The sequence below is a fragment of the Trichosurus vulpecula genome, chromosome 8 (assembly GCF_011100635.1).
Source record: "Trichosurus vulpecula isolate mTriVul1 chromosome 8, mTriVul1.pri, whole genome shotgun sequence".
In the NCBI taxonomy this organism is placed as follows: Eukaryota; Metazoa; Chordata; class Mammalia; order Diprotodontia; family Phalangeridae; genus Trichosurus; species Trichosurus vulpecula.
Genome location: NC_050580.1, coordinates 234,633,436 through 234,749,338, shown reverse-complemented (window position 1 = coordinate 234,749,338; position 115,903 = coordinate 234,633,436). Strand labels below are relative to the sequence as shown.

Here is a 115,903-nt window from a genome sequence, read left to right as displayed (position 1 = left end):
CATGTTGGAAAATAGGAAGTAAGTGGTCAAATAGGTAAGGGATACAACGAGAAAGAAGTCTGACGGGCTTACAGTCTACTGATTCTGCCCACTCTCATCTGGTCACTGCTTTGCTCTGCTGTCCTTGGCTCATGGTCATCAGCACATCAGGACTGGTCTTATCCTATACACCACCACAGTTCTGTCCTCCTACCCCTACCCAATGTACCTCCAGTGTTCCAACAAGCAGGTAGGGGTCCTGGCTAAAACCGATGCTGCCAATCTGGACTCTCAGAATGCTACTTCATCTCCACATGGGCACTGCTTCTATGTGGAAGTCCCTTCAGGGTCAAGGCTACAGCAACTTGGGGAGCTCTTGGTAATACCTGCCATCCCACAAGTAGATATTTCCATCCTACTAAGTCTCCATGGTAACAACTCTAGAAGAGGGTCTAACTGTGCCAAATCAAAGGCTACACATATAAGAATCCTTGAAAGATGTAACAACAAAGATAACTGTGTGTGCCAACACTCTGATTATTAATATCAAGACATAAGGCAAGAGATATACTCTTACCAAGAGTGCTTGCCATCATCATAGAGGATAGCCAATGTAGGATCCCAATTAAAAAGAGATTCTTTGTAAATGATAAAGTCCTCCAGATATTCCTGTTTATGGAGAACACCACGCCAATTGTGTTAAGCCCCAGAACATTGCAAAGCCTTCTAAATAAGATAATCACTTAAACACTAAATGTGTGACTATTGACATGGAAAAAAACAAATAAATGAAGAATATCTAATTTCAGGCTATGTAATACAGTTTGATGGATAACCCATAGAAATGGTCATTCAGAACATGTATCTTGGACAGACTGTCAATGAACAGGGCCCATAAATGACTATGAGAAGAACAAGTTAGCTTGCCTTGGGGATTATGCAGTGCCTCATTTCCCCAGAGATTCCCTACAATACTTAGGGCAGTCCAACAACTTGTTCAACCATTCCCCAATCAATGGGAATCCTCTCAGTTTCCAGTTCTTATAACAAAAATAATTGTTATAAGAACTCTTTGTGAGGGAGGGCAGACTGGGGAAAGGGGCAATCAGAATACATGGGTTGTGGGGAGGGGAGAGATGGGAGAAAATCTGTAACTCAAAATCTTGTGGAAATGAATGCTTAAAACTAAAAATAAATAAATAAATCTTTTAAAAAAGTCTTTGTGTACCTGTAGAGTTTGTCTTGCTTAGGCTTAATCATTACCTTTATCTCCTCCCCCTTTGATTTCTTCCTCTCCCTTCTCCCCTTTCCCTCCTGTTTTCCTGTTAAGTGAAATATCATTCCATGCTCAGCTCTCTCTCTCTCTCTCTCTCTCTCTCTCTGTTTCTCTCTCTCTATCTGTGTGTGTGTGTGTGTGTGTGTGTGTGTGTGTGTATGTATGTATGCTTTCTTCCCTCCTTTGGCCAGTTCAGATAAGAGTGAAGTTCAAGTGTTGCCTGCTCCTGCAACCCTTCCTTCCACTTGTACTCACCAATAACGAGATAATTTTCCCTCTCTTTCCTTTCCCCTTCTCTCCACTACCAAATTTTTCTTCTCCTCTCTTTTCAGTCTTCTTTTTGAGATCATCAAGACATAACAGAATCACTCCCAGGACCTCTCTCAACTTAAATTCCCCCATGACCCTGGATGATGATAGAGTTCTAAGGAGATGCACACATCATCTCCTTGGGGCGTATGGCGTGTTGAGGAAGGACTAGCATCATCGGTGTGAGGGCTCACCAAGCCCTTTTTAGCGCTATTCATCCACCTCTGGTGTCCAACTGGTCACCCAACTCTCCCCTGCGGCTCTAAGAAGCTGTAGCACACACAGCAGCCACACCCTGGTAGAACTATCTTGGCAGATGGGCTAACCAGGTCGAGGCCAAGTGACAGACCTCAAACCCATGGGAGATATCTGCTCTAAGCATGTCTAGAGTTCTCCCAGTAAAATGGGTGAATGAGAACAATTTGTCCCAAAAGCCATGAAAGTGGCTGAAGCAGGTGTTATGGAGCACTTAGAGCTTGGTTAGATATTGAAGATCCCGAGGTCATCCACTGCATCCTGGGCCAACACTAGTTGTCCTCTATTTCATCAAAGATTGATTTTTCCACTATGGTTTGATTAAACTCATTTTTGCTGGATAAGTTATGTTTAGTGGTATGCTTAGATTTTTTTGCCTTCAGGAATATTGTATTCTAAGCTTTCTGCTCCTTTAAAGAAATAGCTGCCAGGTCTTCTGTGATCTTGACTGTGGCTTTTCTCTACTTAAATTTTTTTCTTTCTAGCTGCTTCTAATATTCTATGGCTTGAAACCTCTGGATTTTGGCTACAATGTTTTTGAGAGTTTTCATTTTGTTTTGTTTTTTGAGAGATGACCAGTAGACTTCCATTTCTACTTTGTCTTTCTAATAGATTTGGGTAGTTTTGCCAGTTGGTACCTATTCTGCACCCTCCACAAGATTGGGCCCTTCTTTGTGTGTCTGGAACCTTTTCTTGTCTTGGTATACAGCCTCAGTCATTTTCCAATTCCCATAATATATCAAGTGGTATACTCTTGGCTAGATCTGTCTCCAATGTCCACAGACCTCTCTGACTCCTGATACCACTAGAAAAAATGATTTCTTAAAATATGGTATTTAGAATCTTTTTTTTAGTCATGACTTTCAGGTAGTCCAGTGATTTTTAAATCAATCTTTTTCAAGTCAGTTATTTTTGCTATGAGATACTTTACATTTTCACCTATTTTTTTCTGTCTTTTGACTTTGTTTTAATATTTCTTGTTGTCTCATGGAGTCATTATTTTCTCTTTGCTCCATTCTAATTTTCAGGAAGGGCAGCTAGGTGGCACAGTGGATAAAGTGCCAGGGCTAAAGCCAGGAAGATTCATATTCCTGAGTTTGAATATGGCCTCAGACATTTAATAGCTGTGTAATCTTGGGCAAGGTTCTTCACCATGTTTGCCTCAGTTCCTCATCTGTAAAAAAATATGAGCTTGAGAAGGAAATGGCAAACCACTCCAGTGTCTCTGCCAAGAAAAGCCCAAATGGAATCAGGAAGAGTCAGACGCAACTGAAAAATGACTGAATTTTCAGGAAGATTGTTGCTTGAGTTGAGAGGTTTTATACCTCTTGTGCCAGTCTTAATTTCTTTTCCAGTTCCTTCTCCCGTAGTTCTCATTTCTTTTCAAAAATTTCCCTTAAATTTTAGTGCTCTTGTTTCAATTATAGAGACATTTTTCAACTCTTTTAAAAACTCTTGCTTCAGCTCTTCTAAGAATTCCAGCTGAACTTGTGCTCAAACTGTACTTTTTTCCTGATTTTATACTTTATGTTAGGATTGGGCTAGGCTCTGTATACTTCTAATTGGAATTTCTGGTATGAGCTTGTGTTTCTTGGGTCTTTCTGCTGCTTTCTTGAGCTATTTTTGAGTGTTCTGCTATCCCAGGATCTCAGAGATAGCTCAGTTTGGGGATCAGCAAGCTTTCAGTGCCCCTAGAGTGGCATGATACAAGGCAAATCTGATTGCTCTTCTCATGGTCTGAGCTCTACAAGTTACTAACCTGGATGTGAATCTGAGCAACATACCTATGGGCTTGCTTCTGACTGGAGTTCCAGCAAACTGCTTCTGAACTCAGCCAGCTGGAATACTCCACTGGATTAGTGATAGAAATTGAGGCTCCTCTTTGATCTGAGATTCCTGCCCTACTTTATCCCCTGCAGGCTTCAGATCGAGCTAGGGGCTAGAACTGACCCCACTCTCCTAGTAGGTGTCAGGGCCGCAGAGCTAATGCTTTCTTCTGAAATTGTTTCTTTCTCAGTATATAGCCTAAGGTTCACAACTGCTCTTTACCCTGGACTGATACTCCTAGGTACAGGACCCCTAGTCAATCAGTCCTAGATCTGTGATGCAGAACTAGATAGTGAGCAACCGAGTTGCCAGTTGGCATCTGTTCTGCACCCTAAAAAATGTTGGGCCCCTCTTTGTGGGTCTGGGACCTTTTCTTCCTTTGGTGCATAGCCTCAGTCATTTTCCAGTCCTCATAATGGAATGTATCAGGTGGTGTATTCTTAGCTAGACTTGTCTCCAGTGTCCTGGGCCATTGCCAGTCATCTTGACCTTTGTCTTGCCATTGGACTTGGGTCATTGAAGGAAAGAGTGAGGCTGATGCCTTTGTACAGCTCTGCCTCACTTACATCCAATTCATGCACAAGTCAAGACATCACCCTTATGATGTCCTTGGTCCTCTTTGAAAAGGAAGGACCACCACCACCAACAGACTTGTCTCCAGTGTCCACAGACCATTCTGACTCCTATGCCAACCTAAACTAGAAAAATAACTCACTGTGCTTTTTTTTCTTGGATTTGCTGATCAGGACTTGCTTTGGTGCATTTTCTAGGTCTTTGTGGAAGAGTTGGGGGAGGGGGACAACTATATTTCTTCCCACTACTCTGCCATTTTAGCTCTGTCTCAATAGATTTTTTTTCCCAAACAATTTTATTTTTCCCTTTTTCATCTAATCAGAGAGCTGTTTGAACCTGCTAAATGGATCAAGGCTTAGACTATATCTCTACAGTTAAGTTTAATACCTCATTAGTACCTTGTGATTATATTTGGGCCTTTTATGTGACTAGTCAACTAAGGTAGGACAGGATTCTCCCTTACAAATAAATACTTGCTGAAACACACACACATACACACACACACACACAAACACACATGGACTGTGTAGTTTAAATCCTCCCTCTATTGATTTATTATATGAATTTATAAACTTAATAAATAAATAATTTGATTTATTATTGATATCATATTGATTTATTATATGAATAACTGGTAGTGTACCATAGGGTAGTAGGCTTACGGTCAAGAAGACCTCAGTTCAAATACCAATATTGATAAGCTGTCTCTGAGCATGTCCTTTAACTTCCTTGGTCTCTGATTTCCTTGTCTGTAAAATGAGGAGGCTGAACAACAGACCCTCCTAGCTTTAAATCTGTGATCCTACAAATCCTAGTACCTTGGTCAAATCACCTGATCTCTCTGGGCCTCATTTTTCTCATCTGGAAAAAAGAGGGTTGGATTATTCAGCCTCTGAGATTTCTTCCTGCTTTAGGTTTTTAATGGTCTTATGCTCTGACTTGAGATAGAAATTTCACTTTTACAGATTTCGGTTTCCTCATTATGAGGTTTTTTTCCCCCTTTGTTTCAAAGTTTACAGCAATGTATTTCACTAAACTTTTAATTCCTGTGAGCCAAAGTAGATTACATCAAACCTGGCAGAATTTATTTATTCATATTGAACTGATATTTACATTCCAAAAGAAGACCAATTAAATCTATCTTTACTCCCTCATGCCTTTGTTTCCTGTATTCAGAATGTAAGCCAAAGAAAACTGAGGAGTAAAGGGGGGGTTGGGGTTTGGGGTGTTCTGAAAGAAGAGTTAGCCTTTTGTTTCCAGAACTGATGAGCTTCATTACTTCATGAAGAGCTCTTCTTGTTCCATCACTTGGCATACCATTACCCAACCCAGGGGAAGTCCAAGTCTCAGTGCCTTGTGTGAGTGGGATGGGCCAGAGGTAGGGCATAGAATATACTGCCCTGCAATAGTGTGCCATCGGGTGGATGCTCTGTTCCTTGGACACCTGGTGTTTTATAAATTGTCTCTTTTGGAGGCCCAGAAGGAAGGAGTCAAAACCAGGCCAGTCTCAGAAGATCTAGGACACCTGTAGTCCAAGTGCATGATAAGGCATTAGAGAAAAAAGATGCTTTCAAAAGCATTTCAGTAAAAAAAAAAAAAAAGTTAATATCCTCAACCTCCCCTAACCATTGAGCCTTCTTTTGTAACACAGATAAAAAAAAAGCAATTCAATGAAACCAACCAATACATTGAACATATCTGATAGTAGATGCAATATTTGACAGCCATAGTCTACCTCTGCAATCTGAGGACAATTAGGGTTGACTTGTCCAGGGTCACACAGCTAGTAAGTATCTGATGCCGGACTTGAACTCAGGTCCTCCCAACTCCAGGGCCAGTGCTCTATCCACTCACCACTTAGCCACCCCAGAAGGCAAATTTTCTCAACTCTTCTCCAGGTCCAAATTTTACCATTGTAATTATACAACATTCAGTTTTGTTTCATTATTCTTTTACAAAGTGCATTCTTAAAATCTGTACCACATATATATTTCTATAGACAGATATATATATATATATATATATATATATGTATACACATTCTCTTTTTTTGTTGTTGATTTTTTTTTTAAATTTTGGTTACTGCAGCTAGGTGGCACAGTGGATACAAGAGAAAGGGAGGGTGGAGCATGATAGCAGGATAAGAACTCCAGAAGAGTTGGATCGACATGGATGGAGATGAGGAACAGAGTAGTGGTTGTGTTTGTCCTTTGTTCCTGAAAAGAACCATGACATCAGTGAGATGATGACATGACTTGCAGTTGACTTTGAGTGAAGTCACCAGGCTCACTTTCTCCTCCAGAGCCATCTGGGGCCAGGACGACTAGAGATGGCAGATGGTAGCAGAGGAAAGGAGGGCTCTTTCCACTACCCATTCTCTCTTCATTAGGATCATCAAGCCCAAGGTCAACTTGACTTTGCAGTGATAATAGAATCCACTCATTTAAGCAGCCAGAAGCAATCTGAGCATGCTTGTATTCAGAAATCCCTCCCTTTTAGCATTATTAAATTTCCCTCACCCTCAGTCACCTCAGCTTTGCAGCTTACGGACCAAGACTGCCAATGTCCACGGAATATCTTGTTACAAGAGAAAAAGACAAGGGAAGTAATGTAATGTTACTTCAGACATCAAGATGCCTGTCTTCTTAGGTTTTCTTGATAGGATGAAAATGATCAAAACACATGACAAGACTCAGGGCAAGGGGCAAATTGTTCCCCGGCTAAGCTGCTCGATAGGAAAAGGAATAGTTATCTTGGACACAAAGCTCTGGAGTCTCCATTGGCGTCTCAGTTCTTCATATCCCCTGAAGGTTAGCACCAGTGCTCAAAAGGAATAATTAAATCTGGAAAGAAACAGGGTCGGGAGGTCTTTCCCAAGTCTAAAGAAGGAGGCTCTGTGTCTGTAGAGACGGAGAGGCTGACAGGAATGCTCTGACTCAGAGAGCAAATGGATCCTGATGGGAAGAAAAAGACGATATCCTATCTCACAAAACATATGTTCACCTTTAACTCCCCTATCCACTTGAGAGTAAGGGCTGAGACGAGGTAGAAGAGAATGTTTCTGCACATATTTCAAGAAGTCACTTCTGGACATTTGGGGCCTTTTGAACAAATACTACACAAATCAGAGAGTGTCTGGATTAGGAGGGACCTGGAATTGGTCATATAATCCAACCTTCTCATTTTACAGGTGAAGAAACTGAGGAACTTGCCAAAAACTGCAGAGTTAGGACCAGGGCATCCTGGTTATCAGCCTAAGACTCTTGCCATTCATTATATAGTCTGTGCTAAGGGTTGTTTTCTATCCTAAAGCAGCACATCATTGAAGAGCTCTATGACATAGGCAGGTCTTGGTGATGGTGTTCATGGACAAATTAAGAAAACAAATATCCAAAACAGTAGACTAGCAAAAAATACTACACATGGCACTTGGTTTTAATCAAATAGGCCTGCTATTTCCCATATTTGATATGTCATCTCCTACCTTTTAGTCTTTGGGTGGAGTGCCTCATGGCTACAATGCAATCCTTCTTTGCCTATACCTCTTACAATTCCTAGTCTCCTTCCAGACATGGCTCAGGTGCTACCTCCTACAAAGATGCCTTTCTGGATCTCTCAAGTTGTTAATGCTTCCCCTTGTAGTTGAAAGATTTCTTTGAATGTATATAGAACTCAGGCTTTAAACCTAGACATTTGTGTAACACTTTCCTCATTGGTGGAGAGGATTACTTGTTCCATTTCCACATGAGGGGCAGAGTTGGCAAGAGCTTGAGAGAAAAGAGTTTGCTTTCTGACCCCCAGCTTTGAGAAAAGACACACATAGTTCCAGGCTCTCTTCAAGTAGATAGCCCTAGGGGGCTTTGTTATCTAGTCATTTCAGTTGTGTCTGACTGTTTATGACCCTATTTGGGGTTTTCTTGGCAAAGATACTGGAATGGTTTACCATTTTCTTCTTCAGCTCATTTTACAGATGAAGAAACTGAGGCCAACAGGGTTGAATGACTTGCCCAGGGTCACACACAGCTGATAAGTGTTTAAGGCTGGATTTGAACTCTGGTCCTCCTGGCTCCAGGGCCAGTGCTCTATCCACTATACCATCTAGCTTTCCCCACTGCACCCCTGAGGGGTGGGGGGGCTGAGAGAGAGGGAGAAAGAGAGAGAGTTTGGTGCCTTGAGAATGTTTCTATTTCCATCTTGCTACATTAGAGACTTCAGGAAAACTCATTCACTCTGTGTATCATCTGGTATATGCTCATCTACTTAGCTTCTCTGATTTCTGTTTGCTATCAGCTTGGATAAATGGGTTTATTAGTTATTCAATATTTGTAATGTTCTCTGTGAAACTGGCATGTGGTGGGAAAGAAGTCAAGCCTTTAGACATAGATTAAGGCACTCCTTCCCCATTAGTGAATAGTGACCAGAAAAACTGACTTGAATCAAATCATTTCCTGAGACTAACAATGCTTAGGAAGCAGATAGACATAGTTCTAGTTTGGGATTCCTTTTCTGAGGAGAGCAAAGCAGGCCAGTCCTACAGTTCCAGTCTCCCGTTTCCCTACTGGCAGGAACTGGAGTGTCCCTTGGAGAAGAGTAGGTGAAATTCCAGAGATATTTCTTTATGCCTCCCTGGAAGCCACATTTTGACAAATCCAGGTAGACAGACACATAACCTACATGGGCAATACTACATTACATATATACATCTATACACACATATGTATACATGTGCTTATACACACATGCTGCATTACATATATGTGTATACATACATAAACACACACACATATATTATTCACATATCTGCATACATGTGTCTCTTCCAGGAAAATACTAAATGGTATAATCAAGGGAACCTCCCCCTATTATTGGCTCTGGCTAGAGTACTACTCACGGAGCATGACTAGATCTATTTCCCTTTCAGTGTTATATCTCTTGTTCTTGTCTTGCGTCTATTGATGGGTCCTGGGTAAAAGACATGCACAACCAGAGGTTTTTCAGTAGGTTTTATGTGCTGCCTTTCTCTCCCCTTCTCTTTGTCCGTCTCTTCATGGGAGGAGGGGAAAGGAATGAATCAGAGAGCACTGGCCATTGATTCAGAAAGAGCCACCCACAGTAGACTTTTAAAGGAGTGACTCTACCCTCTGACATTTTCTTCCTTTTTGTCTCTTGAATGTACGCATGTAATTTTCTCTCTCTCTTTCCAGGATTTCTCAAGAAGGGTAGCAGAAGTGTCCATTGTTTGTATGTTGCTGACATGCACACAAGCATCTTAGAGGAGTAGGTACTCCTCCAGGTGAGCCTGAGTCAGGATCTTAGGACTCTGGATGCCCTTTCTTTCTTTCTTTCTTTCTTTCTTTCTTTCTTTCTTTCTTTCTTTCTTTCTTTCTTTCTTTCTTTCTTTCTCCTTCTCTCTCTCTCTCACTCACTCTCTCTCTCTCTCTCCCCCCTCCTTCTCCTCTTCCTCCTCCTCCTTCTCCTCTGTCTTCCTTTCTCTCCCTTTCTTTCTCTCTCTCTTTTTGTCTCTCTTGGAAGGGGAGTAAATGTGTCCCTTGGAATGGCCACACAGTGCCCTAACTTCTTGGGTCCCATAGTAGTTGTTATTGGTAGATACCATCTGAAGATCAATCAGGTTTGGTTACCTACTCAGAAGAGGAAACATCAGGTGGGAAAGGTAGCCAGGGGCCCTGACTCAGGCTTCTCTGGCTGATTCCCTCCTCTCTATGCCCCTTGCTATGTGATAGCAGTTCCCATGATGCCTAAGTGGGAGAAGGACACGAGCCTTGCCCCAGTGGACATGAAAGGAAGAGAAGACTAACTGAACATAGCTCATTCCCTTTAAAAATCTAGTCATTGACTCTGCTCTAAGACTAGCAAGGAGATTGCTTTATCAGAGTCCTTCAGTGCTGAGTCTGCATGGCCAGAAGCAGCCAGAGGTTTTGTCCTCTACAAAGAGCCCAAGTTGAACTAGACACATGATCAGCTAGAATCAAAAGGGCCCTTCTGCTGAGGTCCTTCAACCTTTATTGACATAAGCTAGTGGGGCAAAATAAGAAAAATAGACAAATACATTACAGATCACAACATTATAAGTACTTATGCGTGAAGGATCTGTAGGTAAGGAATTTCTTCCACCACCACAGATTTCAGCCATTCTAAGTCATATTCTGCAAGTCCTAAATAATTACCTGCAACCCAGATCAGTTAAGAGACATGTCCTAGTCTAGAGCTATCAATGTTGGCAATGGGATTTGAACCCAGGTTTTCCTTACTCCAAACCCAGCATTCTAATACTTTATGCCATGTTGCACCTATATGTACACATAAAGAGAAAATAAATTGACGTAAGAACAGATAAGAGAGCAATCACTTCTAGCAGGAAAGATTTGTGGTGCAGGTGACATTTGAACAGGGCCTTGAAGGAAGAATAAGATAGCAACAAGTGGAGAAAGATGTGGAGAACACGATAAGTAATAGTGTGGAGGTCATATAAGGGAGACAGTAATCTATCCCAATGATGTTGCGGATTTATTAGCTTACTACACAAGGTTAGACTTAATCTTTTCCATATTCTGTAAATGACTCTATAATCCAAAGCAGAGCCATGGAGACACTGGGTATTCAATAAATGTTTATTTTGGATGATAAAGGACTTTCTAAGAGCAGGTAGGTTTATGGGAATAAGAAATTATAGATCCTCTTTCCTTGAAAATCTTTAAGAAGAGCATAATTGCCTATTGGTTATGGAAATATGTTTTACATGATTACACATGTATAACCTATATAAGATTGCTTACCTTCTCAGGGAAGGGGAAAGGGAAGGATAGAATTTGGAACTCAAAACTTAAAAAAAATCCAGATATCAAAAATTTTTATGTAATTAAGGGAAAATATTATTTTAAAAATTACCTATTGAGGGGGCAGCTAGGTGGCACAGTGAGTAGAACACCAGCCCTGGAGTCAGGAGGACCTGAGTTCAAATTCAGCCTCAGACACTTGACACACTTACTAGCTGCGTGACCTCGGGCAAGTCACTTAACCCCAATTACCCTGCCTTTCCCTCTTCCAAAAAAAAAAATTAACTATTGGGAACATATATGTAGAGCCTGTATCAGATTGCAGGCCATCTTGGGGAGGGAGGGAGAGGGGAAGAAAATTTAGAACTTATGGAAGTGAATGTTGAAAACTAAAAATAATTAAATTAACAAATAAAAAAAGAGAAAGAAAATTTTAGCCCAACAAAAAAAAATTACCTATTGGTCTACAGTTTGGTGATATAAATTTTAAAATGTAACACTTGGTAAAAAACATTCAGAAAGGTATTTCTTAATCCTTCATTACTGACATCATTAATACTAATGATAATAATAGTAAACAACAGTCATAACAGCAACTAGAATCTACATAGCACTTTAAAGTCTGGAAAGCACCTTATAAATATTATCTTATTTGATCCTTACAACAACCTTGGGAACTGGGTGCTATTATTGATCCCATTTTACAGATGAGGAAACTGAGGCAGTCAGAGGTTATATGACTAGACCAAGATCACACAACTAGTAAGCATATGAGGCTGAATATGAAGTCAAATCTAAGCCCAGTGCTTTGTCCATTGCTTAGTCTACCTGTCTTTAAAAACCATTTAGAACTTTCAGAGACTTTAGATATCATCCAATACAACTTCCTTATTTTACAAAAGTAGAAACTAAGAACCAGACAAGACGTGGAGCAGAAACTGAGGTCAAAACAGTGTAATCTGGCTCAAGGCACTTGTTCCAGGTCACACTCCTTCAGGAGAGAGAAAGTCCCCTTAAAATACTAGATCTTCTAAGGGGCGACATTCATGCTGATTCAGTGGTTTTTAGATAAGAAGTGAAGTTCATATTTCCACTAGGAGTTTAAAAGCCATGCTAAGGAAACACCATCAAACAGTGATGTAAAGTGGAAATTATAAATGCAATGAAAAAAAAGTAATTGCATTTTCTTAATAATACCAATGTGCAGAAGTGAACTGGAAAGCATATTGCATTCTTACATATTTCCAAATCAAAAAGAAACTACAAAGCAGGAAATACAATTTAGTGGCATTTTAAATTAAGACCTTCATGTTTGTTTCCAGTATTGTTATTTTCTACATCAATTGGACTAACAATTTAGCATTTTGCCATCTTGGATTACAGACCTATTTAGATTCGAGTAATGAGAAAATTCTGCTTCACAACAAGATACATACATTACAGAATCACGGGATTCCAGTCAAAATACAAAGGGATCTGTAATCCAGGCATGAATAAAGCTTGGATTTGAAGAATGAGAGTACGGTATAATCAGACCACTCTCTCTGAAATCAGGAAACCCGAATTTGAGCCGGTTTCCAATATTCAATTGTATAGCCATTCACAAATCACCAGCCCTCTCAGAGACTAATTTTCCTCAGTTATAAAATAGGTTAGGAGGAAAATGTTTTATAAACCTTAATTTTATCTATTTATATAAATAAATGTGAGTTAGCACCACTAATGGCTACATTAACCTTTAGTGTTGATAACAAGGATAACTCACTAATGATGAATTATTACCACTAATGTTTTACCATCCTTTTAAAGAAAATGTCATTCAATTTAGTAAACCAAATTTATTATCGATAGCAAAGAAATTAAGGAATTCATAGGGAGACAAAATTTCTGCCTTATTTCTTATACTATGAAACTGTTATAAAACTATAACCTGGTCTCTTCTTATCACTGGGCCTTCATTCTTCCCATGATCCAAATGTGACACACTTCTTGCTACCTAGGTACAACAGAGGAGAGGGGTCAGGAGGAGATGTCTTACTTCCTTAATAATCCCATACCATCTTCAACTTCCATAGTTATTACCCTGGTATTGACTGTCCTTTTTCTTTGACCAGGACTATGGAACTCCTCTAATAATCTTAAATCCTACATATTGGAAGAGAACATGACATAGTAGAAAGAGTAATATATTTGGAGTGAGGGAATCTAAGCTCAAATTTCTAATCTAGAACTTACTGTTTGTGTGACTTTCGGCAAGTCCTTCACCTCTGTGAACTTCAGTATTTCCTCATTTGAAAGAGATCTAAGATCTCTTTCAGATCAAAATCTATGATCTTATTCTAGTGTAACTCAGCTCCTCCCCCACCCCCGATTTGCACTCTCAGTTACAAGTTCTAAGAATATCCCTGTAGGTGCCTTATCTTTTACTACTGTAGCTTCAGAGCCCTCATTGCTGCGCTTCCCATTAAAAAACCAGCCAGTGGAAAGAAAGAAATATCTATATTTATCTATCTACCTATAGATATAAGAAGAAAAGTTAAGTATAGATAGAAGTTATCTATCTATAAGTGTAGATGGATATAGATATACACATATAAAAACACACATACATATTGAAATATGTGTATGGAGAATATATATATAAAATACATACATATATACTATAATCAGTTTTATAGCTTAAAACTACACTAAAACTTTTGGGATATCATATGTATATAAGTGTGTATATATACACACACACACACACACACACAAACACACATACATATAATATATATATACATATATATATAAAGAGAGAGAGAGAGCGAGAACTGTGCATGATACATTTACAAAAACTAACCATGGGTTAGGACATAAAAACCTCACCAAAAACCCAGAAAATCAAAAATATTAAAAGATCTTTTACAGATCACAATGAAATCAAATTATATTCAACAGAACCGGTGAATTAAAGAACAGATCATAATAGCAATAGAAAATTTTACCAAAGATAACTATAACAATGAGCCAACATGACAAAATTTTTGGATACAGTAAGAGTAGTGCTTAGAGGAAATTTTATCTCTCCAGATACTTTTATCGACAAAAGAGAGAAAGCAGAGATCAATTAATTGGGCATGCAATCGAGAAAAGAAATAGAAAAGCAACTTCAAAACCTCAACTAAATGTCAAAATAGAAATTCGAAAAGCCAGAGGAGATTCACAAAACTGAAAGCAAAAATGAACAAAAGCACAATTTTTTTAAAAAAGTTTAACTTTTTTGGGGTCTAAGCCAAGATGGCAGCTGGAAAGCAGGGACTTGTGTGAGCTCCTCACCAGGTCCCTTCAAAAACCTATAAAAAATGGTTCTGAACCAATTCCAGAACTGCAGAAGCTACAAAATAGCAGAGGGAAGCAGGGATCCAGCCCAGTATGGCCTGGATGGTCGCTGGGTGAGGTCTATCATGCACGGAGCTGGGAGCAGAGGGGAGCGGAGGCCAGTGCGGGCAACGGTAGGACCAACCAGACCAGGAGCCGGGCAGAACAGGCCCTACCGCCCTGAATCAGTGAGCTGTGGCAGTTACCAGACTTCTCAACCCACAAACACCAAAGATAACAGAGAAGGTTAGTGGGAAAAGCTGCAGGGGACAGAGTTCCTGGTTCGGCCACCTGACCCAGAGGCAGTGGGAGTGGTGCAGCTACAGAACTACAGCTGCAGTTGCTTCCAGCCCCAGGCCCAGCTGGTGGGAGGAATTAAGTGGTGGATCAGAGCAGGAGTGCAGAGCCTGCTTAAGATTTGTGTCAGGTCCGGGTTGGTGGTTCTTGGGGAAGGAGGAGTGCTGGTGTGGCAGACCTAGGCTGTATAGCAATAGCCCTGAAAACAACAGTGCATCCCCTCAAGCTTGGAACAAAGTACTCTTTACTCTACAAGCAGGCATACCCTGCTGAAAACTCAAGGGTCAAGTAAGTTGGCTGGGAACATGGCCAGGCAGCGAAAACAGACCCAGATTCAGTCTCAGACTTTGGAATCTTTCTTCGGTGACAAAGAAGACCAAAACATACAGACAGAAGAAGTCAACAGAGTCAAAAAGCCTACATCAAAAGCCTCCAAGAAAAACATGAACTAGTCTCAGGCCATGAAGAGCTCAAAAAGGATTTGGAAAATCAAGTTAGAGAAGTAGAGGAAAAATTGGGATGAGAAATGAGAAAACCATGAAAAACAAGTTAATGACTTGCTAAGGAGACCCAAAAAAATACTGAAAAAAATATTGAAGAAAACAACACCTTAAAAAATAGACTAACTCAAATGGCAAAAGAGCTCCAAAAAGCTAATGAGGAAAAGAATGCCTTGAAAGGCAGAATTACCCAAATGGAAAAGGAGGTCCAAAAGACCACTGAAGAAAATACGACCTTAAAAATTAGATTGGAGCAAGTGGAAGCTAGTGACTTATGAGAAATCAAGATATTATAAAACAGAACCAAAGGAATGAAAAAGTGGAAAACAATGTGAAATATCTCATTGTGAAAACCACTGACCTGGAAAATAGATCCAGGAGAGATCATTTAAAAATTATTGGACTACCTGAAAGCTATGACCAAAAAAAAAACCTAGATATCATCTTTCAAGAAACTATCAAGGATAAAAATAAATAAAGAAATTTAAAAAAAAAAAAAGAAACTATCAAGGAGAACTTCCCTGATATTCTAGAGCCAGAGGGTAAAATAGACGTTGAAAGAATCCACAGATCACGTCCTCAAAAAGATCCCAAAAAGAAAACTCCTAGAAATATTGTTGCCAAATTCTAGAGCTCCCAGGTCAAGGAGAAAATACTGCAAGCAGCCAGAAAGAAACAATTTGAGTATTGTGGAAACACAATCAGGATAATACAGGATCTAGCAGCTTCCACATTAAGGGACCAAAGGGCTTGGAATACAATATTCTGGAGGTCAATGGAGCTAGGATTAAAACCAAGAATCACCTACCCAGCAAAACTGAGCATCATGCTCCAAGGCAAAATATGGATTTTCAACAAAATAGAGGACTTTCAAGCTTTCTCAGTGAAAAGACCAGAGCTGAATAGAAAATTTGACTTTCAACCACAAGAATCAAGAGAAGCATGAAAAGGTGAACAAGAAAGAGAAATCATAAGGGACTTACTAAAGTTGAACTGTTTTGTTTACATTCCTACATGGAAAGATATGTATGATTCATGAGACCTCAGTATCATAGTAGCTGAAAGGAATATGCATATATATGTGTATGTATGTATATAATATGTGTATATATGTATGTATACATATGTATGTGTGTGTATATATATATATATATATATATATATATATATATATAGACAGAGGGCACAGGTTGAGTTGAATATGAAGGGATGATATCTAAAAAAATAAAATCAAATTAAGGGATGAGAGAGCAATATATGAGAGAGGGAGAAATGGAGAGATAGAATGGGGTAAATTATCTTGCATAAAAGTGGCAAGAAAAAGTAGTTCTGTAGGAAGGGAAGGATGGGGCAGGTGAGAAGAATGAGTGAAATCTTGCTCTCCTTAGATATTGACCTGAGGTGAGAATACCATACACACTCAATTGGGCATCTTACCCCACAGGAAAGAAGGAGGAAGAAGATAAAAAAGGGGGTACAATAGAAGGGAGGGCAGACAGGGTGGAGGAGGTAATCAAAAACAAACACTTTTGAAAAGGGACAGGGCCAAGGGAGAAAATTCAATAAAGGGGGATAGGTTAGGAAGGAGCAAAATATAGTTAGTCTTTCACAACACAAGTATTGTGGAAGGGTTTTACATAATGATACATGTGTGGCCTATGTTGAATTGCTTTGCCTTCTTAGGGAGGGTGGGTGAGGAGGGAAGAGGGGAGAGAATTTGGAACTCAAAGTTTTAAAAACAGACGTTCAAAAACAAAAAAAGTTTTTGCATGCAACTAGAAAATAAGATACACAGGCAATGGGGCATAGAAATTTATCTTGCCCTACAAGAGAAGAAGGGAAAGGGGGATGGGAGGGGAGTGGGGTGACAGAAGGGAGGGCTGACTGGGGAACCAGGCAACCAGAATATGTGCCATCTTGGAGTGGGGGGGAGGGTAGAAATGGGGAGAAAATTCATAATTCAAACTCTTGTGAAAATCAACGCTGAAAAGTAAATATATTAAATAAATAAAATAAATAAAAAGTTAAGCTTTTTTTTTTCAAATTGGACAATTAGCTAACTTAATTTTTTTTTAAAGAGGAAAACAAAATGACCAGTTGTTGTGTCCAATCTTTTCAGTCCTGTCTACCTCTTTGTAACCCCGTTTGGGGTTTTCTTGGCAAAGATACTAGAGCGGTTTGCTATTTTCTTCTCCAACTTATTTTAAAGATGAGGAAACTGAGGCAATCAGGGGTAAGTGACTTGTGCTGGGTCACATAGTAAGTGTCTGAGGCTGGATTAAGTATCAAAAATTGAACAGGAGAATTTCCTTGAAGAAGAAATAAAAGAAATGATTTGAAACTATTTTGCCTAATTATACATCAAAAAATCCAACAATTTAAATGAAAGGATAAATATTTACAAAAATATTAAACACCCAAATGAACAGAACAAGAAATGGATAATTTAAATAACACACCGATTTAACTAATTTCATAGAGAATTTTAATAACTCATGGATTTCTTAGAAAAAAGAAATTTAATTAGCTGTAAATGAACTCCCAAATTGGGGAGGGAGGGAATGAGGATTGTATAGATTTACAAGTGAATTATATCCATCATTGAAAAAACAATTAATTCAAATATCACATAACATGTTTGCAAAAGTAGCAAAATAAGTGGTTCTATTAAATTCCTTCTATGATACAAAAGCAATCTTAATGCTTAAACTGGTGTCGAGACAATAGCAGATAACAATGCTAACAACTAGCATTTATATATCATTTGTATAGCACTTTAAGATTTGCAAAGTGCCTTATAAATATTATCTTGCTTTATCCTCACAATAACCCTGGGAGGCAGGTAAAATGGCAAATGACTCCAGTATTTTTGCCAAGAAAATTCCAAATGGGGTTATGAAGAGTCAGACACAACTGAAGAACAACTATGCTTATTCTCTCAATTTCTTTTTCTTGTCTTATTACTATTAATAATGTTATTTTATTATTATTTATAAATTTTCAATACAAAATTCATATAAGTATTTATTTAAATTTATATAATATATAACATATATAATTTATATAAATTTATTATTTATATATTTTATTATGTATAATATATTATTATTTATTACTGCTTTTATTTAATAATTATTTATTATGGTTATTATAATAACAGTTAACTATTATTATAGTTAGCATTTCTAGTATTATGTAAAATAGTAGTGTGATAATGGAAATCTTTGTTTTGTTCCTGATTTTACTGAGGAAAAAAATCTTCACAGGAAGTTTTTCTGATAAAGGCCTCATTTCCAAGAGATATAAGGAACTGATTCAAATGTAGACAAATGGTCAAAGGATATAAACAGTCAGTTTTGGAAGAAAGAAATCCAAACTATCAACAACTACATGAAAAAATACTCGAAATCCCTTATAATAGAAATGCAGATTAAAGTAACTCTGAGGTTCTACCTCACAGTCATCAAGTAGGCTAGGGGTCATGGGATTGTAGGCACACTGATATATTGTTAGAGGATCTAGGAATTAATGGTACAGCCATTCTAGAAAACAATTTGAAATTATGACCCCAAAAGCAACTGAACAGTGCATTCCCTTTGACCCACCAATAGTAGTATTATTAGGCTTTTACAATCAAAGAAAGAGTAAAAGGATCCATATGTACAAAAATATTTTAACAAAGTTGGGGCTTTTGGATTGTTTTTGTTTTTAGAACTGGACAGTAAGGGAATGTCTGTCATCTGGGGGATGGCTGTAAATGGCTATGGTATGTGAATGTGATGGATTACTATTGTATTGTAAGAAATGACATCGCTTCAGAGAAAACTGTGATCAACTGAACTTACATGAACTGATAGAGTGAAATGACCAGAATCGTGAAAATAAGTTATGTATTAGCAATATTGTAAAGATAAACAATGGTGGGAAGATGGCAGGATAAGGCAGGAAATTACCTGGCTCTTCCAAATAACTAAAAATAATGTCTCAAAGTGAATTTTACAGTGGCAGAAATAATGAAAAGTTGAGATAAAGCCTAAGACAGCGAAAGATGTTAGGAAAGATTTGAGTCCCAAGGTGGTGGTCTGGCCAGAGAGAAGTGCAGGTACCATCTGGCAGACTCTAGTGAGTCAATAAACAGCATGCTCTGGGGGCAACTGTGTAGTTCTCACCCTCAACTTGGGGAACTTCACCCCACTGATTGTGTGAGGGTCCAGCAGCTGATCAGTGTGAGGCCTGCTGCTGCTGCTGGAGGCAGGGCCCAGGCAAATTGACCAGATGCAGTCCCAGGCTGTGGCTGTACACAAGGAGGAGTGAGAATATGCAGGTGCGTGTAGTCTACAGAGGGGCAGAGGCATTGCTGTGGTCACATGCAGGAGAGCAGAGTCTCTGGTTTCAGTTCCAGGGCAGAGGGGCAAGATGACACTTGTGGCTGCTGGAGGAACTGTAGGGAGCAAGACTGTGGTGGCAGTGCTAATGGGGGCTCTGGTCTCATCTTAGGGGCAGAGAGGAGTATCTGAGGTCACTTATAGATAAAGGTGTGAGCTTGTGACCACACCTGGCCTTGAACCAGCCAGAGAGAGCTCAGAAAAAAAAAACACAAAAAATCTCAAGCCTAAGACATTATCCCCCACACTCTGGGACCAGAGCCTGACCCTAACAGAAAGCCAAGAAATAGGCTGTTTTAAAAACATGAGTAAACAAAAGAGAAAGAACCTAACCATAAAAAGCTACTATGGAGATAGAGGAGATCAGAGTTCAAATTCAGAAGAAGACAATGAGGTCAAAACAGTTACTTATAAAGCTTCAAGGAAAAATGTAAAGTGGTTACAAGAACAAAAAGAGTTAAATAAGAGCTAAAAAAAAAGAAATGTAAATATCAAATAAGAGAAGTTGAGGGAAAATTGGGAAAAGAAATAAGAGTAATGTAGGAAAATCAAGAAAATTATGAAGAGATCCGAAAGCTTAAGGAAGAAAATAACTCCTTGAAAATTAGAATTGGGCAAGGGGAAAAAGCCAATAACTTCATAACACATCAAGAAATAATAAAATAAAATAAAAAGAATGAAAAAAATAGAAGAAAATGTGAAATGTCAGAAAAACAACTGACCTGGAAAACAGATTGAGGAGAGACAATATAAGAATTGTTAGACTACCTGAAAGTTATGATAGAAATGAGTCTAGACACTAGAAGTTGAGGAAAATTGCCTGACATTTTAGAACTAGGAGCAAAATAGAAATAGAAAAAAAATCTACCAATCACCACCTGAAAGAGATCCCAAAATGAAAACTCCTTTTATGAAATGAACATAGTGCTAATACCTAAATCAGGAGAAGCAAAAATAGAAAAAGAAAATTATAGACAAATTTCATTAATGAATATTGGCGCAAAAATCTTAAATAAAACACAAGCTCAAAGACTATGACAATATGTCATAAAGATTATACACTGTGACCAAGTAGGATTTATACCAGGAATGCAGGGCTGCTTCAACAAAAGGAAAACTATTAACATAATAGATTATACCAAAAACAAAAATAACAAAAATCATATGATTATATCAATAGATGGAGAAAAAGTTTTTGACAAAATATAACACTCATTCCTATTAAATATACTTGAAACCATATGTGTAAATGGATTTTTCCTTAAAAGGATAAGAAGTATCTATCTCAAACCAGCAGCAAGTACTATCTGTAACAGGAATATGCTAGAAGACTTTGCAATAAGATCAGGAGTGGGAGCCAAGATGGCGGCTGGAAAGCAGGGACTTGTGTGAGCTCTCCTCCTAGTACCTCCAAAAACCTATAAAAATGGCTTTGAACAAATTCTAGAACTTCAGAACCCACAAAATAACAGAGGGAAGCAGGGATCCAGCCGAGGACAGCCTGGATGGTTGCTGGGTGAGGTCTATCAGTGCACGGAGCTGGGAGCAGAGGGGAGTGGAGGCCAGTGCAGGCAGCAGCAGGACCAACCAGACCAGGAGCCGGGTGGAACAAGCCCTAGCGCCCCGAATCAGTGAGCTGTGGCACTTACCAGACCTCTCAACCCACAAACACCAAAGATAACAGAGAAGGTTAGTGGGAAAAGCTGTGGGGAGTGAAAGGAGTTCGCTGTTCAGCCACTACCCCGGAGGCAGCAGAGGTGGTACAGTTACAGAACTACAGCTGCAGTTGCTTCCAGCCCCAGGCCCAGCTGGTGGGAGGAATTAAGTGGTGGATCAGAGCAGGAGTACAGAGCCTGCTTAAGATTTGTGTCAGGTCCGGGTTGGTGGTTCTTGGGGAAGGAAGAGTGCTGGTGTGGCAGACCTGGCTGTATAGCAATAGCCCTGAAAACAACAGTGCATCCCCTCAAGCTTGGAACAAAGTACTCTTTACTCTACAAGCAGGCATACCCTGCTGAAAACTCAAGGGTCAAGTAAGTTGGCTGGGAACATGGCCAGGCAGCGAAAACAGACCCAGATACAGTCTCAGACTTTGGAATCTTTCTTTGGTGACAAAGAAGACCAAAACATACAGACAGAAGAAGTCAACAAAGTCAAAAAGCTTACATCAAAAGCCTCCAAGAAAAACATGAACTGGTCCCAGGCCATGGAAGAGCTCAAAAAGGATTTGGAAAATCAAGTTAGAGAAGTAGAGGAAAAATTGGGATGAGAAATGAGAAAACCATGAAAAACAAGTTAATGACTTGCTAAGGAGACCCAAAAAAATACTGAAAAAAATATTGAAGAAAACAACACCTTAAAAAATAGACTAACTCAAATGGCAAAAGAGCTCCAAAAAGCTAATGAGGAAAAGAATGCCTTGAAAGGCAGAATTACCCAAATGGAAAAGGAGGTCCAAAAGACCACTGAAGAAAATACTACCTTAAAAATTAGATTGGAGCAAGTGGAAGCTAGTGACTTTATGAGAAATCAAGATATTATAAAACAGAACCAAAGGAATGAAAAAGTGGAAGACAATGTGAAATATCTCATTGGAAAAGCCACTGACCTGGAAAATAGATCCAGGAGAGATCATTTAAAAATTATTGGACTATCTGAAAGCTATGATCAAATAAAGAGCCTAGATATTATCTTTCAAGAAACTATCAAGGAGAACTTCCCTGATATTCTAGAGCCAGAGGGTAAAATAGACGTTGAAAGAATCCACAGATCACTTCCTCAAATAGATCCCAAAAAGAAAACTCCTAGGAATATTGTTGTCAAATTCTAGAGCTCCCAGATCAAGGAGAAAATACTGCAAGCAACCAGAAAGAAACAATTTGAGTATTGGGGAAACACAATCAGGATAACACAGGATCTAGCAGCTTCTACTTAAGGGACCAAAGGGCTTGGAATACAATATTCTGGAAGTCAATGGAGCTAGGATTAAAACCAAGAATCACCTACCCAGCAAAATTGAGCATCATGCTTCAAGGCAAAATATGGATTTTAAATAAAATAAAGGACTTTCAAGCTTTCTCAGTGAAAAGACCAGAGCTGAATAGAAAATTCGACTTTCAATCACAAGAATCAAGAGAAGCATGAAAAGGTGAACGAGAAAGAGAAAACATAAAGGACTTACTAACGTTGAACTGTTTTGTTTACATTCCTACATGGAAAGATGATGTGTATGATTCATGAGACCTCAGTATTAGGGTAGCTGAAGGGAACATGCATATGTGTGTGTGTGTGTGTGTGTGTGTGTGTGTGTGTGTGTGTAGACAGAAGGCACAGGGTGAGTTGAATATGAAGGGATGATATCTAAAAAAATAAAATCAAATTAAGGGATGAGAGAGGAATATATTGAGAGAGGGAGAAATGGAGTAAATTATCTCACATAAAAGTGGCAAGAAAAAGCAGTTCTGCAGGAAGGAAGATGCGGCAGGTGAGGCAGGAATGAGTGAATCTTGCTCTCCTCAGATTTGACCTGAGGTGAGAATACCATACACACTCAATTGGGCATCTTACCCCACAGGAAAGAAGGAGGAAGAAGATAAAAAAGGGGGTACGATAGAAGGGAGGGCAGATGGGGGGAGGAGGTAATCAAAAACAAACACTTTTGAAAAGGCACAGGGCCAAGGGAGAAAATTCAATAAAGGGGGATAGGTTAGGAAGGAGCAAAATATAGTTAGTCTTTCACAACACAAGTATTGTGGAAGGGTTTTACATAATGATACATGTGTGGCCTATGTTGAATTGCTTTGCCTTCTTAGGGAGGGTGGGTGGGGAGGGAAGAGGGGGAGAGAATTTGGAACTCAAAGTTTTAAAAACAGACGTTCAAAAAAAAAAAAGTTTTTGCATGCAACTAGAAATAAGATACACAGGCAATGGGGCATAGAAATTTATCTTGCCCTACAAGAGAAGGAAGGGAAAAGGGGATGGGAGGGGAGTGGGGTGACAGAAGGGAGGGCTGACTGGGGAACATGGGCAACCAGAATATGACGCCATCTTGGAGTGGGGGGGAGGGTAGAAATGGGGAGAAAATTCATAATTCAAACTCTTGTGAAAATCAATGCTGAAAACTAAATATATTAAATAAATAAATTTAAAAAATAAGATCAGGAGTGAAACAAGGATGCCCATCATCACCAATATTACTTAATATGTACTAGAAAGGCTAACAATAGCAATAAGAGAATAAAATGTAATTCAAGGAATCAGAATTGGCAATTAGGTAATAAAACTGTCTCTTTTTGCAGACAATATATTTGGAAAATCCTAGAGATTTAACTAAAAATTTAATTGAAACAATTAACAATTTTAGCAAAGTAGTAGGATATAAAATAAACCCACATAAATCATCAACATTCCTATATGTCACCAGCAAAGCCCTGTAAAGAGAGATAGTAAGAGCTATTTAATTTAAAATATCCATAGTCAATATAAAATACCTGCTAGTATACCTACCAAGACAAACCCAGGAACTGTATGAAGATAACTACAAAACATTTTTATACAAATAAAGTCAGATTGAAATAATTGGAGAAATATTAATTATTCATAGATGGGTCAAGCCAGTACAATAAAAAGGATAATTCTACCCTAAATAATCTACTTATTCAGTGCCATACCAACTAAATTACCAAAAAATTATTTTACCGAGATAGAAAAAATAATAGCAATATTCATTTAGAGGAACAAAAAGTCAGGAATATCAAAGAAACTAATGAAAAATATATGTAAAGAAAGGAGGTCTAGCAATGCCAGATCTTAAACTGTATTGAAAGGCAGTAATTATCAGAACTATCTGACATTGGCTAAGAAATAGATTGGTAGATCAATGGAATAGAGTAGACATACAATACACAGTAGTAAATGATTATTGTAACTTTGTGTCTGACAAATGTAAATATTTAAGTTTTTAGGATAAGAATTCACTATTTGGTAAAAATTGTTGGAAAAACAGGTAGAAACTAGCTATAAACTAATATCTTACATGATTTCTAAGATAAGGTCAAAATAGATATGTGACCTAAATATAAATATAAAGGGAGAGATTGTAAGTAAATTAGAAGAACGTGGAACATATAACCTATCAGATTTGTGGATAGAAGAATTTATGAATAAACAAGAAACAGATGACAGTGTGAGATATAAAATGGATAATGTTGATTACATTAAATTAAAAGTGTTTAATGCAAATAAAACCAATGTAGCCAAGATTAGAAGAAAAGCAGAAAATTGGAGAATAAATTTTATAGACAGTTTCTTGGATAAAAGCCCTTTTTCTCAAATAGAGAACTTATTTATAATGTTATTATATTCATGTATTCTTATTGTTATAATCAATTCTATAAGAATATGAGCCATTCCCCAATTGATAAATGGTCAAAGGATATGAAAGGCAGCTAGGTGGTACAGTAGAAGGAGCACTAAGATTGGAATCGGAAAGACTCATCTTAATGTTTTCAAATCTGGCCTTAGATGCAACTTTGAAAAATTAAGAACATTTTATTATTGTAACGATCAACCATGATTGCAGAGGACCTATGATGATTCCAGAGGACCCTGGTAGAGAGGTGATAGACTTAACACACAGAAAGTAACATAACATTTTTGGACACAGGCAATTCAAGAATTTGTTTTACTTGACTATGTATATTCGTTATGAGGGTTTGGATTTTGTCTATTGGGGGGGATGGGTTGAGAGGAATAAAAATAAATGCTTGTTAATTGATAAAAAAAGGTTGGCTTTTTTAAAAAGAAAGAACAAATAGTCAATAGGCTTAATTACCATTTAGCAAAGGCATTTACTCAAATGCCATATATAGCAAGAAGAGTAGTTATAAAAAGAGTAGTTATAAAAAACAAACCCCCCAAACCCAGCATTTACTCTTCCAGCAATAGACACAGCTTCCATGGGAAAAATGTTCTTAAACTCAGAGCACAAGGGTAATGCACTTTTATTTTATACATTATTGGCAAAGGGTAATTCACAACTCCTCATATTTCAGGGTCTAGAATTCTTTCCTCTCTCTCAGATCTCATGCATGTAATCATGCAGTTCACAGCTGGCTGAGGCATCTGTGCAGGATAGGTCACTCCTTTAGGAGGCTATCTTCTCTGACGCAGAAGCTTTCCCTGCCATCAGTCACCACCCATTCTGGCGGATGTTCCTGCTAGCACAGTCACAGACCTCCAGACCCCTCAAAGCTTCCTAGGTCACCTCCAAACCTGGAGTACATCTTAAGGTTTCTGAGGAATGACCTACTCAGCCAAGGAAACAAGGGGAAAAGGCAACCAAGAACCCAGGCACCAGTTTATTTACTTATCTCTCTGCACTAGCTACCCTTTGGGCATAGTTGTCATCATGCTGTCCTGAAGAAAGCACAGCCTATTCCCACTCCTCTCTGGAAGTTTTGAAGCTACATGATACCACGTGGAGAGTCAAAAAAGGCTGAGCTAGAAGCTGTCTCTTCTTTTAATTAATCTAGTGTTCCACGTCCCATGCCACTGTCACAGTGAGAGGAGCATGGGGTCACTCAGGGTTTGTTAAGTTGTACTAAAATTCAAAGTCCTCCCAGAAATGGGTTACTGCATAGTTGGAAGCAGGCCCCAAAGCTTCCATATGGTTCAATTGAATGAGAAAGGGCAACTCTGAGCATGTTCCCTCAATATACTATGCAATCCAAAAAGGAATTCATTATCTTTTGCCCCAAGACCAGACCTCTTCCTAATGTCATAGTTTCTTTCCTTTTGTTTTTAGTTCATGATATTGCTTATTATTGCTTTTAGAGGGCTTGGTAGTCTAATATACAAGCCATCTTTTATCAAATAAGAATAGTCTAAGATATAAAAATCTATGCCCATTGTTCCGGTTGTCAATCCAAGCTCCTAATCATCATTATCCATTTACTGAATCAATGTCAATTTATACTTGGTATTTTAATGTAAAAGGGAACAAACCATCTATATGGGAAATAAGAAATGTCAATTAAATGGAAAATACACCATGTTGCTTTTTTTCCTTTTGTAATATATTCTGCATGGTTGAACTTTTTAGTCTTATCTTTTTCTTTAAAACTTTCCAGATATGACTATTTAGAAGCGTAGAATTAGCAAATGATAATATAAAGATCTTAAATGCATCCACACAGAAACAGTGTCATAGTTTCTCTTGAGGGCTCACTTCCCTCTTCTAATCACTCAGGCTTGTGATTTCCCTTAAACCTTGGAACCATCTTTGAGTCTTCATTCTCCCTCACCCTACTACCCATCACCAATAAATAAGTTTTCAAGTCTTGCTGATTCTGCCTCTGTATACATCCTTTGTTTTTAGTCACCACCACAGTTAAGTTCCTCATCATCTCTTGTCTGGACTCAATACTGTCCTCCCAATTGGTCTCTCTGCCTCTAATTTTTCCCCTTGCCAACACAAACTTTATATAGTTGTCAAATCAATATTGCTAATGTAGATCCTGAACATGTTACTCTCCTGCTTAAGGAACTCCAAGGGCTCCTTATTGTCTCTAGAAGCAAATGCAAACTCTTCTGTTTGGCATTTAAAGTCTTTCACAGTCTGATTCCAACCTATATATCCAGATTGATTTCACATTACTCCCCCTTGCAAACTCAACATCCTGGCCAAACTCTACCACTTGGGCCATCCCCCATACATAACATCATGGAGCATCCCAACTGTCAGATGTCTGGACCTAGAATTAGGAAGAGCTGATGAGTTCAAATTCTGCCTTGGATACCTACTAGTTGTGTCACCCTGGGAAAGTCACTTAACCTGAATTTCCATATCTGAAAAATGTGTGGAAAATAATAAACACCTACTTCACATGGTTGTTCTGAGGAGCAAATGAGACAATAAATGAAGTATCTTCTACTTTTGTGCACCCATGCCTAGAATATATTAGCTTCTCACTTCCCTCTCAGAATATTTAGCTTTCTCTGAGTGTCAGCTCAAGGGCCCTCCCCTACACTCGATGTTCTTAAATGGTGGGTCTCAACCCCATATGGGGTTGTGTCACTGAATGTGGGGATCATTAAAAAACTGGTAAAAGTAAAATTGCAATTACCAAATGGGCAATTACCAAAAATTAACTCAAAATCAAAAGCTTAATGGATCTGAGGTGTTTCTGGTAATGCTTGCCCATATTGCATTGTCAGCTTAACTGCAGCCTTGGTTCTGAACACACAACATGCACACTTTGCGCTGTGCATGCCATCACACAACACAATGCCAACGAACACTGCCAGAAACACCTCAGCTCAGATTCGAGACTATTGTATGTTATGAATTGCAGTGTTTTTACTGTATATACCAAATCGTTAAATGAATTTTGTTTGGGATTAGGACAGAATTTCCAACAATTTCTGAAATGGCCCTAAACATACTTCTGCCATTTTGTACTACATATTTATGGGAAGTGGCATTCTCAGCATTGACAATTATAAAATCAAAATATTGATCATCTCTGAAAAACGTTGAAGATGCTCTATGTCCTGTAGTATCAAATATTCTGCCAAGATTTAATTCTTTATGTAAAAATAAGCCAGCATATCCATCTCATTAGCGTGGAAATTTGCTTTCATCTTCAATAAATGGTAAGAATTGTTTCAAAATAAATTTATTTATGATTTATTGTCAGTCAATGTTTGATTTGTATACCTATTTTATAGACCTACATACCTGGGGTCGCATAAAAATTTCTCAGGTGCAAAGGGATTACTAGTGGAATGAGTTTAAGAAACCCTGCCCTACACAAGGCCCTTCCTGATGCCCCTACCCCATAGAATAAATAACTTTATTCCGATTAATCTGGGCATATATTATTTCCCTCTAACACAATGTACACTTGAAGGCTTGAACTTTTTAGCTTAGTTTAGCACTTAGTTCAGTGATTAGCACCTAGTAAACACTTAATAAATATTCACTTATTGATTGATTTTTGTCCTTAGAGCCTATTGATATTAGTAGGCCTTCCCTGAAAACTCTAGCCCATGTTGATCCCTTGCTGTTGTGAGCTCTTATTTACAATATTAATTAATTTTTGCTTCTATTATAGTAGGAAAAACAGAACTTAGCTCTTCATTGTTACTGCTATTTGTTTCACGCCCTTATCATCAGTGGTCATTAAGAACAAAAGTTCATTAGGGCCCACATTAGACTGGGAGTTCCTTGAGATCAGGGGATTGTTTCTTTTCTGTCTGGGTAATACCCCTGAGCTGAGCGGTGCTGCCCGGTAGGTACTGAATAAAATGCTTGCTGAACTACTGTCTTAGATGCATATGGTGCTGTCCTGGGTGCTGAAGTTTTTTTTTTTTTTTTTGAAGGGCATCCAACAGTTCCTCCAGTACCAAAATATCTCCCCCAAGTCCTGTGGCAGCACCTTCGATTGTATTATTAGAGATAAACACTCCTCTGGTTCCAAAAAGTATGATAGCGGCTAGCATTTCTGTAGCCCTTTATGGTTTGTAAAGCACTCCAAATGTATTATCTCCTCCTCACAATAACCCTGAAATGTAGGTGCTATTATATTACCCCCGCTTTACAGATGAGGAAATTGAGGTAGACAGAAGTTAAGTGACTCGTCCAAGGTCACACAGCTAGATCTCTCCTGCCTCCAGGTCCAACGTTTTACCCAATGAGTCACCTAGGTTCCTCTGAAAACATGAATTCCATTAGTTGACAGGTTCCCCAGAGTACAGTCGTTGTTAAACAGTTCTGAAGAAGTATCCAACACCAAGTACTCTGACTTCACAATTTTGCTTAGGGCAGGGCTTGAACGTCACACAGTATCGGTGACATCATGGTGTACGTTCAATTGAAACGTTAAAGGGACCGGAGTCTACCATTGCTCTATTGGCCCACGGTTTCGCCCCGCCCCCTCCCCGCCCTTCGGTCAAAGAGTACTACAAATCCCAAGAGGCCCTTCGCTAAGGGTGCGTGCGCATTTCGCTCGTCTTTTCTTAGACACCCTCCCCCAACCCCTTTCAGTTGCCTAGTAAACCCCTCCCAGCTCAGCCGCGGCGAGCGCTGGAAGCAGCGGAAGAAGATGGCGCTGACCAGGTGGGTTGTGGGGAAGAATGGGGGGGGGGGGGTGGTGGTCTTCGTTACGGAAGAGATTCCGTTCGCTTTTGCCTTTTTATTCCTCAGCTGCCACGCTCTGGGAGGGTGCCGGTTTTGGGGGAGTAGCGACGCTTTGGGGTAAAGCTGTGGGGCCGGGACTTCCCGTTAGCGGTGGAGTCGACCAGGCCTCCCGGAAGCCGGGGCCTTTCCTGAACACCTACCCCGGCCGTGGGCCGCCCCTAGTCCGGGCTGCCGAGATCGGCGTGGCTAACATTTGCCTGCCCCTCGCGTTCAGGAATTGCCCTAGTTGGTCGCTTGAATCTCTCTTGTTTCTGGGGGCGAGGTAGTGAAGAGGTCTTCATCACCGTGGAGGGAGTTGGAGGTGGGGGGGTCGGGGTTGAAAAGGTGGGGACCGGGAGGGGGGACAATGGTTATTTGTGTTGGAGGAGGGAGGTGGAAACTGAGGCGGGAGGAAGAGCTTCCAGCCTGCTCCCTCATCTAATGTACTCTTTCGGAAAACAAGGATAAACTCCACCTAGCGAGCTCTGAATTGGGGGCGAGGGGGCTCATAGGTGATGGTCAGTCCCTTTCTCTGGTGGAAGAGAACCCTCCTCCCCCTCCAGATAAAGCTGATTCTGGCTTCTTCCCGTTGTCGTGGAAGCTGTGTATGGAGGCGGCCCCCGACTTAAAGTGAATGGTCACTAGTGCGTATTGAGCAAAAAAAAAAAATTACATAACTTAGACTAATTCCTAAAACAGGGGCTTAGTAAGTGGAAAAGATTTTGATTAAAAAAAAAAAAACCACCGGCAAGAAAAGTGGAGGCTCGGGGAGAGACTGCGAAAGTCAAACCATAAACATTTATTAAGCTCCTACTGTGTTGAGGCACACTGCTAAACCTTGAGAGTACAAAAGGACCGTCGCTGCTCTCAAGAAGCGATCTCATGTCATTGTTATCCTTAGCTCCTGCCCCTTTCCTGCTTTTCCTACTCGGCTCGTTTAGAAAGTCATCATTCTGAACAGACCCTAGCAGTGAATCTTGGAAAAACAAGTATTGAGCCAGTATGCTTACATGCCTGGCACCATGTGTTACATGGTGTGGTATATAGAGAAGGAAGTAAGAGGTGAACCTGGTCTACCGCCGTCTTTCACTCTATTGACAAGATGTAGACAATTAAACTGTAGTGTAATGCTGACTTGTGGGCGGGCAGTGAGCAGTACCCAAGGAGATAGGAAGATAGGTAAGGAGAGGCTTCACTGAGGGAGAAGGACTTGAGCCAGATATTATGGGAAGGGTGGTATGTATATAAACATATCTATCTATCTATATACACACATACATGCAAGGGAAATGCTGGTAGTAGTAACAGTATCAACATTAGCTTAATTTTAGACCAGTGGTTCTCATGTTTTCATTGAATTAGTTTTTGCTAACTTTACGAAGCCTGCAGTTTTAATCTTAAACTGTTTAAAATTGAAACTGTGCCCCTAGGAATTGGTTTGTTTTCTCTGTCTTTTAAGCATTTTAGTTCTTGGTCATTTCCCTGTTCATTTCTATTTTCCATGCCCATAGGACCTTGTTGATAGCTCCAGTTGAAATGTTTTGGGGAAGACTGATATAAATAAATTCTTTTGATCTTTGCTATATTAGCATGCAGAAACTAGAGTTGGGCTCTTTCTGTCAAAGATGGAATTGCTTTTCTGATGCTAACAGTATGTTTAATGCAGTGATTGACTTTTCTTTTTATTCTTGGTTGACCAGTGTATTTGGGGGACTCATTAAATCTTTCGTACAGTGAATGTCAGAGGTTTTGTTCGATGTGCTGTAATTCATTTTTGGAATAAATGCACTGGACCTTTTTGCTTTTTAACTTAACATTTATTATGATTGATATACTGGAAGTATAAATAGTCAAAAGAATTCAAATTGGCACTACTTTTATGTCTTAAAGGTTAATAACTTTTTTCAGAAAATCAACCTTTTTGTTGTTACTTAAGATTATATACATTAATTTCTTGAATTGATTAGGATGAGAAAAGGATTCTTAAATGTGCTTTTTTTTCCTCTAGCTGCTGCATGCCCATTCCCTATCCCTTTCATTCTTTTAGGTTTCAACTTCTCTTCCTGTTTCTCCCTATCCTTTAATATTGGTACTATAATGATTAAAAAGTAAGGAAACAAAAGGAAAATCAGTAGTTTTGCAATCATCCTCTGAATACTCTCATGTTACAAGAGATTCAAAAACCTAGTATGATAGCTATTGTGGGGTATACTGTGACTGTCCTCGTTATAGAACTCATCTCATTTGCCTTTAGTCAAATATTCGCGATCCCGTGAATGAGAAGTTCATCATTACCTAGAATACAAAATGACTAGTATTGGCACTTCTACGAATGAGTAGAAATTCTCCCTTTTCATAAAATTAACAAGAAAAATTTTATTCTCATTTTTGATTTGAATGACAAACAGCATTTTTATTTGTATTCTAACTTTTCTCCTTATCCTTGATTTTGTAGTTTTTTACCTGCTCCAACTCAGCTTTCTCAGGACCAGCTTGAAGCTGAGGAAAGGGCAAGATCACAGAGATCAAGGCAGACTGCGCTGGTCTCATCGAGAAGAGAACCTCCCCCTTATGGGTATCGGAAAGGTTGGATACCTCGTTTGTTAGAGGTAAATATTAGCCTTCATTTTGGATTTATTAAATTGATGAGGGTTACTGTAGAATTAATTATTAAGTCTAAACCATGGAGTTCTCCAGCATCTACTTCAGTACTGTTTCTAAACATAGTTCTCTGAAGTCACTATCAGTAAACTAATAGTGTTTTACTCTTTGGAAAGTGCTGATGAATAGGGAAATGGCCAAGAAGTAGAATGCTTAAAAGATAGAGAAAACAAACCAAACAATGAACTCCTAGGGAAATAGGAGTGCCTAACACTTCTCACAGAAGGTATGAGCTTGAGTAATGACAGGAATCAATTCCATCACAGTTCCAAAAATCTTTGTACATGCAAAAATTTTTTTTAAATTTCAGTAGGGTAGAGAAGTAGCTCTTGAAGACACTGCAAGTAGTAGGGGAAAAGTGGAGTTAGAGTGTAAGATGTTTGAGAGAGACAGGACTTTAGAGCTAATCTAGTCCAACCCTCTCGTTGCGAAAACGAGGAAATTGAGGTACAAAGGGCATGGTCTATCACTAGGAAGCAAGTTTGAGCTTCAGTTTTCTTCATTATTAGATTCTTTACATGATTTTCATGATTAGATTGTGTAGAGAACACCATGTAGATCTTACAGTGTTATATGAACATTGTTATGCAGGAATCTTTGACTTGTTGTTGTAAAAAGTTGTGTCCTTCCAGTGGAATAAGCCCTTTAGGGCAACATTGTTTTTTATTTTGTCTTTGTATCACTGTTACTTGGCATAATTTCTTCAACATAGTAGGCACTTAATATACGATTGTTGAATTGTTGGTGTGAATACTCCCCATATTGTGCAGATTTCCTCCTCTCTCTGACTCAGTATTCAGTCTCTGAAAGCTGATTAATTTTTATTTAGAACACCCTGTGACCAGTCTACTGGTGAAACTCTCTTAGCTTGACTGATTGTCAGGCAAGACGTGTATTCTAAATTACTTTGCCACTGCTTGGAGTTTTCAGTTCTTTGCCACTACAAAAAGAGCTGTTACAGATATTTTTGTATGTATGGGTTCTTTTACTCTTTCTCTTATCTCTTAGAAGTATAGACGTCTAGTAGTGGTATAACTGAGTCAAAGGATATGTATTGCTTAATAAATTTTGAGACATAGTTCCAAATGGCCTTTGCAAAATGAGTGGACCAGTTCACAGCTCCACCCCTGTTTTTCCTTTAGTATTTGTCATTTTCCATTTTTTATCACCTTAGCCAGTCTGGTGGATGCAACGGATGTGGAACCTCAGATCTGCTTTAATTTGTATTCTGTAATTGTAAATTATCTGGAGCCTCTTTTCATGTGGCTATTAATAGCCTTGATTTCTTCCTCTGAAAACTGCCTATTTGTATCATTTGGCCATTAATCAATTGGAGCCCTTATTCTTAAAAATTTTGATTAGTTCCTTATATAACTTAGAAATGAAACCTTTACCCAAAAAAATGCTGCAAAGATTCACCCTCACCCCAGTTCCCTACTTCTCTTCTCTAATTTTAGCCACATTGGTTTGATTTGTACAGAAACTTTTTTATTTTAAGTAATAATGATTTTCTATGTTTGGTCCCTTGTTTGGTTATGAGTTTTGCCCCTATCCATAAGTATAAATGGTAATCCTTACTCCTCTAATTTGTTTATGATGTCATCATTTATTTCTAAGTCATGCATCCATTTGGGGCTTATCCTGGTTTTGGTGTCAGATTGTTGTATATACTTAGTGTCTGCCAAACCGCTTTCTAATTTCCCCAGAAGTTTTTGTTGAATAGTGAATTCTTACCTTAATGGCCTGGTCTTTGGGTTTATCTAACACTGGGCTTTTTTAGCAAGCACTATTTTATGTAAAATCAGGGAGTGCAGCCTTCTTGCATTTCAGATTTCATGTGGTTAAAAAGGAATCTACAGTTAACTTCATGGCATAGTTGAATTTTTAAAAATCTTATTTTGATAGCTAAGATGTCATAAAGCTAGGTAGAACAGAATAGGTTTTGAAAAGTCAAACTAAATTGGCCTGTTAATCTGAAAATGACATGGGCACTTTTCCAGAAGAGTGAATGTTTGGAGAAAAAAGCATCTGGTTCTACTTTTCAAAATAAAAGCTGTGATTTTCTGGCAAGTTTAATGACCACATAATTCCACAGTCACAGTCCTGAATGTTGATTATAGTGAAAAAACATGATTCTGAGTATGTGTCAAATTGTCAGCACAAGAGTACAAGCAGCAGCTTTCTTGGCTATACTTTAACTATTTCTGTCTAATTCAGGATGAAATGTATTTCTTTTAGCATTCTCCAGTTTGTTTTCAAAATGTTTAAATTCTCTGCAGCAGTATTAGCATACTATTCAGAGAAGTTACTTATCCTGCATCTTAATGCAATTGTTTTCAAGAGTACTACATACTACAAAAGTTTTAAAAATTTTTTTATTATTGATATCTTTTGTTTTTACATTTCCCAATTGATCCTTACCTCTCCTGAGAGTCATTCTTTATTGTAAATAATACAAAAATACAACAAAAAAAGTTTAGTAAAATTGATTATGATACATCAAATAAACTAGACATTATTTGTTGTATATGTAGCCTCACCTGCAATGAAGGGGATATACATTATTTTATTCCTTCCTTGAGGCCAACCTTGGTCATTATACTTCTACAACGTTTGCTTTATTTGTTTATCTCTTGATTTACTTTGCTAAAGTCATTTTATAGATTATTTTCTTGGTTCTGCTTCACTCTGCTTTAGTTCATAAAAGATATGCTTTTCTATATTCATCATATTCACTGTTTCTTATGGTACAGTAATATTTCTTTACATTCTGGTGCTTTGCATTCAACAGCTTTTTTGTCATTCTCCCAAAAGTAATTAAGAGGGAAGGTAAGAAACATACATGAATTTATTAAGCACCTGATATGTCCTAGGCACCATGTTAAAAACTTTACAAATGTTATCTCATTTAATCATCACAACAACCATGTAGGTGCTATCATTATCCCAGTTTTATAGGTAAGGAAACAGAGACAGGCAGAGGGTTAAGTGACTTGCCCAGGGTCACACAGTTAGTGTCTGATGCCAGATTGGAACTCAGTTCTTCCCAACTCTAGGACCAGCACTTTATCTACTTCACTAGGTATTAATTATATTAAATTTCAACAGATGTTTATTAAGCAATATCATATTTAACATTTTGTGATATAAATATAGAAAAACAATGGTTCGTCTTCTTGAGGAGCTCACAATTTAGATTTAATAGGGGGAGATAAAATATGTACAAATTAAAACATGGTAGTTTGACTGATCAAAGTGGTAGGCAGTGTTACTATAGTGATCCTGGGTTCTTAAAGACTGTGGGAAGTAATACTAAATGGGAAAATCTTTAAGAATGAGCCCAGTGACCAACTAGAAATATGAGAGCCAGCCACAGCCTGTCCAGATTTAGAAAGATTTATCATTGGGTTGGCTATAGGGTAATATACTTTCTGGCCATAGCAAATCTAAACCCTGCACTAAGGTATAGTGAAATTATAATGTGTATCAGTGAAAACAGTATGCAGACTGGTTAAATTACAGACCCTTTGGGCCTTGGAGGAAGGGGGAAGGATTTAAACAGGATGTAATAACCATTTAGGGAGAGGGGATTGTTTCAGTCCAGGTACAAATTCTTAGAATTGGGTGAGGGCAGGACAAGATTAGGGAACAGTGGGTAATATACTCTGGATGGAATATTAAATGTAGAAGGGGGAGTAGTATAAAATAAAATTGGAAAGATAGTAAGAAATTTTTGCCTTCGTCGTGTCCTTGGAGTGATTCATATTAATTGCTCATTGTTTTTTCCCTTGTCATTTTAATGAATATTATATTGTTTCTTAGACTAAAAATGCTGGCTGTGCTTTAAAACTAAAGTGCTTCATGTGTATAAGACCATTTAATTAATGATATACTGTTTTATTTTAACCTACAAAAAGATCCTTAAGTTTTTATTCATTGGAAAATCCCATTTATCTTAGTTTTTTAAACTCTTAGCTTTTCTGGGAAATTATAGTTTAGCAAGAAGTGCTATTTGGCAGCTGATGGCATGACAGCTGATTTGTGGCATAACTATTAAGGAAAGTACTGTGTACTAAGGAAAGTACTGTGTACCTTGGTTTTATAGCATTGTTCTGAAAACCTGCTAAGTTTCTTAGCCTGTGTAATGGTAATCAGGGGAGGACTTTTTTTACTGTTTTCTCTTTTGGAGCACTTAGGTAATCAAGTGCCCTTGATGAGTCTGGCCTTTGTTTCTTTGATTAAATCAGGAGTCTTTGATGACCTGCTTATGTCAAGGGAAAGGCTAGTTCACGTGGTTTTGAGTTGCATGGTTGTGATGCACTTTGACCCCAAACAGGGTATGGAAACTCAGAGGTTAGCTTTTTGTTCGGGGCTCTCACTCACTGGAAGAGTATCATGTGATTTGACCAGACAAGACTCTGGGTAGCCTCTGGAGACCCCCTGGCTTTGGAAAACCCAGATGTTGGTGCTTCTCTGATAACTATGTATATTGTGATTTGGTTAGACAGAAATGTTGATCTGTTTATGTTGTCTCTGTAATTTCTGTTTGTATTCTCTCTGAAGTTCAGGGTGCTGGCTTTTCCTCCTGAACTAAGTGAATGATATATGTATGTTTGATTAAGGTGAGATTGTTAACCCCTTAAAGTTACTTTCCTTAGAAAAGCAGATCAAAGAACCTTTGTTAGCAGCCCTCCTGTGTGCTGATGTTGTTGGTCTTATACAGTCAGAGTAGGCGCTAGCAACATTGTTGTTATAGCCTGCCACATTTGTCCTAAATTTGAGGATCATATTGAGTGCTTTATTTACACCCTGCCTCCCTTTTTTTTTTTTTTTTGGCTGTACAGGATTTTGGAGATGGAGGTGCCTTTCCAGAAATACATGTGGCCCAATACCCATTGGATATGGGAAGAAAGAAGAAAATGTCCAATGCATTGGCCATTCAGGTGGATGCAGAAGGAAAAATTAAGTATGATGCAATTGCTCGACAGGGACAATCAAAGGACAAGGTAATTCATTATTTTCATAAATAAAGGCTATCTACTTCAATTCATGTTTGAACAAGAATCTTAACAAGTAGTCATGCAGTCTTTGTAGATAATCTCAAGAGGAAAGGGGAGGAAGGGTATGGAAAATGAGAAAATACTATCCAGACATGCTTTAAAAAAAAAACACAAATGTAAAATGTTACATTCATCCCACTTATACAGTTTGGAGACAATTGGAGAAAATCAGTTTATTACTGATTACTATTATTTATTACTTTATTATTTATTACTTATTACTATTATTAATTATGTTCAAATTCATGATAAAAAATGGAGACTGTTTTAGGTTTACTTTGATATATTAAATGATTCTTTCAGGATTTCCAAAGCAGAAATAACAAGTTGTCCTTGACTAGTTCATTTGGGTAGAGTGAGTTATGAAAGCTTTTAGGCATCCCAGTTTAGCTGATGAACTCAATTTTAAGCCTAATCTAGCTTTTTCCATGTAGATAAAATACTTAATCCAGATGAGAAATGATCACTTAAAAGCTGTAAGTCTTGGCCGAATAACTTAGAACCCTCTTTATTGTTGAACATAGGACTATCAGTTAGAGAAGTAATTCTCTGCCATAAAACTTAACCTGTATTTCAAAATAACAGAACAGGCATCTTCTCTTCTGGCATACTTGGCACTGGTATCTCCAGTATGCTCCAGTATCTCCACTGGTATGCTCCATCTGTGTGGTAGCATGCCTCAAGGTTTAATGTTGCTATTGCTACGTTGAGTAGGGGGTAGGTAGCTCCAGCTTTAAGTGTCATTCCCACCCTTGAGGTGGTAATTGTGCTGCTAGATTCCCTTTTCTAGTGGAGAGGAGCAGCAAATTAGGGCAATAAAATATGACAAAGGAATGTTCCAGTAATTTTGGTTGAAATGTTAATAGGTTTTTATTGAACTTCAAGGTTAAAAAATAAAGTACTTGAATTTCTGGGGACTATTTCAAAACTTTATCTTCTAATTAATTCTTTTATTATTGATGCTTTTTGTGTTTAAAATACAACTGTTGTGTAACAGATCATTATTTCTTAAATCTTAATTTAATAATGTAAGCTAAATCATGAACTGTAATTGAATTATGATTACTACATACACTAAAAGATTCACATGGTTAGCCTTTAATTCAGGTTTTAGTTTTGATCACACTACCACTAATTTAAAAAAGTGTCACATAATTTATTACAACTCATATTGCTCAGAGTAAGTGGAGTAACATTAAAGATGCTGGAGTCAAATATACTACTTTATTTCTCAAATTTACTTAATTTTGGAAGAAGTAGCAATTAGACTACCAAGAATCTAAAAGGTTGGGGCAGCTAGGTGGCGCAGTGAGTAGAGCACCAGCCCTGGAGTCAGGAGGACCTGAATTCAAATCTGGCCTCAGAAATTTGACACACTTACTAGCTGTGTGACTTTGGGCAAGTCACTTAATCCCAATTGCCCTGCCTTCCCTCCTACAAAAAAAAAATCTAAAAGGTGATAAAACTTAATCAGAAGTCCCAAGATGCAGACCATTATCATTTTATGTGGATAAATATATCATTTAAGGGTTTTTTCCCCTTAAATCCAATGATGGTTTGAAGCTTTAACAAAACTTGTTATCATCTCCTTGTTCCCAGATCTAATATCACCTAAGAAAAATCCAAGAAAGCCGAGGAAATCCTTTGAGAGAGTTGTTAATTATTCATTATAGTTAGTGAGCCTCAAAGTATTGTAGTACTCAGAGCTACTATATATATGTACTATAAATATGAAAGAATTAGGTTATAGTGAAATACATTAGAATATACAAAACCCTAATATTTTATTCAGGCTCTTTTGATGCCTTGGGGTCATCACTATGAAAATCAGTTTTTGTAAAATATGAAATGAAAATTTCCTTTTGAAATTTTAAGGCCCAGGAAATATGATATCCCCTAGTAACTGATGATGCAGTGTCCCAGAAAGCACTGAAGTATATTTCCAGAGAAAATGCTTGCCTTATCTGAAGTGACCCTGAGTAAATTCTTATGTCATTGCTTTTTTGTTGTTTAATCTAACAAACTTGGTGTCCAGTTAAGCTTGAAGATGTAGCTTTATCCTATTTGTGTGAAATGCTAGACTTAATCACTGCTGACAATCTGGTCCTTTGCTAGTTTTCACATAGTAAGTAAGATACCTATTTAGCGATAATGAGTTATGTATTTATCTTCTTCACAGAGCTCATTTGTGCCCCTGGCACCTTACAAGGGTATATTGTATTTTTCAGATAACCCCCAAGTTCTCTACTTCTGGGATATTCTGAGCTTCTCCAGCACATTTAGTACTTTAACAGTAAAAACTTTGAGTTTTATGGTTAATTACCATAGAGGAATCCTATTCTTCCACAACGTCCTTCACTCAGCTTTGTGAGATGCAGGAATCTTATTGATGGGATTATTATTATTATTAAGGGATTATTGACTTTAGAATAATAGAATAAGAGGCAATAAATGACTTTTGTATCCTAAATTAGTATTGAGGCTTCAGATTAAGTTTGTGATTAGACACAACCACTAGGAGCCCTTTATTTAGAATTTTTGCCTGCAGTGATTGCTGTTTAATATTACTAACCTTTTGGATGGTCCTTAAATGTTTTCTACGTGACTGTCATAAACTTACTATTTGGTGATGAAGCATTTTCTTGCCTAACAGGATAGTCAAGCAGCTAGTTGTTGTATCACAGCCTTTTATTCAAAAGGAAGATTATTGCCCCCATGAGGAAGACATGAATTCTGAATTTTTGCAGTAGTGGTTTGGGTTATGCCATTCTTACTGCCCTAACTGGTCCCCTTGTCATTGGGGAAATGAATAACTAGAAAATATGGTCTATGACCATGAAGCAGTAGGAAACTAACTGATCTGCTTAGGGACTCTTGGTCTCATACCATAATCCAACTGAGCTAACCAGTCTAGATCTAAAATTATTTCATCTATCATTTACATATGTAGTGCATGTTTACATAATTTTGTATAACCTCATATAATAATTTCCTCTTCCCTATTAAAATGTTAGTCCCTTAAGAACAATAATTTTTTTGATTTTCTGTTTATATCCCTGGTGTTTAACAATAGTGCTTTGTACATAGTAAGGGCTTAATAAATGCTTTCTCATTCCTTCATGTTTTCCTTTAGCGTGGATCAGCTACAGAAAAAAAGAGTAAATTCATCTAGATCTGGAATTTGGTATGGCATATGGCAACAATTAATGTCTATAGTCAGTCTTTATCCTGTAGTACACGTAGGAAATTAAAAAATAGTGTCTTAAAAGCAGCACTAAATTAGGAGGAAGAATAAAGCTCTGAAGCTTTATGCAATTAAGGCAGCTTCACCCTGATTTAGTTAAACAATTTATTGACACCAAAAAATGAAAACTGAATGGATGAATAGATATCAGTGCTGGCTGTCACCAGTTCCTAAGAAAGTTCATCCAGTGTTTATCATTCAGTATAGCAAAGAGACTAAGAGAGCTTGAAAGTTCCCTTGTCCAGCAAACACCTCATCATCTTGCTAAATGGAGGGGTGTTTTGAAATGATGCTAATGAAGGCACTGGTTTGTCAAATAAACTTATCTGTAAAATCTTACTGAAAAAGACTGTAGCAGATCATGCTTGCTCAAAACAGCAAGAAGTAGTAGAGGGAAGAACAAGTACATAGAAAGCTTGGCAAGAAACTCAGTTCAGCAGAAAGTCATCCAGGGAACATCAAAGTATTAATCTGGAAGGAAGACTTTAAAAAGCCCCAAACTGAAAAATCTGTAAAGATTTTTACAGCAAATTCTTCACTTTCAGCAACAGTCTTGGGCATGCTGCATAAGGAAGTAGAATATTGCACTGAAGGAATTCAAACAAAGAACTTTGGCACTAGCCAAAAAAGGTCTGTGCTGGAGGCAAACAGTTTGTTAAGAGACTAACCCTGAGGAAGGTATCAAAAACTTGCAAAAAAAAAAAAATGGAACTTCATTATTAATATTTAAAACACAACTTAGAAAATATCAGTAATTACTGACATGCCAATTTTCTTACATCTACAACATCCTTATGAGAATATTCACCATAAGCATCAAGGGCATCCTTAGGAAGGCTTGAGAATCAAGCACACCCAGCCTTTTGCTAATGAAATTCTATAGGAGACCACATCTTTTTTTAAAAAAATTTAGTATTTTTTTCCCAATTACATGTAAAACAATTTTTAGTATTCTCTTTTTTATAATTTTGAGTTCCAAATTCTCTTCCACCATACCTCCCCTCACCCATCATTGAGAAGGCAAGTAATTTGATAAAGGTTATATATGTGCATTCATGCAAAATGTATTTCCGTATTAGTCACGTTGTGAAAGAAAACACAAACCAAAATTAAAAAAAAAACAAGAAGAAGTAAGGGAAAAAAGTATCTGCATTCAGATCCTATCAGTTCTTTCTCTGGAGGTGGATAGCATCTTTCATCATAGATCCTACAGAAGTGTCTTGGATCATTATATTGCTGGGAATAGTTGTCATTCAGAATTCTTCCTTGTATAACATTGCTGTTACTATGTGCAATGTTTTCCTGGTTCTGCTCACTTTACTTTGCCTCAGGTCATGTAAATCTTTCCAGGTTTTTCTAAAAGCATCCTGCTCATTCATCATTTTTTATAACACAATAGTATACCATCACCAGCATATACCACAACTTATTCAGCTATTCTCCAATCAGTGGGCATCCCCCTCAGCTTCCTATTCTTTGCCACCACAAAAAGAGCTGCTGTAAATATTTTTGTATGTATCAGTCCTTTTGGGGATACAATGTATGCAGAGTTTTATAGCCCTTTGGGTATAGTTCCATATTGCTCTCATGGTTTAGATCTGTCCACAACTCCACCAACAGTGCTTTAGTGTCCCAGTTTTCCCACATTCCCTCCAACATTTGTCATTTTTCTTTTCTATAATAATAGACAATCTGATAGGTGAGGGGTGGTACCTCAGAATTGTTTTAATTTGCATTTCTCTAATCAATAGTTTTAGAGCATTTTTTCCTATAACCATAGATAGCTTTGATTTCTTCACCTGAAAACTGCCTGTTCATATCCTTTGACCATTTATCAGTTGGGGAATGACTTGTGTAACTTCGATAACTTCGATTTGGTTCTCTATATATAGGAGAGATGTGGCCTTTATCAGAGATACTTGCTGTAAAAATTTTCCCCTAGTTTTCTCCTTTCTTTTTAATTGGTTTTATTTGTACAAACTTTTAAATTTAATGTAATTAAAATTATCTTATATATAATTGTACATTACTACATAATTATATTATCATGTAATTATGTTATATAATTTTATATCCCATAATGCTGTCTTTTGTTTGGTAATAAATTTTCCCCTTATCCATAGATGTGACAGGTAAACTATTCCACACTCTTCTGATTTGCTTATAGGTGTCACCCTTTATGCCTAAATCATTTTGATCTTATCTTGGTGGGAGACCACATCATTATATTCATATAGTTGACTGAGGTGTATAGGCAGTGTAGTAGTGGAAAGAATCCTGGATTTGAAGTCAAAGAACCTAGATTCACACACCAACTCTGCCGCCTCTGACCTTGGGTAGTTTACTTCACTTCTCTGGGCCTCGGCTTCCCCATCTTTGAGGTAACAGGTTTGGACTCAGTGGCCTCTTTAAGGTCCCTTCTGCCTCTAAAACTATGATCCCTTGAATACAGATCATTTAATACAGAATATCATTGAATACAGAACATTATTCTTATTGTGAAACTGGAGAGAAAGATTTTATTAAGCTGATGCAGTATGCCAGTGAGGGTAGCTAGGTGGCGCAATGAATAGAACACTGGGCTTGGTAAAAGAAAGACTCATCTTCCTGAGTTCATATCTGGCCTCAGACACTTACTAGCTGTGTGACCCTGGGCAAGTCAGTTAATCCTGTTTGCCTCAGTTTCCTCATCTGTCACATGAGCTGCAGAAGGAAATGGCAAACCACTCCAATATCTTTGCCAGTAAACACCAAATGGGGTCACAAAGAGTGACATGAAAAAGACATGACTGAAAAACAAGTTAGCAACAACATGTGTCAGAAGCAAGACAGTACCTACTCTCAAGATGCTTGCATTCTAATGGAGGAAGACAACAAAGTCAAAGCAACTTTCGAGGAGGAAGAAGAAAAAGTCCAGAAAATGGAGTTTGGAGTGAACTGTAGAGTATTCCTGGGGGCCCCACCTGAAATAGTCTAGGCAAAAAAAAATTTTTAAGGCATTGGATTTGTCCATCTTAAAGGCTCTCTTCCAACAAGATGTTTGCCAGGCATTTTTCAATCTTACAAGAGTCTTTAGGAATGATGTAACAATTGAAATAACTTTATCCAAATTTCTGATTCTTAATATCAAGAAAGAAAAACATAAAATAGACATTCTCACCAATAGTGTTCACCACTGTCATGGAGAATATTGAATACAAAGTCCAAATGAAAGGATTCTTTATAGATGATGTAATCTTCCAGATGTTCCTATTGGAGATTACATTGTACTGATAGCAATAGGTCCTGGAGTTGAAGCCTTCTAAATATGGTCCTTAATTACTCAGAGAGTTTGGGTCTATCTTTGCGTACAGAAAAACCAGAGTAGGTGAAGGATGCCTTTTATTGAGGCTGTGATATATACAGTTGGATAAACAATATATAAAGCTAATTCTGTTGGGGTAGTGAGAGAGAGAGAGTGTGTGTGTGTGTGTGTGTAGGTAGATTGGACAGTGAACTGGGCCAAGAGTAGAATAGAAGGAAGGGAACTGGATAAGACTCATCTTTAAAGGAAGTGTTGCATGAGTGGCTACGAGTTATGGAATACTGTTCTGTAAAGGGTTAATGTTGAGGATCAGCAAAAGAGAACAAGATAGATACATAGTGGGTTTGAGTAGGTTGCAGCCAGTGTAGAATTGCAAAGAAGCAACATAAAGGACAACAAAGAGATTCGTGAGTGGATGTGAAAATGTAGGTTATTTACAGATAGAGAATGGGGATAACTGTTGTCCCTGTGTTCAGAAAATGCACTTTGAACTTGTTGGGTAGAAGCTTTTTTAAAATTTAGAAAAGTATGGGCAAGAGTTGCATGGGATAGTCAAACCTAGGTGGATTATAGTCTTCATCTTTGGAGAGAGTACCTGATGAGACCATAGATCCATTAAACATTCTTTAGGAATTCCAAAAAACAAAGTTTAATTACTGATAATAGAACTTCAGTACAAATAGCTTCACTTCATTCATCCTTGGGGTGAGGGAGCTCAAACTTAAAGAAGCTTCTATAAAGCCATTTGACCCACCATATTTACTTTTAAATGTCCATGGTTGATGGATAGTCGTTTCCTTATTTGTCAAAGCCTTGTATAGGGTTAATCCAGTCTGGGTTGGGACCTGGTTAACTGACAAACCAGGCCTGGCAGACTGCAAACTTTGACATGGGTTTCTATGTCTTAAAGCCATTCAGAAGTCAAAAGGTCACAACCAAGTCAGTTCTATCCATAGTGCTCTTTCACCTAAATCAGGAAAGAATATAATAAAAAGAAGAGCAGAGCCATGTGCTCATGGCTTCATATTGACCTAGGTGAGGAGAGTAGGCCTCTAACCAGTGCTGGTTCCTCTATCTCTCAACAATAGCAGGACTATATGCTCCAGGCTTCATGCCAGCGTTAGGTGGGAGAAGGCCTCCCTCCCTGCTCCTTCATTTAGGTCCGCAGCAGCTCCTCACTGGACAGCAGGCAAGGAAACAGGCAGAATTCTTTGTCATGAAATTTTGATAACTTCTAATAGTTAAGACTTCATTTATGATTTTCAATCTAAAGAAGACCTCACCTCTTTTTATATGCAAAAGAAGTTGCTTCAGAACTTCTGAAAGAGGTAATAAGTACAGGAATGTATTTACAACAAACAGATTTTGTTTAAGTTTTGAATGTGAACAACAGAAGATGATAGGTAGTATATAAATATATGTAGGATTAATTTTATCTTGAAGGGGATTGAATTTTGAAAATTATTTGCTGGCTTGACTTAAGATCTGCTGAGCTTATAATCAGTAATTATTGCTAGATAGAATTTGTGTAATTAATTTCAAGATATGTCTTTGAAGACCTGTTAGTTATCACTGGCAAAGATGAGTGATGTGTAGGGGTTTCTTTGGTACTATTTATTTGGGGCCAGTTTAATGAAGCGATCTTGAATAACTTTAATGTATGGAGTCAAGGGAAAGCTACTAACCTATATTATCAGAAAGCAGTTTATGTACGTATTTTGAAATTTTCCTGTTTTTTTTTTTAATTTAAAAAACAATGAGTATCCTAAATTTGCCTTTATACAAGAGGACACATTCTCTTCTAAAATAATTTAATGAGGTTGCTGCCTTTGTTCTTTACTTTCTCATTCTAGTTATGTTTAACTCATTTTAGGTCATTTATAGCAAGTATACTGACCTGGTTCCCAAAGAAGTTATGAATGCAGATGACCCAGACCTGCAAAGACCTGATGAAGAAGCCATTAAAGAGGTACAACTTTGTGTACATGATTATTATAAAAAAATTTTTTAGACCTTGTTGATTATCAAGCCACTTAAAGCCATGTTTTTGATTTCAGATTACAGAAAAGACACGGGTGGCCCTAGAGAAATCTGTATCTCAGAAGGTTGCTGCTGCTATGCCAGTTCGAGCTGCAGATAAACTAGCTCCAGCTCAGTATATTCGGTATGAATTAAATTAATGGTTTTTGTCTCAAAATTTTAATATCGGCCTCAGTGATATGGGTGATCTTATTTAGGATTTCTTCTGTCAAGGAACTAGTTGTCCTACTTAGTCAAAATAGAAAAAAAGTATTCATAATTAAATGATTTAAAGTGCATTGACCCTTTTTGAATGCCATTTTAAAGTGATAGTAATTGTAACCAATAGTAACCAATAGCATTTAGGATGTTTTTCAGACTATTTTTGTCTAAGAAGTTTACCCTGCAATATGTAAGTCAACCTGGATTTTTTTGTCCAGAAACTCTCTCATTAAAAAAATGCATCTTTTAAATGTTTCTAAATTTCAGATTTAGTGTTGTGCTTAACCAAGTTTTTTCCTTGGTAGGACAAGAAACATAGAGCTCTTGAAAGAAAATTTAGCATTAGCAAGGACACTATTTTTAGTTTCTATGCTGTAACCAAAAGTTGAAGACAGATAACTGAGTCTTTTACCGGGAATCTTGTAGGATTTTTTTCCCCTTAAAATGTAGATTCATTGTAGGTATCTTTCTTAACTTGTTATCTATGGAGCCAAGGACTGTGCCTCTTTACACCATGACAAGAAATTGCATGATTGAAGGTATATACGGTAGAAGAACAAATGGACCTATAGTCGTTTCTACCTTTTGGTTTCCATTTAGTCCTCTTACCAATGCTGCCGTGGTCTAAACCTGAGTTAGTAATTTCAATGTCACCCTGGACTCTTCATCCTCACTCATCCCCAATAGCCAGTTAGTTGCCTGATCTGTCACCTACGTGTTTCCACTCAAGACCATCACTCTAGTTCAGGCCCTTATCGCGTCTTCTTTTTCTTTTTCTTTTGATAAATAGTATTTTATTTTTTTCAATTACATGTAAAGATAGTTTCCAACGTTCATTTTTTTATAAGGTTTTGAGTTCCAAATTTTTTCCGCCTCCCATCCCCTCTCCCCAAGATGGCCAGCACTATCGCAGTAGCCTTGTAATTGGTGTCCCTGCTTCATCTGTGTCTACACAGCTGACAAAGTGATTTTTACCAAAAAAAAAGAGGTCTTAACCATATCACTCTCCTCAGTAAACCCCACAGGTTGCCTGTTGCCTCTAGGATTAGATAAAAGACCCTTAAATTTTTATATAACCTGGTCTCTTCCTATATCTCTAGTCATCTTATACTCACTTCTGTGTGTGCTGTGATCCAGACATATTATCCTACTTGCTATTCCTCTCACACTTCATCTTCTGTCTTCATGCATTTGCGCTGGTTGTCCTTCATGCCTGGAATGGTCTCCTTCCTTCCCTCTGCCTCGTAGAATCCCAGGCTTCCTCCGAAACTCAGCTCACATTCCATCTTCTGCAGGAGGTCTTTCCTGTCTTTTTCTTATCTGGTTACGTTCGTCTACTTTGTATTTATCTATACATACTTTCTCTCCTCATTTGAATGTAACCTCCTTGGGGAAAGGGACTGTTTTTCCCTTTCTTTGTATACGCCATCCATCCCCTAGCATAGTGCTTGGAACACAATAAACTTGTTGATTAATTATGTTGACTGTTAACATAATTTGTATTTGAAAATGTCAGCATGGGAAATAAAAAATTACTGCAGTAAAGACTATCTCACTATTGAAAACTGAACAAGTTACATGTTTAATCTCAATGGCATTCTTTAGGTACACACCATCTCAGCAAGGAGTGGCTTTCAATTCTGGAGCTAAGCAAAGAGTTATTCGGATGGTGGAAATGCAAAAAGATCCAATGGAGCCTCCAAGATTCAAGTAAATGCTTAATTTGAGGGGATGAACTATTAGACCCATGTTTTGTCCATTCTGAAAGAGAATTTATAGGAGAAATATCATTCACTGATTATACTTTTGTTTCATCTCTTAGAATTAATAAGAAAATTCCTCGTGGGCCTCCTTCTCCTCCTGCACCTGTCATGCATTCTCCTAGCCGAAAGGTACTACGAGTACATTCTCAAGTCTTTTACTCTTGATCTGTGGCTGTGAAACTCAAGAGAGGAGGGAACATTCCAGAGCCTCTATTTCTTCATCTGTAAAATGGAGAGTTCGTGCACTCCCTGCTTTCACTAATGATGCCTCCAAAGGCCCTGAGGATATGACTCTTAATATGTCACAGTACACAGACAATATAACAGTTATCCTGAGTCATCAAGAAAACATTATAATAATTGTTTTTTACTTAAGAAATTATGAAAATGTGTGATAAGTTTTAGAAAGATTTCCAGGTAGGATTTTTTAAAATTGTTGCTTAAATGGGATAACTCAGCTATCTTAAATTCAGCTATCTAGAAGGATTATAGGTTCCAGATAGCTAAGGTTTTATGGTATTTTAACTCTCCTGAAAGAATGGGTTTGTATCCAAAAGAAATCATACTTGGTATTGAAACTTTTTTTATTAATACTCGAATTGTCAATACCAAAAAAATTTGAGGGTTTTTTTCTGTGTTTTGGGGGGTTTTGCATTTGTTTAAAAATTTTCTGGGAATACATTTTTTTAAAAAAAGTATTGATGCTTTTTTTGTATCACGTTGAATTATAGTTATATTCCTCTTCTATTTTCAAGTCTTCTTGTGTAATAAATATTTTAAAAGAAAAGACGAAACAACGTATATATCAACTGTCTGACAGTATATATAATCTTCCATACCCATGGTCTCCCACCTCTACAATGAAGAAAGGGATGTTCATTTTCCCCAACTCTTTTCTAGGGCCAACCTTGGTCATTATAGAACAGTATTGCTTTTTGCAAAAATCAGATATACCCATTAGTATTGTTTTATCAGTAAAGCTAAGCTGTTTTTGATGAAAAACTCATATGCAGATTTTTAGCTACATTTTAAATCTAAAAATGTCTTGTACTTTTTTACTTCTTCCTCATCTCAGATGACCGTGAAAGAGCAGCAAGAGTGGAAAATTCCGCCTTGTATTTCAAACTGGAAAAATGCAAAGGTAATTAAGCTGTCATAAAATCAGTCTCTTAATATTATATCCTACTGGGGAACTTCATGAAAGAGGTTCAGCCTGAATAGCATGAGTTTAAACCTCAAGAACTCACTTAGCTGTCTATTTTCAGAATGGAACACACAATTTATACAGTTTGATTTCTTTAAACAGTGTAATGGAAATGTCAAGGAATCAGGCTATGAACACCATATAGAATATATTAGCCAATTTCTGAGAGTAAAAGTACATAGAAAAGGGTTATTGAAAATTAATTTTTATATCCAGGAAAAACTTGTGTCATGGGGATCAGACTCAGATAGCAGTTTTTGGTTTTGTTTTTCTCTACAAAAGAAATCAGGATAAAAGGTACTATATAGGACAGAGTGGCATGATCTTCGGGTATATTAAGTGTCTGTATTTTTTCATGAGCTTCATTATTTGTTCATGCTAATACATCTTAGACTTTACTAAAAAAAATTTAGGCCCTATATATATTTTACTAATTGGCAGAGCTCCCAAGGGTCATAAGAAAGACTAAGAAATTTATCCCATGTTATTTTGTGTCATCATTGTTTTCCTAAAATCAGTTTTCATGATTTTATTAAGCTTTATGAGTTGTAAAGCATTCCTAATGACCTCTGGTTGGGGAGAAACATTTTCTTAACTATGTATATTTCTTACAAGAATTTTGCCTTTTCTTCTTTTTCTGTGGTGATAGAAGATGAAAGGGAGAGAAAATAGATGTTTAATTTTAATTTTAAAAAAATTGGTAAATACTTGTTGAGCAGAACCAAGAAGACAGAGTAAAGGTAGACTCCCCTGAGCTCTCCCCCAAACCCCTCCAAATACTTTTAAGAAATGACTAAAGAAATGCTAGAGAGCAGAACCCACAGGAAGACTGAGTAAAACAGACTTGCAGTCCAAGACAGCTTGGAAGGTCTGCAGGAAAGGTCTACTGCAATAGAGTGAGAGAGGCTCAGTCCAGCACTGGCAGACCAGGCCCGAGCAGGCCTCAGGGTGACTGAAGCAGTGGTAGCAGTGGTGGTTTCCATACTATCAGCCCACAGAAGCCAAAGATAACTTAGAAGGTCAGCAGGAAAGGTTTGTCATGTCTGGGTAAGAGTGGAGTGCAACTCAACACACGCTGCCCCAGTACAGCCCTGGACACAGCAGACCAGAAGCAAGCTTTGGGAGTGACTGAATCAGCAGCAGCAGTGGCTTATTCCACAGCTCTCAGCCCACAGACAGTAAAGGGGTCAAACAGCTGGTCAGAAGGAGATTATAGGAGTCTCTCTGCTAGCACTAAGGCAGGACTCTGTTACTTTGCCCATACTTAGATCTGGGTCACAGTCCTGGGTGGCAATCCTAGGGCGAGGAAGAGCACTAGTACCACCAGGGCTTGCCAGGGAGGGGAAACCCTCCTCACAGTTCCAGGGCAGAAAAGAGTACTTGTGGTCATTCACAGACCAGAGCACAAGCCAGGAAAGCAGTAAACAACTCTCCTTAGATCATATTACCTTGGAAGATCTGAAAACTTACAGGTCCCTGGAAGTGTCTCCAAAAACAGCTGCACAAAATCCCTAAAGCTTGGGACAGTGCATCCTTTATCCTGGAAGCAGAGCCCTACTTTAACAAACAGTTGAAAGTCAAGTAATAGGCTGGAAAAATGAGCAAACAACAGAAAAAACAATTCTGACCATAGAAAGTTACTGTGATGACAAGGAAGATCAAAACACACACTCAGAAAAAAACAACAAAATCAAAGCTCCTACATCCAAAGCTTCCAAGAAAAATATGAATTGGTCTCAGGCCATAGCAGAGCTCAAAAAGGATTTTGAAAATCAAGTAAGAGAGGTAGAGGAAAAATTGGGAAGAGAAATGAGAGTGATGCAAGAAAATCATAAAAAAACAACTCAATAGCTTGGTAAAGGAGACATGAAAAAATAATGAAGAAAAGAACACCTTGAAAAATAGATTAGGCCAAATAGCAAAAGAGGTCCAAAAAGCCAATGAGGAGAACCATGCCTTAAAAAGCAGAATTGACCAAATGGAGACGTCCAAAAGCTCACTGAAGAAAATAATTCCTTAAAAATTAGAATTGAACAAATGGAAGCTAATGACATTATGAGAAATCAAGAAACCAAACCAAACAAATAAAAAAAACCAGGAGACAATGTGAAATATCTCATTGGAAAAACTGACCTGGACAGTAGATCCAGGAGAGGTAATTTAAAAATTATTGAACTACCTGAAAGCCATGATCCAAAAAAGAGCCTAGACATCATCTTTTGAGAAATGATCTAGGAAAACTACCCTGATATTCTAGAACCAGAGGGTAAAATAGAAATTGAAAGAATCCACTGATCATCTCCTAAAAGAGATCCCAAAATGAAAACTCCCAGGAATAGTATAGCCAAATTCCAGAGCTCCCAGGTCAAAGAGAAATATTACAAATAGCCAGAAAGAAACAATTGGAATATCCTGGAGCCACAGTCAAGATAACACAAGATCTAGCAGCTTCTACATTAAAGGATCACAGGGCTGGGAATATGATATCCTAGAGGACAAAGGAGCTAGGATTAAAACCAAGAATCACCTCCCCAGAAAAACTTGAGTATAATTCTTCAGGGGAAAAAATAGACATTCATTGAGATAGAGAACTTTCAGACATTCTTGATCAAAGGACCAGAGCTGAACAGAAAATTTGACTTTCAGATACAAGACTCAAGAGAAGCATAAAAAGGTAAACAGGAAAGGTAAGGGACTTAATAAGTTTAAACTTTTTACAGTCCTCCATGGGAAGATGATATTTGTAACTCATAAGCATTTTCTCACTACTGGAGCAGTTAGAAGGAGTATATATAGACAGAGGGCACAGGTGTGCGTTGAATATGAAGGGATGATATCTAGAAAATAAAATTAAGGGGTAAGAGAAGAATGTACTGGGAGAGAGAGAGAAAGAGAGAAGTAGAATGGGGTAAATTATCTCACATAAAAGGTAAGAAAAAGCTTTTACAGTGGAAGGGAAAAGGGGGAGGTGAGAGGGAGTGAGTGAATCTTACTCTCATCCTAATTGTCTCAAAGAGGAAATAACATACACACTCAATTGGGTACAGAAATCTGTCTTGACATTTAGGAAAGTAGGAAGGGATGGGGATAAGAGAAGGGAGGAGGAGTGAAAGAAGGAAGGGCAGATTGGGGGAGGGGGTAGTCAGAAGCAAAACACTTTTGAGGAGGGAGAGGATGAAAGGAGAAAGAATAGAATAAACGAGGAAGGGGAATAGGTTGAAGAAAATACAGTTAGCAGTTTCAAACATAGAGAACTGAGTCAAATTTATAAAAATGAGAGCCATTCCCCAATTGATAAATGATCAAAAGACAGGAACAGTTTTCAGATGAAGTAATCAAAGCTATCTGTAACCATATGAAAAAAATACTCTCATTCACTATTGATTAGGGAAGTGCAAATTAAAACAATTCTGAGGTACTCCCTCATACCTATTAGAGGACAGAAAAGGTGAATGGCAGATGTTGGAGGGGATGTGGGAAAAACAAGACATTAATGCACTGTTGGTGGAGTTGTGAGCTGATTCAATCATTCTGTAGAGCAATTTGGAACTGTGCCTAAAGGGCTACAACCATGGGTACCTTTTCACCTAGCAATACCACTACTAGGTCTGTATCCCAAAAGAGACCAAAAAAAAAAGGAAAAGGACCTACGTGTACAAAAATATAGCAGCTCTTTTTGGGGACAAAGAATTGGAAATTGAGGGGATGCCTATTGGTTGAGGAATGGCTGAACAAGTTGTGGCATGTGATTATGATGGAATACTATTATTGTACTATAAGAAATGAGCAGGATGCTCTCAGAAAAACCTGGAAAGGCTTCCATGGGTTGATGCAAAGTAACAGCAATATTGTAGGATGATTAGCTGGGAATGACTTAGCTATTCTCAGAAATACAACGATCCAAGACAACTCTGAAGGACTTATGATGAAAAATCCTATCCATCCCCAGAGAAAGAATTGATGGGTGTCTGAATACAGATTGAAGCATACTTTTTTTACATTATTTTTCTTGAGGTTTTTTATTGTCTGTTTTCTTTCACAACATGACTATTATGGAAATGTGTTGCATGACTACAGATGTATAATCCATATTGAATTGCTTGCCTTCTCAGTGAAGGGGGTGGGGAGGGAGGAAAGGAGAGAATTTGGAACACAAAAGTTTTAAAAATGAATGTTAAAAATTGTTTTTACATGTGACTGGGGGAAAATAAAATATTAAATAAAAAAGAAAAAATGTTAGTTGACTTGAAAAAAAATCAACAAAATAGTAAAATCTTCTACAAGTCATTTCCCAGGAAAGTAGACATTAATGGGCAAAAATAAGACCATCCAATTATCTCTTAGGAGATATTATCTCTTGCTTTATGCTCTAATTTTTCTTTCAACCTAAGGATCTTTAACAACTTATAAAGTTTAATAAAATAATGAAATTTGATTTAGGGAAGCAATGATGACATAGAAATGTGGGATAGATTTCTTAGTCTTTCTTAGGACCCGTGGGAGCTCTGTCAAGTAGCGTGTGTGTTGTTCAATAAAGCCTAGGGTGTATTAGCATGAACAAATTATGAAGCTCACAAGACTATATGGCCACTCATATACCCGAAGAAATATGCCACTCTGTCCTGTGTAGTACATATATGCCTTTAGCCTGATTTCCTTTCCTTTGAATAGTTTGAAGCCTACGGTATGGAAAAATAAAGCCAAGCCATATTTAAATTGTATTTCTTAAGTTGACATGAGATACAAATTTGAAAACACCATATTCTTAAACTGTCTAGTTAACCTTGACTACTTTTGATTTAATAGGATTCATGGTATCATAATGGTAAGAATTTGGAGTTTAGTACAATAGGTTTTTGGTTTTTCTTTTAACTGGGTCTCCCTATCTCACCCAGGCTAGAAATGCCATGGTCACTCACAGACTCAGTCCCACTACTGATGAACTGTGGAGCTTTAATCAGCTCCAATGCCAGCCTAGGTTACTTTACCCCTCCTTAAGCAGCCTGGTGGCCCCTTGCTCCCAGGACTTCTCATATTAGTGCCAAATTTAATGTGGCTATTCAGTTGGCTTAACCCTACTGCAGATCAGAATTCCCATGCTCAAGTGATCCACTAGCCTTGGCCTCCCACTATAGTGGTTGTACGCATGCAAAATCATGCTTGTCAAGTACTGCTTGAGATGGTTGTTTGTTCCATCTTTGGATGGGTGGTATCATGGTACTTAAGGGGCAGCCATTTGGCCCCTTGATTTTAACTATCATTACCAGAATGTTGGAGTTACTTCCTAGAACTAATGAGATTAGGCTAAGGTGCATAGTGTTTACCAAGAGTCATGCCACAAACCAGCTTAAAACAGATGCTCTTTGGGGAAAAGAAGTATGTTTAAAATACTAAAACATGAGAAACCTATGAGACGATTATAAGAAATGCAGAAAAATGGACCGCACCCACAGAATGGTAAGAAATTTATGTTTATTTTAAAAGAGCACAAAAATGTCTCTCACATGATAAGTGTTTGTCTTTCATACCAGGGCTATACTATTCCGTTAGACAAACGTCTGGCTGCTGATGGAAGAGGACTGCAGACAGTCCACATAAATGAAAACTTCGCCAAACTTGCTGAAGCGCTCTATATTGCCGACAGAAAGGTGCATCTCTTAGCTTCATTTTTTTTTTCTGAGGCTCTGGTATTTCTCGTTTTGCAACTTCATGTTCTTTAATAGCTAAATTCACCTGCACCATTGATTACTGAGTAAGACAGTCAAGGAATCAGTGGTACCCTACAGAATACCATGTGTCCTTGTTGCCTGCTGCCGTCATGTTTCTCTCCTTACTACTTTCCAGAGTTAGTGCTTAGCCATTCTATTGCAGCATAGCAGAAGAAATTGAGATACCAGTTTAACATTCTACTTTGAAAACATTGCCAACCCCTCCCTACTCTGCCTTTTCACCTGTTTTACTAAACTTAAATAGAAGCTCCTAAATTTGGTTGTTTTTTAAAAATTTGTTTAAAGCCATAGCTTCGTTGTAAGAAATAATGTTATCTTTGATTTGTTATTGTTTTTGTCTTTATCTTTGGTCTCCTATATTGCTTGATGAAAATTTTAAGATTTCCCTCTTCACGTACTTTTAAGAAAGCAAGGTAACTTTCATACCACATAGTGGATATTTTGATTTTTTTACAATATAATTGCCTGGGATCTTTGGTTTCTGTGTGCCATGAAAATCAATTAAGGAAAAATCCTTATCAATCCAAATTCTAGAAAGAAATAACTGCCATTTATTGTCCCCTATTTTACAAATGAGAAAAGAGGGTCAGAGAGGTGAAGTGACTTGTCTAAGGTCATACAGCTAGTAAATAACAAAGCTAAGTCTCAAATCCAGGTCTTTCTGACTCTGTCCTATGCTCTTTCTACTAATTTAGGCCTTCCTACCTTTATATAGCCTTACAATTCATCGAATCATGGCAGTAATTCTTATATCAGGTACTAAAAAAGCTAAGTGAATAGAGAATTTGATTTCCACAGAAAATGAAATTAAGTGGCATCAGCTATTAGTTTCAAGACAGTATATCATATGTACAGTATTTAGAAAAGGACATCCCAGGAAGAATATTGAGTAAACAAGATAAGGGTTGTGCCCATATACAAATTTTCATAACAGATATTAGTTATGTAGTTCCCAGTCTCCTTTACTGTGGTCACATTATACCTGAACACATAAATATACCGTATGTTAGATTCATGGAATTTTGATTTTAGATTCTGCTTGTAAAAATGCAAGGGTAGCATTGATTTGTTAAGTTGAATCATATTCCTGGGTTTTATGGTTGAGAGACTGAAGTAGAGGCCTAAGTTTGCTAATTCTTTTTGTGTTAGGATGTCTTCCTAAGAGTCAGTGTAGTATGATGCAATGAATAGCATGCTGAGATTGGAACCAAATGATGAAGATTTATAGGATCATAGATGTAGAGCTTGAAGGGACCTTAGAGACTATTATGTCCAACTCTCTCATTTTGAGCATGAAGAAACTGAGGCTGAGAAAAATTGAGTCACTAGCTCAAGGTCACCCAGTAAGTGTTTAAAAGCAGAATTCGAACTTGGGTCCTCACAAGGCCAACTCTGTCCACTGCACCACTGAGCTGATGTTGGGCAAGTCACATAATTGCTACAAGTTTTAGTGTCTTCGTGCTTAGAATGAAATTGAACTACATGGATCTCCATGGTGTCTTCCAGTTGTGTGTGTATTATTCTCATTAACAGTAAATCATAATCATTTGCACTGTTGAATATATGATTTCATTTGTGGTATAGGCTCGTGAGGCAGTAGAGATGCGGGCTCAAGTGGAGAGAAAGATGGCCCAAAAAGAAAAGGAAAAACATGAAGAGAAGCTTCGAGAAATGGCCCAGAAAGCTCGGGAGAGAAGAGCTGGAATCAAGACTCATGTAGAAAAAGGTTTGTCAGCCTTATGCATAAGGAAAGGATGTGTGGCAGAATTAAGGTGAAGATAGCGGTAATTAACCATCGACCAAAGGAGACTCGTTGAGCCTTGTCAGAATTACTACGGCCTTGCTTAACAGTACAGCAGTAAGAATAGTTAGCAAATTTCCAAATTGTGTTTATGTTTTCACATCTGTTCCTAAAAGTCATCATTTAAGAAACTTTTTGTCCTTATTGTACTTCTTCAGTATCTTAAGAATTTGTAATCACATTGATGCAGGTCTTTTTTCCATCAGTGCGGATGGCAGTCAATTCATATCTTCTCATCTTATGCAATTCCTGAGTGTCTTTCCTTAGATAATCCACCCAACATTCCTCTCCTAGATTTTTTTTTAATTGTGTGGTACCCACATCAATAACAAAACCAACAGAAATCATATGTTTATTTCAGTAAATGCTGAAAAGGCTTTTGACAAAATACAGCACCCATTCCTGTTAAAAACACTGGAGACCACAGGAATAAATGGAGCTTTCTTCAAAATGATAAGTAGTGTCCAAAACCATTAGCAAACATTATCTGTAATGGGGATAAGCTAGAAGCCCTTAGATCAGGGGTGAAGCAAGGATGCCCATTATCACCACTATTATTTATTATGGTGCGAGAAATGTTAGGTATAGCAGTAAGAGAAGAAACAAAACACTTGGGCTCTCCATCTGTTTGCTCCTTTACCATATGGCCAGCCCACCTTTTATCACTTTACATTTTCGTAATGATATCCCTTATGATACTACTTCTTGAGTGTTGGTCATCATTAGGAAAAGTGCCGGAGCTTCCCTGTTTCCACTATTGTCCTTTAGGTCTTCATACCATTTTTATATTTCTACAATAGTATTTCAACGTAGAGATAAAGCTGTCAGTAACCATTTACTAAAAGCAGTTATGAAGGCAAAAGGTTTTGTTTGTCAGTAGCAGTACTTTTTAAACATAAAAGTGTTAATGAATTCATGAATTATGTTTATTCTCTGCCTAGACATTAATTTTGATATATCACTGTTTTTAATATTTAAAGATGTAACATTGAACTAATTTAATTTTTATCTGGGTGAGCAAGTATGACTAACAGACTGATACAGGATTACTTCAGGGGCTAATAGGATTCTTGCCTAAAGTAGGTAAATTCTCCCTAGTTTTTGAATGTTACTGGGTATAGTACAGTAACGAAGCAACTTCTCTCTACAGAGGATGGGGAGGCTCGGGAACGAGATGAAATAAGACATGATAGACGTAAAGAGAGACAACATGATAGGAATCTTTCCAGAGCAGCTCCTGATAAGAGGTAAGTCTGGAAAAACAAAAAGAAAATTAAAATTCTTTTTTCATACAGTGCAGACAGCTTTTTTCTTGCAACACTGATAAATTTGGTAAGACCTTAAAACCACTCTTTGATTTCGTATAATCAAGCATTTCGAAACATTTTACATGGTACAGTAAAGGAGTTTGAACTGCATACATAATGGCACCACTTTATGTTTCAGTAATGCTTTAGATTTCCAAAGCATTTTCACATAATCTTATCCAATCTCTCTATATAGGGATATATAATCCTTACTCTCAGGGAGCTTACATTCTAACAAAGGAGACACCACATAGATTTAGAGGTATAGATATACAAGATAGTTCACTACAAGTTGCTTGGAGAGAAGAGGGATTTGGGGGGATCAGAATAGGTATCCTTGCTACAGGGAACACTGTTAAAGTTGGTTGAGATATAGCATATATAGTCAACACAGTAGTGTGGCTAATTCCAGCCCCATTCAGCAGCCTGTGAGTGGAAGCAGAGGAGGTCTATGCTGGGAGTAATCCAAGGCTGAATTTTCCTTATGTGGCTGAAATGGAGTGAAGGAACAAGTCATGGAATTTGAAATTGAAGAATTGGAAGGTTAGAGAGCTTGAGGGAAAATCAGCATGGATGTTGAATTCCCCTAGTGTATAAGTGTAGGAGAGAGCCAGTGATCCAAGTGCTAAATTGAGAAAGGATAAGGAATAGGGGAGGAAGGGGCAAATAGTACAGATATCATGAAGCCACAGTCAGGATAACACAAAATTTAGCAGTTTCTACATTAAAGGATTGGAGGGCTTGGAATATGCTATTTCAGAGGGCAGAGGAGCTAGAATTACAACCAAGAATCACCTACTCAGCAAAACTGAAAGATAAAATATATATAAAAAAAAAACCTGACTTTCAAATGGAAACAGGAAGTAGAAGTCATAAGGGATTTCATAAGGTTAAATTCTTTACATTCCTACATAGGAAGATGATTCTTGTAACTCCTTAGAACTTTCTCATTATTAATGCAGTTAAGAGTATGCATAGGCAGAGGACATGATGAGTTGAATACGATGGGATGACATCTAAAAATAAAATTAAGGGATGAGAAAGTGGAATGCACTGAGAGAAGGGGGAAGGAAGAGTTAGAATGGGATAAATTATTTCCCATAAAAGGTGCAGAAGAGCTTTTATAGTGGAGGGAGAGATGGGAGAAGTGGGGTGGGGAATGCTTGAATCTTACTCATTGGAATTGGGTTAAAGAGGGAAAACCATACACACTCAGTTTGGTATTGAAATCTACATTACCCTACAGGAAAGGAAGAGAGGTTAAAGGATAAAGGGGAAGGGGGGCTGATAGAAAGGAGGGTGGATTGGGGGAGGAGATTGTCAGAGGCAAAACACTTTTGAGGATGGACAGGGTGAAAGGAGAAGACAGTAGGATAAATTGGGGAAATAGGATGGAAGAATATACACTGTAATAATAACTGAAAAAAGTTTCTAGCAAGTTTCTCCAATAAAGGCCTCATTTTATAGAGAACCGAGTCAAATTTATAAAAATGCAAGTCATTCTCTAATTTTGATAAATGGTCAGAGAATATGAACAGGCAGTTTTCAGATGAAGTAATCGAAACTGTCTACAATCATGGGAAAAAAATGCTCTATATCACTATTGATTGGAGAAAAGCAAATTAAAACAATTCTGAGGTACTACCTCACATTTATTAGATTAATAGGACAGAAAAGGATAAATGTTAGAGGGGATGTGGGAAGATTGAGACACTAATGCATTGGTGGTGGAGTTGTGAACTGATTCAGCCTTTCTGGAGAACAATATGGAATTACACTTTGACTCAGCAATGCTGCTCCTAGATCTGTATCCCAAAGAAATTAAAAACAAAAAGGAAAAGGACATAAATGTGCAAAAATATTTATAGCAGCTCTTTTTTGTGGGGGCAAAGATTTAGAAATTGAGGGGGATGCCCATCAATTGGGGAGTGGTTGAACAAGTCATGGTATATCATTGTGAATGGAATACTATTGTGCTTTAAGAAATGATGAGCAGAAAGAATGCTCTCAGAAAAACCTGGATTTAAATGAACTAATGCTAAGTGAAATGAGCAGAACCAGAACATTGTACACAGTAACAGCAATATCATACAATAATAGAATGACTTATGATGAAAAATGCCATCCACCTCCAAAGAAAGAACTAATGGAATATGCATGCACATCAAAGAATAGTTTTTAAAAACTATTTTTCTTTGTTTATTTGGGGGGGGGGGCAGGGGGTGTTTGTTTGGTCTGTGTTTTCTTTTACAACATGACCAATATAGAAATGTTTTGCATGACTGCACATGTAGAAGTTATATCATATTGCCTTCTCAATTTGGGGAGAAGGGAGGAGAGAATTTGGCACTCAAAATGTTAAAAAATGAATGTTAAAAATTGTTTTTACTTGTATTTGGGAAAAAATATTAAATAGGTAAAAGAATGTTTTACATCTTAGAAGGGAATATGACTTAAAACTTCTGAAAATGGCATTGTAGATTGAATGTAAGCTCTTAGCACTCATACAGTCACTGTACGCTTATTTTTCAAAAATCTGAAGTTGAGTGAAAATCACTATCTACAGAAATCATTTTGAGATTTGAAGTTTTAGTGAAACAGTGAGTTACCCGAGTTTTCAGTAAGTTCAAAAACCCAAAACAATACTAAATAATCCAATCATTGGCATGTGTTTTTTTCTCTTTTAATATTCTGATAAGACCAGAATTAATAGTTTTGGCCACATTAAAGAACTACTTTAGACTTTTTTAAAGAGATTCGAGTAGTAAACCAAATTTGCACTATATTGATCCTACAGAAACCTTAGTTCTCTGGTACAAGAATATAGAATGCATTCCACAGCAGTTGCATCCCAGCAAGCACTATAGGCTGATTATTTGCATTAAAGAATTGCATTTCAGACTCCTACTCTCTTGGCATTCCTTTGAGTTATCAAGAGGGCCAAACTGTAAAACCTTATCTTCTCTAATGATTATGTATCTGGAATGCTATAAGGATTACCAACCTGATTATGTAATATCAGAGAATGTATTCACAAGGCATGAATGTTCATTACTAACTGGTTGTTCTTAAGTTGAAATGTTCAATTTGTTGATGTAATAAAATGATGACATTTTAACGCAGGTCAAAACTACAGAGAAATGAGAACCGAGATATCAGTGAAGTCATTGCTCTTGGTGTGCCCAATCCTAGGACTTCCAGTGAAGTTCAGTATGACCAGAGACTGTTCAACCAGACTAAGGTACTTAAGTTTTTGGGGGTGGGGGGCGGGGGGGGTGGTAGGGAGGGAAAGTTTAGTGTCTCTAGCAGAGCATCATGCGCTTCCACATAGATACATAATATTTATCACACCTACTAGATTGGCCTACGGGTTCTGTTGACATCACAGATTGGATTATGGCATGCAGTGGGTGGGGAAATCCTATTGCTTTCTTCTCTTAATAAGTGATTGAGTAGAATTCTAAAAGATTAGAGCACAAAATGAAGTTCACTACTTACTTTTGAAGGCCCAGCCTGATTTTTTGTTTCTAAAATGAAGACATGTCTGGAGGTGTATCCTAGAGTATTTTCTCAAAAATACTATGGTAGCAGGTTAGCACATTTTAACACGCAAGGTTGGAGTTAGGACTGAGCAGGCATAGGATTGAGGCAACCTTGTACAATGAGAGGATATGACACCTGGAATCGGGGGAGAATCTGTGTCCAACTACCTTCTCAAGCCCTTATTTGTGTGGCCATGAACTTACCACAATTTTTCTAAGCCTTGTTCTCCTCACTTTTTGAAATGAAGAGATGAAACTGGGTACTCAAAATCCCTTCTACATCTAATTTACTTGGCATTGATAACTGTTCTAAGTTATTTTTCCAGATTAAAGCTTGCTTCATAAATAAGCACTGAAAGTTAAAAACACAACTCTTTGAATGACAGATCTTGTTTCAAATGTATTCCATTATTCCCTGCCTTATTACACCAACCATTAGTAGGTCAGAGGATTTAGGCTAAAGCTAAAATTTAGAAATCACCTAGTATAACTGCCTCACTTTACAATTTAGAAAACTAAGGCCTGGAGCAACATAATAGTTCAGGGCCAGACCTCCTAAATCTCTCCCAAATCCAGTGCTCTTTCCTTTACATCACATAATATCAGTTTAATCTTTTCTTTTTAATTTAAGGTTCATCATATGAACATTTCTTGTACTGTGTCATAATACCTTCAAGAGCTTTGAGAGATGGTCATCTGCCTTGAGTTATATGATCTAGAATTACTGTACTTCATAATAGGCTCATCCATGGTAGATCTGGAAGTAACCTCAGACATCTAGTTTAATCTTATTTTACAAAAGAGGAACTAAGGCCTGAGGTTAAATGATTTGTACAGGATAATACAGCTAATATCAGAGGTAGGGTTTGAACCGAGGACTCCAGTCACTTTATTGCTTAATCCATCCTTTTTTAGCTCTTCCTAGCAGTTACATCATACCGCTATCATGGTCTGCTTTTCAGGTTCTGATTTTGTTGCTTTTAATTACTGTTGACTAGGAAACTTAAGACTTGTTAAGTGAGTAACCCTATTTTACAAACTACTCTAAGTTCTAGGTAAGCACCTGAGAGAATTCACATGGATACCCATTTGCCTCAAAGCCTTTTTACTATGTATTTGCACAAGGAAAGCGCCCATTTGAATTAAACTTTTCTAGATACTACACAGACTTTTCTTTAGTTTTAGGCTTCATTCTTTTACAGGGTATGGACAGTGGTTTTGCTGGTGGAGAAGATGAAATTTATAATGTTTATGATCAACCATGGAGAAGTGGTAAAGACATGGCCCAAAATCTCTACAGACCCAGTAAAAATCTGGACAAAGACATGTATGGTGATGACCTAGAGGCCCGAATAAAGACCAACAGGTAGCATAAGAGCACTATTCAGCTCCAGAGTTTAAAAGTTACTTAAAGTAGTAAAAAATGACAACTTATGGTCCATTTGATTTTGTTCCAGATTTGTTCCTGATAAGGAGTTCTCTGGCTCAGATCGTAGGCAGAGAGGCCGAGATGGACCAGTTCAATTTGAGGAAGATCCCTTTGGTCTGGACAAGTTTTTGGAAGAAGCCAAACAGCATGGAGGGTCTAAAAGACCCTCAGATAGCAGCCGCCCTAAGGAACATGAACATGAAGGCAAGAAGAGGAGGAAGGAGTGAGTAGGGTAGCCTCTCAAAGAGAATGAACTATTATCCTTAACTCTGATGACAGTGCTCATTGGGGAATTCTGTGTAAATGGTCAGGATGAAAACCAAATCTGGGACCGTAGATCCCACTACTTTTTATTACTGGGGCTGGGGGAAAGGGAAGCATACTTTAAACTAGTCTTTATTTTTGAAGGGGGTGGGCCATATTCACAGTGTAAGGCTTTTGCTTCCCCCTCTCAGTCAGCCCTTTCCTCACCCCATTAGCATTGACAGAAGCTCCATACTCCCCAGTACACCGTTGAGACTATTATATCTTTAGTGACATTAGTTTTGGGAGATTAACATTTCATAGTAGAACTATCCTTGTACATAACCGTGCTGAGTAGTTGGGGGAGGTCTCCATGTAATGGCGCTGTCCACTGCTTGTTGAATGTTTGCCCCCGTTGTGTGTGTGTGTGTCTGTTTTAATTTGGAATGGGAGAGTCAGCTTCTGCGTGGTGCAAGTGTTTTAAATAAAACATTTAAACTTTCCATAGTGTAACATTTTTATTTCCCAGTTCATCAATACATTTATGCTAATTCAGATTTTCTCCTTCACATCCTGACGTCTGTGTCTTTGGCGCTGAACATGGACCTGAAAAAGATGCAGATTAGTACTGTTAAAGTTGAAATAACTTCTCTAGTATTCCTTAAAGTGGGTGGTGTGTTAAGGGGCTGACCCCATAAATACAAAAAGCAAAACAATAAGAGTATTGTATTGTCCTTGTGCTTCTCTGGAATAAAGTTCTTCCTCTATGTTTGCTAACCAAAGTGTTGTAGCTTTACCACAGATGCTAGTGTGCAAACTACTTGCTTTTGCGATTTTCATAAACATTTATCCTGGGTAAGCATAACATGTCCATATCAGTGACACTGTTGAATACACCTTATATATTTGGTTAATCAGTGGAAAAGGTGCTCTGCAATACTTTACCTGTGTGGCATATACTGGCTCCATGCTACTGTTATTTTGTAGAGATCTGACTGATTTTGCAAGAGATCTGACTTCTATATTAATGACAACACACAAAGTGATCTTACTTTGACTCCATCAATGAAATGACTTTCTTGCTGTAATGTTCTTTGAAGTTCTTCTTCTGAAGAAAATCCAATCCAACAACAACCTTTATGAAAGCCTGTATCTTTTTCCTAGAAAGGCAAGATAAGGATAAAGGTTAATTTGTGAGTTTGAATTAATGTCATATAATCTGATTATACCTAAAATATACCTACTTTTCTGAAAAGTTCTAGACTCAAGTCACACTTAACAGTCAAGGTAAATCGATCACAAAGATAAATTCTAGTTTCCTCTCTCCATTTTAATAACTTTTAACAATTAAGCTTTAAAATTTAAATTCTCCGTAATTTTATAGTATCAGCAACACATGTCCGTGTTTATGCAGGTATCCACAGTAAAAAAATACATTAGTACAGTCTCATTTATCTGGCCCTTGTCTATTATGCAAACCTAGTTTATGGTGGCCATTTTGTATTTAAGGACCTCACTACCTATCAAGAAAGGGCTCTCTCGACCACCTAAGTCACAACACGTAAGCATCACCTCGAATGGGTATACTGAAAGGGACATGATGGCTGTTTTCAAGTCCTGCCATACAAACTATGTTGGTACATAGGTCTCAATCTCTTACGTCCCTTGCAGTTCTAAATCCATAATCCTGTAAGTACAAGCATAAAAGTTATTTCTCCTGGAACGAATGTTTGAGCCTGGGAAAGGCAATATGATCAATCTGGGTAAAATTTCCTTGTGCCTTCTTTAAAAAAAAAAATCTCGGACCCCAGGACCCGAGTAGAATAACAAACTTATATCCTGATTTGGGAGCTCTAAAAGGGGAAAATAAAGCAGTAGGAAATCAATGTTTAGTTGATTCCAACATACTACCTATATCTTTAACTTTTTAAGTGGATCACAATTTTATTAGAATAAGCACTATGACAACTACAGGCTTGTGCTCTACAGCTAAAGCCCATAATTATAAGCTAAAGCTTCTTGGATAATCATCTGATTTTTATCAATAGACCTTTTGGTAGATTTATGCAAACTGTTTCTGGATAGCCAATCTCTTTTGGTAAAGAATCAAGAAAACAGTCGACACTCACAAATGGCAGAAAACATCTTCGTACAGTACCAAACTGACTAAAGTGCTCTTTGAGCTCATCTGTGGAAAGAAAAAAAGTAAATAGACCAGTTATTAATTTTTAGATTTTTCCATCACAGAATTTTATAACTGGAAAGAATTTTAACCATAAGCCCAGAGGTACATTTTCTTATGACAGCTACTTTTCATTTCCCTGAAGGCCTTGATGGCCCCCTGCAGAATCAACATAAAACAGAATCCAGTAGGGTTTATGGTGTCTGGGTTCCACTGCATGCATGGCAAATCACCTGCAGGTGTGGTTATACACAGATGCTATCCATCTGCAACAAAGCTATTAACTTCCCAATAAAGTACCTAACCCTGACATTCAAAATCTTTGCAGGCTCTTACCCTAACTAACCTTTCTAGTTTTATCTGAAAATCTGCCCCCCCCCCCCCTTATTTCCTGTTCTTGTTCTAACTAGAATACTGACTCATTCTTTTCAGGCTACACCTGGAATACTCTATTTCAGACCTACACAGCTTGGCAGTCAGTAGAGGCCAAAATTAAAATAGGCTAAACTTCTTTGGGCCACAGGTTTTTTGTGGCTCCCTTTCCAATTAAAGGTATAATTAATGATTAAACTATTTTTGCAAATCAACCATATTAAAACAGGGAAATTTCTATTAATATCAAGTAATCACACATATTACTTAGGATTTTTATTTATCATGAAATCATTCCTCTCAGACTAGAGAGAGACTGGTGATGGTTGGTTGCCAAGAGTCACTTGACAAATAGGAGAACATACACAGTAGCAACCCATCTGCCAATTTTACATGATGGGCACAACAGTGGCTAGTGGAAGGTGGGTTAAGTGGGGCCCAGATAAAGCGCTTGTACCCATTTAGGCTGTAAAAGGAACATAATTTTAGGCTATACAGCTCAGATCTAACATCTTTACTTTCTTTTATATCCTCTACATTTTTTGCTGGCCACCAAAATCCTTTGGTGGGCCCACAGGCCATATGTTGTCCAGGCCTGCTCTATTTATTTAGCTAGTTAGGGGCACTAATTTAAAGGATGCTGATAAACTGGGGAATGTCTAGGAGATGGCAACCAAGATGTGAGGGCTCTTGACCACAACACATGAGGAACATCATGGAATGGTGAGATTGGAAGGGGACATGACAGCTGTCTTCAAGCCCTACCATATAAACTATGTACATAAGCTGTATTGTACATAGTTTGCATGTTTTTTCCTATCAGACTGTAACTCAAGAGCAGGTACTGTTTTCTTGCCTTTCTCTACATCCCCAGAGATTAGCTCATAGTAGGCACTTAATAAATGCTGACTGCCATTTAGAAGGATTAGACCTATTTTGTTTGGCTTCTGGGCAGAAGTAAAAGCAAAGTTTCTAAGCTGTGGAGGTAGAGTTGTTATGTAAGTGGAAACTCCTGACATAATAAAAGTATCCACAAGTAAAGGAGGCTGTCCTTAACAAATGGATGACCATTTGTTAGGAATGACACCGGGATGGGGGGGGACTCCCTATATGAAAAGAGATTGAAGTACAAAGCTTCAGCCTCTTCCAACTCAGTGATTCCGCTTGCTGAAATTTTAGGCACACTTTAAGACCCTGCTCAATTCTACCACCTCCATAAATCCTCCCCTGACACCCCAGCTGAAAGTGATCTGCCTCTTCTGCACTTAGTTGGCATTATTTTTAGAGATACCCATCACATAATTTACCTTCGACGATCTGAGATTTTGTTCAGGTAGAGTCAAGAGTCAGAAGACCTATGTTTGAATTCTACAACTTAGTATTTAACACAGTTGGTTTTTCAGCTTAGTGTTTGACCTTGGAGAAACCACAATGCCATTTTCCTCTTTTAAAATGATTTCTGGACAAATAATATCTCTAAGGTCGTCGTTGTCTCTTCTGCTATGTACGTGGAAATGCGTTTTATTTGGTGTTTAAGTCCAGAATTTAAAAATAAAAAGCACAACACCGCAGCTGTGTTCTATATCCAGCCCTATACCATGCTGAATTATAACATTTTTCTCAACCAAACCAACTCTTCCTCTCCCTCAGCCGGGCCATGTCAAGATTAAATTGTGGGGCAGCAGCAGTAGAGATATCGCCACGTCTGGGGTCAGGGTGACCAAGTTAAAATCTTGCCTCAGATAATCACTAGCTGTGTGACCCTGGGCAGGTCACCAAAACGGTTTGCCTCGGTTTTCTTATCTGTAAAATGGGGACTGTTACCCCCAAGCACCTATCTGGCAGGGTTCTTTTGCAGATCAAATGAAGTGTTCCTAAAGCTAAGCACTATATAAATGTTAGCCGCTATCATTATCATTATTCAGCCTGTTTCTTGTCCAGGGTCCTAAGTGTCTCATGTGAGAATCCTTGTTCATCCAGAGCCTGGGTGAGTCTCTAGTGGTCAGTGTGTGGATTTCAGCGAGTCCCTGAACTTCCACCGGGCAAAAAAGTTTTACATCTTTATTTGCATTAACCTCTAAAGGAAATTCAGTTATTACCAAAAAAAAAACCAAACCCCAAACACTATTTTGATAAGGTTCACCAGACTGCAAAGGAGTCCCAGACCCTCCTCTTAGGGGAGGCAGCGCCTCGTCTGGCTGTCCCAAGCCCTCGTTGGTGCCATTCCACGGGGAGACCACCGAGCCTCATCCAGCCAGGTTGGGGGGGTGATGGAAGGCCTAGGGTCCTCTTCCTCCTCCAGGCCCTTCCAGGAGAACCTAAGCTATCCTCCAGCGCAAGGAGCCCTTCCTTTTTCTCTGCGTTTGCGGTTCCTCGCCAGTCGCAGGCCACTAGGTGGCGCCCGGGACATAAAGCGCGGAATCCGGGGTCCTGCGTTCAAATCCGCATTCATGCACCCCCCGGAGGCGAATCACGCCGCCCGCCTCAGTTTCCCCGTCTATAGAACGGGAAGATGATAGCACGTATCGCCCAATGGGGCTGTGAGAATAAAACGGGATGTCTGTACGAGGCGTGGCAAATTTCAAAGCGCCGCGTAAATGCCAGCGGTCATCAGTGACCAAGGCTCGCGGGGCGAGATCAGAAGCGCACACTTCCCCCGCCCCCTCCAATGCCCGGCAACTACGGCAAACCCCCCGGGCCACCCATCCCCCCCAGCTACTCACTAGCGGCTGCCGTCCAGGGAATGCGGCTGACAAAAATCGTGGCCAAATACCGCACCGCGGTCGAACGAAAGGGCGCCTGAACAGCCGCCATGTGGGAAGCCAGCGACTGGCAGATACAAGAAGCAGGGGCCACCCGTGTACAGTTCGCCAAGGTGAGTAGGTCTGCTCCGGAAGTAAAAAGGGAGATGTCCTTCCGGGTCAGGAGCCCTTTCGGGGAATGATGGGAACGATGGGGAAGATGGCGGCCCTGGTCGCCGAGCCCAGGGAAGACGCTTTTCGGAAGCTCTTCCGATTCTACCGTCAGAGCCGCCTTGGGACCGCCGATCTGGGAGAAGTGATCGACTTCGCCCAGGCTTCCCCGGCGCGGGACAGCGGCCACAAGGTACGGAGAGAAGGGGGACGGGGCACGCGGCCTTTTCTCCGGCCTCCTTTTGCCGGCTTTTCCTCGGCCCCTCCCGACCGCTGGGCCCGCCCCCCTAGGCCGCCGCCGCAGCCACCCTGAGGTCGTCGCACCCTCCCGGGGTATTGTCAGGGACTGGTGCCCAGAAAGTGCTCGGCCCGGCGTCAGCTCTCCATCCTTGGCAGGGATCCTACGTCCATCCGCCACCCTGATCGCCATCCATTCATTCCTTCTTATCTCGGTCCCGTCTAATCTCTCAGGGCCACAGAGCGCCGGGCACCTAGTAGGCGCTTCATAGATGCTGTTGATTTGACTCCGTAGGCGCTCAGCACTTCAAAAAGTGCTTCCACTAATTATTCGGTTACTTTCAGAACATGCGAAGCCTCTGTCCACACCTGTTGGTAATGAACTGCTTTGTCAAAAACGCTCACCACCTGTCCTATTTCTCATCTCAGTGGGTGGGGGTGGGGTGGAGGGAGAGAATTTGGGACAGAGAACAAAATAATTAAACAAATAAACATCACCACCACCTGTCGGTCCACTTGCTGGCCGTGAGCCTCTTAGAGATGAGCGGAGAAGTCTTAAAAGTCATATGTTTAGAGCTGGAAGGGGCCTCAGAACGTCATCTACTGCAGCACAAGAGCAGAGAGTTGAAATCACTTGCCCAACATTGCGTAGGTAATGCGTGGAAAAACTGTGATTTGAACCCGCATCCAATGATTAAAGCCAGTGCTCTTCTCGCTGTTAGGCCACCTCCCCTTTGAGGGGATTTGTTTGTTTATTTTACAACTGGATGTCCTTGAGCTATTCTCCGATCATTAGGCTGAATGTCTTCCCATTGAAGCGATTCCAATCCAGCGCTTAGCACAGTGTCCGGTACCTCGTAGGCCCTTGATAAATGATTATTGAATTAAATTGATCAGCACGGTTTTGATCTGCTCTGTTTTCAGACCTGGGCGGGTTATCCCCTTCTTAGGCACTTGGGTTCTTCTATCTCCCCCTCTCCTTTCCCCGCTTCCACAGAGCTCACCACGATAAAACCGAACCCGCCGATATCTGCCAGAAATCCCCCAGCTTCAGCAGTAGCTGGAATTACAAGTCTGGCCTGTCCTTCTGATGTGTCTCACTAATGCCCTCCGGAGTCATAGGCCAAGGTAAAGGCCACTCATTTCACCTTGAATGGATGTCATTACATTTCTTTGCCCTCCTAGTTCTCATCAGATCATTCCCCTACTCAGTGAACTCTAATGGCTTTTTGATGGCTCTAGGATAACTTCTAACAGAAGCTCACAGTTTCCTACTTAGCCCTTGTTCTTTGTATATTGAAATATGTGTTTGATGAAGATTAATCTGATAATAAAAAAGAAAACTTAAAAACAGATTAAATTCCTGACCTTGAACCGGAATCCAGGGTTCCCCAACACATACACATTTCAAACATTCTGTAGACGTTTGAGGCACAAACATGTTTGCAAGCTAGGTCTCAGTGTCTACTGATATTTTAGTGTCTAGTTGAAGCCAGTTTCTAAATTTTAAAGATAATCATGATTATGTGTAATACATACATTTACATTTTGACTATCTAGAACTCAGCCATCCAGAGATCTAGCCTGGAACCAGAAATTAAACAGAAAACTTATCTTAGCAGTCACAGTAGGTGTCACAGAAATTTATACACCAAATCTTACATGCTTTGCTCACTTAGAGACCATTTACTTGTTTTTTTTAAATGTAGTTCTTTGTCATTGTTGTTTGTAGTGTTACTGATTCATTTTGTTTTTTTAATTTTAAATTTTTATTTCCATTTCCAATTTCTCTCCCTACCTTCAGCCCCTTCCCCACCCATTGAGAAGGCACAAATGATAAACATAAAGTCATGTAAAACATTCCCACATTAAACATTTTTTTTAATTTTAAATTTTTACATGCAGTTTGTATAAGGTATAAGGCATAATGGAAAGAACAGTGGACTTAGATGATTTATGATGGAGACCCAGCTACACAGTGTCTAACTGTTTAAACTTAGGCAAGTCTATTATTAACTGTCTCAGCCTTATTTTCCTCATCTCTAAAATGGAGATAATGCTTATACTACCTACCCTACTGATTTCTTGCAAGTTTCATAAATCTCCCTATCATTATGAGCTCTTATTACTATGTTTTGGAGATTTTCTTTGCAAAGACACTGAAATGGTATGCCATTTCCTTCTCCAGCTCATTTTACAGATGAGGAAACTGAGGCAAACAAGGTTAAGTGACTTGCCCAGTTTCACACGGCTAGTAAGTGTCTGAGACCAGATTTTAGCTCATCCCTGACTCCAGACCCAACACTATCCAGTGCTCCACCTAGCTGCCCCTCCAGTATAACCCTATAGCCAATTAAAAGTGATAAACCTGAATTAAGGAGACGAACTATTATGTTGAAACATATTGAAAGCAACGAGAAGTGGCAGACAGAGGAAGGAAATAGAAACTAAAAAGCAGGAATAATTTAATAAGTACAGAAGTCTGGGACTATTTAGTATATATAGTCAAACAATGTTTACACATTTCAATTTGACCTGAATCCTCTTCTGTCTCCACAGTAATAAGATCTGTAGTGTTTTTTAAAAAAAAAAAAAAAGTATCTTCCTCTCTTTCATCCCTTGATGGCTTCAGAATTGTGTTGCTTCTAGCATGCACCTCTTCTTTATACATGTGGAATAAGCCAGCTGCTGTTCCCATTTTTGTTTTCTTTGGTATCATTTCTACTTCTTGCCACATCTTGGGAACTGATGTTAGCGTCAAAATGTGGTGGCTCCACCGTCATTGATAATGAAAAGAGTTTGTTTTAGAAATCTTGACAGATCTTTTCCACTTTTCATGTAATTGGGAAATATTTAACAAAACAAAAATACAATAAAACATACATAAAGTTAAGAATACACAAAAGAACAACACAAGAAAGATCTTAACATCACCGAAACCATGATGATGCGGTCTGATCTTTGAATTATCCTGCAGAATCAAATCACATGAGCTTTAGGAAGCCTTGCTAACAGTAAGGCTAATGGAGGTGATGAAAAAGTGCTGCACTCAATATGCCAGCCAATGTGGAAAACAACAGTGGCCACTGGATCGGAAAAGATACGTTTATGTCCCAGTGCCAAGAAGTGTTCAGATTACTAAATGATTGCACTCATTTCACATACCAGCAAGGTTATGCTTAAAATTGCGCAAACTAGGATTCAGCTGTATGTGAACCAAGAATTACCATAAGAGCAGGCTGGTTTTCAAAGAGGCAGAGGAACTAAAGACCAAATTGCCAAGTTTGCTGGATTATGGAGAAAGCAAGGGAGTTCCAAAAAAAATTTACTTCTGCTTCATTGAGTACACCAAGGCCTTTGTGTGGATTACAACAAAATGTGTCAAGTCCTCAAAGAAATGGGAATACCAAGTCATCTTACTTGTCTCCTGAGTAACTAGTATGCAGGTCAAGAGGCAACAGTTAGAACTGAACATGGAACAAATGATTGGTTTCAAATTATAAATGGAGTACAACAAGGCTGTATATTGTCACCTTATTTACTTAACTTGTGTGCAGAGTACATCATGTGAAATACCAGGCTTGATGAATCAAAAGCCAGAATTAAGGTTGCTAGGAGAAGTATCAATAACCTTAGATATGTAGATGATACCACTTTGATGGCAGAAAATGAAGAATTAAGAAGCTTCTTGACGAGAGTGAAAGAGGAAAGTGTAAAAATTGGCTTGAAACTTAACTTCAAAAAACTAAGACCTTGGCAACTGGCCCCATCACCTCCTGGCAACTAGAGGGAGAAGAAATAGAAGCCATGTCAGATTTTATACTCTTGGGCTTAAAGATCACTTCCGATAGTGATTGCAGCCATGAAATTAAAAGATGCTTGATCCTTGGAAGGGAGGCTATGGCAAGTCTGGACAGCATACTAAACAGCAGAGATATCACCTTACCCACAAAGGTCCATATAGTCAAAGCTATGGTTTTTCCAGTAGCAATATGTGGCTGTGAGATTTGGACTATAAGGAAAGCCGAGCACTACAGGATTGATGCTTTCAAATTGTGGTGCTGGAGAAAACTTTTGAGAGTCCCTTGGACAGCAAGAAGATCAAATCAGTCAAGAGTTAAAGAAACTAATTCATACTATTCACTGGAAGGTCAAATACTGAGCCTTAAATGCTTAATGTGAAGATAAGACACATTGGAAAAGAACCGGATATTGGGAAAAATTGAAGGCAAAAGGAAAAGGGGATATTAGAGGATGAGATGGATAGATAGTGTCATAGAAACAATGAACATGAGTTTAGACAGACTTCAAGGGGCAGTAGAGGATAGAAGAGCCTGGTATGGTCCATGTGGTCACAAAGAGTCTGACACGACTGAATGACTGAAGGACAGCTGTTGATGTCTGGTTTTCTAAGTCATGTGCTGCAGGGATCTTTATGTACATTTTGGTGACCCCTATTTCTATTTTTCTAAATGACTTTATAAGAATGCTTAAAAAGTCAGTGATCCACAGTGTAGGTACTGTGGGTACTTCCTCCACTGATGCAGGTTAGAATCCTTTCCCAATTTACAACTTCCAGGGTTGTTTTGGCCAAAAAATTCATCACCCTGTAGCCAAATTGATGGTGGGATTCCAAATTTAGCTACGCTAGGCCTCAGGTGACAGGTATATAACAAACTTCAACTCTAAGCCATCCTGACATGGTGGTGTTCTATTGATACGACCTTCAAGAATATCTCTTGCAACTGTCGCCTTCTCTCTGTTCACACAGCTACCATCTTAGTTCAGACCCTTAATCATATCTCATCTAGTCTGTTTCAGTTGTTGCCTAATTGTCTTCTTGCCTCAAGTCCTTCCCTGCTTCAGTTCATCTTGTACACAGCTGCCGAAATGATTTTCCTTAAGTGTAAATCTGATCATGTCATTCCCTTGCCCGTTAAACTCTAGTGGCTTTCTGTTGCCCCAAGGATAAAATATAAACTCCTGATGGTATTCCAAGTTCTGAACAATGTGATCCCATCTTCCTTCCAGCTTCATCACATATTACTCCCTTTCCTGAACTGACTTTCTCTCCATTCTCCTGTTACTCCATTTTCCATGTCTGTGCCTTTATACTGACAGTACCCCATGCCTGGAATGCTCTCTCTCATCTGAACTTCATACCTCAACCTACCATCTTTTTCTTCAAGACACACTTCAAGTGTTACCTTCTACATGAAGCTTTAACTGATCCACCTTCCCCAAGCCCCAATTGCTAGTGTCCTCTCTCCTTAATTGTATTAATTCTCACATATACTTATATGTAATAGTGATTACCAGTGATGGAATATAAGCCCCTTGTATTTGTGTCCCCAGTGCTTCACACATAGTAAGTACTTAAAAAAACTTGATTGGTTGTTGAACCCTGGGTCAGTGCCATTAAATAAGATAGAGGATTGATGAGGATTTTGAGGCTCAGAGAGGTCAGTTTAGAATGCTTTGCCCATGGCTACGCATCTAGTAAGTCTAGGAGCCAGTATTTTTAAGTCAGAACTCCCCAAGTGTTCTTTCCACCACCCTGCTTCTCTGTGATATGCTGTTGTTAGGATTCCAATCTCTTTGGAAACAATTTGACTTGTTCACTTAATGTTAGATCCAGTTTTATCCCGTGTAGTTGTTACAGAATTCAAAAACCTTGTATTTCTTAATCTGTTTAATGAACTATACATGGAAGAGGTATCTGTGCAGAGATCATTTCATAGTACAGTAATAACATGGCTAGATAATTATAAATGAGCAAAAATGTTCAGAACTTTTGCTTAAACCTCATTCAAAAAACAGCAAGTACTGTGCATATCACAGATCTCAGAAGTCTGTGTTGGGACATTGTTTCAGTGCAATTAGAGTAGTCTCCTTTCATCTTTTTTTCTCTTCCCTGAAGCACATATATTCCTGAGAATTTTGTTGTCTGAGGATCAACTTGTATTTGGCATGTGAAATATAATGAGGTTTTTCTGTGAGTTGCCATGTTCAGGAAATAAGGATGTGTGGTTATATTAAATGCCACCAAAGCATTATGGGAATCTGATAAGTGTCCCTAACCTAAGTATCCTGAGGTATTCTACTTCACTATTCATTACCCTTTATACTTCAGTAAGGTGGAATAAATCGTAGGGGGAGAGTGCCAGATAAACACAGTCCAAGAGCCTCAAATTATCTTTTTCTATAGAGCAACAGAAAGTTTCTCCTAGCTCCTTACATTGTGGTATAAAAGAAAGGCCACTGGAATTTGAGTCAGAAATTGTGATCTAAATTCTCCCCAGCACTAACTGTATGGCCTCATGGAAGTCACTTACTATCTCTGAGCTTTATGTTCCACACTATAAAGATAATAATGTGTTACCTGCCCTCCCCATCCTACCTTCCCAAAGTTGTGTTGGACAAAAGAGGTAACGTATATGAAAAGTACTTTCCAATCATAAAGCACTGTTTACGTGTAAGTTTTTCATAATTGTCATTTGTCTGAGAAGCATCTATTTTGAGGTCACATGGATAAGTTATTTTCCAGAATGTCATTTTCAGCATTTTTTGGCAATCTGACTTCTGTTGCCTTCCTGCCAGGTATTCAGGTCTCCACTAAGTGTGTCCTCGGTCAGTGAGCAAGATGCATGTAGAGCAGGACTTCAGCCAGTCCACAAGTGGAAAGCCTATGGCTTAGAAGGCTATCCAGGTAAGCTTACCCTGCTCTAGATGAGGTGCAGTCAGTGAGAAATCAGTTAATGAGACAGACAGATAGACACACAGTCCCCCTTAAAACAGCCTAAAATCCTGTCTTTGATTTCTTTGATAGGTACTGTCACTCCATTAGTACATAGGTACTGATAGGTTCTGTACCTATGATTTCATTGGTATAATGGTCTCCCAGAGGGACGCCCACTAGTAATGCATGTTGGCACCTTCTCTGAAACTAATTGTCTTAGAGACTCACCTAAAGCACAGAGAGATTAAGTGACTTGCCCAGCAAACAGCCAGTGTGTGTCAGAGGCCACTTCAGACCTTCCTGATCCTAAGGCCACCACTCTATCCATTCTGCCAGTCTGCCTCTCTTGACTTAGAACAGAGTAGGAATTGTTTCATTCTTTTAACTAGATCCCCAGTGCCTAACATGGTGCCTGGTACGTAGGATGCACTTAATAAGTACCTGTCAATTGATCAAAATATATATTAGAAAGTCAGCAATCCCTGGCTCACATGCCAAAATATGTGCCAAAGGAAAGGCAGATATCCATAATAAGTACATTTACAGTAGGCGCTTTGCCATCATTTCAAACTTCTGGCTCTTCTCCCTTAGTCAATTCCATCTCTCTGGCAGTAGAGACATTATGGAAGGTATAGTGTTATTCTGTACTTAGATCACAAATTCTGCATACTTTCTGCCATCCTTTTTTTTTTCCCCACACCCCTTCAGCCTGGAATGACAACTTAAAGTAGTTGGTGACACTAGATATAAAGAGTTGAGCATAGAATTACAATGTCTTGAGCCAGCAGTCCCTATGCACTGTGTAGAATCTAGAATTCTGAATTTTATTTTTGCCTGCAGAACTAAGTTGCTTTATTTCACACAGGTTACGAGTAGAAAAAACAAGGTTATGGATAGATTAAAAATAGAGAAACCAGTAAAATGATTTTAATCAGGTGAAAATAGCATCATTGGACTGCCTTCCATGGTGATTGATCTCCTGTGTACATTAATGGTTGTAACAGATGTGGGAGAAATAGCCTATCCCATCTCTAAAAGAAATAGAATTAATTTAGATATAACAAAATTGAATCTATGTTTTTGTTGGTTGTCCAAAAGAAGAAAGTAGATATATTTTTAGAGGCTAGTTATTCTTGTATCTTTGTAAAATGCAAGAACATGATATAAGTCTGGGTTTATTTTGTCTAGGATTGGTCTTTTTTAGTTTTATGTACAGTAGTACAGATTTATTTAATGAGATCCTTAGTTATTCAAGAGATTGACCCACATTTACCAGTTGATAAATGGTCAAAGTATTTGAAAAGGCAATTTTTTTCTTTTTTTCTTTTGGCAGGGCAATTGGGGTTAAGTGACTTGCCCAAGGTCACACAACTAGTACATGTGTCAGGTGTCTGAGGCTGGATTTGAACTCAGGTCCTCCTGACTCCAGGGCCAGTGCTGTACTTACTGTGCCACCTAGCTGCCCCTGAAAAGGCAATTTTCTAAGGAAGAAATCCAAGCTATCAATAACATATTAAAAAAATGCTCTAAATCACTAATAATTAGAGAAATGCAAATGAAAGCATGCTGAGGTTCCACCTTAGCCACCTGTCAGATTGACAGAGTTGATAAAAAAGGAAAATGACAAATATTAGAAGGGCTACATTGGAGAAATATAGTAATTCTTTTTTTGGTAGAGCTGTGAATTGGTACAACGATTCTGGAAAGCAATTTGGAACTCTGTCTCAACAGTTTTTAAACTATGCACGTACTGTGACCCAGTAATGCTACTCTCTAGGTCAAGAATAAAGAGACTGAAGAAAGTAATAGATCCCATATGGACAAAAATACATATGACTTTTCTTTTTATGGAGGTAAAGAATTGGAAACTAAAGGGGTACCTATCAACTGACATATGGCTGAGCTAATTATAGCATATGAGTGTAATTATTATAGCTAAAAAATGATGCAAGGTACAATTTCTGTGAAATATGGGAAAACTTTTATGAATTGATGCAGAGTGAAGTGAGCAGAACCAGGAGAACAATACAATAACAACACTGTTTAAGTAAACAACTTTGAAAGACCTAAGAACTTTGATTCATGCAATGGCCAATTACAATTTGAGAGTATCAGTGATAAAGCATGCTGCCTACCTTTTGCCAAAGACGTTATGGACTCAGGGTGTAAAATGAGGCATATTTTTTGGATGTGGCCAATGTGGAAATTTGTTTTGCTTGACTAAACAACACATTTGCTACAGGAATTTTGTTTTCCTTTTTAAACTGGGAAAAAAAGAGACAAGGAGATGACAGGGAGAGAAAATAGATATTTTTTTTTTAAATACAGTATAATTAAAACAAAAAAGCAATACAGAAAAACTAAATAGATGAAAAATGGCTATTGCTTCTATTATGACATGCAGTTAAAATAGTTCACTAAGTTAGTCTATCATTAATTGTTTTGGGGATAAGCACTGCGCTTGGAAAATTAGTTGTTCCCAAATTTTTTTTAAAGGGGGGAGTAGTAGAAAAGGGAACAAGAATTTATTAAATACTTTCTATGTGCCAGACACTGTGCTCAGCACTTTACAAATATTATCTCATTTGAAGATTCCTTCATAGGAGAAGAAGAATAGTTGGAATTACATTTGGGAAATTGCATAGTGCTTTCAATGATCCTAGCCTGCTTTCTGGCTCAAAGACTCATTTTTTTTTTCAACCCAAGAATTGTACCAAGGATGTTAGACTCTTAAGAACACAATAGCCAGAGGACAATGGCGAGATATATCATGGTCTTAGGTGGGCTGCGGCATATCTCCAATGACAACCTAAGCTCAGAAAGTAAAAGATGTTGTGGAAGATATTACAGTCAGAAATGGGCTGGTCCTATACCAAGAACAAGGGATAACAGATGGGTAGCTTAAGTAACAGATTGCTACCCACTCAGTATTACAAGATCTAAAAGAAAGCCTCCAGCATCTTGACTAGATCTTTGAAGGCTCTATGACAGAATATGTATGAGAATTAGAGTGAAAAAGCCTGGTTGGATTATGATTTGTACCAATTCAAATACCCGCATTGAAAAACTCACAAATCCATTGAAGTCTTTCTATGAAGGACCTTATGTAAAGTATGCAGAATGCAGCTATGGAGGAAATACCTAAAATGATAGCTCTTATATATGTATTATTATTATTTTCTATTTCTGATGCTAGCAATACCTTTGTTTTAGGTTAGCTGAAGAAAAAAATCTGTGAGCTATCTTCTGTACACTTTATGTCCACATATACTTTAGAACTGCCCTTTAGCTTTTACTCTAGCTCTTTATTTTAGGACTCTTGATGCTCTGCTTTTGTTTCTTTGCAGATTCTATAACCCTTTTGCTCATTACTAACAGTTTCATTTTTATTTGCTGCATACTAGATTGTTTTTTGTGCTGTTGGTGTTTTCTAGCATTCCATAAATATTTGAAATTGTCCTTATAAAATTTCTTTTGTCTCCCTTCTTGGAGTAAACCCTTTTATGCTCACCAGATAATTGCTTATGGCTTATATAATTAGCTCTTATATATGCGTTTTACATATTCATCCCAACAGCCGTCTTCATTTTATTCTTTATTTCTTTTACTGGTAGATCATTAAACACTATGTTGCCTAGATAGTAGAATTCTGAAATAGTTTTCATTTCTATAGTCTTGGTGAAAATCTTTGGTTGCATGTGCTTTTCCTTGACACTCAACTTAGTTGGACATTTGGCATATAGCCAGAGTGCCATACTGATTGCAGAGTAATCTATGATCTGTTACATGTCATTTTGTATGGATATTTTAAGATTAGTCACAAATATAAATAAACTCCTGAACGACTAGCATGAAAACTGTTGCTGTTAAAAGATATTTTAGGAAGTTTAGAAGCAGAATGTTAAACTATCTTCTAGTAATTTCCAGAGATATTATAGAGTGGAGTCTAGTATTGAATGGGAGTTTGGGCTAAATGTCCTCTAGAAAGGACTTGTATTTGTATCTTTTGGGAGGGATATTATATTCTGTTTTCAATATTCAGCTAACATTTATTACATCAGCAATGTGCAAGGCATTGTGCTAGGAGAAGAAATGAAACAGCCATTGCTTCAAAGAATTTAGAGCCTCCTTGGAGGGCAAGGGAAAAGGCAGTAAGTTACATGTGTGCAAAGATGTAAAATAATTTCAAGAAAGAAAAATCACTACAATGGATGGGGGTGGGGTGGGCCGTGGAGCAAGAGGAGAGGAAGATTTGCCCAGAAGAGAGTTCTCAGAGCTGATCCTTGAAGAAAGACAAAGGATTCTGAGAGTCAGTGAGAGGACAGTGATCTGTATAAATGCACAAAAGCAAGAAATAGAAAATAAAGTTCAGGAAAACTCCATTAGCTCATGGAGTACACATGAAAGAAGTCTGGAAAGGTCAGTTGGAACCACATTGTAGAGAGCCTTAAATGCAAAGTTAAGGAATTTGTACTTGATCCTAAGGGCAGTAGGGAATCTCTCTTGAAGTTTGAGCAGGGTAGTGACTTAGGAAGATTATTTTGGCAACTACATGGAAAATGGAATACAGATAAGAGAAACTAAAAGTAGATGGACTACTAAGAAGGCTATTAAAATAGTTCATGTGAGAACAGGTAAAAACTTGAACTTGGGTGACTGTGTGGGTGAAGAAAAATGAGATAAATGTGGAAAATGTAGGGTTAAAATTGACAAGAATCGATAACTAATTGAAGATAAGAGGTAAGGGAGGAGGAAAGGTCAGGGATTTCTCCAAAAGTGCAAACCTGGAGGTAACTGAGAGTATGGTGCCCTCAACAGAATGTGGCATTTTGATGGAGCTCAAGTTTAGGAGTGAAGATACATTTAATTTTTAACATTTTGAGTTTGAAATATCTATATTAACAGTAGAGTACTATAGTCATTGATTACTGTATCTGACTGTAGTAATCTACTGTTAAGCCCAAAGACTCTAGCTTCTGGGATAAGAACTCACTATTTGACAAAAACTGCTGGGAAAACTAGAAAACAGTATGGCAGAAACTAGGCATAAGCCAACATCTCACACCATATACCAAGATAAGGTCAAAATGGGTACATGATTTAGGTAGAAAGGGTGATACCATAAGCAAATTAGGAGAGCAAGAAGTAGTTTACCTGTCAGATCTGTGGAGAAGGGAAGGACTTATTACCAAACGAGATATAGAACAGTATGAAATGCAAAATGGATTATTTTTATTACATTAAATTAAAAAAATTTTGCACAAGCAAAGCCAATTCTACCAAGATTAGAAGGGAAACAGAAAGCTTCCCAGTAACAATTTTTATAGCCAGTGTCTCTGATAAGGGCCTCATTTACATGAATGGGTGCAAAGTGAAAGGAGTAGAACCAGGAGAACATTGTACAAAGTAACACCAATATTGTAAGATGATCAACTATGAATGACTTAGCTATTCTCAAATACAATGATCCAAGACAACTGTAAAGGACTTATAATAAAAATGCTCTCTTTCCCCAGAGAAAGAACTTGATGGAGTCTGAATACAGATTGAAATATACTTTTTTCACTTTCCTTATTTTTCTTGGGGGTTTTTTGTCTATGTTTTCTTTTACAACATGACAAATATAGAAATATGTTTTGCATGATCACACATTTATAACCATATCAAATTACTTGCCTTCTCAATGAAGGGGATGGAGAAGGAGGGTGAAAATTTGGAACTCAGTTTTTAAAATGAATGTTGAAAATTGTTTTTACATATAACAGGGGGAAAATAAAATATTAAATAAAAAAAAGAATCCCTGTGCTATATCAACTTTCTCTGCCTAGGAGAAATTAAATGAGAAATTCGAATTGGCTGTGCCTAAAAATATAAAATTATCAGCCTAAAAGAGGGCTGTTGATAGTTTTGGAAAGCTTTCCGTGCAATGCATGAGCAAATTGAAATAAAAATGAATATTTTAGTTGATTCGATATTTAATGTCATGAAACACTCACTGCCCTTGAGAATAACCTGAAAAGTGAAAGCTAAAGAATTCATTGCCATCAGAGCTTAGTTTTCCACTCATGAGACATGATGGCTCCAACTGGTATAAAGAGCTGTAACAGAGTTGTTTATGGAGGCCGTCAAGAGAAGAAAGAAATTGTCAAGATAAGCGAGCAGCTAAATAATGGGATTTTCTTTATTTTCCTCTTCTATTTGTACAGGATTTATTTTTATCCCAAACCCCTTCCTCCCAGGTTATCAGCGTCACTGGGTGAAACAGTGCCTTAAGCTTTACTCCCGGAAACCCAATGTCTGTAACCTGGACAAGCACATGGTTTCAGAAGAGACCCAGGATCTGTGGGGACAGAGCCAGGAGCTCCTGAGGTGAGGCTAATTTCATAGTAACTGGTAAATACTCTCAGTTTCACATTTTTGAGGGACTGCCACAAATAACATTGCAGTAAAGGGCATTGATTGTTCTATTTAATTTCTTATCTGACCCTTCCTGATTCTAAGCAAGTACTCCAGTACTTTTTTATTTCCTCAAAATGCATGTGGACAGCCTTTGTTGGAAAGAAGAACAGCAGTCATATAAGAGCAGCTCTTTGTCCAGAATAACTCTTGCAGCAGTCTACTCACCCCTTCAGAATACTGAGGCAGCGAGCTTACTGGGGTTTGGAACAGTATGTCAGATGTTGATGACTCTTTGCCCTCTTGCTCAGGCAGCTTTCAGCCAGTTTTGCGTCCTCCACTGAGGACATGAATTGTTTCAGGGCAGGAAGCTAGAGCTAGGTTTAGATGAAGCCACTCACTGAGCCATCTTGACAGAAGGCAGAAGTTAAGTGAAAGACAAAGCTTCTTACAGAAGAGATAAGAGTGGATTTTGTTCTTGCCTTCTCAGTAGATTGGGGAAGTAAGGTGGAAGAGAAAAATTCAGAACCAAAAATAAAATGAAATTGAATTTTTCAAAAGGGTGGGAAAAAACCAGAAGAGTCAAAAAACATTGCTGCATACGGTGAATGAAATGTATTTTCAAAAACATGACAGGAGAGAGGAAATACAGGTTCTGCCACTATTTTTTTTAAGAGTAAAGGGCTCATTTTATCAGTTGTGCTTACCAAAACCTGGCATGTTTGAAAATTAATATAATGTATACAAAATCACTTAGCCTGTGTAGGTCCATAGATCTTTTTTTATCTTTTTCCTGGGGAAGAGGAAGATTTCTGCTTTTGAGTTAAGGAGGGTGCTAACTTTGATACTCCTCTAATTGACAGGCTAGAGATGGTAAAGAATGCAGTTCTAGAAGACAAGATTCAAAGTTCTTTTATGATAACTGAAGTGGGCTAGAAAGACCCTTAGAATAAATAGATTTCTTCCTTTTCATGTCCAAAATAAGTAAGGTAATTTATTTTTTGTCTGATTCTGCAATGTCCTTTTTAGACAAAGGTGGGGGAAAGCATGGTAACAGCCCCCAAGCACTTTTATGAAGTACTTAGCCATGTTAGGAAGTGCTCAAAGGGCTCTGTGGGCACAGTTACCAGGGAAGAGGAAGCTGTCTGGCCATCCATCACCCTCAAGATTAATACTTAGAGGCAGAAGTCAAGCATTGGACAGAGAATAGACAGTTTTTCTGGATCACCTTGGTACCCGTACTTAGGGTCCTTATTGATTTGAAAACATTTTCTTTTGGATATTTGGATAGAGATTTAAAGCTCTTAGATGCTAGTGTATTTCCAATGCATTTTTAATCCAATTTAACAATATGCAAGGCATTATTTACATTGGTAAGTAAGGTGGGACTTTCTTTTAATATTTAATCAAGTGCCCTTGAAGAGTCTGGCCTTTGTTTCTTTGATTGAATCTGGAGTCTTTGGGAGGTTTCAGTCACATGTTTTTGATACCTGAGGCTTTTAGGCAAATGTGTGTGCCACTTTTAGGTCACATGGGTGAGTCGCATGTTGTGACGCCCTTTGACCCTGAACAGAATATATAAACCCAGAGGTTGGTGGTTTCTCTTGGGGCTCTCACTCACTGGAAGAGTGGCCTGTGACTCTGGGCAAGCCTTTGTAACTGCCCCCTGGCTTTGCTAACCCAGATGTTGGTTTGTATTTGGTCTGTTTATAATGTATGTTTGTAATTTGTTTATATTTGCTCTGAAGTTCAGATTGCTGGTTTTTCCTCCTCAACTGAGTGAATATTTGTATGTTTGATTAAATCGAGATAGATAAACCTATAAAGTTACTTTTCTTAGTAAGCAGATCTAAAGAACCTGTGCTAGCAGCTCTTGTTGCTGATTTTGTTGGGTCTCACACCCCACAACAGCTGCTGCCAGCCAAATTGTTGCTACAGCATTGAGAATACAAAGAGAAAAACAGTGAACAGTAGGACCCTTTAGTCTACTGAGTGGATGCAACATAGAGATAGATAAATATATACATAATCAACTGAGGAGAGGTAGAACACTTTTCTACTGGGGGTGAGGAGTCGGGGCTGTCAGGAGTGGTTTCCTATAGGAGGGAGCACAAGAGCCTTGGAGGAACATGGGAATTCTAAGAGGTGAAAGTGAAGAAGGAATACATGGCAAACACTGGGCATAGCCTCTGGTCAGTCAGGAAGTGAAATGCCAGGTTTGAACAACAGCAGGTGGTAGACCAGTTTGGCTAAAACTTAGAGAATGTGAAGGGGAATAATGTGAAATCAGCCAGATATGTTAGATTGGAGCCAGATTATAAAGAGTTTCAAATCTCAAGGAATTTGTATTTTATCCTAGAGGCAAGAAAGAGCCACAAAGAGGAGAAATTTTTTTTCTCTCCCTCCCCCCGCCTCCCCTCCCCCCCAAAAAAGAAACAGATCTAGGGACTTACACAAGCTAAGTCATTTTGCATACATTATAATAATTCCCAAATTTGCCAGCTTTCGGTGAACACAATGACAAAATGAGCCTTTTACTCTCAAAACAGGTGCAGAACAAACAGTGCCAGAGCCTGTGTTTCCTCCCTCCTGTGATGTTTTTGACAATACATTTCATTCACCATATATAGCAATGGTTTTCTAACTCTTGCTTTTCTCTTAAAAAAAAAAAAGATTTTTTTTCCTCCTGTTTTAAAAAAAGCAAAGTTTTATGGTTAGACTTTTCAGAAAATTGTTTTGGAATCTCTATGGATTAGACAGAGTAAATATTAGAAACTGATAGTTCAGTTTTGCAACATCCTTGGTCAGAAGCGATGAAGGCCATGTGAGTAGAGATAAGGAAGGGATAGATAGATACAGAGAGAGAGAGAGAGAGAGAGAGAAGGGGAGGGGAGGGGAGAGAGAAGGAAGGAAGGAGAATATAGATATGAAGGCTCCCTATTGACGGAGAGTCTTCTAGTACTTCTTCTGGTACTAGACTCATAGTTTCTAGAGACTAGATAGATTCAGAGGGGGACCTCAGAGGTCAGCTAATCTAATCACTCTCTAAAATATGAATCTCATCTACAGCATTTCTTCAAAATGATCAGTCATCCAACCTGTCTTCAGTTCATTTAGGCTCTCAAGCTTGGAGAGGCTCTCAGATGTTGAAAGCTTTTGTTTCTGGAAAAAAGTGTTCTGCTACCTACCTTCCCCAGCCTACATTCCACTTCCCCTCAGGGCGTCTGTCCTGACTCTTACTGAAAACAACCTGGAAACATGAAAATGCAATAACTTCAAAGTTGAAATTCCTTGTAGTTCTCTAGGAGTCTCAGAGCTCATGTGAGCTCTCCAGAGACTCTTAGGACCCTGGCACTTTCCGTAGTGCACTCTCTGTAAGACTATGGAGTATTAACCAGGCAGCAGTAACTCCTAGGAGCTCCCAGGAACTGTTTCCCTTTTATTTTCACATCCGAGGGAGCAATGATTCAAACAGTTGCTATTTTTAATTCCAGAGAATATGTAGACAGAAATTTAAAATGGAGTTTAGGAAGTAACCTGAAGTAAAGCAAATTCTTGTGCCTACATCTGTCTAAAAAGCTGACAATAAACTACTCATTTCTCTACAGAGAGAAAGATTTTCGCCCACAGAGCCATTTCCTATTAAACCTCTTTCTGATGTTTGTTGTGATGTTTTTCCATTTTGATTGTCTTTAGTGTTTTTGAAAGCAAAAGACTTTCCTAAAGATGTCTCTGATAATGGCCTGATATCTAAGATATATAGGGAATTGACCAAAAATATTTAAGACCAAGAGCCGCACCACAATGAATAAGTGAACAAAAGATAAAAATAAGTGGTTCTCAAAAGAAGTACTAGAAACTGTTAACAACATTTGAACAGTTGTTCCAAATCAGAGAGAGAGAGAGAAAGAGAAAGAGAAAAGCAGACAGAAACAGTGCTGAGGTTTCACCTTACCCAGAAAATCCAAAGATAAAAGATGGAAAGAAGCAATTTTGGAAGGGCTTCAGGAAGAGAGACACATTGTTACACACTTGCTGGAGTTATGAGTTGGTCCAGCTGTTCTGGAAAGCAGTCTGGAATTATGCTTTTAAAAAGTATCTTAAACACTCTTTGACTCAGAGATCTCGCTTTCAGGCATTTAGCCCCAAGGAATTCAAAGACAGGAAGGAAGGTCCCACATACACCAAAATATTCGTAGCAGCACTTTTTGTGGCAGCAAAGAATTAGAAACAAAGTAGGAGGTCAGTGACAGAGGAATGCTGACGAAGGCAAATGACTATAATAGAATATTATTCTACCATAAGAAACAATGACCACGAAGAACTTAAAAGAAATGTGGGAAAACTTAAGGAACAGATGCAGAGTAAAATAAAGGTATCCAGGAAAATAACATTTATATCTACAACAATGTGAGTGGAAAGAACCATGAAATCAAACTGAATGTGGACCAACTTTGGCCCTGTAGGAGAGCTGAAAAAATGTCCTTCCCTTCTCTCATTGAAGAGATGGTGGACTGAGTCTTAAGTACATTTGAAGTTATACTTGATGTGTTGGTTTTGATGAACTGCCTTTTTATTTTTCCTGTTTTTGTTACAAGGGATGGCTCAGTGGATGGAGAAGTGGGAAACTTCTAGCAACAAAAAGTATCAATAAAAATAAATTTTAAAAAATAAAGGGCCTTTTTAGTGCCCACACATTTTTACCAGTTCAACTTCATCCTGATTATCAATACTTGTGTGTTCTATTCTTAAATTCCAATGTAATTTATTTTCATAATTTTTCCCTTCCTTGAAAAATCATAACTTGTTATATATAAAATCACCATCTTCTTATAAATAGCCTCATTTTCTGTCTTAGAAATATAAACCAGAAGTCTTGAAAGAGAAATAGAAGAGATCTACTCTGTAGGGCATTTTTGTCTCTCTGGAGACATATTTGTAATCATCATTAACAAAAAAAAAAGCCTCATTACTGCAGTGTGCCTTATAGAGCCTGATGTTATTTTGTATCCTAATACAGATGTTAAAGATTTTTGAAAAGCTGCACACCTAGCTGAGGTCTGAGTTAGAGGTATTCCAAAATAGTGTTCTCTTTAGCTGTCCAGAAGAGGGCACCAACAAATCCTTTTCTTTGCCTTCTCGTACATTTTTAACCTATAGTAATCCTTATTTAACTTTACTGCAGTAGCTTAATATACTGCGATTTGTACCACATTTTTAAAAGTTTAGTCATTAAATAATAGTTGTTTTCTATAGTATATAGACTAGTCTATAGTTGTTTCTATCGTAACCATACTGGTCAACTAGCTGCAGTTAGTTAGTATCTCAGAACCAACAAATTTTTTTCTTGAATGTCAGATGTTGACTTTTCATATTGATAAAAATTGTATTTGTCAGCATGTGTTATATTCACCATACCCCTTTTAGCTTTTGCTACTCCGTGTGTGTGTGCGCACACGTACATGCATATACACGTAAGCATCTATCCTGAAATATCTATTGTATGAGATAAGGGACATCTCTGATTAATTCTTGAATCTAATCAAGTTCTAGTTACTTGATTGAATGGAAGCACAAAAGAAATTTTATATCTTTACTTCTGCTCTTTACCTCTACTTTTATTATTCCCCCTCCCCCATCCCCATCATTTATCTAAATCCCATCTGTACGAAGGTGAGTAGGTCTTCCATCATGAAGCCTTCTCAGGCTACTCAGGCTGTCTCCTGGTAGAGTGCTGGTTTTTGGCATCTTCCCTTCTCTGTCTCCTCTTTACAAAGTCCCGTGTTATGATCCTGACAGGTATAAATCTTGTGTCATAGATTGTACTGTTTCAGGCTTCTTGCAAGCCCCTAGTGCTGGGCCTGGCCAAGGGCTTCACTGTCCCTGGCTCATGCTGCAACTTCAGAGAAGACTGCCTGTGCCATACACCGGCTGTTTGTCCTGGTGTAGCTACAGTACAGGTCTCTAGGAAGGTTTTAGGAGTATATGTAATGTCAGATCCTATTTCCCTAGGGAGTGACCTGTGGGGGTTGACTCTGTTGCTTTGACCAGAGTTCAGAGCTGCTGGTTTTAGACCCCAGTTCCAAACGCTAGCTTCCTCTTCCCCCAATTTGTCTCCCTTTGTCTTAGACCTCACCATAGGCATCTATCTTTTTGTGAAGTCCTGGACTAAATGGAGGACCTTATTGCTATTTCTCTTTGGTTTTCTTTATCATTGTTCTTTCTGTTGCATTTTTAGGACTTATACTAGAGTGTGGAAGAACTAGGTTCTTCTAGTACCTTTCACATCTCTATTTTATTTTTTTTTTCACATCTCTATTTTAGCTGGAAATGGAGTTGGTCTTTGTCAAAACTATAATGCTCATAGTCAGTGAGGTACAATTATACTTTTGTTCTTTTCCATAAATGTTGTCTTCTGTTTAGATTTAAGCTTCTCAAGAACAGACTATATTTCATATTTCTTTTATATCCTTCTCATTGACTTTATACTGTATTTGTCAAATATAACTGCTTAGATTCAGAACTATGCCCCCAAAGTTATTAAACTGGGCAGGCATATCCTTTGACCCAGTAAAGCCATGAAGTTGCTACACCAAAGAGATTAAACAAAGAGGAAAAGGACCCATGCATGCAAAATTTTTTATAGCAGCTCTTTTGGTGTTGGCAAAGAACAGGAAACTAAGAGAGTATCAATTGGAAATGGCTAAACAAATTATGGCATATGAAGGAAATGCAATACTCTTAGGCTGTAGTAAATGAAGGGAGGGATTATTTCAAAGAAACTTGGGAAGATTTGCACAAAGTGATACAGAGTGGAATGAACAGAACTAGGAGAACAATTTATATGATAACGACATTGTTTAAAGACACTGTGGAAGGACTTAACTTTGATCACTGCAGTGAACAACCATGATTCTAGAGGTTGATGATGAAGCGTGCTACACACCACTAATGCACCTCCTGATGATGGACTCAGAGTATAAAACTTGACATTTTTCTGGACATGGACAGTGAAGGAATTTGTTTTGCTTGAAGATTCATATCTGTTACAAAGGTTTTCTTTGGTTTTTCATGGGGAAGAGGAGGTGGGAAGGAGAGAAAACAGAGTTTTGTTAATTGAAGAAAATTAATTTAAAGTATCAGTATCAAATTTGCATTCATTCCATTTGGGGATTTGACAAGTTCATGCAATTTGTCCTCATCTAAGAATCACATTTCAACTTATATCAGATCTTTGGTTTAAAGCTCTATAGAAAGTTGCCTAATCTACCACAAGCTCTTAGCAAAGACAATGATGAATTGTTATTTTTTTTTTAATCTCTGTTGCTTATTGATTCTCATCCCAGTCAAATGTAAGTAAGCATCTTGAGGGCAGGGGTCAGTTTGTTTTTTATCTTTGTATCCCTAGATTACCTAGTACAGTGTCTGACACATAATAGGTAATTAATAACTGCTACAGTATATCTTTCATGAAAACCCCAAATGGGGTCACGAAGAGTCAAACACTGAAAACAACTGAACAACAACAAGCTGCTCTTTTAGATATTGTGGGTGAGGAGGGGGAAAGGGGAAAGAATGTATTCATAGAACCTAGCACTGATCCAGCACTTAGCATAGTGCTTGGCAAATGTTATTCAGTCATGTCCAACTCTGTGTCTCCATGGATGCATACCAAGCCCTTCTGGTCCTCCACTATCTCCTGAATTCTGTCCATGCTCATGTTCATTGTTTCCTGACACTGTCCATTTTATTCTCTGCCATCCTCTTTTCTTTTTGCCTTCAACCTTTTCCCTACATCAAAGCCTTTTCCAGTGAGTCGAATATTCTCATTATGTGGCCAGAGTATTTAAGCATCAGTTTTGGTATTTGACCTTCAGTGAATAGTCTGAATTAATTTCTTTAACTCTTGACTGATTTGATCTTTTTTGTTGTCCAAGGGACTCTCAGAAGTCTTCTCCAGCACCATATTTTAAAGCGTCAATTCTGCCATGCTCAGGTACCTTTGTAGTCCAACTCTCACAGCCATACATTGCTACTGGAAAAACCATAGCTTTGACTATATGGAACTTTGTTGGCAAGATGATATCTTTGCTATTTAGTATGCTCTCCAGATTTGCCATAGCTTTCCTTCCAAGGAATAAGGATCTTTTAATTTCATAATCATTTAGTGATCTTTGAGCCCAAGAATATAAAATCTGCTACTTCCATTTCTTCTCCCTCTGTTTGCCAGGAAGTAATGGGACTAGTTGACATGATGTTAATTTTTTGAATGTTAATCTTCAGGCCAATTTTTAGACTCTCCTCTTTCACCCTCATCAAGAGGCTTCTTAATTCTTCATTTTCTGCAATCAGAGTGGTACCATCTGCATACCTGAGATTGCTGATATTTCTCCTAGCAACCTTAATTTTGGCTTTTGATTCATTGAGCCTGGCATTTTATGTGTTATACTCTGAATATAAGTTAAATAAGTAAAGTAACAATATACAGCCTTGTTGTACTCCTTTTACAACCTTAAAGCAATCATTTGTTCCGTATTCAGTTTTAACTGTTGCCTCTTGACCCACATACAGGTTTCTCAGGAGACAAGTAAGATTACCTGGTATTCCCATCTTTTTGAAGACTTGCCACATTTTGTTTTGATCCACACAGTCAAAGCCTTTAGTGTATTCAGTGAAGCAGAGATAGATGTTTTTCTGGAACCCCCTTGCTTTCTCCATAATCCAGCAAATGCTGGCAATTTGGTCTCTAGTTCCTCTGCCTCTCAGCCTGCTATTATGGTAATTCTTGGTTCACATATTGCTGAAGCCCACCTTGCAGAATTGTAAGCATAATCTTGCTGGTGTGTGAAATGAGCGTAATTGTTCAGTAATTTGAACATTCTTTGAAGTTGCCTTTCTTTAGCATTGGGACATAAACTGCTCTTTTCCAGTCCAGTTTTCCAAAATTTGCTGGCATGCTGAGTGCAACACTTTAACAGCATCATCTTTTAGGATTTTAAATAGCTTACCTGGAATTCCAACACCTCTGTTACCTTTATTATTAGCAGTGCTTCCTAAAGTCCACTTGACTTTGTTCTCCAGGATGTCTGGTTCTAGATCAGTAAACACACCATTGTGGTTATGGGTGCTGTTAAGATCTTTCTTTATATTTCTTCTGTATATTCTTGCTAATTCTTCTTTATCTCTTCTACTTCTGTTATGTCCCTACCATTTTTGTCTTTTATCATGCTCATTTTTGTATGAAATGCAAGTTTCTTTGCATTGCTCATTTATCATTATATATTGTATAGTTTATTTATCATTGTGTTATTTCTTTGCTATTCTCTAGAATTCTGCATTCATTTGGGTGTGTTTTTCCCCTTCTTTACCTTTCACTTCTTTCCTCAGCTATTTGCAAAGCCTCATCAGACAGCCATTTTGCTTCCTTGCTCTTCTTTTTCTTAGGAATGTTTTTGGTTGCTACCTCCTGTAGAATATTGTGAAATTCTTTCCATAGTTCTTCAGGCACTCTATCTGCCAGATCTAATCTTTTAAATCTATTCATTACTTCTACTTCATATTCATAAATAATGTTATTTAGATTATCTCTCTATGGTCTAATGTTTTCCCTACTGCAATTTAAGTGTGAATTTTGCAAAAAGAAACTAATGATCAGAGCCACAGTCAACTCCAGGTCATGTTTTAACTAACTGTATAGATCTTCTCCACCTGATTTCAATATTAACCATCTGGTGATGTCTGTTTGTAGAGTTGTCTTTTGGTTTGTTGAAAAAGAGTGTTTCCTGTGAGCAGTGAATTATCTTAACAGAACTCTGTCAGTCTCTGCCCTTCTTCATTTTCTACTTCAAGGCCAAACTTGCCTGTTGTTCTAATTGTCTTTTGATTTCCTGCCTTAGCGTTCCAATCTCCTATCATGAATGTGACATCTTTTTCTTTTTTTCTTTTTTTGGTATTATTTCTAGAAGACATGTCTTCATAAAACTGATCAGCTTTGGCTTCTTCGGCATCAGTGGTTAGAGCATAGTCTTGGATTACTGTGATGATGAATGGTTTGCCTTGGATTTGAACAGATATTCTGTCATATTTGAGGTGGCAGTACTGCTTTTCTCATCCTTTTATTGACTATGAGAGCTACTCTATTTCTCCTGAGGAATTCTTGCCCATAGTAATATATTGTAGTGATCACCTGAATTAAATTCACCTATTCCCATCCATTTAAGTTCATTGACACCCAAGATGCTGGTATTTAATCTTTCTATCTCTTATTTGACCACAACCAGCTTAGCTTGGTTCATAGATCCTACACACTTGGCACATAGTAGGCACTTAATAAATGTGTATTGATTGATTTATGTATTTAGAGATTTGCCATACCAGACAAGCCTCCTCTCTCTAATAATGGTATAGCTGTTCCCTTAGATTTGGCCAGACAAGATACAGTTGTAGAAAAAAGTACCTTTCTGTTTTATAGAAACTCCCTGTGGTTTGAAAGAGGCAATGTCAGAAACCACATCAGTTAGTGTAAAGCTTTAATTATTGTCTAAGTCTCAATTATCCAAGCTACCTTAGTCAGGGCAAAAAAAGACATGGGAAACCAGCTTTTTTTTTTTTCTTTTTTTTCCTGCTTACTGTAGTTTGCCTTGATAGCTATGATTAATTCATACCATCCTTTTAGCAAAGTTGAAATAGAAGTACTATATTAACCAAGTTTTCATTTATCAGCAGTGCTTTTAGTTCCATTTGGATAATTAACTATACTCAGCCTTGGTTTAGCCTTATTGAGGTGTTTTGGAGAGTTACCCTTTCTTCTTTAAGGTTGAGCTCTTTTTTTTTTCCCTTTTCAGCTCTATGTACTTTTATTTATTTTTTTCTTTTTTTTCTTTTATTTAATATATTTAGTTTTCAGCACTGATTTTCACAAGAGTTTGAATTACAAATTTTCTCCCCATTTCTACCCTTCCCCCCACTCCAAGATGGCGTATATTCTGGTTGCCCTGTTCCCCAGTCAGCCCTCCCTTCTGTCACTCCACTCCCCTCCCATCCCCTTTTCCCTTCCTTTCTTGTAGGGCAAGATAAATTTCTATACCCCATTGCCTGTATATCTTATTTTCTAGTTCCATGCAAAAACTTTTTTTTTTGTTTTTGAACATCTGTTTTTAAAACTTTGCGTTCCAAATTCTCTCTCCTCTTCCCTTCCCACCCACCCTCCCCAAGAAGTCAAGCAATTCGACATAGCCACATGCATATCATTATGTATAACCCTTCCACAATACTCATGTTGTGAAAGACTGACTATGTTTTGCTCCTTCCTAACGTATCCCCCTTTATTGAATTTTCTCCCTTGACCCTGTCCCCTTTCGAAAGTGTTTGTTTTTGATTACCTCCACCCCCATCTGCCCTCCCTTCTATCATCCCCCCCTTTTTTTATCTTCTTCCTCCTTTTTTCCTGTGGGGTAAGATACCCAATTGAGTATGTATGGTATTCCCTACTCAGGTCAAATCTGATGAGAGCAAGATTCACTCATTCCCCCTCACCTGCCTTCTCTTCTCTTCGTACAGAACTGCTTTTTCTTGCCACTTTTATGCGAGATAATTTACCCCATTCTATCTCTCCCTATCTCCCTCTCTCAATATATTCCTCTCTCAACCCTTAATTTGATTTTATTTCTTTTAGATATCTTCCCTTCATCTTCAACTCACCATGTGCCCGCTCTTTCTCTCTCTCTCTCTCTCTGTATATATATATATATATGCATATATATATATACATACATACACACATATACATATATATGCATAAACATATATACATATATATGCATATTCCCTTCAGCTACCCTAATACTGAGGTCTCATGAATCATACATGTCTTCTTTCCATGTAGGAATGTAAACAAAACGGTTCAACTTTAGTAAGTCCCTTGCAATTTCTTTTTCTTGATTACCTTTTCATGCTTCTCTTGATTCTTGTGTTTGAAAGTCAAATTTTCTATTCAGTTCTGGTCTTTTCACTGAGAAAGCTTGAAAGTCCATGTTTTGGTGAGTGTTCCAGTGAGCACTACACTCACTCTCTCGAGGAGCATAATAAAATGCCTTCCTCTGCCCACTCTGGTCTTGAGTTCTTTGGGTGAGAATGGGCAAATCACATGGATCTCCCTAAGGTCAAGTGAAGGGAAGCAATGGGCAGTGGAAGCTTGTCCTGGGCTTACTCCTGGATCTTGCCTTGGCATGTCCTGTGATCCCCACTGCGGTGTTAAGAGGGCTACCACTCCTGATTCCCTTGGGGAACCCTGTGGTCTGCACAGCCTTCTTAAGGGGGCATCACTTGGGACTTCCGGCCCTGTCTTGGGAGCCTTGTGATCTTACCGCCGTTCTAAAGGGACATCACTTGGGTCCTCCTTAGGGTCTGACCCCTAGAAGCCCTGTGATCCCCACAGATTAAGGGGGGGGGGCTGCCACTTGGCCTTCCCCTGGGAGTCCTGTGGTCTGTACAGCCTTCCCTAGGGATTATCACAGGGTTTTTCCTCAGAACTTTGGCCCTGCCTAGGAAGTCCAGTGATCCCGAAAGCCACGCGTTCTTACAATTTGGGGCTCGTCCCGGGATTCTGAAGACCCCAGGAAGGGTGAGTAAGATAGGGCAGAGGGAAGAGCGCTCCGGCTCACTGTTAGAGTGGTCCCACTGTCCAAGCTGAAAACCCCCTGGACGATCTGAAGGACCCGAGACCTTGTTTGAACAAGAAGAGTGTGCAGACAAACGCAAAAGGGAACAGCCGGAGACAGCCTTGTCAAGTCTGGGGGTTCTAGGTTGATAAGTAAGGTTTGCCTAGAATGGGAAATAAGAGCTCTAAGAAAAAGGTACCTGGGGAGGATGGAAGGGATCCTCCTAACATTCCTCCTCTCGTTAGGAAGAATGTTGGCCAGCTGGGAAGACAGTAAGTCGACCCAGGGAAAGTGCACCTAGGTGGGGAGAATGGATTTCTCCTAGTGCTTGGAAGAAAAGCACTCGTGGGTCGACCCAGGGAAAGTGATTTGGTTTAATGTTGGAAGTGAGTCCGAATTCAAATTCTAAATTGTTCATGTGAAATGTCTGTCTAACTAATGTTTTGTCTGTGTTTTTTTGTTCTTTGTTCAGGTAAAAATGTTTAACTCTAGGAGACTGAAATGGGCTCCTTTGGTATTAGAATAGTTAGATAAGGAATCAGAACTGAAGCTGTCAGCCAGGAGGACTGGGGGCTCTGAATTAAGGGTTGGTTAGATTCTGAAGGAAAAAAAAAATCTGTATTTTGTATTGAGTCAGTCTATCTAACATCAAGCAAAGTGTTTTAAAAACTGTAGAAGTAAAAGGGGTGTGTATGAAAAATTGGATGACCACTTTAAAGAGGTTCAGTGGTCTGCTTAGAATGTGATTAAAAATTGTTGGGTCATTTTTAAGTTTTAAGGTAAAAAGAAAGCAGCTGGGAAAAGGGAAAGCTGGGTGAGTATGTAATTTATTTATTTGAGATGTTTTAAGTAACTTGGGTCAGGATTAGGGAAAGAAAGATTGAAATTGGAGATACGAAAAATAAAAAGTTTCAGTAAAGATTGGGAAAGAAAGGGAGATAGAAAAGGAATTTAGGTGAGGGGGGGTGTTGTAGAATGGCGGCTTGAGACCACCTGGAATTCAGTCCAAGTGCTGCTCTTAGCTGCCATGTGCTCTTGGCCACTCCCTTCCCCCACTCCACCTTAGAAGACTGGGTGTGTCAATTAGGAGCTGAAGCTAAAGAAACCTGTAACCTGATTGGAAAATAGGGCTGATTAGTTAGTGCTTAGAAAAGGTAGGCTCCTTTGTTCTCAAGGGGCTGCCAGGCCCCAACTAGGGAGGAGCCTTTAGCAACTAGAAGGGATTTTTCCCATTATCTGAGGCAGCAGGCTGAAGGGGAAACTGAGAAAAATATTTTAGCTTGGTATAAAGAATGAGTGGGGGAGTTGCAAACCCATGTGCTCTTAAGGACCACTCCCTCTTATCTTTCTTAAGAGTCCAAAAGGTTTTTTTTCCAAAAGAAGTATCTGTTTCTCCATCTTGTATTCCTATCCTATTCCACTGATCCACACCTCTGTTTCTTAGCCAGTACCAGGTATTTTTGATGACTGCTGCTCTGTAGTACAGTTCAATATCTGGTATGGCTAGGCTACCTTCTCTAGCATTTCTTTTCCTTAATACCCTAGATATTCTAGACCTCTTGTTTTTCCAGATGAATTTTGTTATAATTTTGTCCAGTTCAGTAAAATAATTTTTTGGTAGTTCAATTGGTATGGCACTGAATAGATAGATTAATTTAGGTAAAACTGTCATTTTTATTACATTAGCTCGGCCTAACCATGAGCAACTGATATTTTTCCATTTATTTAGATCTGACTTTATTCGCGTGAAAAGTGTTTCATAGTTATGTTCATATAGGCCCTGGGTTTGTCTTGGCAAATAGACTTCCAAATATTTTATAGTGTCTACAGTAACTTTGAATGGAATTTCTCTTTCTATCTCTTGCTGTTGGGCTTTGTCAGTAATGTATAGGAATGCTGAGGATTTGTGTGGGTTTATTTTATATCCTGTAACTTTGCTAAAGTTATTTATTATTTCAAGTAGTTTTTTACTTGATTCTCTAGGATTCTCTAAATAAATCATCATATCATCTGCAAAAAGTGATAATTTAGTTTCTTCTTTTCCTATTCTAATTCCTTCAATTTCAAGGACAACTCCAAAGGACTCATCTGCTATCTACATCCAGAGAAAGAACTATGAAGTTTGAATGCAGATTGAGGCACATTTCATGCTCGCCTTTTTCTCTTCTCTTTTGTTTTTGTTTTTGGGGGTTTTTTTTTTGGCTCTGTTTCTTCTTTCTCACGATTCATTCCATTGGTCATAATTCATCTCCGCAACTTGACTAGTATATAAATTAATTCAATACGAAGTTATACGTGGTAGTTATATGAGATTCCATGCCGTCTTAGGGAGGGAGGGGGGAGGGAGGGGAGAAAATCCAGAACTCAAAATTATGTAGAACCGTCTGTTGTAAACTAAAAATAAAAAAAAAATTAAAAACAAAGTATCCGCACCCCTTCCCCCTCAAAAATCCTTAGAATCCTTAGGCATTTTGTTAATTGCCAGTATGCATAAGATGAAGCTTGGAGAAAGCGGGGTGCCAAATTCAAATCTGGATGGTTCTTAAAGCAAATAATGATATGAAGTTTTCTTTTTTTATAAGTTTGGCCAGGGCAAATATTCCTAATACCTTGGCAGAATTAGTGTCCATACTCAACCTCCTGTTTATGGGAGAAGGGAAGGGTATGATTGGAAAGGCAGCCATGGAGGGATGGGAATGGAGACACCCTCCAGGACCAGGAGTGGTAGCTGCGGATGGAAAATTCCCAAATGAAGATCCAAGCTGGGATAACAATATCGAAGAACATCGTAGGAATATGCAGGATCTTAGACAATTGGTAATAGAAGGGATAAGGGAAGATGTGCCAAAATCACAGAATATAAGGCTTTTGAAATCAGGAAAACAAAATTAATCTCTTTCTCAGCTCCTAAAAAGAATGAGGAGATATTCAGGATCCTGTTGAAAAGGTTAAATCAAAATGATGATTGTTAGTGAACCATCGGTTTTTGGGGGTGCTCAAGACCCCAAGGTGCCTATATGCTGAGTCCTGCTGAAGGAGTTCGACTCAGGCCTTCTCAGCCAAGGGAAGGGACGGGGTTTGTTGGGGGTTCACCATGATGGGTTGTCTTGGGAGGTCCCACCCTTTGTGACGCCTGTTTTCACAGGCGGGCCAGATTTAGTCTGGGCTGAGCTAGATTGAATCTGAGCCCCTTCATGGAGGCAAGATGGAGATTATATACACAAAGATTGTAGGAGGGATTGAGGGGTGGTCTGGGGTGACTAGAGGAGGGCTTTGGGGAGGATCTTGAGGCGGAGTCTAGGGGGAACAGGATGAGGTCAGACTCCAGCAACCAAAAGAATGGAATTAAGGGTGGGAAGTAGCTGGACGATAAAGAGCAAGGCTAGGTAGAGATTTGGGCCTAATGATAATGTCAGGCTTATGGCCTTAGGGGAAGGCCAGATCTAGTTGGAAGTTTCAAGGACAGTTCAAGGGGGTTCCCAGAGACTTTGCCCTCATCACTGTGGCCCAAGGGATGCTAAAAGTAAACTTTGTCACTAGGGCATGGCCAGATATAAATAAGAAATTGCAAAAATTAGAGAGATGGAGTGAGAGACCAATAGACGAATTACTGAGAGAGGCTCAGAAAGTGTGTGTGAGGCAGGAGGATGAAAGACAGAAACAGAAAACTCAGGTCATGGCCAATACTATGAGGAAGCAAGAAGGAAGAGGTGATCATAAACAATCCTTAAGGGAGAATCTCAAAGGGCACAGGGCTTCAGGGCATAGGAGAGATGTGGGTAAATGGGCAGGTAGGACAACCTGTTACTATTGTAATAAAGGACATTTTAAGAGAGAGTGTCCTGAGTTAAGAAAGAACAGGTAGCTCCCCTCCTCACTTTTGAGGAAGAAGGCTATTGGGGTCTGGGGTTCTTTCTCTCTAGACCCAGCCAAGAACCCCCAGTAAACCTAAAGATTGGGGATCATAAAGAAGACATAATATTCTTGGTAGACACAGAGGCAGAGAGATCTTCCCTTTGTACACTACCCATTGGGGTAAAAAATTGGGAGAAAAACCCTAAAGGTTATGGGAGTTAAGGGTGAGGATGGACCCCTATCTATTGGAAGGGTCAACAGGTTTTCGCTCAATATTTATATATATCAGAAGTAATAGGATCAACAATTCCTATATGTGGTGATCTGGAAATGCAGTTGATGTCACCTGAAATTTATTGTTTCTGTATTTCTAAAATTCTCTTAGATTGTGAAATTTGAGAAGACCATTATGTGATTTTAATCTGAGTTTGATATATGTGAATTGGGTGCCTTTAAAGGATGTGATGAAAATTTGATAATTTTAAACTGTCATATTTGGTTTAGAAATGTATTTACCTAGACTGAAATGAGTAGTTCAAACTTTACATACATAATAATATTTAGGGCATTATTACGTTTCTATAGTATAAATTTTGTTAGAGTTGCACTAGGTTAAGAAGTTGGACAATTGCTGTAACCTAGGAAATTATAACTTCCAAGTTTTGTCTGGAAGTTCAGTTGAAATTGTTTTTGCTATAAATCAAGTATTTATACAAAGGCCTTGTTGGGTCCTCTTGTAATCTCTGTCAGTTCAGGATACATTGTGAACTGTTAAAATGTGGTTTTATAAACAGTAATCTTTTCTTTTACAGGGCTAAGAGTATTGGGCCTTAGAAATTAAAATGTTACCACTAGTGATTAAAATAATTCCTCTTGTAATTTAGAGGTTAGGTTAAGAATTGTACTTAATTAAGAAATTGAGGTTGTTAACTGAACCAAGGGCTTTTGGATATTCAATCTTGTGTAAAAGTTTTCAGGGTAGAGGGATTCCTATGGACAAAGCTTTTAAAGTCCTGGTAGACTTTGTTGTGATAAAGCTAATTTAATTGGATATGTAATGTATAGAAACTAAGTGTTCTCCCCATTACAACACCTTTTTGATGAAAGAATTTTTGTGATATCTAGAAATTCTGTAATAACAAAGAATTGAGTTGTTACAATACTTTGAAAAGTATAGGGGTGTGATTTTCAGGCATGTATCATCTAAAGATGTATTTATGTGTATTAATCTGGAGATTTATGGACTAATTTGTGATGGCACTTTGGGAATTTGTGAATGAATCTCAATGTTTAAAGGTTATTTTGCTTTAAGAAGGAGACACATCTCATTTTAGAACTGTCCAAATAATTTTTCTTCATGAAAGTTTAGTGACAATCCCTGTTTATATCAGGATCAATTTTAAACTGTTTTAAAGAAGGGAAGGAAGGGGGAGGAGCAGCAGTTACTGGGATTTGAGTTTTTACTGAAAGAAAGAACAGTAGGGGTCAGAAGCCTCCAAACCTGGCTACTTAAAAGTCAGCAGATAAGATTAGATTTGAGATGGGATTTGGTTTGGTAGTTTTCATTACTAAAGCTTGCCATCTGATGGAAAAGAACCCACTCTCAGGGTGAGATGATATGATGCTTTTTTTATGGCAGATCTCTGTAATCAGAAATAAGCCGGTAGTGACAAAAGGGAAGGTATCTGCCAGAATCTGTTACCATTGTGAAAGAAGTTGGTTTTATGGGGGAAAAATGGAAAACTGGATAAATGCAAATATGTGAAATCTTGTTGTTTTTAATCAAATGACTGGTTACATTGGTACTCTTGTATAGCCAAATGAAAGACAATATGGCTTCTAATGTATTAATGGGAATAATTTGGGAAAAAGGAAAAAGTTTTATGAGACAATATTGTTTACAAATGTAAGGTTGAATCATTATCCCATAGACTAAGGCTAGGATTTAAAGTTATATTGTATCTGTGTGAGATAGGGTAGTGATATAAGAGCAATTAGGTATTAATACAAATAGTGTAATCACTAGAACTAAGTCAGAAACATCTTCAGTTTAGGGAAAAGAATTTCAATGTAAGTCTCTTTAGGAGAGAAGTTGTAGAATATTTATGGAAAAAGTTAAATGTGGATTTGAATTCATTCCATCATCTAAAACATAAAGATAAAGTTATATGGTTGAATTCTTTCATATCAGGTATAATTAGAGAAGAATAGAAAAATAGAGGAGAAACTGATGCAAATGTGTTAGCAGTAACTTATGATCTTAATGGGAAGATTTTATGAACAAGGGAGGAAATGCTTGCAAGCTGTTTAGAGCTAGCTTTTAGGACATCCCTTAGGCAATGTGAGATTATAGTCACCAATTATTGGAACTTGCTATTCAAAGACTTAATGGGACTGTTAACTGACTGTTTTTCTAAGTCTAACTCTAGGTGTGAGTATCAAGGAAGGGTGACCCAAGATGCCAGCAGCCCTGTGGGAGGGCAGGCAAGAGCTGCAGGTATGATTTCTTGGCAAAGTTGAGGGGGCAACTGTTCAGCATCTGCTGAGGTGGGACTGTCTTGACCTGATGCCTCAACTGAAACCTGGCAGACTAGGCCTGGCTCAATGCAGCTTGCAGTTTGACACAGCCTCTGCCTGGAGTTGACAGGAAGCTGGGGAAAATATGATCCCCTTACTCTAAGTCCCTACTCTCTTGGTGGCAAATTTCTATAATCAGAAGGTTTTGTAAATCTATAATCTATAATCTATAAAATAATTGATTATGGAACATCTTAGATTACTCTAGGACTGGGACTACTGTTAGGTTTTTTTCTTGGAAATGGTATGGAGACAATTAGGTCAAGGGCTTGTGAGAATATTATTTTGCTATTTGGTTAATATCATGCTTGTCTAAAGCTTTGTTACAATTAGTAATGTTAGAAGAATGGCTTGTGGTTTATTTTGTAAATGCCATCAAAGAAACATGGCATGACTAAAAGTTTATGATGTTATATGTACTGTGTTAAGAATTGATTATCTAATGTATTTATGTATGTGCTAGAGTCTGCTGTTAATTCCTTAGTGAAATATCATCCTCCTGGTGAGGAAATGTTAATGTAAAGTATGTTAAGTATGTAATGAGTTAATGTAAAGTATGAGGAACTGGGTTCTGATGTAAATTTCTTAAACATGGCAATTGGCCAAAGTTCCAATTTTGAATTTGTAAAAATGATCCTTATGGATTAGAAATGGTAACTTAAAAATTGTGCCAAGGTAAATTTGTAGGAGAATGGAAAGAAAGCTGGTTCCTACAAGAAGGCAAGAAGAAGATGCTGGAGAGGGCTGGAACAAATACCAAGGACCAGAGGACTTCACTGATGTTGTTCTCTGCCAGACAGCCTTATGGGAAGAAGACTTTTGAATCTTAAAGGGACAATTGCATTATCGTTTTCTTTTGGGTCTCTGTATCCGTATTTACAAAGGGGACTGCCCCCTTTGATTTGTCAATGCGTCAATCAATCCTTCCCATATTTAAAGGGGTGATGATTAAGGAGAAAAATTCAGATGAGAAAGAGAGTAAGGGAATATTAAAAATGTGGAAACAAAAATTTGAATAAAAGAAGAGGGGGAAATTGTAAGAAATGGGAGGAGGAGTTTTGTTTCCACAGAACTAAAGGTGTGCTTCCCTGCCCTCCCCCACCCCAGCTTTAGCAGAAACCAGGCCTCAAGGTCGGTCAGGTGAGAGGTCAGAGGCTCTTATACATGTGCATGCTTTTTGAGAAGGCAGTCAGGGGAATTAGGGAAGCCAAACCACTTGAACCAGTTCAAGCTTATCTAGCCTCTGGTCTTGGTCAAGAATCCAGGCCTGCTGATTTGCATAATTTGCATATGTTAAAGAGGGAAAGTAGGGGAAGTAAAAGAATGTAGTTTAATCCTAAACTAAGATAAGGAAAATCTAACTTCACTTTTGCTTCTGTATCCTTATTAGCCTACCTGTATAAACTGTATAACCTAGGAAAACTATGTAAAAAATAAAGATTGTAAACTAACCATAACTCTAGCAGGAGTGGAGGGAATGGTTTCCCCTGCTCCTGCAGCTGTATCAGTGTGAGTGTTCCAGCGAGCACTACACCTGCTCTCTCAAGGAGTGTAATAAAATGCCTTCCTCTGCCAAAAAAAAGAAAAAAAAAAGTCCATATTTTGGCTTGGAGCATGATACTCAGTTTTGCTGGGTAGGTGATTCTTGGTTTTAATCCTAGCTCCATTGACCTCCAGAATATCGTATTCCAAGCCCTTTGATCTCTTAATGTAGAAGCTGCTAGATCTTGGGTAATTCTGATTGTGTTTCCACAATACTCAAATTGTTTCTTTCTGGCTGCTTGCAGTATTTTCTCCTTGATCTGGGAGCTCTGGAATTTGGCGACAATATTCCTAGGAGATTTCTTTTTGGGATCTATTTGAGGAGGTGATCTGTGGATTCTTTAGATTTCTATTTTGCCCTGTGGCTCTAGAATATCAGGACAGTTCTTGATAATTTTTTGAAAGATGATGTCTAGGCTCTTTTTTTGATCATGGCTTTCAGGTAGTCCAATAATTTTTAAATTATCTCTCCTGGATCTATTTTCCAGGTCAGTGGTTTTTCCAATGAGATGGTTTACACTGTCTTCCATTTTTTCATTCCTTTGGTTCTGTTTTATAATATCTTGATTTCTCATAGAGTCACTAGCTTCCACTTGCTCCAATCTAATTTCTAAGGTAGTGTTTTCTTCAGTGGTCTTTTGGACCTCCTTTTCCATTTGGGTAATTCTGCCTTTCAAGGCATTCTTCTCCTCATTGGCTTTTTGGAGCTCTTTTGCCATTTGAGTTAGTCTGTTTTTTAAGGTGTTGTTTTCTTCAGTATATTTTTGGGTCTCCTTTAGCAAGTCATTGACTTGTTTTTCATGATTTTCTCACATCCTTCTCATTTCTCTTCCCAATTTTTCCTCTACTTCTCTCACTTGCTTTTCCAAATCCTTTTTGAGCTCTTCCATGGCCTGGGACCAGGTCATGTTTTTCTTGGAGGCTTTTGTTGTAGGCTCTTTGACTTCGTTGACTTCTTCTGGCTGTATGTTTTGGTCTTCTTTGTCACCAAAGAAAGATTCCAAAGTCTGAGACTGAATCTGTGTGCGTTTTCGCTGCCTGGCCATATTCCCAGCCAACTAACTTGACCCTTGAGTTTTTCAGTGGGGTATGACTGCTTGTAGAGTTAAGAGAACTATGTTCCAAGCTTGGGGGGATGCGCCAGCTCTGCCACACCAGCACTCCTCCTTCCCCAAGAACCCCCAACCCGGACTGGACTTAGATCTTCAGCAGGCTGTGCACTCCTGCTCTGATCCGCCACTTAATTCCTCCCACCAGGTGGGCCTGGCACCTGAAGCAACTGCAGCTGTAGTTGTGTAGCTGCCCCACCTCTGCTGCCCCGGGGTCAGTGGCCAAACCTCGAACTCCTTTTTTCACTCTGTCCCCAGCAGCTTTTCCCACTAACCTTCTCTGTTGTCTTTGGTGTTTGTGGGTTGAGAAGTCTGGTAACTGCTGCAGCTCACTGATTCAGGGTGCTAGGGCCCACTCCACCCAGCTCCTGGTCTGGTTGGTCCGCCCCACCCACGCTGGGCTCTGTTCCGCTCTGCTCTGCTCCACTCCCAGCTCTGTGTGGGATAGATCTCACCCAGAGACCATCCAGGCCATCCTGGGCTGGAGCCCTGCTTCCCTCTGCTATTTTGTGGGTTCTGCAGTTCTAGAATTGGTTCAGAGCCATTTTTTTATAGGTTTTTGGAGGGACTTGGTGGGGAGCTCACGCTAGTCCCTGCTTTCCAGCCACCATCTTGGCTCCACCCTCCCACCCCCAGGTTGAGCTCTTTTAACAAAGGAATTTAAAGCAAAAACTTGATATCAGAAATGGCAAGAGCCAATTTCAGCTGTTCCACTGGCTGTCATTGTCACATTAGTCATATGGTTTTATATCTGCTTGTTTCCCCTTCTGCTACTATGGGTAACAATACTTACCACTAAACAATATGTATGGGCACTGAGATCCAGGGAGCTGCACAACGTTACTTTTTTTTATTAGTTTATTTATTTTTAGTTTTCAACGTTCACTTCCATAAGTTTTAAATTTTCTCTCTCTCCCCAAGATGGCCAGCAATCTGATATAGGCTCTACATATTCATTCCTATTAAATATATTTTCACATTATTCATGTTTTATAGAAGAATTATAACAAATGGGAGAAACCATGAGAAAGAAAAAAAAAAGAAAATAGTCTGCTTTGCTGTGCATTCAGACTCCATAGTTCTTTCTCTGGATGTGGATGGCATTTTCTATCATGAGTTCTTTAAAATTGTTTTAGGTCTTTGCAAATTGTTTTAGGTCCTTGCATTGCTGCTAAGTCTATCAGGATTAGTCATCGTACACTGCAGCTGTTACTGTGTACAATGTTCTCCTGGTTCTGCTCACTTCATTCAGCATCAGTTCATATAAGTTTTTCCAGGTTTTCCTGAAGTCCTCCTGATCATCATTTCTCATAGCACAGTAGTATTCCATTACATTCATATACTACAACTTATTCAGCCATTCCCCAATTGATGGCCATCCCCTCAATTTACAGTTCTTGGCCACCACAAAGAGAGCTGCTATAAATACATTTGCATGTGTGGGTCCTTTTCCCACTTTCTATGTTCTCTTTGAGATACAGTCCTAAAAGCACTATTGCTGGGTCAAGGATATGCACATTTTTATAGCCCTTTGGGCATAGTTCCAAATTGCTCTCTAGAATGGTTGGATCAGCTCACAACTCTACCAACAATGAATTAGTGTTACAGCTTTCCCATGTCTTCTCCAACATTTGTCATTTTCCTGTTTAGTCATGTTAGCCAATCTGATAGGTGTGATATGGTACCTCAGAGTTGTTTTGATTTGCATTTCTCTAATCAATAGTGATTCAGAGCATTTTGTTCATATGACTACAGAAAGCTTTAATTTCTTCCTCTGAAAACTTCCTTTTCATATCCTTTGGCCATTTATCAATTGGGGAATGACTTGTATTCTTGTAAATTTGACTCATTTCTCCTTATATTTTAGAAATGAGTGGGGCAGCTAGATGGTGCAGTGAGTAGAGTACCAGCCCTGGACTCAGGAGGACCTAAGTTCAAGTCTGGTCTCAGATCCTTGACACACTTAATAGCTGTGTGACCTTGGGCAAATCATTTAACCTCAATTGCCCTGCCTTCCCCCCTCCAAAAAAAAAAAACAAAAACAAAGAAATGAGGCCTTTATCACTAGTACTCGTAAAAATTCTTTACCACTGTTCTGCTTCCCTCCTAATCTTGGTTGCATTGGCTTTGGTTGTGCAAAAACTTTTCAATTTAATGTAATCAGAATTATCCATTTTGCATTTCATAATGTTCTCTATTGCTCGTTTGGTCATAAATTCCTCTTTTCACCGTAAATCTGACAGATAAACTATTCCTTGCTCCCCTAATTTGTTTATAGTATCAGCCTTTATATCTAAATTGTGTACCCATTTGGACTTTATTTTGGTATACGGTGTCAGATGTTGGTCTGTGCCTGGTTTCTGCAATACTGTTTTCCGGTTTTTGTCAAATAGTGAGCTCTCATCCCAGAAGCTGGGAAAGTGTTACTGTTGTTGCAACTTGAATTTAATAAACTCTTTTTGGTCACCAATCTTTTTAGAAATAAAGACCTGAACAAAAAAAGACCTCGAAGTTTGCTAGAAAAACTACGTTGGGTGACCCTGGGCTACCATTACAACTGGGACAATAAGGTATTAAAATTATTTTATTTTTTGCCCATTCTGTTTTTTTCTAGTTTCATGCTTCTCTGACTTAAGTGATTGAATCTCCTTAGTAGACCTGAGTTATCAGATTCGATGGTGGATCTTTTTCATTTAATTTCTTGTAATATCTCTCTTAAAGTTCTTCAAGGAGAAGCGAATAATGTATCAGGAGAAAGTAGTTATCCTTCTCTTATAGCTTGTCTTTTTCAGAAGTTTTCAGAGCTTTCTTGTTATAAATCTGTGTCATGAATTTTACTTCTCTACTTTTTCAAGAGCAGTGTTTTATCAAATAATTATTAAGTGCTTGCTATATGCAATGCAATTTTTAAAAACCACTTCTTGTCCTCAGGGAGTTTATAATCTAATAGGAAAAATAAACCATGTACACAGATAATTGTGATATGAGGTAGAATGTGATAAGGATTGAAACATTCTAGACAAAGTAATATAAGAAATTTGAGGTAGGAAAGATCATTTCCAGCTGTGAAAATCAGGAAAACTTCATGAAGGGGTTAGCATTTGAGCATGGTCTTGAAAGAAGAGGAGCCTCAACAGACAGATCTGGAGAAAATGCATTTCATGTATGGGGATAGCTGCATGAATTCATTCATGAAGGAGAGGGAAAGATTACAAGTAGGAAATAACTGATAGTCCAGTTCAACAAGAATGTAGAGTACATGGAAGGGATTAAAGTTTAGTACAGCTAGAAAGAGGAGTCACAGTTGAATTGTGGAGGTCCTTAAATGCCATGCTAAGAAGTTTGTACTTGATTTTGTAGGGGAGAATCACTGAAAGTTATTGAATAGGGGACTGATATAGTCAGACCTTTGGACCTTTTGGCAGCTAAGTGAAGGATGGGTTGGAGAAAAAGAAAAACCAATGATGAATCTACTGCAATGGTACTGGTGAGAGGTGATAGGAATTTGAGTGAAGATGGTGTCAATGTATTTGAAGAGGAGGGAATACATGTAAGAGATGTTATGGATTTAGAATTGATAGGACTTGGCAACTGATTAGATGTGAAATCATGAGAGAGGGGACAGTCAAAGGCAACTGAGATATCAAGCCTAAGTAACCAGAGAAATAATGGTATCACCAACAGAAATAGGAAATTTGAGAGACATAGTGGGCATAGGTGGAAAATTATGAGTTTAGTTTTAAATATGTTCAGTTTGACATATCAGTAGGATATCCAAAAAGAAGATCCAGCTTGTAATTGGAAATATGATGCAAGGGAGAAATCTGAGCTCTATGTGCAGATTTGGAGGTCATCTGGATAGAAATGATAGTTGAACCCACACAAGTGGATAAGATTGCAAGAGATTGAATATAGAAGGAGAAGAGTAATAAGGATAGATCCTTTGGAGACGTCTTTACTTAAGAATTTGGAAAAAGAAGAGAAACCACTAAAAGGAATGATCAGAAATGGAAAAAAGCATTAGGGAATACAAGAGAGATCACCAAAGACAGACTTACTCTTAGTGAAATAGGAGATAAGATCATCTTTGAGGGATGTAGTATTAGAATTGGACTTTGAGGAAAGAGGATAAGGTTTGGAACAGTGGTTGTTGGGTTATCATCATTATCATTTAGTATTTATTGAACATTGGCAATTTGTATTAATGACTGTGCCACCTACCATGAGGCTGTGCAGTTGAAGCCTGTGCCAAGACCAAAGGCTGGCCTTGAGCCTTCTAGGCATTTAGCTTCATCAGTAGACATTTGCTATTCACAGATAACCTCTCTGGCCTCATTCCCCAATTGTAGTATACTCCCACTTTCTATTCTCTACATCCCAATGATGCTGAACCCTTCCCCTCAGTATCACTATTCAGATTTACTTGCCCCTTCCGCTGTAGTCTTTGGAATTTTTACTCTATAATTAATAAATTCCTTTTATTTTAAACCATTTCCTCTCTTGTTCCATCCATCTGTTGGCACTCACAGTGACCTGAGTCTCTCCAGATGACACTTCATCCCTAGACATCCTTTCTAGTGCTGGCTAGACTCTCTTCCACACCCCTTGACCCACTGGTCCCCATGGATTAGAATGATTTAGAATTCTCCCAAGTTAGAAAAAGTTAAAATACTCCTTGCTTCCTATTTTCACTTCTGTACTCTCTTTTTGTCACCATCAATCAGCAATCTCTCCTCCTTTGAGGATCACACAATATTAATTTATCATACAGTCCAAATCCTGGTGACCATTATATCCAGCCCCCAGGACATTTTCCCTCCTTTCTCAAAGAGTTCATTGCTTCACTCATAGTCCCTTTCTCCACCCCCAGCCATTGCTCTTATACTAGCGACTTCCAACATACATGCTTATGTACTCTGAAATATCCCAACTTTCCAGTTACTTAATCTGCTCAATGAACATCACAGGTTGTAAAATGGATCATTTTGATTACATGAAATTAAAAAAATACTTTTGCACAAATAAAACTAATGCAGTCAAAATTGGGAGGAAAACAGAAAACTGGGGAAAAAATTTACAGCAGATTTCTCTGATAAAGGCCTCATTTCTCAAATATATAGGGAACTGAGCCAAATTTATAAAAATAAGAGCCATTCCTCAGTTGATAAATGGCCAAAGAATATGAAGAGGCAATCTTTAGAAGAAATCAAAGCTATCAATAGGCAAATGAAAAAATGCTCTAAATCACTTTTGATTAGAGAAATGCAAATTAAAACAACTTTAAGATACCACCTCACACCTATCAGGTGGCTAACATGACAGAGAAGGAAAATGAAAATGCTGGAGGGGATATGGAAAAATCTAGAAACTAATACACTGTTGATAGAATTGTGAACTAGTCCAACCTTCTGAAGGACCATTAGGAACTATGCCCAAAGGGCTAGAAAGCTGTGTATACCCTTTGACCCAGAAATACCACTAATAGGTCTGTATCCCAAAGAGATCAAAGAAAAGGGAAAAGGACCTACATGTACAAAAATATTTATAGCAGCTCTTTTTGAGATGGCAAAAAGAAATGGAAATTGAGGGGATTCCCATTAATTGGGGAATGTCTGAACAAGTTGTATATGATTGTGATGGGATATAATTGTGCTGAGTAGGATGATTTCAGAAAAACCTGAGAAAATATATATGAACATATACAAAGTGAAGTGGGCATAAATAGGAGAACACTGTGCACCACAACAGCAATATTGCAAAGATAATCAACTGTGAAAGACTAGGCTACTCTGATCTAGACAATGACCCAAAACAATTACAGAGAACCTAGAATGAAAATGCTATCCATCTCCTGAGAGAGAACAGATGAACTCTGAAAGCTGACTGAAGCATACTTCTTAAAAACTTTTTATTGTTTTATTTTTATTGGGTTTTTTTGCTTTTTAAATTGTTTTTTAAAAATTTTTTATTGTTTTCTTTTGTTACATGGCTAATATGGAAATATGTTTTGTGTGAAAAAAAGAGGAAAAATTATTCTTTTTTGGACATACTGAGTTTGAGTTGGCTAAAGGACATGCAGTTTGAAATGTCCAAACAGCAGTTGTTGATGCAGGGCTGTAGCTCAAGAGAGAGACTAGGGCTAAATAGACAGATCTGGAAATCACATTCATAGAGCTAAGCAGTACATTTTTCCATACTCCTCTAATTTACTTATGATATCACCCTTTATTCTAAATCATTTATCCATTTTAAGCTTAATCTTTCCCTCTTCTTCCCACCCCTCTTCTGCTCTTCCCTCTTACTCTCAAGGACAGTACTGTCCTCCCAGACACCCAGAATCCTCAGTGTCATACTCACCTCCCTTATACTCTCCTCACATATCCATTCTGTTGGCAGTCTTGTCATATTGGCCATCACAATATCTCTTGGCTGTGTCCCCTTTTGTACTCACAAAACCTACCCCTGGTGCAGGTCTACATCACCGTATGTCTGAACTACTGCAATAGCCTTTTAATTGTTCCTCCAGACCATCCTCCACACAGTGGATCAAGGGTTTTTTCTAAAGCTTAGGAATTACCACACGACCTCCTTTACCCAAAGTCCAGTGACTCAGTGTTGTCTCTAGGATCAAATTGAAAGTCTCCTGTTGGGCAGTTAAAGTTCTTCTCACCCTAGCACCTTCTTATCTTTCCAATCTCCTCACACATCACCCTGCTCCATGCACTCCATCCCCCATCTCTGTGCCTTTTCATTTACTATTTCCCGTGCCTAGAATGCTCTCCCTCACCATCTCTGATTCTTAGAATCTCTCTTTTCATTCAAGATTAAGCTCTACTACTGCCTTCTGTAGGAGGCCTTTCCTGGTCCCCACAGCAATTAGTGTCTTCCCCTCTAAGGTTACCTTCTGTCTACCCTCTTGTCTCATATGTACTTATTTGTATACATATTGTGTTCGCCATTGGAATGTAATGTTTTTGAAGACAGGAACTGTTTTTACTTTTCCCTTTAATTCCCAGCACATAGGATATGTGCTCGACCCTTACCCTGTGCATAAGGAATTCCTTTCCTATAATTTCCTTCTGTTTGATTACCAGAACAAGTGGCATTCAAAATATCCCTTGTGCCAGTTTCACTTAGCATGGACAAGGTGATAAGAAAGGATGTACCACTGCTGGGAAAGTTCCAGATTAGCAAATAAAAATTTTTTCCAGACACTGGTTTCTTCTCACATATAGGCTTATATTTGAGAAAACCATGTCCTCTGTATCCACCAGCACAGTGCCATTCTGTGTTTGCTGCCAAATAGGAGGTATTCTAAGAACAGACTAAAGGAAGAAAATTGTAGAGTATAGCTGTGGACTCTCCTCTTTCTCCACCAGCCAGTGTTTCTGTGACACTTTTTAGTCTCAGATTCTTTTAGTTAATCCAAATTCCTTTTCCACATTTATCAAATGCTCTGTAGTTTGCTAGGTGCCATTTAGAATACACCATACAGCCCTTATTCGCAGGGATTTTAACTACTTAGAAGATATCACATATTTCATGTTTGGAGGAGGAACTTGGCAATTGCTTTTTAGCTGAAGACCACACTGATCTCTTCCTTGAAATTCTGGAAATTTGTATTCTTAGGAAGTAAGAGGAATTGCCAAGAGACTGAAAGGGAGTGGATGGAGAGGAATGAAAAGAATAAGCCAGCACATTGGTGGAGTTCAAGTTGGGTGAGGAAAAGGACTAACTTGATAGGAGTTACACTAGCAGAGATATCTTAATAGCAAAATCTGCACTATTGAGGAGCTTATTAAGGGGTATATACCGTCTAAATCCCCTTGTGGCCTCACCAAATCCAAAAAAGGGTCAGAGTGGAAAAGCTGATTTTCCTTAGGCAAGAATCTTTCTTCAGTACTATTGTGAGTAAAGAGATAGAGGCATGGCTGAAATGTTTCCCTGTTCTGCAACATCTCAAATCAGAGACTTAAGAAAAGAACTTCAGTCCCATTCATTGTCTCTGCTGGGTAAAAGGGCAGAGTCTGGTTTAATGGAAAAGAGTGCTAGGTGTAGAGCCAAATGCTGTATTCAAGTCCTATCTCTGCTACTTATTAGCAGGGTAACCTTGAACTAATCATCTTACTTGCCCAAGCCTCAGCTTATTCCTCTGTTAAAAAGGATGATAGTAAAGTAAAATAATAATAAAAAGGATAATAATACTGGTATTTTCTATCTCAAAGGATGGTAAGGATCAAATGAGAATGCCTTACAGTGCTATGTAAATGTCGGTCATTATTAGACCAAGTTTGACAAATGGTAGAACATTTTAGAAAAGCATTTTCTTGAGCCACTAGCAAGGTTAAAAGAAAAGATACAAAAACATATTGAAGTCATTTCACCGGCTTTGAGAAACACGTGCCATCAGCTTGGAAAAAATACATTCAGGCCAAAGCTTTTACTTTGTCTAACTGCAAGCAGCCTGGTGACGGACACTTGGGGACTGGTAAAGATCTAAGAGAAAAATGGGCTTCCTAATCATATTTGGAATTGTTTAGGAAAGAGGGGTGAAAGGGAAGGAGTACCGGAACAAGACAGGAGGCTATAGACATACTTAACCAAGGTAGTTTTTAGCCTTATCTCTGTAGGGCAAACTATGATGCTGAAGTTTTCATTAAAACTATAGCGTTGGCCGATTCCTGAATTGTCAAGTCACAGAGGTCTTATGACGAAAGAGGGCATGATGGGGATTTAAATTTTTAAGGAGAAAGGATATGAGGGATTGTTGATGCTGTAAGTGGTGGCCTGTTTAGTGGTATCAATTCAGAGCCAGCTTAGGGGAAGAAAATACTTAAAGGTATCTCCCCCTATAATAATAATCCAGGAGTAAATTGCAAAGTAGACTTTGAGCTATTGCTTGTGACTCTTGCTGCCCAGCCAAATACATTACTGCAGTTACACAGCTTTTTTCACAGGCTAAGAAACTAAAAACTAGCCAACTGTGGTGTTTGAACTGCCTTTATCCCCCTAGGAGCCAGCCACGTTAGAGTACAAACACATTAGCCAGGGAGTGACGTGCAAGAATATTAATACTGGCATAGATTGTTTTACAGTGCTAACTGATAAAATGCAACAGCTTTCTTTTTTTCTAAGTTTTTTTATCTTTTTTTTTTTCCTTCCTTCTATTTCTATCAAAGACATACTCAGCTGATCGCTACACACCTTTCCCCCCAGACCTGGCTTACCTCTCAAAACAAGTGGCTGCTGCATGTGGATTTCAGGACTTCCAAGCTGAGGCTGGAATACTCAATTACTATCGATTAGACTCCACACTGGGGATCCATGTTGACAGATCAGAATTAGATCACACCAAGCCTCTCTTGTCCTTTAGGTAATCAATATGAAGAAGGTGGTTTGTGATTATCCTCTTTGTCTAAAGCTTGTTTAAGCTAAGCATCAAGGTTATTAAATGGTGTTTAATGTTTAACTCCGTAATGATCTTTCCTCTCAAGACCTCTGGAGTTCCAAATGAAATGAGCTTCTTTCAGACTTGTTGGAGAGACCACTGTACAGTTAGTAAGCTCTCTTTAAGCTGCATTAGGACTGATTCTTGTGACTGAGATACAGTGCCAGGGCTCTATAGCATGGCGTAAAACAGAGCCTTCCAACCTCTTAGTGTAAACTGATTGAAAAGTAACAGGCCACTGTCCTTAAAAATTAGGTTTCAGTTTGTGTAAAGTGGTTATTTTTTGCTTACTGTAGGAAGTAAAGAATTTGTGATTTTATTGGTGAGGCTGTTGCTTCAATTGATAGAAACTGCACTGTCTCTGTGAAGATGGTCATCACCCTGTAGCCAGCCTTTCTGAACTTAAATAGGCCAGTCCTCAGAAAACAGAGATTTGTCCAGATTTTTCATGATGTATTAGTGCTGGAACAGAACTTAAAATATAATTGCCTGTCCTTTAAGCCTCACTAATTATTCCTAAAATGAAAAAAAAAGATAAAAATAATAAAATATTAGAATGATCTTTATTTTTATTAAAATACTTAAACATCAATAAAAACATACCAGCTAATAATATAATAATTCAGTCATTTTAAAATTTAGCAATTTAGCAATGTGTTGATTTTTGTTGTGGTGTTGATAGGTTTTGGTGCATCCCAGGGGTTATCAGAGATGCTGGCATATGGCCTATACTGTATACCAAGTTTTGGCCAACCCTAATATGAGGCTTTAAGCCAGTAGGGCAGGATGTTGGCACAGTTCATGGAGTAGTTGGAGGAGGAAAGTGTAGAATTTAAATTAGGGAATGATCCAAATTAAGGTAAATTGCAATAGCATAGCTAATTAGGAATAGCTTTGCCACTAATAGCCAGAATTCATTATTGCTTTTCCTGTACTTTTTTATAGCTTTGGACAGTCTGCCATCTTTCTTCTGGGTGGCCTCAAAAGAGATGAAGTCCCCACAGCCATGTTTATGCATAGTGGAGACATCATGGTGATGTCAGGATTCAGCCGTCTGTTGAACCACGCTGTCCCAAGAGTCCTCCCAAATTTTGATGGGACAAGCCTGCCTCGTTGCCTGGAGGTACCACTCGCAGATGCCTTACCTGCAGATTCAATTGCAGAACCCTGTTCTGTGGAGGACTGGCAGGTGTGTGCCAACTATCTGCAAACAGCTCGGGTTAACATGACTGTACGACAAGTGCTGGCCACTGGCCAAGACTGGGAGGACAAAGAAACTGAGACCACAAGTGAAAGTTCTTACCATCTTGATGATGAAAATAATGAGGCAAAGCGGCCCAGGCTGAACCCTAGCAGTTGAGATTTGGGCAACCCAAACACTTAGGTCCTATAATCAACAGTCACAATTTGTATTGCCATGAGCTTCATCTGGAAGAACTGTGTGAACCTTTGACTAGAAAAAAACAAACAGAGACCAGCACATCATTGATTGCACAAGGCCTGTGAAAACCTTTTGGAAAAAAAATCCTGGTTTATCAGTTTTATGAAGAGCTGACTTGTTCTTATCCCATAAGACTTGACACGATATATACTCCTTACAAGCTCATAAGCTTGAACTCAGCCTAACTTGCCGCAGTTGTCCATGGACGTAGAAAACATTCCAAAAACAGGCTTGCCTTCATGACTTGTCCTCTGCCATTATTTCTGATGATGATAGCACAGATAAATTTCTGTGCCTGTGGGACTTCGAGATGCTGCAGGCTTAGAGGAACATTAATTGTTGGAGAGAGAATCACCCACTCTAACCAGGAACCACTGAGAAAAATATGATCCTGTACCATCCTTCATTTCCCCTTCCATCTCTTCACTCCTGTTCTGGTTTTTCAAAGGAAAACGGTGCACATACCAAGCAGTGAAGCTACGAATCTTATCCTCCAAAAAATGAAATTAATCAGTAGCTATCTTTCTTGCCCAAGAGGTAAATATATTTAATCCAAGTAAAAGAAACAGCAGGTTTTTTAAAAACACATTTTCTTTAGGACTCTAAATTCTTCTCTATCAGACTTTTAAATGCAATTTTAATTGTTAGAGTGAAATTCCAAGTCCCAGGGGTGTTCTGTCACTGTTTTCTCCATAAATAACCTGACTCTGTTTTAAATTAAAGATCACTATCTGTTTTGAAGTTTGTATGTCTGGGATTTTTTTTTTTATATAGCTATTTTTTGTGCTCATGCTGCTAGAGCCCCCTGGCTGCTTCCTTGCAACACCTCCCTGCCTTGTTGCTAGTAGACTGAATTCTCTTTGTGACACTCTCACATGTGCGGGAATATCACTTGATATCCTTCAGTGGCTGGATTCCTGTCTCTTGGGAGATAGCTTCGGAAGGCATTGGGCTTCAATTTTTTACTCCCGCTGATGCAACTCACTATAACCTCAATCAAGTTACTTCATCTTTGTGCCTGCATTTTTTCATTTATAAAAAGGGAGTATTTGCTACCATCCCTGTAAAGGTGTGGTATAGTTAAAAAAATTTTGTTGACTTTTTGCTTTTGTGTTGATGGGTTTTGGTGCATTCCAGGAGTTATCAAAAATGTTGTCATAGGCCAGTTTAT

The 115,903-nt window shown here is 38.4% G+C and overlaps 3 protein-coding genes across 4 annotated transcripts; 2 read left to right on the top strand and 1 right to left on the bottom strand.

Moving 5' to 3' along the window:
* The first annotated feature begins 29,446 nt into the window (after positions 1-29,446).
* On the top strand, positions 29,447-64,040 carry SNW1 (SNW domain containing 1). The gene is made up of 14 exons (XM_036735016.1): positions 29,447-29,675; positions 32,191-32,344; positions 37,241-37,402; positions 45,878-45,973; positions 46,062-46,168; positions 47,851-47,955; positions 48,068-48,137; positions 49,084-49,149; positions 54,744-54,860; positions 56,526-56,667; positions 57,893-57,989; positions 61,173-61,290; positions 62,794-62,957; positions 63,049-64,040. The coding sequence occupies exons 1-14, from the start codon at positions 29,662-29,664 to the stop codon at positions 63,245-63,247; spliced, it is 1,611 nt and encodes a 536-aa protein (XP_036590911.1). The 5' UTR covers positions 29,447-29,661; the 3' UTR covers positions 63,248-64,040.
* Positions 63,763-68,715, bottom strand: LOC118828431 (SRA stem-loop interacting RNA binding protein). The gene is made up of 4 exons (XM_036735017.1): positions 68,541-68,715; positions 65,393-65,451; positions 64,316-64,423; positions 63,763-63,869 (listed from the first exon to the last, which is right to left on the bottom strand). The coding sequence occupies exons 1-4, from the start codon at positions 68,629-68,631 to the stop codon at positions 63,816-63,818; spliced, it is 312 nt and encodes a 103-aa protein (XP_036590912.1). The 5' UTR covers positions 68,632-68,715; the 3' UTR covers positions 63,763-63,815.
* A 31-nt stretch (positions 68,716-68,746) lies between these two features.
* ALKBH1 (alkB homolog 1, histone H2A dioxygenase) lies at positions 68,747-115,473 on the top strand. 2 transcript variants are annotated; one of them, XM_036735014.1, is made up of 6 exons: positions 68,747-68,922; positions 75,567-75,675; positions 81,912-82,074; positions 106,323-106,413; positions 113,023-113,216; positions 114,237-115,473. In XM_036735014.1, exons 1-6 carry the CDS (start codon positions 68,758-68,760, stop codon positions 114,649-114,651), a joined length of 1,137 nt encoding a protein of 378 aa, XP_036590909.1. In that variant the 5' UTR covers positions 68,747-68,757; the 3' UTR covers positions 114,652-115,473. The 2 variants fall into 2 exon arrangements, with proteins under 2 accessions (XP_036590909.1, XP_036590910.1); XM_036735015.1 differs by having other exon boundaries at positions 68,761-68,922; positions 81,945-82,074.
* Positions 115,474-115,903: the final 430 nt, after the last annotated feature.

Excerpts from the sequence above, each read along its gene's own strand:
- SNW1 (XM_036735016.1), top strand. Across the intron at positions 47,956-48,067 it reads ATGGAGCCTCCAAGATTCAA|AATTAATAAGAAAATTCCTC; the intron begins GTAAATGCTTAA and ends TTCATCTCTTAG. Across the intron at positions 56,668-57,892 it reads CAAGACTCATGTAGAAAAAG|AGGATGGGGAGGCTCGGGAA; the intron begins GTTTGTCAGCCT and ends TTCTCTCTACAG.
- LOC118828431 (XM_036735017.1), bottom strand. The coding sequence starts at position 68,631 with ATGGCGGCTGTTCAGGCGCCCTTTCGTTCGACCGCGGTGCGGTATTTG. Across the intron at positions 64,424-65,392 it reads GAAGATGTTTTCTGCCATTT|GAAAAAGATACAGGCTTTCA; the intron begins GTGAGTGTCGAC and ends TTGCCTTTCTAG. Across the intron at positions 63,870-64,315 it reads ATTTCATTGATGGAGTCAAA|GTCCATGTTCAGCGCCAAAG; the intron begins GTAAGATCACTT and ends CATCTTTTTCAG.
- ALKBH1 (XM_036735014.1), top strand. The coding sequence starts at position 68,758 with ATGATGGGAACGATGGGGAAGATGGCGGCCCTGGTCGCCGAGCCCAGG. Across the intron at positions 82,075-106,322 it reads CAGAGCCAGGAGCTCCTGAG|AAATAAAGACCTGAACAAAA; the intron begins GTGAGGCTAATT and ends CAATCTTTTTAG. Across the intron at positions 106,414-113,022 it reads ATTACAACTGGGACAATAAG|ACATACTCAGCTGATCGCTA; the intron begins GTATTAAAATTA and ends TTTCTATCAAAG.